The sequence below is a fragment of the Lactuca serriola genome, chromosome 7 (assembly GCF_051521515.1).
Source record: "Lactuca serriola cultivar US96UC23 chromosome 7, Lser_US96UC23_V15, whole genome shotgun sequence".
NCBI lineage: Eukaryota > Viridiplantae > Streptophyta > Magnoliopsida > Asterales > Asteraceae > Lactuca > Lactuca serriola.
In genome coordinates, this window is record NC_136414.1 from 171,806,061 (window position 1) to 171,950,239 (window position 144,179).

Consider the following 144,179-nt stretch of genomic DNA (forward strand, 5'->3'; position numbering starts at 1 on the left):
AAGGTCAGCGTGGGTAGGACCGGAAGGTTTACCCAGCAGGGACGGAAGTCCCCTGAGACACATGGACCGGAAGGTCAGGGCCTGGAAAGGCGTATACGTGGTTGGTATTCTGGGGGTATCTCACTAAGCTTTCGGGCTTACAGTTGTGGTTTTATGTTTCAGGTTCTCAAGAGTCTGCGGCAAGGCAAAGGCGTGATCGTACCGTTCCTCGCGTTGGTGTTTTATGAATTGAACCTGGGAAATTACTCTGTTTAATAATGTATTGAAAACCTGTTTGCAACGATGTTAATAAAATGGGTGATTTTGAAAAGTCTTATTTGTTTTGAAATTTTGGATGTTACAAGTTGGTATCAGAGCCTTGGTTTGAGTGAATTGGGGAAACATTCGTGTGACTCCAGTCTCAAATCGAGGAGGATTTTAAAATGAGAAATTAAAATGGTTTTCAAATTTGGTAAAAGGAGGACGCGGAGGTACGATCAGCCGGAGCCAGTAAGTAACCCCAAGATACCATACATGATATTTGTTTATTTGAGCTTGACAGAACAGCATGCTAGAGTTAGGCTAGGGATCTTCAGGAATTCATGATAATGTTGCCTGTAGCCTAGGGTCCCTTATGGGATGTTCTCAGTGTTCCTCTAGTGGTGAGGGTTGATAGTTGTTATGCATGTTTCCTAGGGTATTGTGGTAGTACTTCATACAAATATGGGTAGGTGTGGAAGGTAGTATGGGCCCGTACTACTGAAAGCACAGGACCCATACGCGTATCAGGGAAACCATGGTCTCTAGGGTAGGGTTGCGAGAGTTGGATCCCAGGATTTTGGGAAGTGTCTGAGATTGGCAGGGTGCCTTCATTATGGAGATCTCGAGGCATGATGATAGTGGATCCAGATCAGGATCGGGAGCTGGAGAGCGAGTTCCGGGTGGATCAGTGCCGTCGAAGGTGATCGACCGGACGAGCACGAGCGAGTGGGATGCGAGGATTCGCGAGATCCTGCGTGATGAGGTTGCTGCATTGTTGCGGGCTGAGTAGCCAGAATTGTTTGGGTCGATCAGGACCGCCATGATTGAGTAGTTTGATGAGCGATATGCGGCTCACGCAGAGACGGCTGCCGCAGCAGTTACAGCGGCTGTAGCAACGGCAAAGAGAGGAGCTAGTCGGGGTTTTCAGTATCGGGACTTCTATTATACGAAGCCTCCCACATTCGATAGGGTTCAGGACCCGATTGTTGCTATGAGATGGTTATCAGACGTGGAGGGGTATTTCTCCACGAGTTTATGCCCTGCTGATCAGAGGGTGAGGTGTGCTCTGAACCTGTTGAGACTAGGAGCGAAGGATTGATGGAGATTGACTACGAGATCATTTTCCGATGCGCAGAGGGCTGCGGTTTTATGGGATCAATTCAGAGAGATGTTCAGTACTCGCTATGTTCCGCGGGATGAAAAGGAGAGATTGGCTCGGAAGTTCCTTGAGCTGAAGCAGGATTTGGAGTCGGTGACTGAGATCACCAGGATGTTTATTGAGAGGGCGATGTTTTGCCCTGAAGTTCGCTTCGGAGCAGGCTTAGATGTCCTGATATCTGAGTATGCTCAAGAGGGATATCAGACAGTTCGTGTCTGCGCGGAGGTGTGAGACCTTGTTGGAGTTGCAGGAGGCCGCTATGTGGCGTGAGTTAGAGGTTGAGTTACAGTTGCGTGAGCTGAGGCAGGTCCCGATGCAGTCGCAGTCGGCGCCGAAGCGGTCCAGGACCGTAGATGTTAGAATGGGGGGGATCGGAGCGGCCACACTTGTGGGAAGTGTGGGAGGGATGGCACCGGAGCTTGTTGGTCCGGTGGTGCATGCTGCAAGTGCGGAAAGGAGGGGCACGGTGCACGGGATTGCCAGCAGTCAGTGCCAATTCGGGATTTGAGGATTGTTATCAGTGTCGGCAGATTGGACATTTGAGGGTCAACTGTCCACAGCTTTCTGCAGGACCGGTGCAGGCTCTAGCACCGGCCACCTCGAGGAGTTCAGGAGGAGGACAGGAAGGAGTGGAGCCCCAAGGGCTCAGGGTCGTGCTTATCGGCTTGCGGCAGAGGGAGACGGTGCAGTGCCGGAGGCAGCTGCGGGTATGAGGCTTTCTTGATGTCTTGATTGCCTTGCGTTGATTGTGGCGTATTGTTCGTGCTGGTATCTTGTGTGGATTTCGATGCGGTATTCGTTGTTTCGCGGGTTGGGCATGGTTACGGATTGGTGCTTCAGGTTTTCGCTTTGGCATTCGTTGTTCCTTGATGGGTTGGTATGGTTATAGTTTGGTGTTTTGGTGCCGGTAGCCTTGTGTGGTTTTCGATGTGGTATTCATCCTTTGGCAGGTGGTGGGTTTGGTTACGGGTTATTGTTGGGAACTCCGTTGGTTATCGTTTGTGAGGGTTGTTAGTGGAGATGCGGCACTGGGTTGAATGTCGGATAGCATCTGCAGTCGTAGAGTGGATAATTGAAAGACCGGATTCTTTTGAGTGGATTGATCAGGGAGGAGATGTGTTTTGCTGAGGGTTGCTTATGCTTGTGGGAAGCAGTCAGTGGCTAAATGTTCTCTTGTGCAGGATTGTTCTGAAAGGTCGCTAATGATGATCGGTGGCAGTTAGTCAGTGCTTTAGTGGGGTAGAATTGGAGAATTCTCCGGGAGATCGATGAGTATGGGAGGGTGCCTAGCTGTTGGGATTCAGCGGTGTTTGACAGCTCAGAGTATAGGCTGACAAGAGCGATTGTCGAGTGCGGGGCGGGATACAGACCTAGGGCATTTGATTGTGGAGGCCTGAGGGAAGGCCGGGATCAAACTTGAGTAAGTCACCGGGGTTATGCGATCAGAGTATTTGTATTCTTGTTGTACGTGATGGGTTGTACTGCATTAATCCCACGAGATTTATGTTGTGCATGTTTCTAGAGTTGGAACCGGAAGGTTCCCAGAGTTAGAACCTGAGGGTTCGCAGAGTTTGGGTATACGGACCCACAGAGATATAGCCTCGAGTGGCTAGTATGTGTTATGAGAGTCGGTCCAGTCATGCTGGAGACTCTGTTGGTATTGCTGGATCCGTCTGAGATTGCGGATTGTGTATGTTGCAGTGTGATTGCATTGGAAGGTCTGGCCCCGGGTTAGTGATCTTGTTTAGCCGAGGCAGTGATTTTGATGAGTGGAGAGAGTGCATGGGATTGAGAGCCCCTGCAATGAGAACCAGAGTATGTGAATAGCGGTTACGCAAAAAGGGTGGTGTCGCTTGGGGCAAGCACCGTGGCACCGGTTGGAGTGGCATTATGGCCAAGAGGGTCCCTTGGAAGGAAAAGGGAAAGGTGTGTAACTCCGAAGGGGAGTGCAAGTTCACGAGAATGAAAGCTGCAGAGCAGAGTTATGATTAGAGTATTTCGAGTATGGCTTCGAGAATCGTGTTCGCGGCAGCGAAGTAGGAACCCATCTGGGTTGGAGATGTCTGTTGAGGCTCAGAAGGGATGCAGGGGGAGAGAGAATCTTAAATTCTCAAGTGTGATTCTGATCAGAGTGTAGGGTGGATGTAGTGGTTCATCTTGGGAGATGTTCGAGGATATCATCAGTGTATCGGGTCTTCCAACCTGCGGGTGTTGGGGCTAGTTCAGCATGTGTATGTGATGGCAAGAGGAGAACTTGTGAGAGTTACTCTGAGAGTGAGAATGGATCTCTCAGTCGGTCCGGAATGGACAAAGTGGGCTTTGGATCGGGGATCTGGTGGTTCATGGTTTCCTAACCCTTATGGGTCGAGTGATCGTTGAGATTTAGAGCAGAGTTGCATCTTGGGTAATTCTCGGTTACAGAGAGCGATGGACAGTACAGAGATCGGGCTTTAGTCGACAGAGCAGATTCAGCAGATGAGACAGAGGTTATTGACCGCCCAGAGCCGACAGGAAAAGTTATGCAGACAGCCGCCGATCCGAGCTTGAGTTTCAGGTCGGCGACTTCGTACTCCCGAAGGCCTCTCTTTGGAGAGGAGTGATTCGATTCAAGAAGAAGGGCAAGTTGGGCCCCCGGTACATTGGGCAATTTCGGGTGATTGCAAGGATAGGCCGGGTAGCCTATCGATTGGAGTTGCCAGCGGAGTGGGGACAGATCCACGACACCTTCCATGTGTCGCAATTGAGGAAGTGCTTAGCTGATGAGTCGGCAGTGGTCCCATTAGAAGATATTCAGGTGGATGCGGGCCTGAATTATGCTGAGAGACCAGTGGTCATCAGAAATCGGAAGATCGAGACTATGAGGTATAAGGAGATACCTCTAGTATTAGTTCGGTGGCAGCACCGAATGGGCCGGAAATGACCGGTGAGCTGGAACGTGAGATGCGGGAGCAGCATCCGGAGCTATTTTCAGAGTGAGACTTCGAGGGCGAAGTCTAGTTCTAGTGGGGGAGAGTTGTAACAGCCCGGAATTCCAAATATTGATATAATTATGATTTTGGGGGTGTTTTATGAGGGGACTCGGCGAGTTGGAGCCTAGACTCGCCGAGTAGGATCGCAGACCGGGTCGCGGGTTCGCGACTGGACTCGACGAGTCCAGATAGGGACTCGGCGAGTCTGCGCTGTTTGGCGAAAACCCTAACCGTTCAGGTTTGGGACGTATAAGAGGCACTTATTGGCCGTCATTGTTCATTTTGGCCTTCTGAGAAGAACCCTAAATCGATTGGGTGCATCTGGAGCAAAGTTTAAGGGCCATTGTTGATATTGGAAGGGTTGTGGTGCAAGGAAGAGAAGGGCTTGGCTAAAGGAACAGCAAGGGAGTCACGTTCTGAGGATTTGGGGACACAGAGGGCACATTATTCAGGTAAGAATTCGAGTTATGCTCTGCTATATTGATGTGTTTATGGAATTAGGGTTTGTGGAACCCTTTTGTGATTAGATTGAATGCTACCCTAGTCCCCCAAACGATTGTAACCCTGTATTAGGACCTTAGAGGTCCAGAAGGTCCCATGCTTGTGTATTTCGGGACAATACTTATCTCAGGAAGCAGTTTGATCGACTGCATGGCATGGACTCGACGAGTCTGATGAACAGACTCGGCGAGTAGCTTGAAGAATAACTGGGACTCGTCGAGTTGTTCTTCAGACTCGGCGAGTTGAGTCGGGGTGGCCCCGCGATTCTTCCAGGAGGAACTCGTCGAGTAAAAAGGGGATACTCGACGTGTAGAAAGGGAATCTTAAGGAATCGGTGAGTCAAGGGCGAGTGGACTCAGAGTCGTTGAACTCAGCGAGTCTTGGGGTGACTCGGCGAGTTAGGTCGCGGGTTAAGTGAAGTTCTGAGTATGGGGACTCGGCGAGTCATAGGGTTGACTCGGCGAGTAGGGTCAGTCAGGGGTTGACTTTGACCTTGTCTTTGACCAAGGATTGACCAGTGGTTTCAGGGGTATTTTGGTAATTGTTGTTATTGTTTGAGTTCAGTGCATTGGTGACTGTCCAGAGGTGGAGATCGTATCAGTGATCGGAGCAGCTTGAGCTATCTGTTCAGTCGGCAGTTTCGAGGTGAGTTATCCTCACTATATCGCTAGGGTTTATGGCACCAAGGCGAACCCTTTTATCGGATGGAAATCCGGGTAGTTGTCAGTTGTTATATGTTATGGGCCGGAAGGCATTACTATGTGGACCAGAAGGTCATGGCCTGGAAAGGCGTATGTATGCATTTAGTATGTTGATCACCAAGGTCCGAAATCCTTTTATGTCACCATCGACCGATGACATGGTTCGACATATAAAGCCATCATGGCTAATCACCACGATTTTGCATAGTGAGTCACCATCATCTCAGTGTCATGGTTCAACATAATAAAGCCACCACGGTTCATCACCAAGGTCAGACATTATTTAGTGTCACCATCGGCCGATGCCATGATTCGACCTATAAAGCCACCATGGCTAATCACCATGGTGTAGCATGGCTAGTCACCGTCGGCTCAGTGCCATGGTTCGAGATAACAAAGCCACCATGGTTCATCCCCATGGTACGACATTATTTAGTGTCACCATCAACCAATGCCATGGTTTGACCTATAAATTCCCCATCGTTCGTACACCATGTTATTGCATAACGAGTTACCATCGGCTCCGCGCCATGGTTCGACATAATACAACCCACCATGGTTTTCACACCATTGTTAAGCTAAATATAGGCCAATTTTCTTTATACACCATTTTTGCGATAATTTGGCATATTATAATTCTGAAGTAGGACCAGATGTCGACTTGTTCCTTCCGACTTAGGGGACTTAATGGGAAGTTATCCTTCTCGAGGATATATGACAAACGACTAGTTTTTCGACACAACTGGTTATATTTGATACCTTTGATTTATCTGAACTTTATGAATCACATAAAGTCATGAACGGAGTATATCATAACTCTAATCATGGTCACATGTGCATGAAGACATTTGGTTACATACAAGACAAGTATAAGTCCAAAGCAGGATCGAATCCCTCCTACTTCCAATGTGGGGGACTTGATGACATATATACCTGATCAAAACTTTTTCTAGATACGGGTGAAGATGGTTCAGCCAACCAGGTTCATCCTCAAAACAAATGGTTCGGCCTCAGCCAACCAAGTTTGGCCTTGGGCAACCAGGTTTGGCCTCAGCCAACCAAGTTCTTCCTCAATAGATGTGGTTTGGACTCAGCTAAGTGGTTCAACCTCGGCCAATCATGTTCATCCTCAACATAAGTGGTTCAGTCTTGACCAACCAGGTACATACTTAGCATAAGTGGTTTGGCCTCGACCAATCAAGATGCTCCATCCCAAGACAAAAGGTACAAATTTCTGCTCCTTCCACTCCATCCCAAGACCAGTAGACCAGAACATCCACCTTCTTCCCGAAGTTATGGATATTTTCGACTATATATACACCACATAAACATAACCCTCGAGGTTAGATGGAATCTCTTTCTCTCTCTCTCTCTCTCTCTCTCTCTCTCCCACTCATATGACTCAAAATAGAGTTACAAACATTGACTCATTTAACCATCAGAGGGTTGTCCCGAGACCCGATCCCGAAGAACTTCTGACTGGTTGTATTTTATTTCAAGTACGAACCATCATATCTCACTTGCATTTTCATTTTCAAGACCTTCATCGAGATTCGAAAAATCTAAGATTAAATTGTACTCATGTGAGCACATTCATACATATGGTTAGAGCATTTAGTTTTATTTCGCGACTTGGAAACTTCAAGACAATTCTTGGGACACGTACGAATAGGCGTATAAGGTAGTATGGGCTCGTACTACCAAAAGCATAGGATCCGTACGGGGATCATGAAGAGTCAAAAGGTTACTAAGGAGTTGGTAGATGGTAGATAGTGTGGTATGAAACTATGGTTCGTTTCCATCATGTTCTGTCTCCATCATTCTTTTTTATGGCCAGGAAAGGTGAGTATGATTCACGCTAAGGTTAGGACCTGACTAGCCATGATGACTGAGTCTGATTGGTGTTGACCTGCGAGTTAGATGGTTCTAGGTTCTCGTCGCCCTTGTTCGAGGCAGCACTGGTGCGAGTCATACGACTCAAGAAGGAAGCGATTGTGATAATCTATAAGAGGATTACAACCTTTGTTAAGATGATCAACCGATGGTTTGTGTTGTCGTTTGTTACAACATGGTTATAAAAGATATATATATATATATATATATATGTGTTCTTTAAAGCTTATATAACCATATAGGAGAAGGTGTGTATACAACAAGCTAATACAAGAAGGTTTCTAAAGTAAAATTATAAATAAAGTACAATATGCGTATTATCTGGAAATGATCTAAGTAGATTTATGGTTATGCGATGTAGGTGTTTAGAGAGGGAGTTCATCTAATCCACTCTAGTAGTTTGATTATGTGTTTGCTACTTCATGTGATTTCTCATGAACTTTCTTATTATGTGGAGTATATGATTATGTTATGTACAACCACAAATAACCTATCAGAGGGAATTTCTCACACCTCCTGCTGCTAGAAAAAAATGTCGAAGTGCATGACGTAAATTAGTGATCACAGTTATTGAACTTACATTGAAAAGTAAAAAAAAATAATCTTCTATTATAACTGAAATAGAAATTACATTGACAATGGCTATTTCTAAGTCACAAGCACACTTAACAATTTGGCGTCTAGAAAGGTATGCTACAATAACAGAAAGTATTCTATGCAAACTTTTTTGACATGCTAATAAACCTGAGAATACATGAATTAAGATACGAATACATGAATTAAGATACGTGAACAAAGATTGTTTCTGAGTTCTATAGGTTTTGACACAAAATACTTTTATCACAAAAAGAGTTTTACAAAATTTAGCTAGTTGACCAGCTTTTATAAATTCGTACTTTTCTATCAGAAGTATAAAAAAATACTTGAGTACTAAAAGAGTATTTGACTAATTTAGAAATATCATTTGTTCAAATCCAAAAGTACAAAATTTGACAAATAAATAAGTAAATCAAACTTGTATGAAAATTTACCGTTCTCATGGCCAAAATGTTTTTTATATATCGATTTTCAATACAAAGTTATATATAAATTAGGCGTCTCACCCTCTGTGAAAACATAAAACAACTACCTTTACTCTTGAAATTTCGTACAAGTAATTTTATAGTTTATATGTAAAACTCATAGATCTTGAATTTAAAAAACTTATAAGGTAATGTCGTGGTAGTTATTATGTGTTATCTTACTTAATTCAGAACCGACACAAAACAGTAGGGCAAACCCCTCCTACATAAATGTTGTGTTTTCGTGAAAAAATGTAGGGTTTATATAAATAAATCATTAAATGTAAGTAAATAAACCTTGACCAATTGTTTCGTGATGTTAATTAAGTGTTATATATCTTAATTTCAGGTAATGAAACTTATCATTTTGAGTCACACACTATCCCACTACATACACTCTCTTTCAACTAGTATAAGTGAAAAAACCATATATAAATCATTTTTCAAGTTAATGCTATAACTAAACAAATCTGGGATCTATAATGAGCTCATAACCAAACTGCAACATGAGACCTCTGCACCATTACTAAAAAAAGGTATGCTAAAAGTCCATATCAAACGCTTTATAAACGTAGTGGATTACCTAGTGTAGAATCGTGAATGCCAAACTCGACTCATCAGATGATGGTTGTAGCTAACAACATGTGGGCGGGATGTCTACCCATATTGATCAGTGTCGTTGATCTATACCTGATGTTTCGCGTTCTGTATAGAGTAAAGTTTATAATGAGGACGATATTAACTAAGACATACAGTCTTAGTGTAGTTATAAACACATCCCGAATAGCTTAGGAAATGATCCTAGATCCTAGGGCTTTTAGAAACGAACATAACTCATATAGAATGTCTTGTGGGTGTTGAATCCTAACAATGTGTCTAGGCATCCTAACCCTATACTTTCCATTATTAGATTTTTGGAATACTTATAATTTGGTTGTTTAGGGATACTATTTGATTGAAAGTATTTTAGTATTTGATATTCCTAAGACTGAATGGATTTCTAAATTTCTATTATCTGATATGACGAATATGACGAAATTTGGGCAACTTAACGACTGCTTTTCTAATAATTTCTAGGTTTTAATCAACGTTAAACTAATAATTTCCAAAATTAATAAGTTGCATAATTGATACGTCACGTGATTTCTAAGAATATGATTCTTAAAATCCGGAAATCAATTAGGATATCATATATGACAACTTCACATTTTAGTAAAAAAGATTTATATTTCTATTATAATTATAAAAATATATTAAAATTGTTTTTAAGCTCATTCTTACAATATGTCAAAAAGTATAATAATAATAATAGTAGATTTTTGGTATTTTCAATTAATCATTTTATATTGTCTTAAACTTTGTTTTTCTACCGTTTAATGTATTGTACATTCTTTTTATACCTAAATATGTTGAATAACATTCTTGATTATATATAATATCTTTTTATATATTTTTAATCGTGTTCAAACTTATATGTGATGCTTACTATAATCTTAATAAATCATCAAATATATTTGTATTATTATAGCAACCTACATAATACATATAAGATATATTAGTGATTTATATCATTTTAGGTTGCTACTTCACAATCTTTTAAACATTAACAAAGTATGATGCATTTTGTGTATAAATACTTGTAAATCATCAAAACTTTGATCAACACACATTTATTCTCCTCCAAATATGAAAACCGTAAAAGAGGGGCCATAGAAAGTCACATTCAATGAGTGATCTCGATCTAGGTTCTTTTTTGTAAACATTACGTGAGAAACTGCCAAAACAACAATTCTTCAATTCTTAAAACATTTTTGAATCTATTTTGTAACAAATTAAGCTTAGACGGATTATTTTTAGTAATGATTTAAATCAAAAGGACTGATTTTAAATCTTGTAAAATATATGTAGGGCTGAATTGGTTAAATAGCTCAAACAAGGGGTTGTTTTGATTAAAGTATATAAATAGAGGGCTGTTTGGTCACATTAACACAAAAGAGTGGCTGATTTGAACAACAACTACAAATAGAGGGTTAATTTTGGTCAAACAATAAAAATAGTGTATGAGGGGGGGGGGGGGGGCGGGGGGTATCTGTCTTCATTTGATCAAGAAAGGGAAACACAATCGAAGCAACAACAGGGGCAGTCCGATGGTGGTTTAGAAAATCACGAGGTGGGGAGGGGAAGCCACCAATTTCCAACAAGCCCTCCTTGACTTTCTTGACGTAATCGCCGAAAAAAATCACACAAGAAAGTGGAGAAAAATAATACAATAGTAGGTGAGGGTGTTCTTAGGGGTGACAATTGATGACACGACAAGACAAAAATACACGACACGAAACAAAATTGGGAAGAAACTGAAATTTGAATTTGTGTTCGTATCGTGTTCGTGTCAAGTATAAAAAACACGACGTCGTATCGTCTCGTGTTCGTGTTAAAAATTCGACACGAAATTGAAACGATTTAGCATTTGTCAGTCGTGTTTTCATGTTTGTCGTGTTATGTATGATTAAGTATTAATTAAATAAATTAATTGTTATATTATGTCATCTTTGTCGTGTCGTGTCGTGTTTGTTTTTTTTAATCGGTTTGTTTTCGTGTTTGTTGAAAAAAACACGACATCGTGTCGTGTCGTGTTCATGTTACAAAAAACCTTTTCGTGTCGTGTCGTGTCAGACAAAAGCATGACACGAAGGCCCAATTTGCCACCCCTAGGTGTTCTAGTTGTTGTGATCGACGAATGGAAGGCATAACAAGAAGGAGAGGAGGCAATTGGTGGTTGTCGGCGCCGACGTCGGTGGTGAGAGGTACTGCTCCGACAGCTCCTCGTTGCTTTTTTTTCTGATCCAAAAAAAGTGAAGGAAATGGGGAAGCAGGGAGCGGGGATTTTCTGGGGTTTTTTTATATGTGGTGATCGATAGTAGAAAAGAGAAGAAGAGGAGGAGTGCTGCCTCCTCTTGGCCAGAAAATCAATCTCCGATGGAGATCGCTCCCATCGATAATAGAGCAAGAGTGAAGAAAGGTTAGAGAGAGGGAGAGAAAAAATGTGTACTCCTCTTAGCTTTCATTTGAAGCAATTGCTGCATTTTGTAAAACTCTACATGACTTTTAGGAGATATTTTGGGCAATAGTCAAATGAAATGCACATCTTGTGATGTAAATCCTATTTCTTGATTCTTGTGCCATCATACATTTTCATATTTTTTTCCAATAGTGTTTGCTTACTTTTCCAGTTGTGGTAGTTCTAAAAATGTAGACAAAATTTAATTATAATATACAGAATTTAAGCAATAGTACTACAACTGTGCCAAACTTGTAGAATTAACGTGGGTTCGTCTAAGAATGACTTTACTAGGAGCATTATGTGTAGTAAATTTTTCAGTATTACCAAGGGTGGAATTTACATGAAAAACAAGTGAATGAAAACTATCAAGTATTGGAACAAAAGAAACAAATTCATGAAGAGAATGTTGTAGAAAAAATTGACCACTACTTGATGTTTTGCCCATATCTCGAGTTCTGGAGTTCTCATTTATTTGAATCGAGATGTTTTAGAAATTAGACAGGATTTTTAACAACGTTCATGTTTCATGCATTTATTGAGTCTACTATTTTCTCCTTCAAAAGGGTAACAAAAATACGAAGTGTAAGTGTAAGTGTCTTTTTTTTAGCTTGGATGGGTCAAACATAATCCAAATAGATTACCACAAAAAGAAATAGACTGATGGAAGGCCTAAGCCAAATTCTTAATGATTCACAAATGCACGTATTTTGCAAGGTATTCATAAGATGACCAGCATTAGCATTCGTAGAATATTATAGGTGAGTAATTAGAATTCAAGACAAACTTCAAACATGATTTATGTTTATGATAGTTAGAGTTTCCTAAAGATTTGAAGTAGATATTTACAAACTATTCGTAAAGTGTTTACTAAAATTTTCGAGAGTTCTTAAGTGTTTCGAACTATGCTCTTCCTTAAATATTTAAGAATCCAAGAATTTTAGTATATCAACTGCCGAATCCAAGGTCACTTGTGCATCGGTCTATGCATAACTAAACATAGGTGATCAATCTATGTTTAGTTGTGGTTCGCCCATGTACAACGAACTTAGCTAAGATGTTTGACCTAAAACCTTGCATTGTATTAGTGTCTTAGGGTTCGATTTTATATATATGTATAACTTTATATTAGTAGGTTAACAAATATATCTAACCTAAGAGACTAAGCCCTTAGGCTATATTCATGCTTTCCTAAGAAAGTACTAGTTCGCTATAGCCAATAGCTCAAATACCAATCTGTCACACCCTAGTCGCATGGGGAAATACTGAGGTGGGTGACATAAATCACTGTTCATAGTTATTGAACATACATTGTACAGTACAAAAATAATCCTCTATTATAACCAAAATAGAAATTACATTGACAGTGGCTATTACTAAGTCATGACACATGCTTAACAATTTGGCATCTACAAAGGTATGCTACAATAACGGAAAGTCTTTTATGCAAACTCTTCTAACCTGCTAATAAACCTGAGAATACATTCATTAAGATATGTCAACAAAGATTTTTGGAGAGGTCTATAGGTATTAACACAAAGTGATTTTATAATCAAATTTGTTTTATAAATTTTTTTTGGTTGACTAGCTTTTATTAATTTGTACTTCTCTATCAAAAGTTGAAAAATAGTTGAGTATTAAAAGTATATTTGAACTCATTTAGAAATATTTTTTATTCAAATCCAAAAGTATAAAATTTTAAAAATATATAAACAAATCAAACTTATATCAAATATTAAGGTTCCCATGATCAAAATACTTTTTATATAAGGATTTTGAACACAAATTTGTATAAAAATAAGGCGTGTCACCCTATGTGAAAACAAAAAAAACAACTAGCTTTACTCTTGAAATTATGTACAAGTAATTTTATAGTTTATATGTACAACTCATAGATCTTGAGTTTATAAAACTGATAAGGCCATGTCGTGGTAATTATTAAGTGTTAGCTTACTTAATTTGGGAGTCGACACCAAAACAATAGAGAAAACCCCTCCCACATAAACATTGTAATTTTTAGTCATCAACTATGACACTACATACATTCTTCGTGAACTAGTATAAGTGAACCAACACACCAATACATCCTATTTCCATGGTAACAAAACAAATTCAGGATCTATAATTAGCTCATAACTGAACTATGACACATGACCTCTACACCATCACTAAAATGGGGAGAGGGTGCTAAAAGTCTACATCAGACACTTTATCAACGTCGTGAAGTAAGTAATGTAGAAACATCAAAGCCAAACTCGACTTTTGAGACGATGATTGTAACTAAAAAATATAGGCAGGATATTTACCCATATAGATTAGTGTCGTTGATCTATACCTAACGTTTCACATACCATACGACTTAACGGTTAAAATGCAGAGGATATTGACTAAGATATAAAATCTTGAGTATGATGACTTCAATTTCACTTTTGAGTATAATAACTTCAATTGCACTAAAAACATGGAATACTACACAATATGTCCTTTTACAGAGGTGTTCGCGGTGGTTTGATCACCGAACTTTGACCTATTTATACCGATTGTTACATAATAATGGCCGAGATGATCGGTGTGAATAGAGAATAGCCTATTAAGCGAGGGAAATTATAGTTGTGTCGTGGTATTATGTATGATCACGAATACCCTCTCGGAGGGAAGTGTGATCGGATGATCTATGTTTCTAGAGAAGTTCCTCTCGGTTGAAAGTTCTTGACACAATGGTTAGAAATATGCTAGCACACATATGTGTTAAATTATATATGTTAGAATGTAAGTAGTATGTGATTTATTACTTGATGCCATGAGCTATTATGTGTATCACATATGATCTTTATAATGGGTGAGTTTTGTGATTACTCACTAAACTCTAGGCTTACAATTCTATTTTATGTTTTTAGTTGTAGGTCATTCATGTACAAAGGGAAAGCAGATTGTTTGATTGGGAGAACTTGACATTCTCAAGGACATGACATCTTTTTATGTTTATCTTATGTGTTCAATTTTAAAACAAAAACGCTGCTTCTTCATTTGACGATGTTTTTGTAATACTATGTTTTATATTGTTATGGATGGAACCTCTGAATCTGGAAAATATCATACTGTGATTTTGAAAAATTTTAAGGTAAATTTTAGGGATGTTACAAGTTGGTATCAGGGAAAATGTTTGAGAGAATTAAACATACGCATTGTGTGTGTAGATTCAAACTACAACTCGTTTAACTTAAAAAATAAATCTATAAAAATTTAATTGAATTTAATTATATTTGGACAAGTTTTGAAAACAAAAGGTTTGAAAGAAATTCAAAATGCTTTGAAGAAGAGAATGTAGATTGTCCAGTCATCCGGGATCCACGGTTAGTGAGTTATGATTATGTAAAGAATATAATGACTCATGTGATGAAAGTGATTTACGTGTTTTATGTTATGATTATATGAAATCTATATGTACTTATATGACATCATCTAATTAGTTCCACTTATGCAACTTATGGTTTGCCAACATGATTATGCATGTTAGTGGATAAACTAAGGATATTTTCAGGGATTGTATTTGTAATTGGCTATTATATTAACTGCTTGATTGTTGATTGTTGTATGCTACTTGGAACCTATATTGATATTAACTAATTTTTAAGTGAATGTGTTACGAGTGCATTCCCCCATAATTAAATAATATCAGATTGCTTGGTTTAGCCCTATTGCGCAACTCTTGCATGAGTCTAACCGTTGTAGTGCGAGATCTCTCAGACAAAAAAGTGTTTAATAGTAGTTGCATGTAGTTAGTAATCATAAAATAGTTAGTTGGCACTAATAAAAGTTTCTTTCTCTTGGCGGGATAAAAAAATTAAGTGGGATTCCTAGTGATCTAGGAAAAGTATTGGAATATGCTTGTGTAGGCATACACGTGGAAAAATTCTTGAAGGCGAGTCTAAGAAGATTAGTGGTGTGTGCTCATATGAGCACATGCATACATATGGTTAATTATAACGTTTGGTAGTATGTATCAACTTAGAAACTTCAAGACAATCATTGGGAAGAGTAAGGATAGGTGTGGAAAGTAGTGTGGTCCCATACTACCAAAGCATAATATCCGTATGGGAATCAAGAAGAGTCAAAATGTTAATAAGGAGTTTGTAGATGGTAGGTAGTATGGTATGACACCATGGTCAATTTGCATCATGTTCGTTGTCTATAGCTCTTGTGTTTATGTCTAAGAAGGATGAGTAAGATTCTTGTTTAGGTTAGGATCTGAGTGGCCATGATGATTGAATCTGATTGGTGTGGACCTGCGCGAGTTGGATGGTTCTAGGGCCTAGAGGTAGTACCAGTTCGAGTCTTATGACTTAAGAAGGAAGCGCCTGTGATGATTGATAAGCGGATGAAAACCTTTGTCAAGACTGTTAGCCGATGGTTCATGTTGTCGTTTTTTACAACAGGGTTACAAAATATGTATAAAGTGCGTGGTTTGATACTTATATAATTATATAAGAGAAAGTGCGTGTATAACCTGATGATATAAGAATGTTAATAAATAAAAGTATAAATAAATTCTAATATGCATATTATTTTGAAGTGATCTAAGTAGAGTAATTGATATATATGGTGTAGGTGTACAGAGAAGGAGTTCATCTTCATGTGAGTTCTCACGAACGTTCTTATTATATGGACTATATGATTATGTTTTGGATGACCATGATTAGCCTCTCGGAGTGAAGTATGGTCGGGTAATCGGGTTGATGATAGGTATGACTAGAGAATAGCCTCTTAAGTGAGGGAAGTTCTAGTTACGTCGTGATATTATGTATGATCATGAAAAACCTCTCGGAGGGAAGTGTGATCGGATGATATGTGTTTCTAGAGAATAGCCTCTCGGTGGGAAGTTCTAGACACAATTGTTAAGAGTATGCAAGCATACATATGTGTTTAGTTATATATGATAAATGTAAGTAATATATGACTTATTACCTGATATCATGAGCTATTATGTGTATTATATATGATCTCTATAATGGATGAGTGCTGTGATTACTCACTAAGCACAACTTACAGTTGCTATTTTATGTTTTTAGTTGTAGGTTCTGTAGGTACGAAGGGCACGAAGCTAGTATGATTAGGACATTAGGATATTTTCGAAGGCATGGAAATTTTTTATGTTTATCTTATTTGTTCGATATGAAAACAAGAACTTAGCTTCTGCATTTGACGACGTTTTTGTAATACTATGTCTTATATCGCTATGGATGGAACCCCATAATTTGGAAATATCATACTCTAATTTTGAAAACTTTTAAAGTAAATTTTTGGGATGTTACACAATATATTCTTTTTGGTAAAAAAAAATTATCCAACAAAAATGTCATAATAAACCATGACAATTAAAAATATGATTTTTGGTAAAAAAATAAAATAAAATAAAATAGTAATGGCATCAAAGAGAAGCTAAAAGCATTTGTTTTAGACTACGACGATTAGTCTTACTTAGTCACAAAACCTCCAAATACGTAATGCAATCATGCTGGAAGTCACATAACTTCTACATATTAATACTCTCACGATGTCCACAAAATCAACATTGTGCGCCTCCTTGCTCTTTTACCTACATCATTCATCAAAAATTTCACCTAAAAACAGTTTAATTGCACATCAACAAACAACTTAATGAATATTCTGCATTTCTATCGAATTGGTGTTTTTGACAAAACTAAAATTCCAAAATCACAGATAGAGGCTATGTGTTATAATCTCTATTAGTATAGTAGGGGTTATGTGTTATAACCGTACTAGTATAGTAGAGTTTATAACACATAACCTTTATTACATTAGTAGGGGTTATAACACAGAACGTGTTACACAAATATGGGTTATAACACAAAACTTCAACTAGAATAGTAGGGGGTTATAACACATAACCTTTACTATACTAGTAGGGTTATAACACATACATCCAATGAGAATAGTAGGGGTTATAACATGAGGTTATGTGTTATTACCCTTACAAGTGTAGTAAGGGTGATGTGTTATAATCCTTACTAGTGTAGTAGCGGTTATAACACAATCCCATATTACACACGAATATGAGTTATAATAAAGAACCCCTACAAGAGTAGTAAAAACAGTAAAGATTATAATTTAAAATACACTAGTATATTAGCAGGGGTTCTATTAGTATAATATGGGTTATATGTTATAACCCATATTACATTAATATGAGTTATAATAACACATAACCCCTATTAGTGTAACAGAGGGTTATATTCATTGGAATTTTTCAAAACCATCAATTCAGTAGCTATTTTACATTTTCATTGGAATACCAGTTTAGTCAAAACAATTAATTAAGTAGCTACAATTTTGTAGGGATATTCAATTTTTTTTTTTATTTAAGTTGTTTTTCTACCGATTTTAAGACTATCAATTTCATTTATTTGACCTAGAAAAGTGTTTATGATATAATTGTTGGATACAGTCTAAAATAGACACTTCTCCCTTTTTATGATATATATATATATATATATATATATATATATATATATATATATATATATATATATATATATATATATATATATATATATATATATATATATATATATATATATATATATACTCGGTCCAGCCGAATATAATTATTTGAATTTACATGAAGGTATCGGTTGACTGCGATTTGTACTTTGCGTTAGAACATCCATACTAACTCTTTGCTCTTGTGAAGAACCAAGCAAATAACCAACCTAAAATTGATACAAGTGTATAGTAGTCGCCAATTTGGTCAAGTTAGATAACGTTATAGTACTATCATCATTTTCTTTTTCATATAATTATATTTTGGATAAAACTTCCTGCATTAACAATTTATCAAAACGATTGATAAATGATAAAATAATCGGAACAATCCATGTCCGAAATATACATGGGCCAAAAAAATTATTTCTGACTAGATGTATAAGTACTTAGATTTACCATTTATGTAAAATATAATCAAGAGTCCCTTTTGACATTCTCTTGAAATTAGTTTCAACAAATAATTCCATCGCACCAATAAAATGAAATAACCAAAAGTGAAACTAGTGAAGGGTTCACTAATCACATGTTTACGGTTATCAAATACATGAAATCAATGTTTGTTTGTTCTCATGGAATTGTCAAGCTTGTAGCGGTGGAGCAAGAACCAAATGTCATGTGTAGCAAACGTAAATTTTCAGGGTAACAGTCAGGGGCGAATGCAGAATTTCATAGTAGGAGTGATACGGGAAATTTAAGTACTGACACGATAGTAGAAAAAAATTCTAAATTTTTTGCAAAGCATATGAAAATATATGGCGTTACCACTACCAACACCATAACAAAACCGCCCATGGGTATCACACCGAAAAAAATGCAATAAACCAGAAAAATTCTCAAAATATTTCCACTTTAAAATTTAAGAGATATCACCAGCTACTCGGACACCTACATAGATGTGCCCCTTCAACCTTGTCTTTGCGGTTGGAATCGGACACCTACATAGATGTGCCCCTTCAACCTTGTCTTTGCGGTTGGAATCTAGCTTGATTTCGAAAAAAACAAAACATATATGTAAGATTAAATATTGTATGCATAAGCAAAATATATGGCAATATAGTCAAGTAAACTGCACTATATATTAAAAGGAAAGTCAAACGTGACCAAACCCTAATCTATGTCCGTATTGATATTTGGATTTCTATCTCCTAGAGGAGCTAATGTGCATAGAGATACAATAAGAGACAACTACATGAATTTATCACCCAAATTACCACCCTTTATTCTCTTCTTTGGCGCAACAAAGAAAAGCGATGATCGGTACTACTACTTACAGCTGTTTATTAATTACATCAAAATAGCATAGCGCATGCTGTCGTTGACTATAAGATGATTAACGTCAGAAATCCGTCGAAGTTCTCCAGAAACCCAGACTCCATCGGCAGCACCACTTATATGGGAGTGACATGATATGCAGGAAACAAGTGAGAGAGGAGCTCTTACGATGCTATATATAAGTGAAAGACCATTAGGAACACCTTGCCTTGTATGTCTACCTAGATTTGGAAACTCAGCTCCATTTCCTTCCCCAAACATGCTTTCATCGGCTACTTTAGGACTCTTCCTCTTGTTTTGGATGTTTTGCCTTATCGCCACCAATATACGCCTCATTGGACAAAGGACTAGTGGGTTTCTCGAAAACAAAGGTAAGTATACACCAATGATTTTAAGTTGTTTTCGAATGAAGGGTTGAAAAATCGCATATAAAGAAAGACCTTTGTATATAGCCTAGCTAGGAATAGGATAGTGGCATGTCATGATGGCCTTCTTAGTGCTTGTAATTGTCACATAAATGTTTATGGAAGTGATCCTTGGAGACTCTCACTTCAACCTTTTTCAACTTTATTTCTATTTTTATTTAATTTAGTGTTGGGGGAGGGGGTGGTGGTCTTTTTTAAAAGCTAAACCTGACGCCTATAAGCGTGTTTAATCACATATTTCATTTTCACAACACACAATTAGTTCATGAAAACACGATATTTTCCATTAAATAATACTATAATCAATTAAATGTGATACTTTCTATTAAATAATACAATTTGTTAAATAATACTATAGGATTATATGTTCTGGTCTTGCTTTTTCTAATTTAATAATTGTATTTGATTTAGTGACCAATAATTATGATAGAGAATCAGTTCTTATCATCACATGCGTTGCTGCACTTTCTCCGCCATCAGTTGATTCCTGCTTGCATTAATACAGTTTTGCACTTCATGAAGAATAGAATTATTCTCAACCTTTTTGTACCTTTGTTTGCACATATATGTCCCTTTATCCTGCCGTTGATACTGTCTCACGAAAGTGAACCAGTAGATTTTATCACATAGCATATATGAAAACATAGTATATATACATATTAGTTTCTTTAACTTTTTGTAAATGAAACGATACCCACTTAATTAAACTAGATGGATATCAATGTTTTAAAGAGGAAGCATCATGATCAGAAATTGTAGGAAATACAATAACATAACCATCTTCAACTTCATTCTTTCTTTTGGGTAAGTATGGGTCGATATTTTCGAGTCTTAAACAGACTCACTGGTACTATAATAGAGTTTTGGTTTGTTCGAACAAGTGTAAGGCTTATTCATGACGCTTCTGGATGGCATTCATACAAGGAACATGTTCTTTACTAATTAATACAAGTGGAAAAAGAAGATCTCTCATTGCATTCACCTGGATGGCCGGTGCATGGTTATCTTATCTCTACATTAATCTACAAATCTTTAATGATGAAAGAGGGTTAACGAAAGACTAGATGGATAATATTGTCAACACATACAAAAGTCAGCAAGGGCCTGTAGAAATGGGAGCCAAACAATTGCCAACTACCATTTATAATACTATTCATGATTGTGATTGACCAATTTTGGACACACTCAGACCATATGTTTTGTTTCCGGTATGTAATTGCGTCCTCCACTAATGTTTTTAGTAGCCCCTCCAACTCCATTACTGGATACCATTATCATAACAGCCTTGTTTAAAGGTCCCTACTGCCGTTTTGTTTTTGGGCAATATAATAAGAACCAAAGTAGGTATACGGTTATAGAATTGTGAGATATGCGGATAACTTTATCAGCATTTGTTTTTTGTTGATAAAAAAGAATATATATATATATATATATATATATATATATATATATATATATATATATATATATATATATATATATATATATATATATATATATATATATATATATATATATATATATATATACCCGCGCGATGCGGCGGGCCTGATAGTTCATTTTAGCTGATGGTTTTCATACGGCGATTAGTTTTCATTTCGTGTCTTATATTTCATTTCAGTCTTTTGGTGGATTATTTTGTGCAAGATAGATTCTTTTGGAAAATAGTTTCTGAGGGGCGATTAGCTTTCTTGTGGCAGTATATTTCGAATTAAAATCAAGTGTATGTTGATTTTTGGGTTAAAAAGTACGTTTTCATCCAACAATTTGTTTGGTGTGCATGCAATCACTTTCTGTTATTTTTTTCGGAAGTTGAAAATCTCATTTTGTTTTGTTTGTTAAGATCAAGTGGATAGTAAAGATTATCTAACTGTGTATCTAAACCCTATTTTTTATGTTTGTCCTTAAAAAAATGAAAATTCTAAGAATTGGCAAAAATTCAAGTCGAAGTAATGTGATTCTGTTGATACGGTTGGAGATTAAAATCATTGACTCGAATAATCGATCGGAAAATTTGCACAAAAGCTAAAAAGAACATGCGACCATGATGTGAAATTTTCTTGTTTCACTAAGTCTATCTCAATAATTTAGCATACGACATTCCAAAATTAAACACGTACATATAAAAACTATTTAATTATCATACAATATGGTTCTTTTGTCATATTTATATTTTTAGCGTTATAGTATTAGTAAAAATAGATTATATTTGATTCTTATTCATTATCTTTATGTAACGTCAGGTTCCTGGTATGTATTTTAATAAGAATTATTCATTTTTGCATAGGGACTCGACGAGTTGGAGGCCCTAAACTCGTCTAGTAGGAATAAGATTTTTAGACGCGGGACTTGAAGTTTACTCGACGAGTCAAGAAACCTCGATTCGACGAGTAGGGCTGCCAGAGTGAAACCCTAATTTTTAGGGTTTACACCCTATTTAAAGACCTTAACACCCCCATTGTGGTCTCCTTCATCGCCTCCCATAGTCCAGCAAACCCTAATTCGTGATCTTGATCTTTGTGAGTGTGTGAAAGTGAAAAAGGAGTGATTCTTTGGTGTTTTCTTGAAGGAGTGGAAGCTAGAAATGCTTGGTTGAAGGAAGGAGTTATGGATCCATAAGAACTTTATTTCCAGTTCATTTGAGGTATAAAGTCTATACATTGTCTATTAGTTTACTAGATCTCTGCATGGGGTAGTTTAGGGCCTTTTTGGACCATCTTATGGAACCATTCATGGATGCAAACATATTTTGGGGTAATAACTTTAGATCTAGAGACCTTGAGGGACTTCATGGTATAAAGGTGCCAACTTTATGGCCATAAGAGTCACATGCATCATATGAACCACTTTTTAGGGCTTTTTGAGCTACACAGCCCATGCATGAACATAAAGTTTGTAACTTTACATGTTATATCGACCCTAGGAGGCCAGATCTATGTTTTGGATGCATTAAGCCCGACTAAGAACGACTGTATGGATTTGGACTTTGTGGGACTCGACGAGTCGTTCATATGAATCGGCGAGTTGGGTTGTGGTCCACTAACCTTTTTCTGTTACTGAGCAAACTCGTTGAGTCCAGAAGATGATTTGACGAGTTGGACATGTTTATGGAGTTGAAGATCAAAGAACTCGACGAGTTTAGAGCAAATGTCCCAACTGATATGAAGAGGAAATCAACGAGTTCAAGGATGAAATCGGCGAGTTGAGAGGAAAATGTCCCAACTAATATGAAGAACTCGACGAGTTCAAGGATGAACTCGGTGAGTTGTGAGTGAAATGCCCTGACATATATGAAGGTGAACTCATCGAGTTCATGGAAAAACTCGATGAGTAGGATCGAGACTCCAAAGTTTTATGGACCCGGGAACTCGACGAGTTGATGGATCAAAACGGCGAGTTGAGTCAACCAGAATATTGACTTGGACCCGAAGGTTGACTTTGACCAGAGTGTTGAACTTTGACTTGACCATTGACTAGAGTTCACCCTTAATTAAAGGGGTTATGAGTATGAAAGAATAATTAAAAGATGCTATGTGTAGGAGTTTGAGGAGAGTTGATCCCAGAGTCGAGGACAGTTCAGCTACTTCACAACATTGAGGTGAGTTACCTTCCAGTAAAAGTTGGTCTAAGGCACCAAGGCCGACCCACTAGTAGGTGATTATAGTTGAGATGATTGTCTTTGTAATAATTTTCTGGTATGCCACTATCTGTTATACTTTATGTGCTAGTATGCTATGTGATTATATGATAGTGGTAGATAGGGTACTAGTCCCTGGACCCAATTGAGATATACCGGCAGGGTAGGTCGGGCACCCAGATATGTCTGACAGTATGATATGCTATGTTATTATGTGGTAGTGGTAGGGGTGAAATAGTCCCCGTAGCCGGTTGAAATAAACCTGAGGGTAGGTTGGGCACCCAAATATGCATGGTAGGGTAGGTCGAGCACCCAAATATGTTTGACAAGGGGTAGGTCAGGCACCCCGGTATGCCTGAAAAGGGTAGGTTGAGCACCCAGATATGCTCAGTAGGGTAGCCCGGGCACCCAGATATGTCTGGTTGTATGTTTATTGTATGGTATGTCGTATGATGGAGGAACTTACTAGCTTTGTGCTTATAGTTTCAGTTTTTGTTTCGGGTCCTTCTTCGAAGGGAAAGGAGTCGGTACGGTAGCGATGCATCACACTCACATGATTTCCGCATATGAGATTCTTGGGATTTGTACTCTAACATTGTTACTATGTGATGACATGATTTTGAGACTTATGATCTATGGCTTTTTATGAAATGAAATCACTTGATGATGTTTTCTATAAATTGTTTTATAAATTGCTATATCAAAAATGAAATTTTTGGTCCGTATTTTTGGGGTGTTAGAAGTTGGTATCAGAGCCTTGGTTTGGGGGATTTAGACGCGCCTTCGAGGGTGTCTCGACTCAAATTGATGGTTTGAAAGACTTTTACAAGAAAATAATTTTTCTAAAAATTAAAATGTAGAGTTTTGAGAAAGAACAAGGTGTGTGATGCGTGCAATCAGCTGAGCTCAAGTATGTTTTCCCCAAGATACCCATGTTGGGTTTTGAGCATTCTAACAATCCTAAGTGTACACACAACCCTAAATACCTTGGATCTATGTTTTCTTTATTATACATGCAAATATGAATATTCCAAGGTATTACCCTAACTAGCATACAATCATAAATACTAGTATAATTAAAACTAGATATAATACATACCTTTTTGATGTAGCTTGATTCCATGGAGCTCAAGAGCCTAGTGCCCCAAGTGTGACACCTCAAATGGTTCACACAACATCAAATACACTTAGAATAACTTGAGAGAACTGAGACACTTCATGAAATCGGCTAGCCCTCACCATTCCTTCATAGTGCCTGATTTTTGGGAAGAATAAGATGCTTATATAGTATGTCATAATTAGGTTACACCATGTAAACCTTAATTGTCATGGCCTTTCATTTCCATGATCCATGGGTATAAAAACACCATGGAGCATCCATGGAGCATCTTATGGGTTTTAGCCCAACTTGATAATCCATGGAGCATTAGTCCATTATACAAGTATGGATGATTTACACAATCAAGCCATATATTTAATTAGTCTCCTTTTGATCACTTAATTAATTCCAAATTAATTATTGATAAATACTAATTAAATAATCTTATTAATATATTAGAACTTATAATATATTAATAAACCTTAAGTGTTATTTCTCTCATTTTAGTTTATCCAGATGCATGATGCCATGCAACCCAAATGGACCATGCCAATCGGGTCAATTAAATACCAAATATAGTTATGGACTTAGACACTAATCCAACAGTCTCCCACTTGGATAAGTCTAAAATTATTATTGTGTATGACTTCAAAACCCGACTAGCAATCATAGCTCTTAAAAGCAGCTGCCGTCGAACTCTGAACTAATCAATGAGGCGTCCATCAGATAAGGGATCATATATTCCTCCATTCTAGATATCATATGGACTAAGACGTGGATTATAATCATTCTCTCTGTCCATTTGTTGTTTCCCGATTTCCGATTTATGACGACTGACTAATTGAACAAATCATATTAGTCCTGGCTTGGCCAAGCACTTCAGGGTGTCATCAATAAATCATCGAGGGGCCTACATATATCACTTTTATCCTGAAGGTAAAATGAATGGATAAACTTCAACTCATATGGCTTGTTCTACTACTTGTTGAATCATACACAAAGGCACATTTTATAACATCGAGTACCAATGCGTTTTCGTGCAATCAATGTATAACCAACTCATAGTAACAACTCATATCTCTTGGTTTGAAGAATATAAGATATTATCTTCTCATGATCACTCGTGATAAAATCCATGAAGTGATTCCTATGAGCGTGGGTTGAATCCAATACTCAGAACTTATGAGTACTCATGAATGTTGTAGCACCACTTGCTATGTCCCATACCTTGGACATTTACAATCCAGCTTCATGACATTCTTGATTCATATCTACTTCCAACATATAACCGACTGCGGATGGTTTGAATAACTTAGTCATTCAGGAAGAACTACCTAGTTATTCTGGAAGTCAAAACATGCAAAGTGAAACACAAGACTAATCGAATCCAATATGGTCTCAAAACTTATGAATATAAATAAAAACCTTCTATTTATCACCATATTGATTACACATTATTCATTGCATACTATTTCAAACTATCAACTTTATACTTGAATTAAAACAATAGTTGTCCCATGCTCCAAGCATGTACACTATGTTTTCTAAACACTAGTCATGCCATACACCAAGTATGCACACTATGTTTGTCGAAACATTAGTTATGCCATACATCAAGTATGCATACTAAGTTTGTCTATGATCTTTACTTTGTGAAATAGATCGATTGAACATAATTCTAAGGATTCTCATTTCACAGTCCCAAATCCTTACCGCAAATGCAAGAATTCCAAATTCCTGTCATTTACCGAAACATTGTTAGATTTTAAACTTATATGCATTAATCCTCTTGTAATGATTATGAAAAAAGTCACAAAGACTGGTCAACAGACATTACAGAGTATTCCAATGGAGATCATTCCATGGAAACGAAGTCTCAAATTCAAAGTACATTTCTTTGAACATCATTCTTGCATTAAGTTTCCTAATCTTACACAGATTTAATGAATAACTTCCACCTTTGGGAATATTTCCATATTCACATTTTGACTATTACTTCTGACCAAGAGTTGCTTCTTTTTTTTCCAGAATATGTCAATATGGTCCTTCCAAAATTATCACTATACTTCTAACTGTCCCTAAGCAACCGGTCTTTGATAAACCGTAGATTGTCCTTGACAATTGCTTAATCAAATTAGTCATATCCAATTCTAGACCTTTTCCCTTCTTAATGCCCCAGACATTTGGAAAATTTTAGAAAGGATGAATATTATAGCACATGCAATCGATCCTATATCCGAAGCATATGGGACACGATTCATGATGTCTCACATAAAGACATGATACTAGACCAGTCCTTTTGCTACAATATTTCTATTTGCCAAGTTCTCATAATTCAGATTATGAAAAGGGATGTCGTAATCATAATCAAATTTTAGAACGCAAATAATGTTCCCATATATAGAATTTCCTTATGTTGAGCCATTCCAACACAAAGTTCACATATATCCAAATAATGGACCCATATATAGAATTTCCTTATGTTGAGCCATTCCAACACAAAATTCATATATATCATTGACTAAAGATGATTAAAACCTCAATCTAAGCTTTTATAATTGAGATGAAGTATAATTTCCTCTCCCTTAATTATAGCAAAACAACTTTTTCAACCCCTGCAACTTCACGAATTGAAACTTTTGTTTTCTATAGTTAACATTGCTATCTTGCAATACTAATAATAATTATAATGCTCCCACTAACATGATGATTATTAGCATAACACTTATGCTCCCACTAGCTTTGACATGTACTCAGAAATCAGCTGGACTTCTAGAAATCAATACTTTATTAACCTTCTTACCAAAGTTCATATTTATGATATGAGATGCTTTGAGAAAACTTTATCAAAATCATACACCTTTCCTTAGATAGCACACATGTGTGTCTAAACAATTTCAGAACTATGAAAAGGGATTCCGTAATCATAGTCTCAATTTTTTAGACCTTTTGCCATTCCTCACAAGTCCTTGTTAGTGTGTTGGTTAACCACACACGGTCCACTAACGACTTTGAGAATGAAAATATAACAATTTCTATCTACTTAAAATCTAATTAGTGAAAGCCTCTCCTCACCATCATTTTCATGAATCGGAGAGAAACATTATGACACTTAGATTTTCTGGTGTATGTGTTCCTATTCATGTGAATTTTTCAAAACCATAATCGCAAGGCAAGGTTAGTGACAAATCCAAACTCATATGTACTGAACTTAATCTTAATTTCTTGCCACCTGGCAACACAAGGTCCTGCCATTGCTTCCAAGTTGTTATGAAACCAATTGAGAACTCTCAGAACTCATATGCAAAGGCAACTTTAACTGGAATGGGCATAGAAATAGGAATATGTCAACACGATAGGTTATAAACCTCAAGTCGTGTGCTAGTGATAAACTATAGGTTTTTCTTCTTGATTAGATTTGGAAGTTTTTCGAAGATCTTTGAGACTCCCACTGTCCTCTTGACATATAAGAATCACTTGCCAAATGTTCATGCGATAGTGCGGATTCTTTATCAAGACAAACACTTCACACATTTGGCCTTAGTTGGTCTTTGTTTTATCCAAAAGATCACAACTTACCAATTTCAAATGTACAAGAGTACAAAACATTTTACTCTTACATTTGACAAGTGTTATAAACCTTCTTTAAGATGTGTCACTCAAGTTACAATCTTGGAGTATGACTCTAAGAATTGATTTGGGACAAAGTATGACTCATCTTCTTGATTTAACCATTTCAACAATTCGTGACTCCTCTTCTTAGCAATAAGAATGCACTAAGATGTCCTTAGAACACCAATTGTGATATGGTTTCATAATCATTAAGATGATCATAAAACATGATACTAAAGTACTCTCCCATCTTTTCAGATTTGAGAAACTTTTATCGTTTTACCTATTTTGATTCCTCATTCGTTCTACCATAAACTGATACTTTTCCAATGTTTCAGAATTACACTTAAACTTGTAAGTGTAACCATATTTACTAAGCTTTAGTCAATCATGAAGAATAGTCTTATCGATCTTTTGTGGTGGACTTGATCAGTGCACAAGAATGTGTACTCGATCTATTAGTCCTTCACTTGACTCACATATACATGTGAACAAGGAATTAGTCTTAATTTTCCAAAGATGAAAATTCTCATTCATCATACTATACAACTTGCATGATTCCAAGTTTTTATCCACCTGAAAACTTGGGTAATGAGAATCTTTCCTTATTTGGTAAATTTAGACACTACCACAAATGAGAGAATCAAATTTATATTTCCATTATTGCTAGAAATATACAAACATTAATTTTCCATAAGTGCCATTGCAAGGAATTATAAAATAAAAAAAAAATTTATTTATTTATCTAATGCGGAAAGACTTTCCTTAAAATGGCACTTTAAATGGAGACTATGCAATTACATATTTCCTAGCAATCTATCATAACTCCTAAGCAACAGCTCAAAATTCTGATCACCGGACCATGCGATCGAAATCCATCTTCGCGATCAGAATCAACATATACTTCCTTTAAGTTCCTTCACTTTTCTTTGATTCTTAAAACATCAACATGTGACCCAGTCACATAATGTAATAAGAATCTCAGAATAGAAACTTAACAGAGTTAGATAGTGGACTTTACCTGAAGTAGAGTCAAACTTCTTGACTTGATCAACCTTATGATCTTTCAGGTAAATAGGTAGCTTTGCAATCAATGCCCCTTCCTTTGGCAAGAGAAACATATGGACTCTTTGGGAATGGTACATGGGACTATCGCAGACTTGCCTTTCTCTTTACTATTTGGTCAACCGAGCTGACTATGGTTAATCCTTTTCCTTGGGAAGAGAAGGCTTTTTTGAGATATCCAATGTTACCATTGTTAATGTCCATGTTAGTTTGGGAAGTTGATCTACTAATCAAATTTGCTTTACCAAAGCTCCAAATCATTGTTGATTCAGCAACACCAAGCAAATATATAAGATCATTAAGGGTCATCTCATAGTCTATTTCATAGTAGTCCTAGAGGTAACTCACTATGTGACTTAGAAAGTGATTGAACATCCAACTTTCCTAAGACTTTGACACCCAACTCTCCCGGCTTGTCAATATGTGACTTCATCTCCAAGATGCGATCACACATAGACCTTACTTGCCAATAGGGCTAGAGTGACCTTGAACTTGTGGGTTACGGAGAATAATTGGAGGAGGTGGAGGAAGTGAAGTTCCAAGAGATTTGGGAAGATCATAGATGTCTGAACTAGACATCTTTTGGGAGATATTCAAGATAGTTGATCTAAAGTCCTTAATATCACACCCAATATGAAATATTATGGCTAGGACCCAACACAATACTTTTATAACTCGGAAGAGGGATGTCGTAATCCAAGCTATAAAATATTTGAAGGTAGGCGAATGACGATTCACCAATTTCCACCACGAAAACGAAATAATTTAATTAGGTTTTACTTGGATTTGAAACTCTTAGATCTTTTGAGATTCATTGAACTGTTCAATGGCATGTTTCAATATCGATTGTGCCCTCTCAAATTTTGTGACTGGGATGCCGAGGATCACAAAACAAGGTGTGAATAACCATGCAAATATACTTGGTACCCTTAATAATTTACCCCTCAATCGATGTGCCGGTTAACCACACGCGCTCCACCGATACTATGATAAACATTAAGTTACCCTTTGATTACCTTGTTAAATCCGGCTAGTGTGCCAGTTAACCACACGCGCTCCACTAACCGACTTAAGCAAAGTGCAAAGTGTAATTTCATGAGTTAGCACCAAATTCACATTTTCCTAAGTAACTAAGATTGGGAATTTATAAAAGTTTAGTTAGTTAGTATTTATCATTAGTACTTTTAATGAAGGGAGAATTCTAGTCCTTGTCCTACCCGTTCGACTAACGACCCTTAACCAGTCAAGGAAGCGGTGGGTGAGAGTGGACACCCATTAAACTGCCATTTTATAGGCAGTAACCTTATAACCCCCTTATAGACCGGCTTCATGAACGAGGCGCACTAACGGTAAGACTGACTTGATCTTATACATATATATATATATATATATATATATATATATATATATATATGTATATATATATATATATATATATATATATATATATATATATATATTATTAACTTATAATACTATAAATTATAAGGGTTGAATTTTAACTTTTAAAATTCTAAGGGCTTAACTTGGAATTAAAGTATTCATAAGGGAAAACTTTACAAATTCCAAAACTTAAGGGCAAGTTTTGAAACTATTCAATTCCATAACTTATATGTTTAAAGTAGTTTTAATTCAAAAAAATCTTCAAGTTCCATAACTTGAGGACAAGTTATGAAAGACTATAAACTATTAAAAGAATATGACTTTTCTTATTCATAACCTATGGAAATATTTATAAGTTTTATGAATCTTAAATGTGACTTTTCATATAACTTGAGACAAGTTACAAAAACACATTTTAGAACCAACTCTTAGATTAATTTGGATTGAAAACAACAATTTCACATAACTTTTCTATTAATCTAAGCAACTCATAAGAACAAGATAATTCAATCAAACTTTTTCATGTAATTAGCCTAACCATTAAACTAATACAAAAAATGAATCTATTGACTATTATCTTTGAAATTGGATTAGCATGAACATTACCACATCAAAAATAGGTTTATAAGTTGAAAAACAACTTAGGGTAATGTTTCTAGTCCAATTCCAGCCAAAACGGTCGAAGATATGCTGTCTGGAGGCCCAACTCGTCGAGTGCATGAACCAACTCGACGAGTTGGATGAACTTTGCCTTGGCCTCGTCGAGTCCCTTCATGGACTCGACGAGTTTGTTGAGCAGACAGCAACAAACTTCGATTTTTCAGCCAATTTTGCAAGTATAACAAGAAAACAAGCCTAGGCTCTGATACCACTGTTGGGTTTTGAGCATTCTAACACTCCTAAGTGTACATGCAACCCTAAAATACCTTGGATCTATGTTTTCTCTATTATACATGCAAATATGAATATTCCAAGGTATTACCTAACTAGCATACAATCATAAATACTAGTATAATTAAAACTAGATAAAATACATACCTTTTCATGTAGCTTGATTCCATGGAGCTTAAGAGCCTAGCGCCCCAAGTGTGACACCTCAAATGGTTCACACAACATCAAATACACTTAGAATAACTTGAGAGAAATGAGACACTTCATGAAATCGGCTAGCCCTCACCATTCCTTCATAGTGCCTGATTTTTGGGAAGAATAAGATGCTTATATAGTATCTCACAATTAGGGTTACACCATGTAAACCCTAATTGTCATGGCCTTTCATTTTCATGATCCATGGGTACAAAAACACCATGTAGCATCCATTTAGCATCCTATGGGTTTTAACCCAACTTGATAATCCACGGAGCATTAGCCCACTATACAAGTATGGATGATTTACACAATCAACCCATATATTTAATTAGTCTCCTTTTGATCACTTAATTAATTCAAAATTAAATCCTGATCAATACTAATTAAATAATCTTATTAATATATTAGAACTTATAATATATTAATAAACCTTAAGTGTTATTTCTCTCATTTTAGTCTATCCAAATGTATGATGCCATGCAACCCAAATGGACCATGCCAATCGGGTCAAGTACATACCAAATATAGTTATGGACTTAGACACTAATCCAACAACCCCATACATGTAATATTATGATATGATATGATTATTAGAACTACATGCTAGATTAGGGCTAAGGATCTAGGAATGATGCCTTATATGCCTACTGTATGAAAACTGCATGCTAGATTAGAGCTAATGATCTAGGAAGATGCGTTATGTGCTTATTGAACTGCATGATAGTACTGACTAGTAAGTGACATGATGGACTGAATAGGGTATGCTTGGTTTTGTTACTCAATGCTCAAATGTTGCTTGCTTTGTGCTTTTTGGAGCTCTAGTTATCTTTAAATAACTAGTAAACGAATACATTAAGTCACATATTGCGAGGACTAAAAAATTTTAGAAGGTTAGGTCTAGACCTATTTTGTAGCTCTTGTTTGAGTCCAATCATTATAGGGTAGGACCTCTCATTCGAAGAATTATCTTGTCTTAGTGATATGTAATGGTATTCTCAAGCTAGTTAGGTAAAGGTAGCAGGTATTTATTATGCAGCTGATGGCAGAGAGTTACCCTAGGGTAAGCCTAGGATGAGATTAGTGTAGTGAGCAGTAGTAGTAGGAGGGACTTGGTGAAGTTAAGGCAATCCTTGAGGAAAGTATGGATATATGTGGAAGATAGTATGGGCCCGTACTACTGAAATTAGAGGATCCGTACCCGAGTCAAGGAGGGCCGAGATGGAACCAGGGAACTTGTAGAACATGTGAGACCTCTCGAGGTTATATATGACCCTGAAAATTATTTTTTTTGTTTCAGAATGGTGGTGACATGTCACGGAGCAGGAGGTTCAGGGTCTGGGTCAGGATCAAGTTCATGTTCTGGTACAGGTTCCGAGCCGGTTGATGACGGACTACGCGATTTCATCGCGTTTGAGATTACAAGAGGCATACTTGAGGTGACCACGGTGATTTTTGAGACGATCAAGGAAGGGATCATCAAGCTGATGGAGGAGCGCCACAGGGCGTTCAGGAGCAAAATGGCATCTAGCCAGTCAGGGATACGTATACTCTCCTTCAAGGATTTCAGGGGATGTGGTGCACGAGACTTCTACGGGGTGAAGGACCCTATTGTTTCAGGAGGTGGATTGCAGACATGAAGTCTGCTCAGTTCATGAGCTTCTACCCTAAGGGGTCGAAGGTCTGGTATGCTGCAGGGTGTTTGAGGGACAAAGCTAGAGATTGGTGGGAGGCGGTCAGTGATTTGTTGGGAGCCCCAACTTGATTTGTTTAGGGCTGAGTTTGCGCTGGCTGTGGAGCTTCAGCGGCTGGCCAGGGAGTTTCCAGATATAGGGCAGACGACTAATTCGGTGGCGGAGATTACCGCCATGTTCAGGGAGAGGGCCTTACTGGTTGTGACAACCCGAAATTTCCATTATGTACAAACTATATCACTTCAATAGAAGTTATAACAGTCACAGTGAATTTTCAGACTTTTCGCATAAGTTTGAGTAATTCAGGGTTTACACTTCAGGAAATATCAGGAGAGTGGGTGCACTAGGGCTTTGTGCAACACTGTTATTCCAACACTCTGTTATATTAGAGATCATTTCAGGAATAAAAATATTTTATTGCCAAAAATATCTCAGGACTATAAATAGAATTCAGAACCAAATTAATTAATTATTCACATTTCCAACTAGAGGAAAGCCATTTTCTCTCTCACGGATCTTCGGGTTTTTATCCCAAATTGTGAGTAACTCTTTCTAGTAGTGTTAGAAAGATTATTATGTGCTTATAACATGATTTAGATGGCTAAATCATTAGATCTAGGAGTTTACTCCCCAAGGTGTTCTTGGGCGGTAAACTCCCGAAACCAAGCCTAGATTGTTCCTTGTGTTATGCTACTACCCTAGACTCATTTGTATATGTTTTTTGGACAAGAAAACAATCAAGAAACACAAACACATGGGAGTTCACGGCCCAAGAGCAATCTTAGGCCGTAAACTCCATTGAAATGGACAAAAGGGTGTTTTTAAGACACCTAAAGCCCTAGACCTTTACATGAAATTGTTTCCCACTTAATTAAAGGACCAAAGCACATCAAAATCACTTATCAAAGTGAGTTTACGGCCAAGACTTTGTTCTTGGGCCGTAAACATGAAAGAATGGCACCAAAGTGTGCCTAATGTCTTCATATGCTTGGAATAAAAGGCTAGAACTTATACCACCTATGCTTGAGGCTTGAAAACAACAAGAACACCATTCCAAGGGAGTTTACGGCCGTAAAATACAAAGGAAATGGCCTTAGGGCCGTAAACTCCTAAATGGAGTGTTTCTAGACCTTAAACCCCTTTAAGAATTGAACCACCAAGTTGGAATAATTCTAGGAATCATTTGGAACTTCAAAACACACAATACACCCATGGTTGGGAGTTTACGGCCGTAAACTCAAGAGTTTACAACTGTAAACTCCATGTGTGTTAGTATATGAGGAGTAAACTCATATATGGGGTCCTTTGGAACCCTAAACACAAGTACCTTGTCCCACAATAGCTAAGATGCAATCCTTAGGGCTTAAAACACTTATATAAAGTGTTTATTATGTCTAGGATGTCTTAACATTATCAATTAGTGATTTGAGACTAATTGAGTGCATATATGTGTGATTATATGTTCATTAGGATCGTAGTGTGTGTACAAGTCCTCGCTTGACACCTAGCAATCCTATACCGTTTAGTTCATCCCAATCACCAACTACAGGTGAGTTCATACCCCTTAATCAATGTTTTAAATGATTTTAAATACTTTAATGGGGGGGGGGGGGGGAATACAAGTAGAAAACAGTATGTTATTAAATCAATCTTATGTATTTTATAACTGTGTTTTCACTCAGTAGATTTCACATATTTCAAAAGGTGTCACATCAAATGGTTTTCTATCTTAAAATACTTTGATAACAAAAGTATTAGTTTTGAAATGTTTAATGACATCAAGTCACTCTTAATTATTGTTCAAAACTCCTAGATATCTTGCAAAACCATTATTTTACCTTCTTGAATCAAACTATACTTATGCGCATATGTTCATTTATATGTTAGAGATTATAGTTTTCATCCTTCGTTCAGTTTCCCACACCCTGGTGTATCGAGGGTGCATAAATCTACATGAACAACCACTTACTTTTCAGTTAATTATCATAGGGATAGTTAGAAGAAACAAAACATTATTCCTATTACAAGGAATCACATAAGAGTCAGTTCATTCATGAGTCTATACCAGTACATTATCTGATACATGAGTACAATTACAGTTGATTACATGATACCTGAGTACGTTTACATATACTTACTTGACACATGATTACGCTTACATGAACACATTACATGAATACCATACAGGAACACTGTTACTTAGGTGCATTATCCTGTATTTACTTACCTGGATACTTGTACTTAGAACTACGAGGATGATTTATTAGTATTTACTGTGTAAATTATCTTTCCTGTCCCAGTTCAATGGGATGATTCGGCGGGACTTACCATTCCGAACCCCACTGATTAGCACCAGTGGTCGATGAATGTCTATGGATGTTTAAGGTTGTTACTTACTTAGTAGTCAGTGACGGGACTAACCATCCCTCTGTCCAACTGTTGCAACAGTGGATGAGATGTGAATCTTCGGAGGATCATTAGGTTAACGATCGATATTAGGAGATCGATGTTGGGACTAACCCTCCCTCCACCCTGCTGCCGCTACAGAGGATGAGGGGACACTCTTCGGATGTCCATAGGGTCTATCTTTCGCTTCGGCGATGTCGTGTTTGTCCTGGTAATCCGAGACAATAACACTTACATGATTATATTTTTCCTATTTACTTTATTTTGTGATACTTTCACATAAACGAGGAGTTAGGCCAAGTACTCTATGTACTAGTCAATAGAAAGGAAAAGCTATCATATTACTTACAAAACATTCGGGTCTTGGTAGAAGACTACACTTCATACTTATAGAACATTCGGGTCTTGGTAGAAGACTACATAGTCATAACAAAACATTCGGGTCTTGGTAGAAGACTACACTTCACACTTATAGAAAATAAGGGTTTTCTAGGGTTTTTCATACTTACATCAACATTTTCACTTAAAGGTTTACATGGCCTTCATGATAGATTTTCATAAGCATGACAATGACACTTAAATACTTATCAATTAACCAGATTTAAAGCTGATACTCTCTTTCAAAATAACTTGTATTCTCAGGTCAACAGTAGACAGGTACGATGGCCAGGTTTTGAGAAGACGGAGCAGACAAGACTCATCTTTTATTTTGATTGTATATTTTATGTGTCTTACTACAATGAAAGAACACACATGTATTAAAATTCTACTTGTAATGCAATGGATGATGTTGTTGCTTGTTTATTATATTACACTGTTGTGATACTGTACATGACGTCCTCCACCCCTGAACGTTTCCGCCGTTCATGGTTTTGGGGTGTGACAGATTGGTATCAGAGCATTGTTTATAGTGAATATAGTATATCAACCCATAAAAGATATACTAACTATAAATACATCGGGATTAAAACACTCTGTCTAAGAGTTATACTTTTAAATAATAAAATATATAACAAAGTATACATGCCTGCATTCATACTAAAATCAGTGTCAGAATGACAAGAACAAAAGTATTACGATTGTTGAATATCACAAGTAAGCTTGGGGATATATGGTCAGTCTTGGGAATGGCATAGCCTGATCAACTATGCTGGTCCGAGGAGTGATTAGCATATGCCCAAGAATGGTTGTGATATGGCAACAAGTCTAAAAACTTACCAACACAACCATAAAGAAATACCATATGGGTATTTGATCTTACTGTAATTATCTTAGTTAGTTCGTCTATTTTTAGCTATTTCCTTATATCCCTTTTCTCGCGTAGATTAAAATGGCTGGATTTCACCATGGCGATCCGTACTTCCCAAACCAAGGCAATGCTAGTTGGCTAAAGGCAGAACCAGAAGATGATCACCCAATCCCTTTGGATGATCACCATGCTGAGGGTTTTTCTGATAGTTTTGACTCAGAGCCTGAAGTCAAGAACCTACCCCCAGGTGCTCAAAACCCAAACCTGAACCCCCGTCCCGCATTTCAAGGACCCACACCTCTGTGGGCCACTAACTTGAATACATGGAGTCATGAACAGGGTCAGCCCATTCCCTACAATGGAGACCGAAGTTTCTACAACCTCACCGAAGGAGGTTCTGCTGATAGAGTCCTACCGATCAGGGTGCGTAGGATTTCTCGGAACACGATAATGGCTCAGGCGACTATCAATCAAGTCTTGGAAGTTGACGCCAACTCTGGTGTTAACACTGTCCACATTCGCCAACTAGAGTCTGCTCATGAAAGGACTCTGGTCCGCAATGCAAATCTGTAGAGGGAACTTGTTGAAACCCGAGATGAAGTTAGAGAACTTCGAGCTCAGCAAGCAAGGTCGGACAGGCGTATAAGGGACATTGAACGTCTACTGTCGGGATCGAGAACTCATGCTAGCAGTTCTCGTCGCCGATAGAATATCGTCAACTTATCTTTTGGATATAACCTAGTTTATGTAAAACTTTGGTCTAATTTCCTATCTGTATAAACCTTAGACCTGTTAGGTCTTGATCTAGTCTTAATTCTATCAAAAATTTCCATCTTGGTTGATGTAAGGCCTACTTCTAGGCCATTTTTCCCGAACTTGTTACATCTGTAATTCCAGTATTATTGACAGATATCTAATCTTATGGAAATTATTATCCAAATGTTATCTTCTTCAGTTAGTCATACTATTCCTTCTGTTGTTGGGCTATGGGAATTTAGTCCATGAGACACATTCATTAATCATTTATTCTTATCCATGTCGTCAACTTTTAAACGTACAGTTAAAGATGCTGCCACGCAGAAGTACAAGGCGAAACCCAAACAACGAAGCACCAATACCACCACCTCCACCACCACCTGTACCTCTTCAACCACCTAATCCTTTCGATGCCAACATGTTCCAGGCAGCTTTCACAGTAGTAGTTGCAGCCGCTGTGTCAGCAATCAACGCTCCTGCCCCTAGTGGATCAGGAACAGGTGAACCACCCTCGAACCACAACGAAAGCCATGGACACCCTCGGGAATGCACCTACAAGGACTTTACAAATGCCAAACCCTGCAGCTTCAATGGTACTGGTGGGGTTATGGTGTTAAGACAGTGGATTGAGAAGATGGAATCTGTCTTCGAGATCTGCAGATGCCAAGAATGCAACAAGGTCAAGTTCGTAGCTTGTACCTTCTCTGATAGAGCACTAGCGTGGTGGAACAGCCATGTTAACTATCTGACTTTGGTGGTGGCGTATTCCATCAGCTGGGAAAAGTTAAAGGACATGCTGATGAAAGAATACTGTCCTCGAGGCGAAGTACAAAAACTCGAACAGGAATTTTGGGGTCTACAAATGGTTGGATCCGACATCACGACCTACACAAATAGGTTATGTGATCTGGCAAACTTATGCCCCGACATGGTTGTTCTCCAGAGCAAAAAGATAGAGAGGTATTTCTGGGGACTGTCGCCCCAGATCCAGTCAAGTGTGATAGCTTCCAGGCCTATTACTTTCGATAGCGCTAAAGAGCTAGCACAATATCTCATAGACCAAAGGAAACCTCGAAACCCATCAATCCCTATACCCGTACCACAAAAGTCAAACCCCGACCACAACAGGAAGGGGTGGAATAAGAGGAAAAGAGGGGCTTCGCAAGGATCCTCCAAGAAACAACAACTTGTGGCGATCAATGCTACCACAGTTACTCCCATTGTCCCTGTGAACCTCTTACCAGCAAAAGCATATGCTGGAACTCTCCCGAAGTGCACCAAGTGCAACTTCCACCACCACGGACCTTGCAAGGAGATGCAGTGCTCTAACTGCAACAGGAAGGGACACATAGTCTGTTTCTGCAAGACTCCAACAGCTCAGGCCGCCCAGGTTCCTAACGCCGGTATGGGCCAAACTTGTTACGGTTGTGGCGCGGTGGGTCACTACAAGAGGAATTGCCCTAAAGAAGGAATGGTTGGCGGAGTAAGAAGAGTTATGGCCCTAGGCCATGAGGAAGCAGTAGCTGATCCTACGATAGTTACTGGTACGTTCCTCCTCGATAACTCATATGCTTGCATACTTTTCGATAGTGGAGCCGAGAAAAGTTTTGTAAATCACAAATTTGCACATCTGCTCAAACAAAAACCATGTGCATTAGATAATTCATTCACGGTAGAAATGGCTAACGGGAAAACAGAGAGTACAAACTGCATATACGTAGGTTGTACTTTAACTTTAGATGGCCATACTTTCAAGATAGATCTCATGCCAGTCCCAATTAAATGTTTCGACGTTATCATCGGAATGGATTAGTTGAGTCTTCTTCGTGCCGACATTATGTGCTTCGAAAAAGCAGTTCGTCTTAACCTTCCTAACAACGAAACTTTAATTATCTACGACGACAAACCTAGTACGAGCCTTCGCATCATTTCGTGCATTCAAGCCCATAAGTGCTTGCGGAAGGAGTACCATGCATTCCTCGCACACGTCGTCGATACCAGTCAAGAACTGAAAGACATCCAGAAAATCCCAGAAGTACGTGACTTTCCCGACATATTCCTAGAAGAACTTCCCGGTTTACCACCACAACGCCAAGTCGAGTTCATAATCGACTTAGTGCCAGGGGCTACCCCCGTAGCCAAATCTCCTTATCTTCTGGCACCGGCCGAAATGCAGGAACTTTCCAGTCAACTTAACGAACTTCTCAAGAAGGGATTCATTCGACCAAGCTTCTCACCATGGGGAGCACCGGTCTTGTTCGTCAAGAAGAAAGATGGATCATTTCGCATGTGCATCGACTATAGAGAACTCAACAAACTTACCATTAAAAATCGTTATCCCTTGCCCCGCATTGACGATTTATTTGATCAACTTCAAGGAGCCAACTACTTCTCGAAGATAGATCTGCGATTCGGATATCACCAACTACGAGTGTTAGAGGAGGATGTTCCCAAGACAGCCTTCCGAACTCGTTATGGGCACTACGAATTTGTAGTGATGCCGTTCGGATTAACAAACGTGCCCGCAGTATTCATGGATCTGATGAATAGGGCGTGTCGTCCTTACTTGGATCAGTTCGTCATCGTCTTCATTGATGACATACTCATCTACTCTCGAAGTAAGGAGGAACATAGCCAACATCTCCGTAAAATCTTAGAAACATTGCGATCGGAGAAGCTCTACGCGAAGTTCTCCAAGTGCGAATTTTGGATGACAATGACACTTAAATACTTATGAATTGACCAGCTTCAAAGCTGATACTCTCTTTCAAAATAACTTGTATTCTCAGGTCAACAGTAGACAGGTACGATGGCCATGTTTTGAGAAGACGGAGCAGACAAGACTCGTCTTTTATTTTGATTGTATATTTTTGGTGTCTTACTATAATGAAAGAACACACATGTATTAAAATTCTACTTGTAATGCAATGGATGATGTTGTTGCTTGTTTATTATATTATACTGTTGTGATATTGTACATGACGTCCTCCACCCCTGAACGTTTCCGCCGTTCGTGGTTTTGGGGTGTGACACTGGTGCCTCAATATGCAGGGGGACAAGGAGATGAGGAAGACTCAGTATCATGACATATTGTGGGCTGACATCCGGAAACATGTCAGCTACTCGGCATACTCGAACTTGGAGGACATGATAGCTAGGGCGAGGGAGAAGGATATTGACATTGAGCACCTCGGAAGAGGAATGCGGAGGCTGGGAGGTTATTGGGGTTTCGGGGAAGGAACCCAAGGGATCAGACTCTAGGTCGAAGGGCCAGCAGGGTCGGAGCCGCTGTGGGAAATGCGGCAGGTCATATAAGGGAGTTTGCAGAGCTGGGGGCTCGGGCTGCTACAAGTGCGGCATGACTTGGCACTTTAGGAAGGATTTTACACTCCCTAACCTACCATTCAGACGTCAGATCTGATTTTCTTTCAATGCAATCAAAGGGGCCATAAAAAGGCCAACTGCGCTCGACTGACATTAGGAGCACCAGTGACGACGCCAGCTCCAGTGACCTTACGGATCACAGATGGACGACAGGACAAGACAAAGGCTCCAGTGGTGAGGAGCCAAGCTTTCCAGCTGACCGCCGAAGAGGCGCATGCCGCACTGGATGTGGTGATGGGTATGTTTTCTTCTCCTAACTCTTATTATATGCCGTTTATGATATTTATGTGTTGTGTTTTTTGTGTTGTTTAGGATCGTTCCATATGAACGGTATCCCAATTCAGGTGTTATTCGATTCGGGGGCTACCCGATCACTTGTCTCTCTTGCACTTAGCAAGAGGGGTTTTGAGTCTTCAGGGATGTTGGGTTGTCCTCAAGAGGCCGAGATTACTGACGACCGATCTATACAAGCATTAGAGGTTTTCAGAGATTGCGTTTTGAGGCTGTATGGCGAGCGTTACATTGTGGATTTGGTTCCTATTCCATTGCATGGGAACAAGGTTATCATCGGCATGGATTGGTTGAGCCCTAATGGGGCGGTAATCAATTGTGCGCAACAGTTGGTGCATGTCAGGACCCCAAGTGGGGAAGAGCTGGTGATTCAGGGCGAGAGGCCGCAACATGGACCGGCCTTGTGTTCGGCAGCGAGGGCTAGGTGCTACCTTCACCAGGGTTGCATAGGGTATGTTGGCTACGTTATGGATACCCGGGAGGCGGGTAAGGCGATTGTGAGTGATGTGCCAGTGGTGCGAGAGGACCCGTATGTGTTTCCAGAGGAGTTGATTGGGATACCTCCGGAGAGACAGGTGGAGTTCAGGATCGACCTAGTACCTGGTGCAGCTCTGATAGCCAAGGCGTCATATCAACTGGCTCCTCTCGAGATGCAGGAGCTGTCTACACACCTGCTGGAACTGTTAGACAAGGGATTCAATCGTCCACGCAGTTCGCCTTGGGGAGCCCCAGTCCTGTTTGCGAAGAAGAAGGACGGATCGCATCAGATGTGTATAGATTACCGGGAGCTAAACAAGGTAACAGTGAAGAACCATTACGCACTCCCAAGGATTGATGATCTCTTCGACCAGCTACAGGGGGCGTCTTGATTTTCCAAAATATATTTACGTTTAGGCTACCACCAGATGAGAGTCAGAGATGAGGTGTAGAAGATTGTTTTCCGTACTCGCTATGGCCACTACGAGTTCGTGGTGATACCCTTTGGGCTCACCAATGATCCTGCCACGATCATGGATCTCATGAACCGCGTATGCAGACCGATGCTGGATAGTCTTTATAGATGCCATTTTGGCTTACTCCAAGACGCAGGAGCAGCACGATGAGCACTTGCGGGAGGTGTTGGATACCCTGAGGAGGGAGATCTTGTACGCCAAGTTCTCAAAGTGTGAGTTCTGGTTGTGCGAGGTGCAATTTCTTAGGCACTTTGTCAATTAGAATGGTATTTTGGTCTACCCAGCCAAAGTGGAGGTTGTGATGAGATAGGAGGTTCCAAATTTTGCATCTGAGATTCGGAGTTTCCTAGGGTTAGCAGGCTATTACCGGACATTCATACAAGATTTCTCCGAGATAGCGGTACCCTTGACATGGCTGACGAAGAGGGCTGTCGTATTTCGCTGCGGGCCTGAGCAGCAGGCAGCCTTCGAGACATTGAGGCAGATGTTGTGTGAGATGCCGATCTTAGCCCTAACATAGGGCGTAGAGGATTTTGTAGTGTACTATGACATGTCCATCTCGATTTTGGGCGATGTATTGATGCAGCGGGGTACGTCATCACTTACGCTTAGAGGGAGTTGAAGCCTCACGAGACGAACTACTTGACACATGATTTGGAGTTGGGGCGGTTGTTTTCGCCCTCAAGATTTGGCGGCACTACCTCTATGGGGTCCATTGTACCATTTACATGGAACACAAAAGTTTTAGGTACCTCATGGATCAGCCAAATCTAAACATGAAGCAGCATTGGTGGCTAGATGTGGTGAAGGATTACGACTGTGTGATACTCTACCACCCGGGGAACGCTAACGTTGTGGCTGATGCGCTTAGCCGCAAGGTATCCCCAATCATAGACATTTACTTGAGGCTGACAGTGGTGAATCTTTTGGAGCGGATCCAAGAGGCGTAGGTTGATGGTATGAAGGAGGAGTGCCTGAAGTGTGAGGTTATCATAGGCCAGGTGGCCTCGTTCGACTATGACAGCTGTAGGCTGCTGACCCTGCATGGGAGGGTCTAGGTTCCATACTAGGGCGGAGTGCGAGAGATTTTGATGGATGAGGTCCACAATTCCAGATTTTCCATCCATCCCGGGGAGACGAAGATGTACAAAGATCTTCACCTTGATTATTGGTGGCCCTGCATGAAGCGGGACGTAGCTTGGTACGTCAAGAGATACCTGGCCTGCAGGAAGGTCAAGGCGAAGCACTAGAGACCTCACGACAAGACGCAGTCGTTGGATATCCCTATGTGGAAGTGGGAGGACATTACTATGGATTTCATCACCAAGCTTACTAGGACCGCATGGGGAGTGAATTCGATTTGGGTAATCATGGATCAATTGACCAAGAGTGCCCATTTCATTCCTATCCAGGAGAGCATCTCGGCCGAGAAGCTGACCGACATCTACATCAGATAGGTAGTAGCTCGACATGGAGTCCCAGTTTCCGTGATTTTAGATAGAGATGTACGATTCACTTCCATATTCTGGAAGAAGTTTCACGCTGAGTTTGGTACTCGCCTGCACTTTATCACGGCTTTTCACCCGCAGATGGATGGTCAGAGTGAGTGGCACATCGAGAATATGGAGGATATGTTGTGGGCGTGTGTCTTAGACTTCGATGGTAGCTGGGATACCTACCTTCCCCTGGCAGAGTTTTTCTACAATAATAGCTACCACGTGAGTATCGACCGTCCTCCCTTTGAGATGTATTCGAGAGTAAGTGCAGAACCCCGATATGTTGGGGTGAGGTTGGACAAAGGGTCATGGGGAGTACCGAAGTGGTACTGAAGACGACGAAGAGATTACAACAGGTCAGGAGCAGGTTCCAAACTGCTCAGAATCGGCAGAAGAGCTACGCCGACATACGCTGATAGAACCTGGAGTTTCGGGTTGGGGATATGGTTCTCCTGAAGGTGTCACCTTGGAAATGTGTCATTCGGTTCAGGAAGTGGGGACGACAGCCTGAATTACATCGAGCGGGTTGTAGCCATCCTCGACAGGAAGATTAAGGATCTAAGAAACAAGAAGGTCGAGATGGCGATAGTGCAATGGCAGTACCGCAAGGGCTCATAATGGACCTGGGAGCCGGAGGACGAGATGAGGGAGCACTACCCCGAGATTTTTCCAGACGCAAAAGACTTCGAGGACGAAGTCTAAAATAATTGGGGGAGATTTGTAACGCCTGGTTCCTGATATATATATTTTAATAAGAATTATTCATTTTTGCAGAGGGACTCGACAAGTTGGAGGCCCTAAACTCGTCGAGTAGGAATGGGATTTTTGGACGCGGGACTTGAAGTCTACTCGATGAGTTGAGAAGCCTCGACTCGACGAGTAGGGCTGCCAGAGTGAAACCCTAATTTTTAGGGTTTTCACCCTATTTAAAGACCTTAACACCCCCATTGTGGCCTCCCTCATCGCCTCCCATAGTTTAGCATACCCTGATTCATGTTCTTGAGCTTTGTGAGTGTGTAACAGTGAAAGAGGAGTGATTCTTTGGTGTTTTCTTGATGGAGTGGAAACTAGAAGTGCTTGGTTGAAAGAAGGCGCTTTGGATCCAGAAGAAGAACTTGATTTCCAGTTCATTTGAGAAAGGTCTATACCTTGTCTATTGGTTTACTAGATCTCTTCATGGGGTAGTTTAAAGCCTTTTTGGAGCATTTTATGGAACTCTTCATTGATGCAAGCATGTTTTAGGGTAATAACTTCATATCTAGAGACCTTAAGGGACTACATGGCATAAAGGTGCCAAATTTACGGCCATGGGATTCCCATGCATCATATGAACCACTTTTTAGGGCTTTTTGAGCTACATAGCCCATACATGAACATAAAGTTTGTAAATTTACGTGCTATATCGACCCAAGGAGGCCAGATCTATGTTTTGGATGCATTAAGCCCGACTAAGAATGATTGTATGGATTTGGACTTTTGGGGTACTCGACGAGTCGTTCATACGACTCGGCGAGTTGGGTCGTGGTCCCCCAAACCTTTTCTGTTACTGAGCAAACTCGTTGAGTCTAGAAGATGACTTAGTGAGTTGGATGTGTTTATGGAGTTGAAGATCAAAGAACTCGACGAGTTCAAGGATGAACTCGGCGAGTTAAAAGCAAATGTCCCAAATGATATGAAGAGGAACTCGACGAGTCCAAAGATGAACTCGGCGAGTTGAGAGCAAAATGTCCCAACTAATATGAAGAAGAACTCGACGAGTTCAAGGATGAAATCGGCGAGTGAGTTGATTGTATGAAGGAGAACTAGTCGAGTTCATGGAAGAACTCGATGAGTAGGATCGAGACTCCAAAGTTTTATGGACCCAGGAACTCGGCGAGTTGAGTCAAATAGAATGTTGACTTGGACACGTAGTTTGACTTTGACCAGGGTGTTGACCATTGACCAGAGTTGCCCCTTAAAAGGATTATGAGTATGAAAGAGTAGTTGAAAGGGATGTTATGTGTAGGAGATTGAGGAGAGTTGATCCCAGAGCCGAGGACAGTTCAGCTACTTCAGGACATTGAGGTGAGTTACCTTCCAGTAGAAGTGGGTCTAAGGCACCAAGGCCGGCCCACTAGTAGGTGATTATAGTTGAGATGATTGCCTTTGTGATAATTGTCTTGTATGCCACTATTTGTTATGATTTATGTGCTAATATGCTATGTGATTTTGTGACATTGGTAGATAGGGGACTAGTCCCCGGACCCGGTTGAGATATACCGATAGGATAGGTCGGGCACCCAGATTTGTCTGACAGTATGATATGCTATGTTATGATGTGGTAGTGGCAGGGGTGAAATAGTCCTCGTAGCCGGTTGAAATAAACCGGAGGGTAGCTCGGGCACCTAGATATGCCTGGCAGGATAGGTCGAGCACCTAGATATGCTTGACAAGGGGTAGGTCGGGCACCCCGGTATGCCTGACAAGGGTAGGTTGAACACCCATATATGCTCAGCAGGGTAGGCCGGACACCCAGATATGCCTGACAGTATGTTTACTGTATGGTACGTGGTAAGATGGGGGAACTCACTAAGCTTTGTGCTTACAGTTTCAGTTTTTGTTTCAGGTCCTTCTTCGAAGGGAAAGGAGCCAGTATGGTAGCAGCGCATCACACACACACACGATTTCCGCATATGCGATGCTTGGGATTTATACTAACATTGTTACTATGTGACGACAAAATTTTAAGACTTATGATCTATGGCTTTTTATGAAATGAAATAACTTGATGATGTTTTCTATGAATTGTTTTATAAATTGCTATATGAAAAATGAAATTTTTGGTCTGTATTTTTGGGATGTTACACTTTATTTTATTTGGTAATTACTATTTTTATTTTAATCTGTCAAATGATAAAAAATATAAAATTTTGTGTAATATATGTAACTTACTTTTGTTATGAGTACTCATTATCTTCGTTTTCTATTATATATATATTTTTTAGTATAACATTTTACTTTCATTTCATTCTATTATAGCATTGTACTTTCAAGAAGACAATGTACTTCAAAGAATCTACCCAATTAGAGCATTGTACTTTGAAAGATCTACTCAACATATATTTCATTTTGTTTTTACAAAATCTAGGTTTAAGATGAAGTGTATGAGTAGAATATGAGTAAAAATGTTGGTTTTTTTTTATATATTTAAAGACTAAGGAGGTAAACTTTGATTAATGTTTTCCATTTTGATGTCTTTTTTGTTACTTCGTTCCCTCTTTTATGGTTGTGTTATATGTTGATAAAGATCAAATGAGACTCACATAACTACATAAAACATAAGGTAAGATCCAATTAGCTAGGGATGAACCTCCTTCATATTAAAGATACTAATGGAACTATTTTACACGTCTACATTATTCCATTAAGATAATCACGTATTGTTTAGTTTATTCCTATGTTTATCTTTAGCCTATTTTCTAGCTAGTTTATCTGATCCTGTTTATAAGGATCTCTTTATTGCTTGTACGTGAATGATCAATAATCAATAACTGGAATAGAATGTTTTCTTAGTTTCTTTATGGTATCAGAGACTTGATATGTTGAAGAAAACCTGGATTGGAAGCCGCCATGACAGAAGAGAAAGCCAATGATCCGGGGGCAAGCAAGAAGACTGAAGAACCCATCGATGCTAACTCCATCAATGTCAATTCCCTACACTACATTCATCCATCAGATTACCCCAAACAGATGCAGGTTAATGACGTGTTGAATGATAAAAACTTCAACGAATGGAGGCAGGAGATGATCAACTTTCTGTTTGCCAAGAATAAAAAAGGGTTTGTCGATGGGTCAATCAACAAACCAGATTCTGCATCCTCCATGCATATGGCATGGATGCGTGCAGATTCCATGGTCAAGGGCTGGCTGAGAATAGCCATGGAGAGGGACATCCGGACCAGTGTGAGGTACGCTAATACATCAGCCGAGATTTGGAAAGACTTGGAAGAGAGGTTTGAGAAGGAAGGTGCTCCACGGGTTTACGAGCTAAAACAGTCATTGAACACTACAAGGCAGGACATGACTTCGGTTTCATCCTACTACACAAAATTGAAAACCCTATGGGATGAACTGCAACTCGTTCTCCCAACACCAAGCTGTACCTGTGATGGGTGTAATTGCTCTCTAGGAAGAAGATTGAATGAAGTGAAGGAGAAAGAAAGAATTTATGAGTTTCTTATGGGGCTCGATGAGGAGTTCGCCATCATCCGAACCCAAATCCTTGCCATGAAGCCACCACCTTCCTTGGGGGCCACGTATCACCTGGTTGCTGAAGATGAACAACAACACACAATCACAGGTGGATCCTGGAAAACCAGTTAGCGAAACAACAGCCTTCCAGGTGAACATGATGAATAGGAAGGCAACACGCACTACACAAGGGGTCCAAAGCACACAGAAGGCTAACAAAGGAGCACAACGAATCATGAAACAGAGCAGCGACAAGGCAGAAAAATGCACTTTTTGTGGAAAAGAAGGACACAAAAGCGATGGGTGCTTCAAGAAGATAGGTTACCCTGATTGGTGGCCGGGAAAGAAAGACAAACCAAAGGCAAAAGCAGCTTGTGTAGAAGTTGGACCCAGCCCCATACCAGGATTAAAGAATGAACAATATCATCTTTTTGTTGCACACTTCCGAGAAGATGAGGCTAATAAAGCTAATCTGGCAGGTAGAACTAACACGTATGATGGATGGGTGGTTGACTCGGTTGCAACCGAACACATCACCCATCGAAGTGACTTTCTTGATAACAGAGTCACAAACACCAAAGAAACACCTGTTATTATCCCTAATGGCGATAAGGTGCCCGTCATGGGTGAGGGTGAACACACCCTACCAGGAGGTCTCAAAATTGATGGCGTCTTCACGTTCCTAATTTCAATTACAACTTGTTATCTATTAACAAACTTGCAAGGAACCTTAATTATGTTGTAACTTTCTTTCCTGACTTCTTTGTTGTGCAGAAATTAGTGACGAGGGACTTAATTGGTGCGGGTAAGTGCATTGGAGGATTGTATCGAATCGGGGCAATGGAGAAGAAGGCTCTCGTGACAACTTTCGAGGTTTGGCACAAAAGACTTGGTCATCCATCACCCAAGAAGATTTCGAATTTAAATTTTGTTAGAGATATTTCTAGAAATAACCAAACTAAAATGTGTGATGCTTGCTTTAAAGCTAAGCACACTAGGTTGCCATTTCCCATTAGTGAAATTAAGACTGTTTCTTTTTTCGAGCTTATACATTGTGATGTTTGGGGAAAATATAGAATCCTGTCCCAATTAAAGGCTCTCTACTTTTTAACAATAGTTGATGACTATAGTCGATCAGTGTGGACTATTATTATCAAACACAAACATGAAGTTGGTTTACATCTCATAAATTTTCATAAAATGGTCAAAACACAATTTGGGAAAGACATAAAACGGATACGATGTGACAATGGGGGAGAATATATCTCAAAAAATGTTCGACTTCTATGCCAAGAAAGGCATTGTTTTAGAAACCACTTGTCCATACACCCCACAGCAAAATGGGGTGGTAGAACGCAAACATCGACACTTGCTTGAAACAGCCCGTGCCCTTTTATTTCAAGCAAACCTGCCGAAAACCTTTTGGGGTGAGTGCATATTGACAGCCACCTATGTCATAAATCGACTCCCCTCCAAGGTACTTCATGGTCTTAATCCCTATGAGATTCTTTTCAATGAGTCACCAGATTATGATCATATGCGTGTCTTTAGATTCTTGGCATACTATCGCAACACCGACACTGGGGGAGATAAATTTGAACCACGAGGCAAACCAGGAATATTCCTTGGGTACCCTCAAGGGATAAAAGGTTATAAAATTTATGACATGGAAACCAAGAAGTTAGTGATATCAAGGGACATGAGATTCCTTGAAAACGAGTTTCCCATGAAACATATGCATGGAAACATGTAACCACTAGCCGACAGTGAAAATATTTTTCGCTTTGCTAATAAGATCATCACACCCCCTGATCAAAACTCATCACCCGAGACTGTCATGCATGACGATTTTATCGATGACAACAGCCCTACAAGTCATTTTGACCACAACCAACATACAACGAGTGTTGTAAGTGATGTCCTTGACGAAGTTGATGATAATTTTGTACCAACGAACCATCACACCGCCAGTGAAACCAGCAGCACCGATCAGCAAACCAGCAACACAGATCAGCAAAGAGAAACGAGAAACAGGTCACAACCCACCCGTTACAATGACTATGAAGTACAGCTCCCCCCTTCGATAAATCATCCGCAACCCATCATTGATCGAGTCGCCTCTACGGTACATCCTCTTACTAATTATGTCTCTTATAAAAAAGTTTCTCAATCTCACAAATCCTTTTTAGCTGCCATCGTCACCCACGATGAGCCTAAATTTTTTCATCAAGCAGTTCGAGACAAACGATAGAAAGAGGTAATACAGAAGGAAATTAAAGCCCTTAAGCAAAACAACACTTGGGAACTTACGAGTCTGCCAAAAGACGAGAGAGTTATAGACTCTAAGTGGGTGTACAAAGTGAAGTATAAGCTGAATGGAGAGGTGGAACGATACAAAGCACGCCTTGTGGCAAAAGGTTACACGCAAATGGAAGGAGTCGACTTTCATGACACGTTTGCCCCAGTTGCTAAACTCATCACAGTTCGTGTTTTGCTTACCATAGCTATCAAGCGTGACTGGGTCATATCCCAATTAGACGTCAATAATGCATTTCTGCATGGCGATCTCGATGAAGACTCTGTGGAAGATTCTGGCATGCTTAGCTGTCGGCCTAGTCGGTTTCCTATGGAACAAATTTTGAAGCTCGATAAAGGAGATGATGCTAACAAGGTAGATGCAAGCACCTATCGACGCCTAATTGGTAGGCTTCTCAATCTCCAAGCCACTAGGCCCGACATAACTTATGCAATGAACGTGCTTAGTCAGTTTGTCTCTGATCCTCGCCAAAACCATTGGGATGCAACCATGTGAGTACTTCGATATCTGAAAAACACCTTGGGGCAAGGCATACTCTTACCAAAGGAAGGAGATGTTAAGCTCACTGCCTATAGTGACTTTGACTGGTTGGGATGCCCCTTCTCACGAAGGTCACGGACAGGATATTTGTTGATCTTAGGGTGTGCTCCAATTTCTTGGAAATCCAAGAAACAATCTGTTGTTTCACGCTCCTCTACTGAAGCAGAATACCGTGCAATGGCTGTCACGATTAGTGAAATACTTTGGATTCGTTGGTTGTTGACTGATTTTAACATTGTTTTGGACAAACCCACTCCCCACTTATGTGATAATGAATTTGCTCGACACATTGCCCACAATCCTGTTTCCCACGAACGTACAAAGCACGTGAAAATGGACTGTTACTTTGTTAAGCAACGGGTTGAGTCTAAGGAGATTACACCTGTCAAAATCAAGACTCAAGACCAGTTAGTTGATTTATTGACCAAACCACTTGGATCAGATCGTCTCAACTTTCTATCGGACAAGTTGGGCATTCGTAATCTTCATGCTCCATCTTGAGGGGGAGTAATGGAACTATTTTACACGTCTAGATTATTCCATTAAGATAATAACGTATTGTTTACTTTATTCCTATGTTTATCTTTAGCCTATTTTCTAGCTAGTTTATCTGATCCTATGTATAAGGATCTCTTTATTGCTTGTATGTGAATGATCAATAATCAATAAATGGAATAGAATGTTTTCTTTGTTTCTTTAGATACAACAACAATAACATTTCTTTAAATCTTTTTCATTTTATAAACCATGCCACCTTTAAGTTGTCATCATAATTTCATAGTTAATAATTAACATTATCTATAATTTTTAGAGGTTATGGAGGGCATATATTTACTTAAGAGCATGGGAACAAAGTTGTCGATTGCAAAGAAACTTAACATTTACTTGTCTTCCTCTTATTTGTTCTTTTGTTGGCCATGAGATACAATCTTTTTATATTTTTCATGGTAAGAAGAGGTTGACTCCATCTTCTTTAAATATATTGTATAATCCTACTTTGTACAAAAGTGAAGATATGATGTTTATATCTTTTAACCATTTATGTAGTGTAAAGTTTGAGCTCATTTAAATTTGGTAATAACTCATGTTTATCATTTGATAAGATATATTTTTATAAATTGATCATAGTATATCTTACCATTGACTATGGTACATGCAAGTTATTTAAATGGGTTAAATACTAGATATATCAACTAAAATTAGTGACCACTTTTATGGTCTCTATTCGAAAAAATTAGTAAAGACTTTTTATGGCCACAAATCTGGTAAATCAGTTTTTAATGTTGACCAACGGTGACAACTTTTTATGATCACCAATTAGAGAAATAATGATGACTTTTTGTGGTTACCAAGTAGATAAAACAATGATGACTTTCATTGATTAGTGACAGCATTTATTGATGAGACGAGTCGTCAAAAATTTAATGACCAGTATAATTTAGTCACTATTTATTGAACGTTTGTAAAATTTGGTCACTAATAAGTTTTTGTGACGTACCAATAAGTGACAACCAATAGTTTGGGCACTAAATCATTTAGTGATGACTCTAAGTGTTAGTTACCATTTCGTTTTGGTACTAATTAGTTTTTTTTTAGTGATCCTCTAGTGATGTAGTTCTTGCAATTTTCAAGGAATCATATTATATGTATTCGTACTTTTTCTATTTTATTATAACAAGGGTATATATATTGATAATCAAAAAATATGTTTCACAATATTTGTAATTTTATAGATCCATTACGGTCCAATGTTACGGGTTGGTTACTTGGTTGATTTGATGCGTATCCGTATGAAGTGTCGAGAAAGTGTTTATTGGATTTAATTTGAATTTAGTATTCATATCACATTAGACCAACTTCAATGGTAAAACACTAAATTAATGAGTTTTAAACATTAAAATTGTGTAATTAATCCAACCATGCGCTAAAATAGTATATTTTAGAGGTCAAAGTTGTTCGTCTTAATATTTGGTGTTTGAATGTATCACCCACGTTAAAAAGATGTATTTTAATGGACCACTATTTTTAAAACTTACCATGAAAACATTTTACCAAACCCATTTTCAAATATCTCCATCATGTGACATACTGATTTAGCAATTAAGAAATATATTCATAAAGCATATCAATATAGTTCCAACGTATATAATTACTAATTAATGCACCCAACAATCTTTTTAGTTACCACTTCACTCCATAATAAAAGTCAACAAAACAAATATCGCGCAAGGAATTTTCAAGCACGACCCTATATCTTCAAACAAGTATATTCCTTTCCATGTAGTTCGCGAATGATTCGATCCTCTTATTTCCTATGACAATTCCACAAATACTCAAGGACAAGCCGGAGGTACGACTTGACCAACGACTTTAGGCTTGATGTTTTTACACTCAGAAGTGGCAGGTCCTCCAGGTCCTTGCAAATTGATGTCAGCAATCTCAAAAGTGTCGCATGTTCCTGGGCTGCAAACAAGCTTCACTGCTACCTTAGTTGTTGATGATCCCTTGATCCTCCTAAAGCTCACATTTGACAACTTGGTTTTTGAGGGTCCTTTCTAGTAGTCATAAAACGAAGAATATGTTCAACCCTTTGTGAATATAACTAAAGAAAGTGACTAAGTTTGTGGCAATATATGTTAGATACCTGGCATTTCCCAGAAGGACAATATTCTTGATCGACCAGTATTGGATTTCCAACTTTTTGCATGATTATATCTTCAAAATGCATGTCAGTGGCGCTACCTGGTGTGCCAGCTGGCCAGGACTTGATCCGGAGTCCATTGTCAGTGCCGGTGATAGTGCAGTTTTTGATCCAGATTCCTTGTACAGGAAGTTCGCCTGGGTATCGACCGAGGCTTCCAATACTAATGCCATGTCCTGGTCCGCATGTCACTTGGTCGATATGGACGTTCTTGCTTCCATCTCCAAACGAAATGCAATCATCACCTGTTTTTATGTTTGTGTTTGTGATGTTGAGCCCATTTAATCTCCCGATGTGAATTCCATCCGTATTGAGACTTGTTCCAGGTGCATTAATGGTAACGTGGTCAAGTTTGCTATTGTCACAACCCAATATATTCATGTGGAAGAATTTGCTATTGGTGGATGTTAAGTCTTTCACCACTGCGTTCTTGCAGTTGGTCAGTCTGATATTCTGAGAATTAAAGGAACACAGAAATGGTATATCATTATAACAAATCAATAAATTTCACGTTGTTCTCGTTTTTGCACATTTAAAAAAATAAGATGAAAATTATAAATTTTTTGTACTATGCAGAAAAACTCGGACATTTAAGTTCCATGGGTAAAATAGAAAACTTGCCATTTAAATAAGATTTAGTATTACATAAGGATTCCAATCTGGCAATTTGTTTAATATTTATAGGATAGATGTTTAATGTTTTCTCATTCAGTTTTATCTTTGAATAAAGTGAAACTTGCAGCCAAAGGAAATTTCCCAGATTTCGTTTTTTCCCGTGTTTCGTGCTTGCTTTGTGTCTTTGTGCCCTGGTTCTTTTCTGTGTTTTTCTTCACCTGTGCCTAGGAGTTCAAAGACTATTATAAAGGTTGAAACTTACATTTGGTATCAGAGAACAAGAACAGAGAAGCCGAGACCATGGAAGGACCCAAGATGCACTATCCGGTCTAGACCAGAACCAACTATGTTGCGTGGGCAATTAAGATGAAGATGTTTATGCAAACACAGGATGTTTGGGATGTGAATGAACCTAATAGAATCACCAGAACCCGATTGGTGTAAAAGGGCAGCGATTTACCAAAACATCGTTGAAGAAATCGTATTGTCGATAGCGGACAAGCAACTGGCGAAAGAAGTGTGGGAAACACCGAAGAATATATATATATATATATATATATATATATATATATATATATATATATATATATATATATATATATATATATATATTGGGTGTAGATCGAGTTCGAACAGCAAAGGTACAATCAGTAAAGGTTAAATTTGAGATTCTTAGCATGAAAGAATCTGAAATGGTTGATGATTTCTTAACAAAATCAACAACACTGTGAGCAACATCCGGGGTTATGTAAAGTTTGGAAAGGTGACAAGACTAAGTTTCAAAATCTCAATGACGCAATCCAAGGTTATGTAAAGTTTGGAGATGGTTCGAATGATAGAATTGAACGAAAAGTATCGATTTTATTCCGTTGTAAAATTGGTGAAAATCGACTACTACAGAATGTATACCATATACCAAAGTTATGTAGTAACATCATTAGCTTGGGACAAATTGCACAAAATGGTTATCGGATCGTAATGCTTGGATGAGATGTGGACAGGAAGAAAACCCAACATCGAGTATTTGAGGGTATGTGGGCGGGTCGCTCAGATGAGATCAACGAAGCAATCTGAAAAAATTTAAAGACCGGAGTGTGAAAGTGGTACATCTTAGAGCCGTAAAAGGATCAAAAGCATATAGATTATTTAATCCTAATACCGGAGCTATTCAAAACAGTAAAGATGTACAATTCGAGGAAGATAAGGAATCGGATTTCGGAAAAACATTCAAGATTCAAACCAATCCAAATGTGGCTTTCACTATAGAAGGTTACACAACACAAAAAAAATCAAGTTGATGAGGACATACTTCGACACAGCTCAAACAAACACCACCAACCCCAAATCACAAATTAGTTCTCATGGATCCATGCAATGTACCCCAACAATGTCAACAAGTGAACATGCATCTAATTCAACAAGCACCACCTCAACAGAATCATATGACTTCTTGAAGTACATTGGCTGATATATATGATGAGACTGAGAAATTATTAATCATGCATGATAGTGAAGAACCAATTATTTACTTTGTAGCAAGTAAGAGTCATGAGTGTGATAATGCGATGGAAAGTGAGTTAAGCTCAACTGAAAAAATAAAATAAAACTTGGGGTATGGTTGAGCTGCCATAAGGGGTATGTGCAAAACAAGGAAATGACTTCAATGGTGTTTTTGCACCATTTGGAAGAATGGAAACAATTCGAATACTACTTGCACTTTTAGCTAAATATGGGTGGTTGGTACATCACCTTGACATAAAGTAGGCATTCCTGTATGGAGACAGAGAAGATGAAGTTGATATTGCACAACGATAAAGGTTTGAAAATAGTAATCAACCAAAGAAGGTGTACAAGCTCATTAAGGCACTATATAGACTACGACAAGCACCTAAAGCATGAAACTCAATATTGGATAAGTATTTAAAAGTAATTGGATTCAAATGATATCCACAAGAATATGCAGTCTACATGAGAAACATGATATCCACAAGTATTTATAGTGGGAATATATGTAGATGAACTTATCATCACATGGAGTTGCAATAGTGAAATATAACACTTTAAAGAGCAGATGAATCATGAATTTGAGATGAGCGATTTTGGCAATTGTCATATTACCTAGGAATTTAAGTGATTCACTGTATTGGACGAATTTCCTTCAAACAATCCAGGTATGCGAAAGTTATTCTTGAAAAAGAAAGAATGTTGGATTTTAACTCATGTAAGTATCTAATGGAGCCTAAATTAGAATTATCCAAAGATGAACAAGGTGAATGAGTTTACCCCACTAAATATAGAAGCGTCATTAGATGTTTGAGGTACTTGACAAATACCATGCCAGATATGTCATACATCGTACAAATGATGAGTATGAAGCATCCTACTATCAAGCACATGCTGGTGGTAAAGCACAGACTAAGGTATATTAAAGGTACAAGATTATGGGTTAGTTTATATCAAAGGGTGTGAAAAAGACATCATAATTACATACATATATAGTGATCTTGCAAGAGACATGACTTATAGAAGAAGTACAACTAGAGTTGCATTCTACCTAAATAAAAACTTGGTTACTTGGGCTTCATGCGAATTGAAAAGTGTAGCTCTTTCTTCATGTGAGGCAGAGTTCATGGCTACAACAGACGCAACGTGTCAAGATATTTGTTTTTTGAATTAACATGTAAAAGGATAAGCCATGCTAATCTACATGTGGATAAATAAACTTTAGATCCGATGGAAAACCTTGTATTCTACGGAAGAATGAAGCATATTGACCCAAAGTATCCTTTCATAGGTGAATGTGTTGAACAAATGAGAAGTTTTTGTTAAGCACGTGAGAAGCAACTAGGAGTGAGCTGATATTCTGACAAAGTCAATGAGTAGAATCAAGTTTGAAGATATGAGAAAGTTGTTAGGAGTGAAAAGAATGCAGGATTATGTATTAGGGGGAATATGTTGGACTAATCCAGAAGAACTTAGACATTTAAGTTCCACGAGTATAATAGGAATTTTGCCATTCAAATAAGATTTTGTATCAAAAAAGGATACTAGTCATTTTAGTATTTATAGAGTAGATGTTTAATGTTTTCTCATTCTAGCTTTAAATAAAATGAAAGTTGCAGCCAAAGGAATTTTCTTGAAATTTCTTTTTTCCCCTATTTCGTGCTTGCTCTGTTTCATTCCACCCTATTTCTTTTGTGTTTTTCTTCACCTATAACAAGGATATTAATGACTATTATCTACGTTGTAACATAGAAAATTCTTATGAATAATTATGTCCTGATAAATTGCTATTACATTCTCACAAGTAAAAATACGAAGAAATTTATTAAACTCTGCGCGGAAAGTAAAGGAACTCCTATGTAATCATTGCTTTCGATCTCCATATTCTCATCTTTATATCTATAAGCATCCACTTCTATTTATTAGTTTTGTTGGATTAATTAAATTAGTTGTAATACGTCTATGTATATCAAAAGTGTTCGAAGGGCAGGAATATGTAATTAATTAACCAAGGTCGTATTTTCTAGGGTGGATTTTTTTTATCTAGAGAAGAAACATAAGAAAGCACAATATAAGGTAAAAGTTTCTTCAATTAATGAAAAAAGAAAGACGAATGGTTCATGAAAAACAAAAAGAAAGAAAGATATATATATATATATATATATATATATATATATATATATATATATATATATATATATATATATATATATATATATATATATATATATATATATATATATAAAAGAAAATAGTAACTTGCACCTAAAATCTAGCCTATAAACTTATAATCTTATGTATAATACTCTATTTGCCACATACAACCTAGTTAAATCTTACATTCTTACATTCCTACCTTTTAAACAGATCCAATTCGAATTTGATCACTCCAAGCTTCAAACATATTTTGTTAAAATTAACCTTTGTCAAAGCATTAGTGAGTATGTTCGTCTTTTGCTCCTTCAAGTGAACAAGTTCAACGGTGATTTTCCGTTTTCCACACATTTATTCCCGAATGAAATCGAACTTTTGATAATGTTTAAGAACTTCAAAAAAAGATAAATACTTTCACATATGCACATAGAGTAACAGCGTAAACAAAAGCAAAATAGGACCAAGTTAACCTAAATTATTCCAATGAGGTCAAACTTAAAACCTCCCACTTGGGCTCTGCTCGATCTTTTCAAAATGTCACCCCATGCTTAGTTTTCTTAGCGACTATGAAGTTAAAAGAGAAAATAAGGCTCCAAAACTCATCAACAATCTTTCAATTGGAGGCTATTTATCTAATTTAATGCCACCCAACCTTAAACTCTAAAAACCAAATTTCTTTAGGTCTATGTATTCTCTTCAAGTACCTGGAAGACCAGTTGAATTTATGCATAACTTCAAATCTCTGTCGTTATCTATGGGATTATTTGTACCAATGATCTTTTATAGATTCAATTTCCCATCACTTATTAGTGATCAGATAAAGTGACACCTCATCTGATAGAGCTTGTCATGTGGGACTGCACTCTATTAATTGTCACAAGATAATACACCATCTTTCTTCTGCATCCCGAGTTCCAACATGATGTTCTTTACCCCTATTAGCTCCTTCTTTTCTACTTTAATAGTTATCTACTATTCTTTGGTGGTTAAAAGAGCTTATTGATCCAATAGATTCCAATATTACCGCACCAAGGCTTTGTCGATCTAGTATATTTCAATTCCCCTACTTCATCGTTTAGGGTTTCTTGTCGTCGAATCGTTCGTGTAACTTCTCCCGATAGAGTTAATATTTGATCTGAAATTTTTAAAACCCGTAGTTGTGACCTTCAAGTTCATTAACCTCAACCTTCGCATCATTAGCTTCAATACAAATTAAAATGGTTTGAGTATTTCACTAAGAGATAAACAATTTCACACATAGCTTAATAATGAAAACGAGATTATATTGTTTAACATGGTTCACATGATTATTTACGTCCGAGGGTATAGAGAGAGAGAGAGAGAGAGAGAGAGAGAGTTTTTTTTTTTTTTGGAACGGCAAGCTGGCATCAAAACGAACTAGCCAGAGGCTAGAGGGTACAAAATGGAGAGAAAAGAAAATAAATGAAGAGACAAAACAAAAACATAGAAAACAGATTTTGATTACAGTTTAGAGTAGCATTCTAGAATAGGATCACAACACCATTCGACCCATTCGAGGGGTTTCCCCTTTCGCTTCCTCGCATTAATCCAGAATAGGGCCATGGATTGTACCTCGTAAGCCAGCACCGTATGCGATTTTACGCCTGAGGAGTGTGCCTTCAAATTCCGATAGTTCCAAATTACCCATAAGAACACTAACATAGCTGCCTCATTGATGTCTGACAGCCTTTGATGACCCATCAGCAGTTTCTTACAATTGAGAAGGTCTCCAATCGATTGAAAATTTGAGTCCAGCAACCGCCACCAACTAGATACCCTTTGCCATACTTCTTTGACAAAACCACATTCAACAAAAAGATGGTTCTCAGTTTCTAGGCTTTCATCACAAAACTTGCATGTGGTGGATGATGAGATGCCAAATTTTGCTAGATTAGCCAATGTTGGAAGCCTACCATGAATGATTCTCCAAGCGAGAATATTTACTTTTCCAGGGACTAACGAGTTCCACATCCATTTCCTATCAGAAAAGGGGAGGGTTGTCCTATCAATACATTTCCTCAAGGATGCTACAGAGTATACCCCTGAAGGCTCCAAATCCCAGCTCCACTTAACTGCTCCAGGAGCTTCAGCGATGTTTACTGAACGGAAATGATCTACAAATGAGACATTGTCCCTTTCAAGGACTTTGGAAATATTAGCGATCATGCCCCAACATCCACTTTTTTGCCTAGCCACTGTGGGTCTAGTAAAACCGCCATCTGTCCCGTGGAGAGACTTTATTACTTAAACAAAAATACATAAATAGTTGTTATGATTGGCATAAAATACCACACGCAAAACCATTTTGAGTAATAAATACTCAACATTGTTGTGACTGTCGTTTCAACTTTTTCTTCTTTTTTCTTGTTTTCCAATTTATAGTTATACAAGAAAGAAGATCTATGAAATTTCATTATATGAAGGGTAAATAATGAAAAAACTACAATAAAAAACCATTCGGTACCCTAACGTCTTTTACCTTGACTTCTTTTACCCTAAGAGTTTCCTATCCTTGTCATGGCTTTGGTGTGGCATGGGAGGATGGGAATTGATTTTTTTGATTCGGGTTGCATAATGTAGTCATTATTTTTATTTTGGAATGAACCGATATGTCTAGAAGTCACATATGGTGTCAGGTTTCGGATTTCGGTCTGAGTAGAGGTGGTCTTGTTGATTGATTATGGTTGGTATCACAAGGTTCACTTCTTTGTTAGGGTAAGTGATTTATTGATGATATCGTTGGGAGGCGATCGACTATATGAGATGACTTATCAGTCCTAATGAGAAGTTAGGAAGTTCGATCACGCTCTACATGTGTGGTATAGAGAGTAGTAAGGAATGATTTCAAGGACGAAATCAATTGTAAGTGAAGGAGAGTTGTAACACCCTTTTTCCATGATGGATTGATTTAGGGTATCAAGGAGTGAAAAGGTTGATTTTTGCAAAAAAAAATCCAGTGTTAGGACATGACCAGTGGGTAGTCATGACATGACAAGAGAGATGTTCAAATCGTGAGGTCGGCCCAAAGGATTGTTTGTGACTGAGTTGGCTGAGTTAGAGCGAGTCATGTTGGAATCGGGCCGAGTGAACTCTCACGACGTGACTAAGGGTTAGGTCACGATGTGAGGATCATTGGTTGGCATTATGGGTTGTTAACTTTGACTTTGACCATTGATTTTTGGCGTAGGTTGACTTTTTGGTTAAATTTCTATTTTTTAGAAGGAAGACTTAGGGTTTATTTTATGTGGATTGTAGGAGTTGTTATCTTATGTGAATATGTGGCTATCATGTATGTAATATTAGATATAGAATCATTTAAATTCACTTCATTTTGATTAAAAACCATAATTTTCTTTCACTTTTAGCTTCTTCATATTGCTTTTGAACTCATATTATTTTTTATTTTGTAATTCATGCCCAACATATAAGTATGTTAAACATATTTTTTTTTATTAGACTTCTAGTAGAAGCTTCATAACATCTTCCGTCACTTACCTTATGTATACTTGCTTTTTTTTTGATGGATTATGGAAATAGGTTTATCGGGTTTTTAATAAACAAATTTAATCTTTCACTATAGTTTTTTGTAATAAATTTCAATATAATGAACTACGTGTAGATGGAAAAATATTTTTATATATGGTTTGTGCTGCAAAATTAAACTTATAAAACTCAATAGAAAATATATATAAGAAGCCTAACATAAGCTCTAATAGAGATATTTGACTGAATTTTGTTAAAATCATATACTTTTTGATGGTTCTATATCTACTATTATACCTAATATTAGGTAGCCATATATTCCCCAAGATATATATATATATATATATATATATATATATATATATATATATATATATATAAACCAACAGTGTTTGAAAGGCTGGGTTATAAATAAACTAAACAAAGGATTTTGAGGTTGGGAATTTTGTCGGAAGAAGAAATAGAAGAGAGAGCAATTAATAGAAGGTAGAAGCTTCTTAGGTTGTGCAAAAAGGAAAGGGAAAAGAAGCTTTGCAAAAGCTAAGGCCCAAGCTCACTGGGCGATGAAAAAAAAACAAAAAAACTTAAACTGCATGAAAAGCAAAAAAAAAAAAATGAAAGCTAAATAAAAACAATTGCATTTGCATGAGCCTAAAGTTTTGGCAACTTATGTATTCGAGTGAAACTCTACTTGACATATTTAAAACCCGGTTAATTATGATATGCAAGTTTTACACGGTGAGTTTGTTATATTTTCATAAATACAACCACTAACTTCGAAGTATTTTTAATCATGCAATTCTTTTTATTACTTTTACAATGTGCACATGTTAAATATTTAACTTCTTTTTTTACAGCAAAACGTTATTAAAAGAAAGAGATAGAGATTACCTAAGAGTCTAAAACCTATAATTAACATGGAAATAATTTTAATTGTCTATTAGAATAAAACAAAATTTTAATCTTATTAATCACGCTTTTACGTTTAACCGTGGAAGGATCATAAACTAATATGTTGTAGTTTATAAGATGCTTACACCAATATTGAAAAGTTTCAAAGAAACACAACTTACAGCTGGTAATTTGCATACTCCAGTAGAGGCGCAGTTGTTACTCTTCCAAGTTGCCTGGCCTTGACCATCGTAATTACCACCAGTCATAGTCAACTTATCGACACCCTCGATCTCAATCCAACCATCCGTTTTGAACTTTGCAACCTCCGGTGGGGCTTTGATAGTTGCTCCGGTGGCCTTGATCTCAATCGGACCCTTGCATGGACCTTTCAGTTGAATAGGAGCTGCGAAATAAGTCCCTGGTGGAATTAAAACCGTTTCTGGTAATAATCCTCCACCTAATAATCCTCCACATGCTTCTTTCCAAGCGCTCATAATAGCCTAAATTAAACTCCATGACAAATATAACAGAAGAATATTGACGTCGGATTCATTTTTACTACCGTTAGTAGAAAACATTTATCAAGACAATTTATTTAACTATTACCGGGCCATCATCGGTTTTGCCATCGCCCTTGGCACCTTTAGTTTTTATGTCCACAACCGCTGCTTGATACTTTGCAATCAGTGGGATAAGAAACAAAGAAAATACTGCTCTTCCAATGGGTTTTGTTTTAACCATTTCAGTGGAAGTTCTTATATATAACTAGTTGCTTTTGTTCTTTATTATGAGGTTTCTAATGCACCAAATTAGAGTTGATAAAAGAGGCAATGCATTTATAGGATATATATATATATATATATATATATATATATATATATATATATATATATATATATATATATATATATATATATATATATATATATATATATATATATATATAGGAAATTCCTAAATAAATTAAGCAGCAAGTTTATTTAGGGAACTATTTTTTCACCATTTCACCAAACATTTGAGACAAACGTTTCAGATTCTAACATCCATGTCTAAGGTGATTTTCGAATTTCATGTGAACATATTGTATTTAGCTATTTTTTCTACTTTAAAAATTCTAATATTGGTTCTCGTTGCATCATTCCTGATTTGAGCCTTTTGATTGATCCATGTTCACATTTGAAGAAACTATTGTCCATCACCTTACTGGTTCATATATCACTACAAAAAATCACCACAATAGCGGCGACGCCTTTAGTGCCTACACCACATGTAGCACCTGGTTCCTGTTACGTACTCATTATGATTAATATTTTAATTTTATGCATTTTTGCCTTGGACTCGGCGAGTTGAAGGACCAATAAGTTAAACTGTTGAATGGGTTTGGGTTTAAACCCGAAACCGAGTTTGGAAAATTGAGAAACTCGAACCCAGTTTGGGATACCCCTCAACTTTGAACCTGGCTCCGCCACTGCGAGTAGACCCTGTTTGGACAAAAACCCTAATCCGGGCATTTGCACCCTATTTAAACGCTCTAACTTGGCCTCCTTAGTCCCTAACACTTCTAGAGAACTGTAGAAAGAAACCCTAGCCCCCACATTGTTCTTGAGAGTGATTTTGGCTTTGTGGAGAAGGTTTGGAGCTTAGAGGAAGGAAGAGGAGGGTGAAGTGTGCAAGGAGGGGAGGTAGATCCGGAATCTACACTGTGAGAAGCTTCCATTCAGGTAGAAAAGTTCTTACCTTGACCATTAGTTCATTAGATCCCCTTTGTGTCTCAAATTAGTGGTTTCAAGCCCTAAAACCTCAAATTCCATGAATTATGCTTTAAGTTCTGAAAGGACTTCAGATTGGGATCTTATGCACGTCCTAGAAGTATAAAGTCTCTGTGGTTGGAGTTATTGAGGTCCCTATTGAGTGTATGACCCCTGAAAGAGCTTAGATTTGCCTTCTTGAGCTTATAGGGCCATGCATGCCCGTAAAGTTTGCAACTTTATGAGATAAGCATGCCCTAGGAGCATAGATCTATGGGTTAGAAGCATTGCATGTCTCAGTTTTGGTATGTATGAGAAGTGGGTCGAAGGGACTCGGCGAATCCCAAAGTGGAACTCGGCGAGTTCTATGAAGATGGTCTTAGACTCGGCGAGTTGGATGAACAACTCGGCGAGTCCTATGAAGATTGCCTGGAGCTCGCCGAGTTGTTCTTCAAACTCGGCGAGTCATATGAACTTTCACTGAGTAAGAGGGGTTTAAGTGTTGAAGGTCCAACCCTTTGTATCTGCACGCGGGATTAGCAGTGTAACCTAGTCCCAAAACCCCAAATCCTCTTGCGGGATGTTCTGGTGAGGAATGGAAGCGAGTAGGAGATCTGCTCGTGGAACTCAGTGAGTTGCTCTCGGACTCAGCGTGTCGGATCATGAGTCGGTTCCATAGTCCCGAGTAGCGAGTCAAGGGTGACTCGGTGAGTGGAAAGAGGGACTTGGCGAGTAGGACCGGGTTAGTAGGAGAAGGATTTGGCGAGTCTGTGCCACAACTCGACGAGTCCAGTCAACTGGAAGTTGACTTTGACCAAGGAGTTGACCTTGGACCAGGGATGGGTCAGTCAATTGACCTAAGGGTATTTATGAGTGGCTAATCTATGTTTATGGGTTTGTAGCCGGAGGATTACCGGTGCAGCAGCCAAACGTCGAGCAGTCAGACTTTCGGTAGCTACTCTTCGAGGTGAGTTTCCTCCCAGTAGTAACGGGTCTAAGGCACCAAGGCCGGCCCGTATAGACGATGTGCTAGTGTTAGAGTGTGGGCAGAGCCCGTATCTCATGGTTAAGTTTGATGATGATATATGCCAGTATGATAGATTTGTCTATACTCGTTGTCTGTGTGATACTTGTATGTTATGGATTAGCAGCTGAGTGTGGGTGAGGCCCGTATCTCTCTGATAGTGGAGTGTGGGCGAGGCCCGTATCTCTCAGATAAGGGAGTGTGGGCGAGGCCCGTATCTCCCAGCTAGCGGAGTGTGGGCGAGACCCGTATCTTCATGAGTGTGGGTGAGGCACGTATCTCCTAGCTGTTCATTGTATGTTTGTATGGTGTGAGGTATTATGGGGGAACTCACTAAGCTTCGTGCTTACAGTTTTCAGTTTTGGTTTCAGGTACCTCTTTTTCGAAGGGGAAGGAGTTGGCGCGGTAGCGGCCCATCACACACATGCCTCGTATTCCACACTATGAGATCTTCCTGGGGATTTGTACTCTGACATTATTATGTTTATGAAAATGTTTTCCAAACACGTGAAATCTTTTATAAAATGTTATGATCGGTGAACGCTTTTATTTCTAATGCTTCACTAGGTATATGTTTTAAAAATGAATTTTTTTGGCTGGTATTTTTGGGACGTTACAAGTTGGTATCAGAGCCCTGGTTTGAGGGATTCGGACAAACCTTCGGGGGTGTCTGAACTCAAATCGAGGGATTAAAAGATTTTAAAGAAGAAAATGTTTTCTAAAAGCTAAGTAAAGTGTTTTAAGAAGGAACAAAGTGTGATGTGCGTGACCGGCCTCCTGTTATGAGGATAGAGTTGCTTGAGATTGTTTCCTTTTTGTCCGAATGTTGTTGCTTTGTGCTATGAGGGCCTTGAGTGATGGGAGTTAGCTATTAGGTGAATACGTTAAAGTCACAGGTGACCAGGGTTGAATAATCTCAGAGTGTTGGATTCGACCCTATTGCGTAGCTCTTGTTTGAGTCCTAACCCTGGTAGGAATGAGTGTAACATCCCCCTCTGGCACGTATCACAATATTATCCGCTTTGTGCCACTCGGCACGAGGACTTCCCACGGGGTCACCCATCCTGGTATTACTCTCGCCCGAGCACGCTTACGTGCAGAGTTCTTATGGGATCTGCTGCCCTCACGGCTTTAAAACGCGTTGTGATAGGGAAGGTATCCACACCCCTTATATGGAGATGTTTCGTTCTCCTTCTAAGCCGATGTGGGATCAGATCTAACCCACTTTCACCCCCCATTATAGGGTTCGACGTCCCCGTCGAACACATCGACCTGTGCCCTAGCTCTGATACCATTTGTAACATCCCCCTCTGGCACGTATCACAATATTATCCACTTTGGGCCACTCGGCACGAGGACTTCCCAGGGGGTCACCCATCCTGGTATTACTCTCGCCCGAGCACGCTTAACTGCAGAGTTCTTATGGGATCTACTGCCCTCACGGCTTTAAAACGCATTGTGATAGGGAAGGTATCCACACCCCTTATATGGAGATGTTTCGTTCTCCTTCCAAGCCGATGTGGGATCAGATCTAACCCACTTTAATTGTAACGCCTGTGTTTCTGGGCTTTCCATTTTTAGCAATGTAATAGTCTAGGTTAACCTTTGTAACCCCAATTTGAAATAATAAAAATGTATTATTTGTGAATTATGTGATTTATGTGTTTATTTTCTTAATTATTATAACTTAATGAATTAAGAATAAAATAAGTGTCAAAATTAAAGTGTGAGATAAGCCCGATATCTTTGCATAAAGTTGTAGTGGTTGAAACAAGGATTCCGGAGATATAAGGAATGCCAAAATCCGAGTTATAACGAAGAAGTTATGACCTGTCGAAGTTTCGCGACAGAACCGGCACGACGCCGAGTGACGTAAAATATGAATTTGAGATCGACCGGTTTTTAGCCGAAACAATCTAAATGAGAATCGAACATCTCGTTGTTAGTAGCGGAACGATGAAAAGTTAGGCGAGAATGGACGTCAGACGAAGAAGTTATGAATTTATAACGAAGTTTTTCTGTCCCGGCCTTCTAAAAATATATAATAAAAATAAAAGTCAAAATTAGCCGACAGAGTCTAAATGAAAGTTATAGAGTATGGTCTGACCTTCGCGTGGATATAAAGAACGTCGAAAACGGAGCTCGTATGCGAAAGTTACGCAATTTAGAAGTTCGACGAGTCAATTACGCCCCGCGTAATTTTAGTACGCCCCGCGTACTTAGGCGGATGCAAGTTGCCTGACCAATACTCGAGTGCCACAGATCGACGCATGCAGTGACGTCAAAGTACGCTCCGCATAACCGAGTACGCCCCGCGTACTGAGTACGCCCTGCGTAATTTGAGATTACGCCCCGCGTAATCCCAGACCCTCAGCCTATAAATAGAACTCGAAATCAGCCATTTTCTCTTGTTCAAACTCTTCCCTCTCTCTAAGTTTTGCCTCGATTTGCGTGCCAATCATATCCCGAAGCCCCGGTATCATTCCCGAGCCCCGAAGCAAGATCCGAAGCCCCGAGGATCCCGAAGAGCGTTATTCCCGAGCCGAAGCCCTGCCCGCGAGGAGCCGGTTTTTGTGAAGATCTTCCAGATCTACGGAGAGACGCTACTTCTATAAGTCGTAGTGTTGTCGGATCATCTTCTGATCAAGTGAGTGTGTAGTTATTTTCTTTCCAATGCAATATTATGAAGTATTTAATATAAAATACGTGCTACGTGTATATATTTTGTGGTTATATGTGTGAATGTATATTCTCTATGAAATACGTGTTATGTGTGTGCCTCATCTGTTATGTGGAATATGTATGGATTAATGCATGCTATACAGGTTTTTAAACAATGTATAAAAATGTATATTTTTATCTACTAATATGTTGGGTAGAACATGGGTAGATAATTGGTGTGAAATAAACAGATGAGAGGCCTCGGTGTTATTGGTGTTATTCTAGTCATTCAGTAGAGTATGGATGACGGCCACGGACTATTCTAGACTGTCCTGTGGAACACTAGCAGGCTCATTACCTGTAGGTGTTGTGAACGACGTGTTCACCGGTGTACTCTATCCCCCACATGGTTGCCTTTAGGACACTTATTGTTGAGGAAGCCCCTCTGCAGTAATGTCCGTCCCGATGAAAATCCTGAAATAAGTTCCTTATAATAGACGTTATTTTTAGGAACGTAAGGTGAGGATAACGGGAATGGGTAATCGGGTTTATTGTTGATTGTTGTAATTAAATATAATTATTGTGGGTTTGAAAACCCTATATGCTCACCAGGCTCCCAAGCCTGACCCACTCAGTTGATTTGTATTACAGGAAGTGGCGCAAGAGCTTAAGATGGGCGAATCATCAAGTTGTTTTTGTTTACAAGTCTGTATATGTATATATTTGTTGAATGACTTGTAATGCTATCGTTTATGATTTATGATCTGTATCGGAACATGACATCCCGACTTTTGATTATGAAATGAAATCATATTTCTTTATGAAATGTTTTGATAAATATCTATTTTATCATGTTTTGTTTTTGGGAACAAATTCCGCATCTCTTTTAAAATCAAACGGATTTACTCTGAAAATGTTTAAAAAGCATAAATGAAATCGGTCTTTTCTGGCCGAGATTTTCGGGATGTCACAATGAGTCCCTTACTTGAAGGATTATCCGAGCCTCGTTGCATGTGATTGTATTCAGGTAATGGCTAATTGGCATTACAAAGAGACCTTCACCAGCTGAGGACTAGGTTGGGTGGAGTCAGAGGTTTCCTAGGGTAGGCCTAGGATGAGTATAGCAGTGATCAGCGGTAGTGAAAGGGGCCTGGTGGAGTCAAGGCAGTCCTTGGAGAAGGTACGGATAGATGTGGAAAGTAGTATGGGCTCGTACTATTGAAAGTAAAGGATCCGTACCTGAAGTAAGGAAGGCTGAGACAAGACCAGGGAACTTGAAATAGATGTGATCCCTTAGGGGTATCAGTATCACTAATGGTTGTCTCTGTGGTGGTACTACACCAGAGGCCAGCGGGTGGCAGTTCCGGAGAGGGGTCGGGTTCAGGATCAGGTTCCGAGCCAATATATGAGAGGCTACGCTAGTTCATCGCGTCAGAGATCACCAGAGGCATCCTTGAGTCGACTCCCATCATTTTCGGGTCGATCAAGGAAGGGATAGTTGAAGCTTCAGGAGCGACATGGCATCTGGCCAAACAAGATCTCGCACACTGTCCTTTAAGGACTTCCGGGGCAGTGGTGCGCCGGATTTTCACGGGGCAAAGGACCCCATAGCTGCCAGACGATGGATTGCAGACATTGAGTCTGCACAGATGATTAGCTTCTGCCCTGAGGGGTCGAAGGTGAGGTTCGCAGTAGGGTGTTTACTAGATCGGGCTAGGGATTTGTGGGAGTCCGTGGGTGAGTCCTTGGGAGCCTCGGCTGTCGAGGCTATGACTTGGTCGGACTTCGCGACCAGGTTCAGGGCAGAGTTCGCGCCGGCTGTCGAGCTTCAGCAGCTGGCCAGGGAGTTCTTGGATATGAGACAGACGACGGAGACTATGGCGGAGATCACCGCCAAGTTCCGGGAGAGGGCATTGCTGGTGCCCCAGTATGCGGAAGATGAGGATATGAGGAGGACCCGCTATCATGACATGCTACGGGCTGACATCCGAGAGCATGTTAGCTTTTCAGCTTGCCCTACCCTGGAGTCCATGATTTCCAGGGCGAGGGAAAGGGAGATTGATTTGGAGCACATTCGAAAGAGAAAGGCAGAGACGAGGTAGGTGGTTGGGGCTTCGGGCAAGAATCCCAAGGGATCAGATGGTAGGCCGAAAGGTCAAGGAGGGCCGGGCCGCTGCGGAAAATGCGGCAGGTCGCATGAGGGAGCATGTAGATTGGGATCATCAGGCTACTACAAGTGCGGCAAGGCGGGGCACTTTAGCAGGGATTGTACTGCCCTTGTCTCGGTTGTTCAGACATCTGAGTTGCTGTGTTTCCACTGCAACCAGAGGGGCCACAATAGGGCCAATTGCCCCTAGTTAACAGCATCGGCGCCGGTTGAGGCGCCGGCTCCAGCTACCCAGCGGATTACAGATGGCCGGCAGGGCAAGGCAGAGACTCCAGTGGTGAGGAGTCGGGCATTTCAGCTAACGACAGAGGAGGCACGCGCCGCACCCGATGTGGTGACGGGTATAATTCTTTCTCTCTATCTTATTTTTATGATGTTATGATATTGATATGTGCTTTATATTTATGCATTAGGATCGTTCCATGTGAACGGTATTCCTGTTCAGGTGTTGTTTGACTCGGGTCCGACCCGGTCATTTGTTTCCCTTGCGCTTAGCATGAGGTTTACTGAGTCTTCGGGCATGTTAGATTGCCCTTTAGAGGTGGAAATTGCCGATGATCGATCAGTGCGAGCATCAACAGTGTTCAGGGATTGTGTTCTAAGGTTATTTGAGGAGCGTTACTTGGTGGATTTGGTTCTCATTCCGTTGCGTGGGAACAAGGTGATTATAGGCATGGATTGGTTGAGCCCTAATGGGGCGGTGATAGATTGCGTACAGCAGCTGGTGCGGATCAGGACCCTTAGTGGGGGAGAGTTGGTGATCCACGGCGAGAGGCCACAGCGTGGACCCACAGTATGTTCAGCTGCAAGGGCTAGGCGCTACCTTCAGTAGGGTTGCGCGGGATATGTCACGTACGTCATGGATACCCGGGAGGCGGGTAAGGCGACGGTGAACGAGGTTCCAGTGGTGTGAGACTACGCTGATGTGTTCCCGGAGGAGCATCCTGGAATACCTCCAGAGCGTCAAGTAGAGTTCATGATTGACCTAGTTCCTGGTGTGGCTCCGATAGCCAAGGCACCCTATCGGTTGGCTCCTCCCGAGATGCAGGAGTTGTCTACGCAGTTGCAGGAGTTGCTAGACAAGGGATTTGTTTGACCGAGCAGTTCACCCTGGGGAGCCCCGATCCTGTTTGTAAAGAAGAAGCACGGGTCGCATTGGATGTGTATTGATTACCGGGAGCTGAATAAGGTAACAGTGAAGAACCGTTACCCACTCCCGAGGATTGATGACCTCTTTGATCAGTTGCAGGGAGCATCTTGGTTCTCCAAGATCGATTTGCGTCCGGGGTATCATCAGATGAGGGTCCGAGAGGAGGATGTACAGAAGACCGCGTTTCGGACGCGTTACGGCCATTATGAGTTCGTGGTGATGCCGTTTGGGCTCACCAATGCTCCTGCCGTGTTCATGGACCTCATGAACCACGTATGTAGACCGTTGCTAGATCGGTCTGTGATAGTTTTCATTGATGACATCTTGGTTTATTCCAAGACGCAGGAGGAGCACGAGGAGCATCTGAGAGAGGTTTTAGAGACCTTGAGGAGGGAGAGCTTGTACGCCAAGTTCTCCAAATGTGAGTTTTGGTTGCGTGAGGTGCAGTTTCTTGGGCACCTCGTCAACCAGAACGGGATTTCAGTAGACCCGGTCAAGGTGGAGGACGTGATGAGATGGGAGGTTCCGAAGTCTCCATCTGAGATTCGGAGTTTCCTGGGATTAGCGGGCTACTATCAGAGATTCATTCAGGACTTCTCAAAGATGGTCGTACCCCTGACGCGACTGACTAAGAAAGTCGTGGTCTTTCGATGGGGGCCTGAGCAGCAGGCAGCATTCGAGGTTCTGAGACAGAGATTGTGTGAGGCGCCAATCTTAGCCCTACCAGAGGGCGTAGAGGATTTTGTGGTATATTGTGATGCGTCCATTTCGGGGTTGGGCGTGGTACTGATGCAAAGAGGTCATATCATTGCCTATGCTTCGAGGCAGCTGAAGCGTCACGAGGCGAACTACCCGACGCACGATTCAGAGTTGGGGGCGGTGGTCTTCGCCCTCAAAATTTGGCGACATTACCTCTATGGGGTTCAGAGTACCATTTACACGGACCACAAGAGTTTGATGTACCTCATGGATCAGCCGAATCTGAACATGAGACAGCGTCGGTGGCTCGATGTGGTGAAGGATTATGATTGTGAGATCCTTTACCACCCGGGCAAGGCCAATGTGGTGGCCGATGTGCTAAGCCGCAAGGCGGCGCTGATCAAGGATATTTGCATGCGGATGACAATGGTGACCCCGCTTTTAGAGCGAATTCGGGAGGCCCAGCAGGAGGCCATGAAGGAGGAACATCGGAAGAGTGAGCGCATAGTGGGTCAGGTTTCCTCCTTCGACTATGATAGCAAGGGATTATTGTCATTACACCGCAGGGTGTGGGTGCCGTACCTCGGGGGCATGTGCCAGGTCTTGATGGAGGAGGTGCACAAATCTCGATTCTCCATTCATCCCGGGGCGACGAAGATGTATAGGGATCTTCATTTGGACTATTGGTGGCCCTGCATGAAGCGGGATGTGGCTTGCTACGTCGAGCAGTGCTTGACCTGCAGGAAGGTCAAGGCCGAGCATCAGAGATCGCACGGCAAGATGCAGCCGTTGGATATCCCGTTGTGGAAATTGGAAGATATTACGATGGACTTTATCACGAAGCTACCCAGGAACGCGCGGGGAGTGGATTCAATATGGGTCATCGTGGACCGGTTGACCAAGAGCACCCATTTTAACCCAATTCAGGAGAGCATCTCAGCCGAGAAGTTGGCCGACATCTATATCAGGGAGGTAGTGGCACGGCACGGGGTGCCCGTATCAGTGATTTCAGATAGAGATGTGCGAGTTACTTCCACGTTTTGGAAGAGGTTCCATGACGAGTTGGGTACTCGTCTGCATTTCAGCACCGCTTTTCACCCGCAGATGGATGGTCAGAGCGAGCGGACCATCCAAACGTTGGAGGATATGTTGCGGGCATGTGTTCTGGAATTCGGAGGTGGTTGGGATACCTACCTCCCGTTGGCGGAGTTCTCATATAATAATAGCTATCATGCGAGCATCGACTGTCCTCCCTTCGAGATGTTGTATGGAAGGAGGTGCAGGACCCCGATATGTTGGGGAGAGGTTGGCCAGAGGGTCATAAGAAGCACCAAAGTGGTGCTCCAGACGACAGAGAAGATCCAGCAGGTCCGGAGTAGGCTCCAGACTGCCCAGAGTCGGCAAAAAAGTTATGCCGACAAGCGTTGTTCAGACTTGGAATTCCAAGTCGGGGATATGGTTCTCCTGAAGGTGTCACCGTCGAAAGGCGTCATCCGATTCAGGAAGCGAGGCAAGTTGGGTCCAAGGTTCATCGGGCCATTCAGGGTTGTAGCTCGGGTGGGAAAGGTGGCGTATAGGTTGGATCTGCCAGCCGAACTCAGCCAGATCCACATCACTTTCCACGTCTCTCAATTGCGGAAGTGTTTGGTAGACGACTCGGCAGTGGTCCCTATGGAGGATATTTAGGTCGACGACAGCTTGAATTACATCGAGCGTCCTGTGGCGATCCTCGATAGGAAGTCGAAGGATCTAAGGAACAAGAGGGTGGAACTCCTGAAGGTGCAATGGCAGCACCGAAAGGGATCGGAGTGGACTTGGGAGTTGGTGGAAGAGATGATGGAGCATTACCCAGAGCTGTTTCAGGATCGAGCAGCAAACTTCGAGGACGAAGTCTGAAATAAGTGGGGGAGATTTGTAGCACCTGGTTCCTGGTACGTACTCCTTGTGATTAATATTTTAATTTTTTGCATTTTTGCCTTGCACTCGGCGAGTTGAAGGACCACCTCGCCGAGTAGGAGCGGGATAAGGCGCGGGGTTTGAACCTTGTACTCGGCGAGTAGACCCTGTTTGGACAAAAACCCTAATCCGGGCATTTGCACCCTATTTAAACGCTCAAACTTGGCCTCCTTAGTCCCTAACACTTCCAGAGAACTGTAGAAAGAAACCCTAGCTCCCATATTGTTCTTGAGAGTGATTTTGGCTTTGTGGAGAAGGTTTGGAGCTTAGAGGAAGGAAGAGGAGGTTGAAGTGTGCAAGGAGGGGAGGTAGATCCGGAATCTACACTATGAGAAGCTTCCATTCAGGTAGAAAAGTTCTTACCTTGACCATTAGTTCATTAGATCCCCTTTGTGTCCTAAATTAGTGGTTTCAAGCCCTAAAACCTCAAATTCCATGTAATTATGCTTTAAGTTCTGAAAGGACTTCAGATTGGGATCTTATGGACGTCCTAGAAGTATAAAGTCTCTATGGTTGGAGTTATTGAGGTCCCTATTGAGTGTATGACCCCTTAAAGAGCTTGGATTTGCCTTCTTGAGCTTATAGGGCCATGCATGCACGTAAAGTTTGCAACTTTACGAGATAAGCATGCACTAGGAGCATAGTCCTATGGGTTAGAAGCTTTACATGTCTCAGTTTTGGTATGTATGGGAAGTGGGTCGAAGGGACTCGGCGAGTCCCAAAGTGGAACTCGGCGAGTTCTATGAAGATGGTCTTAGACTCGGCGAGTTGGATGAACAACTCGGCGAGTCCTATGAAGATTGCATGGAGCTCGCCGAGTTGTTCTTCAAACTCGACGAGTCATATGAACTTTCACTGAGTAAGAGGGGTTTAAGTGTTGAAGGTCCAACCCTTCGTATCCGCATGCGGGATTAGCAGTGTAACGTAGTCCCAAAACCCCAAATCCTCTTGCGGGATGTTCTGGTGAGGATTGGAAGCGAGTAGGAGATCTTCTCGTGGAACTCGACGAGTTGCTCTCAGACTCGGCGAGTCGGTTCCATTGTCCCGAGTAGTGAGTCAAGGGTGACTCAATGTGTGGAAAGAGGGACTTGGTGAGTAGGACCGGGTTAGTAGGAGAAGGACTCGGCGAGTCCAGTCAACAGGAAGTTGACTTTGACGAAGGAGTTGACCTTGGACCAGGGATGAGTCAGTCAATTGACCTAAGGGTATTTATGAGTGGCTAATCTATGTTTATGGGTTTGTAGCTGGAGGATTACCGGTGCAGCAGCCAGACGTCGAGCAATCAGACTTTCGGTAGCTACTCTTCAAGGTGAGTTTCCTCCCAGTAGTAACGGGTCTAAGGCACCAAGGCCGGCCCATATAGACGATGTTCTAGTGTTGGAGTGTGGGCAGAGCCCGTATCTCATGGTTGAGTTTGATGATGATATATGCCAGTAAGATAGATTTGTCTCTACTCGTTGTCTGTGTGATACTTGTATGTTATAGATTAGCAGCTAAGTGTGGGCGAGGCCCGTATCTCTCTGATAGTGGAGTGTGGGCGAGGCCCGTATCTCTCAGATAAGGGAGTGTGGGTGAGGCCCGTATCTCCCAACTAGCGGAGTATAGGCTAGGCCCGTATCTTAATGAGTGTGGGCGAGGCCCGTATCTCCTAGCTGTTCATTGTATGTTTGTATGGTGTGAGGTATTATGGGGGAACTCACTAAGCTTCGTGCTTACAGTTTTCAGTTTTGGTTTCAGGTACCTCTTCTTCGAAGGAGAAGGAGCTGGCGCGGTAGCGGCCCATCACACACATGCCTCGTATTCCGCACTATGAGATCTGCCTGGGGATTTGTACTCTGACATTATTATGTTTATGAAAATGTTTTCCATACACGTGAAATCTTTTATAAAATGTTATGATTGGTGAACGCTTTTATTTCTAATGCTTCACTAATTATATGTTTTAAAAATGAATTTTTTTGGCTCGTATTTTTGGGACGTTACACCACATATAACAGCGACATTTAATGTACGCTTTTGATGTAGTTATTGGTGATGTCATTGCTAAAAGCGTCACCACTATTGATACTAAACAATGATCTGAGTGCTTAGTTCCAACAGAAACCTAACCGTTAATCGCATGATGGATTCAATGGTTGGCTATTTCTCTTGTCGCCGCTAATACGTTGCTCCTTTAGATCCCCTTCTCCCCCGGACGATCAATTCTCATTGAGCTATAATAAAAACTGAGAATCAAAGTCCATTGCGCCCCAGTAAGGATGACAATCACACCCAGAGCATTCCACATTACTATTGTTACTCACCACTAGAGCTTTTCTACAAAACCCAACTAGTTTACTATAAAACTTTGTCATTTCTAATGTTACCGACGACCAACCCTGACCACCATCGATTAAGACAAAGCAACACCACCTCCATCAAACGCCACCACCACCTACCATCTATGGTTTATTTTCAACCACCACTTTTGGCTACCACCTAGTACCATCACCGGCTGCAACCACCTTAAGGTTCTATTTTTCCTTAAAAGTTATCGATTTTCCTATTGATTCTTACTTTTAAGTTCTTAATCAAGAGATGCTTCAAATTTCATGTTAATATGCTTTGAAAGTTCTTAATATGTTTAGAAAAGGCTTAATGAAGAGTTGCTACTTATTTGATGTGTAATATGCTTCGAAAGTTCTAAATGGTTTCTTAAGGGCTTAATTGATACAAACTTAATTGATAACTAATTAATTTTAAGGGTTTAATTAGACAAATCTAAAAGTTATTTTTATTGTGACTTAATTATTAAGGCCTTAATGACGTTATTATTTGTTTAATGTTATTAGTTATGATGTGCATTGTGTTGACTTAATTAGATAATAACATGCTTTTTTGAAGACTTTTTCCATCAGACATTGATCTATACTTCTTTTTATGGGTGATCTAGGTGTATGTTGTGGCTTTCCTTTAGGTGTTCCACCTTAGATTTTGTGGTGGTTCAAACCAAATCTGGGGATGTGAGGATTCGGTGGTAGATTTGCTGACGTAGGGTGCTAGCGACGATTGTGGCTGATCCCATGCATATGTTAAACATGATTCTTCTGTTGATAGTTAATGGCATGGCTTGCAGTTAGAACAGCGTCCGTCATCCCAATAACATGTTGTGTTTCGTCGAGTACCGTATTACATAGAACTCGATTGCCCGTGTTACACTTTCTCTCCCATCATAGCTAACTAGTGTGAAAGGGAGGTGTATGGTACCTAGTGGATATAGGCTGTGCCTTGTGAAGCCTACCAGTGGATCCCCAGTTGGTGGTTTTAGGTCTTCTTTCATGGAGGTTGGTAATTACCTAAAGAAGTGTTCATACAAGATACCGGTGCTACTTCTATTTTCTATGTAAACGTGGTAGATATGCTTTTTTCATATGCATGTGTTGATGTGGAGTTAATCATTGGGGTCCTAGTTGTGATGATACGGGTGTGCTGACGAGAAGTTGATGTTTCAGATCGTTTGTGATAGCTCATCTACGTCATTCATTTGACGACATGCATGCTCATTGTGTGGCCTCTTGATTGTGAAGGTTTTCCGATTTTGTTGGTTTTCGTCGGTTTCACGTGCTTTCTCCATGCTAGTGTTGGATTTGGTCAATCAGTCGATCCTGCTGACTGTTATGGTTAAGGAGTTCGTTTGTAGTTGTACAACCTACTGTTAGACTGTGAGTCAACACCGCTCGTGTGCTGAGAGAAGGTTGCGCTTTTGGCATAGGCAAACCTAGTGCCATCAATGGGTGGGTTCAATTTTTTCACACTAGGTTCACCAACATTCTGATAGCCTGACACCTTTATTCGCGGTTGCCGATGTCTAGTGTCATTTTTACTGGTTGTCTAACTCTGAGTACACACCCGGATGACACTAGATGTTGTAATATGTCATCCGAGCTTAACTCTATCTCTAGGTGGGCTAAGCCTGAGAATCACTGCACAGAAGGAGAGACCATTAGACGTCATCCGGGGAAGAATTCCAGAACGAAGCTCCGATGGTCTAGTCAGTAACGAGATGAGAGAATTTGAGTTCTACTGGAAAAAGTAAAGAAAATGGCAATCCCTTCTCTTGGAGGAGAAGGGTTCTACTTATACATGTAATCTGGGGGACAAAACTCCGACAATACCTTTTTTTCTCTTTAGAGCCGACATGATATAGGGGCATCCTATTGGCGGGTTGTGATCCTCTAATGGTTATCTTCTATTGGTGCAGAGTCCCCAGAGGACCATGCCCTGAGAGTTACACCCGATGGTCTGGGAAGAGGCTAGTATTGTTTTGTCATGGAGCTAAATTTGTACCTTGTGCACCAAGGGATGAGTCTGGGGCTGAGAGGGTGAGGGTCCAACCTCGGTGTCAAATAGGTGATGGCCATTGAGCAGGTCGTCTTTAATTGTTCTGTTATATTTGGCGTATTCCTAAAGGGATATGCTAACATGTAACATCCCAAAATTTATAAGGTACAAATTTTGTTTTTGATTCAAACATAAATACCATTTATCCTTTTTTATCATTCAAAAGTATATGAAAATAAAAATAGTTATCAAAGTACAATCCCAAAATCATAAAGTGCGGAAACGTGAGTGGTTGAACTGCGATCATGTCGGACCCTGCCCTTTCGAACCGGAAGTACCTGGCACCATAAACATAAACTTTAAGCATAGAGCTTAGAGCTTAGTGAGATCCCCAAAATACAGTATGTCATACATACATCGGATCCCACCCGACATCAGACCCTACCCGTTATACGTATAAACAGATACAACACATGCAATAGTCATAAAGACAACTAACATATTATAACATAATCCAATGGGTTGGCAGTCGTGCCTTCGACCCGTAAGTACAGCGACATCTAGCATACTATAACACACTCATCAAGCCCCGCTTGGCATAGGGGCCTACACGGTATACATATAAACACATACAATACATGTAAGATTCACAAAGACAACTAGCATAGCAGATCCTACTGGGTTGACATTGTTGCCTTCGGCCCACGAGTACGGTGAAGAGACTCACCTGAATCACAAATATGATCTCAGCTAATTGCTTTCCTTCCAAAATACGGGTGCTTGACACCTCCTATCAATCCACACAAGGCAAACACTAAGTCAACTTTCTAAAAATAGAATTTTGACCAGAAGTCAAACTAAGAAAAAAGTCAATGGTCAAAGTCAAATTCAACATCCTATAATGTCAACTATCCATCCTCACATATTGACCAGCCCTTGGTCACATTGTGAGAGCTCACTCGGTCTGATTCCGATTGATCACGACTCACCATAGCCAACTCAATCAAGGAATGACACCTGAGCTGGCCTCACGACGTGGGCAAACTTTCCTTATGCGTGAGCCCCAAGAAGCTCTTCAAAAACGGGATTAAGCACTCGTCACGACATGAGACTTTTTGTGTCATGTTATGAGAACAGTCTAAGACCAAAAATCCAACTTTTACGTCCTTAATCCATTAATCCTTGAACTCTAGCTTTCCATAAGGTCTTATAACTCCTTAATACACTTGAAAGTCGATGCTTTGAAGACATATATGTCCAATACATTTCTAGATCTCATGTGGGTCAAAAGTTAAAGAAAAATACATCCAACTTTCATGCAAGGTTCCAAAACCGAACCATTCACTAGATCTAAACTCCATAACACTCTTAAGGCCATTAAAACCCATAAGGTGCCAACTTTATAGTTTGTATTCGTTAAACTTGCTTAACCAGAGAGAAAAGTGGGACAAAACTTAGATCTAGCCTTATATAACAACAAAGATGGAAACTTTAACACTTACAATGGTCCAAAAAACAATGTAAGTTGATGATGATGTTGATTCCTTGCAAGCCTCCACAAAAGATCACCCACATCTTCTTTTCTTCTTCTTCTTCCAAACCGAGAAAGGCTCCAAATGACCAAAGCTCAAGCAAAGATGAAGACTTGGGTTTTTATGGGATAAAAGAGCGTTTGGGACTGATAAGAAACCCTCAAATGAGTTTATAAGTGCTTAAATACGAAGGAACCCCTAAAAGATCATGGGCTTGGGCTGCAACAGTTCTCATGTAGCGAGAAGTATGTGTCTCATGTCGTGAGACCAGTCCCACGTAACAATTCATCTTAACCCACCTCACATCATGAGCCTCTTATGCCTCATGTCGTGAGGCACCTTTTTCTCCAAAATCCAACCTTTTGACCCCCTTGAAACCCTAATTTTATTTATCCAGGAAAATGGGTGTTACATGAGGATTACATAAAAAACAAAACTTTAGGTTTAACAAGTTAGGTACAAATAAAAAAAAGATTAACAAATCATCAAGCCATTATTAATTAAGTCTTTAACAATAAAGTACTTAAAAATGAAGTCCTTAATAATTATGACCATAAAACTGAAACCATGTTCCAATCAAATTAGCAAATCCCTAAGGCTATGACTAATTCACATACATACATACATGTTTGCATATAGACATATACATACATTCATGTTTGCATACATTATACAAACATATACATTATACATTTTTCATATATATACAATATAAACACATATACATACATTATATAAGCATGCATTCCTCATTGCATACAGATACGTATATACATAAGTAATTCCAAGTTTTCAGACATATAAATACACTTAATATACACTTAGGCCTATAAATACACAATGTATACACTTTTATATATACATTAACTGTAAATATATACCTGATACATACATAAATAAATAAAGGGATAATGTCATTATAGCCCAATGAAGTTTTGGGTTTGGTATGAATTGACCAATCATGTTATTTTTTTTTTTTTGCACAATATGCTACCTAACTTTTATTGTACATGTCAATTAAGCCATTATCGCTAGCTTTTAATCATTGCTTCGTTAACATGTTATTCTAAATTACACAAATAACTCATATGGTTTAAATTTCGTTCGTTGTTGGTCCCTTACAGGCTATGATTTAAATTATACGACCAAAACTGCCACATTTCTGAAAATGTGGGGACCAAAGTGTAACGTTTCCTAATAATTAATAATTAGCTTAATTAATATAATTTTTAAGAAACCCACAGTTCATCATCGACCTCATCACTTCGTCTCTCCAACTACAAAATCTGCTCATTCTTTCCCTCTATCGACAATGATAGTTTCTCCAGACCTGAAGGATTTTAGATCGATCATCGTAACGTTTCTACAATCTGAAATTCAAATCTATATGGAAACAAACATCTCAATGATCAGCGATTCCCTAGAATTAATCATCACAACTCCTCAATATCGTCTACGAACTGAAATTCCGACTCTAACTCTATGATGGAAACCTCCTTCTCCAAGAAAGATAGGGCTTCCTATTTTGTGATGTCTTTTATCATGAATAAAATCAAATATTAAGATCTATTTTACCGTAGAGGTCTCTCCAAAGACGACGATCAAGTTCCATGGTTTGTTAATCTTCACTAAGTCAAATTTTCTTTTGTTTATGTGTGTTCATATGATTAAAGGGAGTCGTTAGTTTGAAACGGGTGTGCAATTGGTGTTCATTCCAAGTTTTTTCTAAACTATAAGATTTTTAGATTATGTATTGTAAACTAGTGTTCCTTCTGTCAAAGTTATTACCCTAGGGATTTGATTTTGCATATTCTTTCTTCTACTGTAATAGAGATAGTCCAGTCATGCCAATTATATCACAACTCCTCAATGTGTATGGAATTGAATTCAATGAACCATTAATCGTTAATCAATTTGAAGAAAATTTGTGTTGTATGGGTTGAATTTGATAAACCCAAAATGGTAATTTCTGTCTGGTATATTTCAACCAAATTTAATGGCGAAGACAATGACAATGTTACACTTTGGTCCCCATAATTTCAGAAATGTGACAGTTTAGATTGTATAATTTAAACTATAGCTGGTAAAAGACAAACTACAAAAGAAATTTAAATCATGGGGGTTATTGTGTAATTTATAACAATTGCTTAACGGATGAATGATTAAAAACTAACGATAATGGATTAATTAACATGTATAGTAAACGTTAGATGACCTATTGCGCAAAAAATAACATAGTTGGTCAAGTCGGACTAAACCCAACACTCTATTGTGCAACAATAACATTAAATAAAGTGGAACTTGATTCCGATTCCTGGCAGCAATAAAGAAGGGTGGTTGTGTTGTGGTGGATGTACTCTAGTAGTAAAAAGAAACAGCCAACCATAATCATGAAATTTTGTAAAATTAAACTTTGTATCTTGGTAATCAAGAGAAGAAAAAGAGCATAAGAGGACAGGTAGAGAAGAACTTGTGGTGGTCGTCGGTACCATGGGGGTTGTCGATGATGGATTAATGACGTTGTCAATAGTGAATGTGGCTCCTTGTGGCAGTGGGAGGTCAAAATCAATCGAACCAAGACGAAATCTCTGAAATAAGTATGAAATCGTCGGAGAGAAGAATTGAGAGAAATGGAAGATATAGGTGAAATAATGAATGAAAGAGGGATTAATCAATGACCACTTTTAGCGATGACAGTTGGTCATTAACAGAGAACCATTGGAGGGAGCAGTTCATTTTTTTCGAGTATTAGTGGCGACATTTGTCATCGTTATTGATGTCGTCGGCATTGTTGTTGTACGACACAAGATGACAGCCTTTGGATCGATACAACATATCAAAAAATATGTTTACCTCTTGGCAATAGCATATCATTTATTTGGCAATAGTGGTGATACCATTAGCGGCGACACCAAACAAATATGTTAGCTGTTGCAGCTAATAGTTGTTATCATCGCTAATGACATCTTCACGATAATTAATTATTGTTGTAGTGACTTAACTGTGACCACATGACATCTCCATATCTTAAGAAGTCAAATTGCTCTCGTCAGATATATTTTAACGACACACCGTCACTAAATCTCCATTTATAGCAATGAAATATTTTGAGGCATCGTGTAGGTACCTTTTCTTGTAGTGACAAGTAAGAAATGTATTAAAGAAGTATATCAGAGTAGCACTACAAGAAATAAGTCCTATGCCGACGACCGCTATGCACACGACTTAAGTTGTCGGTACTGTTTCATCTATATATATATGACATTTCGTCGGTATATAGTTGACTAAATTTTTTTTACATAAGAATATATAGAGTTGATAAGTCGTCAGTATACCATAAGCAGGAAAAAAAAGTTTTACACGGTTTCCTCAAAACTTTTGCCGACAATACATTGGTATAGTTTATGCCAAATATGATTTTTATATATTTATATTCCATTTTGCAGAAAAAAGAAATGATGCCCGTTTTGTATGGGTTATAGCGACGACAAGTCGTCCCTATAGAATGATAGCGATCTGCATGATACTCCATGTCGACACAGGCGACTTGTCGTCTGTAAATATATTTCTTATTTATCTTATTTTTAATTTATGAAAAGGGTAAATGACGTCGTGGGACTTAACTCTATACTAACGACATTTCGTCGGTATAGGGTTTTAAGTGATCTGCTTCGTTCGTTCGACCCCCTTTCTTTTGCAGCGCCCCACCAAAAGCTAGTTGTCTTTTTCTCAGTCGACGATTATCCGTCTAAAGGACCTCTGGCCACTCGTCTTCACCACCGACGACGACAATGAGATTGAGAACAATGAAGATTCTCATTGAACTTTTATGTTATATTTGAACAATGTTTGTTGCAGTTTTTTTTTTTTTTTTTTTTTAACAATGTTTGTTGAAGACTTACTTTTTTTTGTTATTTTGCTATGTAGTATTTATTTATTTATTTATTGAGTTTTAATGGTTTGTTATATTATATGATTATTAAGTATTTGATACTATTCTGCATATATACTGTTTGGATTGTTGTAAAAAAAACAGGTTTGGTATATATAACAAAACCTATGAAAATATTTAAAAAATAAATAAATAATAAAAAATTATACAGATGACAAGTCGTTGGTATAGCTTTATAACTGTAATAACCGTTTTACTTTTACAGACGACATGTGTCTCTATTGTTAAAATGGAAGTTGTCTGCCACCACTTTTCCAGACAACATGTCGTCTGTATTGCTTAAACCTGTCCAAACGAAATGTCGTCGGCAAAGGTGAGCTTTATACAGACGACAGGTCATCGGAATTGGTTTATAGTAAACCTTTTCTTTTTCGTCGAAAATCGGTCTCGAAGACCCTTTGACGAGGACATGTCGTCTAAATTGGTTGCTCTGTATCGACGATATTTATCCCGACAACATTTTCCACTTTTACCGACAGGGCTATCCCGACGACTTTGTACAAACGGCAAGTTGTTGGTATAGGTATAGGCTTGTCAGACGACATGTCGTCTGGAGAGTTGTCGAAAATATCGGTAAAGGCCTCATTCCTTGTGGTGTAGGTCCAACAAATATAACAAATATCATTAAATAATCTACATATAGACTCCATAAATTTTGCTTATATGTACCATCGGTAAATAAAAGTCTCCAAAACAAATATCGTGCATCAAAATTTCAAGCACTTAATATATTTTCATATATATAAATTCCTTTCTGGGCAACTCGTGAATGATTCGATCCACTTTTTTTCTATGAAAATCCCGCAAGCACTTAAGGACAAGCCGGAGGGACAACTTGACCCACAACTTTAGGTTTGATGTTTTTACACTCAGAAGTGGCAGGTCCCCCAGGTCCTTGCAAATTGATATCAGCAACCTCAAAATTCTGGCATGTCCCTGGGCTGCAAATAAGCTTCACTGCTACCTTTGTTGTTGATGATCCCTTGATCTTCCTAAAGCTCACGTTTGACAACTTCGTCTTTGAAGGTCCTTTCTAGTGGTCATAAACAAAGACTATACTCAATCCTTTACGTGAATAGAACTAATGTAGGTGTGTGGCTATCATTATATGCACATACCTGGCATTTCCCAGAAGGGCAGTATTCTTGATCAACCAATATCGGGTTTCCCACTTTCTGCATGATGATATCTTCAAAATGCATGTCAGTGGCGCTACCTGGTGTGCCAGCTGGCCAGGATTTGATCCTGAGTCCATTGTCAGTGCCGGTGATGGTGCTGTTTTTGATCCAGATTCCTTGTACAGGTGCTTCATTTGGGTATCTACCGAGGCTTCCAATACTAATGCCATGTCCTGGTCCGCATGTCACTTTCTCGATATGGACGTTCTTGCTTCCATCTCCAAACGAAATGCAATCATCTCCTGTTTTTATGTTTGTGTTTGTGATGTTGAGCCCATTTAATCTCCCGATGTGAATTCCATCCGTATTGAGACTTGTTCCAGGTGCATTAATGGTAACGTGGTCAAGTTTGCTATTGTCACAACCCAATATATTCATGTGGAAGAATTTGCTATTGGTGGATGTTAAGTCTTTCACCACTGCATTCTTGCAGTTAGTCAATCTGATATTCTGACAATTAAAGAAGCCTCACAAACATTAATTAAGGTTGTCTAAATGGTAAAATAGAGTGTGTTTTTAGCCAACCCAACCCAATGTTATATCATTGGAACAAATGAACGGATGTCACATTAATTATAAATTCCTATTGAATTCTGAAACGTAATCATTCGCTTTTATATTTGGATTTTTTTCAAACTTCATATTATTATCTTTACATATTTATGAAGATGCAATTCTTTTTATTAGCTTTAAAATGTGGAGTTGTTATATTTACCTATAAAGCTAAAAACTTGAAATATTTTTAACGATCTTTAACAATAAAACGTGACTATTTAATATTAACCGTGGAATATTGAGAAGTTTCAAAGAAAGACAACTTACAGCTGGTAATTTGCATACTCCGGTAGAGGCGCAGTTGTTACTCTTCCAAGTTGCCTGGCCTTGACCATCGTAATTACCACCAGTCATAGTCAACTTATCGACACCCTCTATCTCGATCCAACCATCAGTTTTGAACTTTGCAACCTCCGGTGGGGCTTTGATGGTTGCTCCGGTGGCCTTGATCTCAATCGGGCCCTTGCATGGACCTTTCAGTTGAATAGGAGATGCGAAATAAGTCCCCGGTGGAATCAGAAGCGAGCTTGGTGGTGGTCCTCCGCAGGCAACTTTCCAAGCATTCATTATAGCCTAAATTAGTCTCGATCGATCACAAAAATAACCGACCAATATTAACGTCAAATCAACGTATACAATGAGTAAGAAATTTTATAAAATGAAAACATAACACGTTGTTCTCAAGCTATTTTAACAAGGAAAATGGAAGGGTGGGATTTAAGCTTTTTTTTTTTTTTTTTTTGTGTTCCCCTCCGCATCCATTTCATCCCTTTAAAAAAAAGTTAGAACAAATTTTCCTTTTAAATTACTTTTCTTGCTTTCCATTCTACTCACTAAATAAACTCGAGAACAAGATGTAAAAATAATTGATTTAGATTTTACCGGGCCATCATCGGTTTTACCATCACCCTTGGCGCCCTTTGTTTTTACATCGACGACTGCAGCATGGTTATTTTCGATCAATACCATGAGAAAAAAACAAAATACTGCTCTTGGAATGAAGTTTTCTTTAGCCATTTCTGTTGAAGTTCTTATTACGAGGTTGTGTGCTTTATTTTTTTGGGTTTTTAATTAGAGCGAATTTAGATATGGTAAGGCAGGCCATTTATAGGAGATATAGGAAATACCTAAATAGAGGTAGTAAGTTTATTTAGGGAATTATTCTTTCACATTTCACCAAATCGTTTTTGCATACAAACGTTTCTCATTGTATGTAATTTCTATCTCCAAGGTTAAAATAGATAATGCCTTGAATCCTTTGTAATTCCAAGCTACTTGCTAGCCCTTGTTTGTTTTAGGCTTTGCCGTATGGGTCGTCAGAGTAAGAGGAAGAGGCACTCTCATCTTACACGTAATCACCTTCCCAAAGCATGGTGATTATCGAGTGGTGTAGGTTGGGTTACCAGGCATTTCAAAGGAGAGAGAAATGCTAATGGTAATATGACCATTTGACAGAATAAAAAAAACTTTTATTTTTTAAAACAAATTAATTTTTACCTACAAATATATACATATTTCACCCATACTTTCACGAGAAATTAAATATCTTCCTACCTTTTATTCATACAAATCCTCCTACCCATTTAAATAATGACATGTGTTATATTACTATCATAAAATATCTTTAAATTTTCATTAATTGAATATTAAATGTTACACATGTCACCATTTAATTAGGTAGGATGATATGTAGGAACAAAAGGTTAATTTCTCTATTTTCACACTACAAATATCATATATTGTTTTTCAAAGATTATGTATATTCTACACTACCAATGATGAACAATTTGTCATCCCCATCTTTATCCGATGATACGTTTTGTGACATTTCATATTTTTCAGAACTAAATTTTTTTTACACTTTAAAAATTGTAATATTTTTGTGGAAAATTTCAGCACAATAAAATATTTTACATAAGCTATCTTGTTTTAATAAAATATCTTAACTAAAGATGTTATTTCAAAATACAAAAACCCTACACATATCATATATAATCAATACACAACATATGTTATAAAGATGTTATTTCTAGACATTTTTTTTGAAAGGACCCAGAGTATGTATGATTCCTAACAAATCCTTAGCTCTTTCACTTGAAACAGTAAAAGGAACTTTAGTCATCTTTCAACATAAATAAGACTCACATATATCAAATAAGCAAAGATTATTTTCCTTCAAAATACCACTCTTTTGAAGTTGGGATATGTGTTCTTTGTTTATATGTCCAAGACGACGATGTCATAGATAAGAGTCACTCAAATCATGTTTGATTATCTTTGTTTAGCATGGTATATAGAACTATTTTTTAATGAGCTATCTAGGTTTACTTCATATATCCCATTAAGAGGTCTAGCATTAAAATAAAATATATCACTCTTATAAGGAAAAATAAAATCGTCATTAAAATGATAAGTAAAACCAGATTGTTTCAAATGTACAACTGAAACTATATTCCTAGTAAAGCTAGGTATATAAACAACATTATTCAATGTCAAATATAAGTCACTAAGTAAAAGTAATTGATAATCTCCTAAAGTTTGAGCTTGAAGTTTTTCTCCATTTCCCACCTGGAGTATAATTTTTCCTGTCTTCAGTTGTCTACTCTTCTGAACCCATGTAACGAATTACAAATATGAGTTCCACATCTAGTATTGAATTCCTAAGTACTTGAGGAAAAATTATATAATTCTAGGGCTATCCCATAGATATCTGAAGTGCGTGCCTAAGCTTTCTTCTATTTCAACTTCGTAAGGTTTGTAGGACAATTCCATTTCTAATTTCCAATGATACCACATTCAAAGCATATGTCTTCTTTTGCTACCTTTTCCTTATTATTCTGAGGTTGTGGGGTTTGTAGGGATTGGGTTACCTTTTTGCAATTATCCTTAACAAAATTATCCTTGGAGTTCTTGGCTTTGGGTTTCTTCGTTCCTCCTTGACTAATTGAGAGAACATGAGTAGTTTTGATGGGAATGTTCTTCTTGGCAGTTTTCAACATTGCATGTAACTCTGATATAGGTTTTTTCCAACCATTCATGTTATAGTTCATGATGAATATATCATAGGATTTGGTCAATGAGTTGAGGATCAAGTCTGTAGTAAACTCATTCGAAATGAGTGAACCAAGTCTCTCTAGATGATCAATGTGATTCTTCATCTTGAGTACATGTGAGGTTACATTTTGTCCTTCTCCCATCTTACACCCATGTAACGCTCTAACAGTCTCAAAGCGTTTCATCCTTGTTTTCTAATGTAACATGTCCTTCAGTTGGTAATGATGTCATAAGTTGGGAGATGTTCCAGGTCCTTCTAGAGGTTTGGTATCATCATGAATATCATAAGGCTCACAATCTCAATTGAATAATATATATGTTTCAACTAAGAATTATAAGGAGCCGTGGGAGTAGGAGCAGGCTCATAGGGAACATAAGCATCAAGAACATACACTTTCTTTTCTAGCATGGGGAGAATTCTCAATTTAGGTGCCAATGGAGAAAATTCATATGGTTAATTTTCTCTTTCTCAAGGATTGATAGAAGGTAACTGTTGTGGTGGTTTGAAGTTTGGGCCATCCACAAAATTTAACAAAGTTAATTTAGTATTTTTGATGTTTTTAAATCATTAATAACTAATACCTTTTGTTTCCATAAAAACTAATTAGTTAAAGTCTAGGATCCAACGTTGCAAATCAAATAATTGGTTAAGTGACCTTTATCCTGTTATTTATTTCAACAAGGTAGGTAGCGATTACCAATTACATCTAAATGTAATTCCCTATTGTATGGGATCCTTAACAATCTTTTGTTAATTGGCATATTAGATTCCATCTATTCCTCATATCTCTAATGCTTAGTTAACCTTTATCACAAAAGATTTCAGATCAAGTCATCTATCTTAAAAGGCATGTATAATCGACACATAACTACTAGTTAGGTGGCCTTTATCCCACTATAAATTTCAAAACTACTTAGAACATCAAAAGATAAATCCAAGCAGTTAGGTGTCCTTTATCCTATAAGGACCATATAAGTGACGAGTGGGTGTATTTTAAGAGGACGACACGGACTGACGTTTAAAGGGATTTATATGTTTTATAATTATAGTTTTAAAAACATATTATATCATGTGTATTGCATGCATTCAATAAAACATGGTACATTTTTTTAAGAAAATCATATTTTCATTTATTGGTTCATTTTACTTCAAATTTTAATATCTTTTATTAAATTTTGGGTTTGTGTGTTTGGAACTAATCTTAGTCTTTTAATTATGGGATATCTGTAGAAAAGTCTCAAATTTTGGGAAAATTTTTAATAAAGTCATAAATATTATTTTTTGAATAAAAAATCTTGACTTAATCCTCTTTAAAATAGAAAAGCCCAAGAAACCGGCTAATTTATTCAGTTTAGCCCTTTTTGACCTGTTCAGCAGGTCATGAGACCAAATTGTTTTTCTTTCGAAAATAATGGGATTTATTTGCAGATTTCGTCAAAAATTTTATGTAATGTATAAACATATTTTTTACATATCTATATCTTTTTTTACGTATTTTTGTATTTTTTATGTTTTTATATGTATATATTTACGTATTTTTATGTATTTTAAATGTATAAACGTATATTTTTACTTATTTATATGTATTTTTTTTTAACTATTTTACATATTTTTTATGTATTTTTATTTGTTACTTTTTATGTATTATGTATTTATATGTATTTTTATATATATTTACATATTTATGTATTTTTTAAGCTTTTTATGTAGATATTTATGTATTTTAAGTGTATAAACGTATTTTTATATAGATGTTTATGTATTTTAAGTGTAAACATATATTAATGTATTTTTTCTGTTTTCTTATATAGATGTTTATGCATTTTTATGTATATTAAATGTTTAATTGTATTATATTTACGTAAAAAATATATAAACACGTAAAAATAATACAATTAAACATTTAATATACATAAAAATATATAAACATCTATATAAGAAAACTAAAAAAAATGCATTAATAAGCAAAAATACGTATAAATACATAATACATAAAAAACAAATAAAAACACACAAAAAATATATAAAATACTGAAAAAATACATGTAAATACATAAACAGGACATCTATACATTTAAGATACATAAATATACAAAACCATCTATATAAAACACTTAAAATAATACATAAATACGTAATACATAAAAAAATATGTAAAATACTTAAAAATAGATATAAATACGTAAAAAAATACGTTTATACATTTAAAATACATAAACATCTATATAAAAAGACTTTAAAAATACATAAATACATAAAAATACATAGAAATACATAATAGATAAAAAAATAACACATCAAAATACATAAAAGAATATGTAAAATGGTTAAAAATACATATAAATAAGTAAAAAAATACATTTATATATTTAACATACATAAATATATGTAAATATTTACATATAAAAACATTAAAAATACAAAAATACTTAAAAATAGATATACATATGTAAAAAATATGTTTATATATTATATAAAAATTTTGATGAAATCTGGAAAAAAGTCTCATTATTTTCGAAAAATTAACAACTGGGTCTTATGAGCTGCTGAACAGGTCAAAAAAAAGCTAAAGTAAATAAATTAGCCGGTTTCTTGGGTTTTCTATTCAAAATGTGAAAAAGTCATGACTTTTTTATTCAAAAATAAAATTTAGGACTTTATTAAAAATTTGGCCAAAATATTGTGACTTTTCTGGAGATATCCCTTTTAATTATCTTTTTATTATTTTATACTTGGAGTTTGTCATGAGTTTTAAAATCTCTCTTTTATCCCATTTTAACAATTTGAAAATCTTGAAAACTTTTAGTGTAAAACTCATTTTATTTGAAAAATCCACTTTATCATCTTACGTTTAAAATTATTTCTTTTGAAAATATGAAACTCCATGATTATATGTATTTAGTTGTTTGATTGTCTAGCATGAAAAAACCTATTTTCATCAATACAAACAAACTAACAATACATTTATATTCACACACAAACATGAGTGCTTAAACCAAGTCATAACTATGTGATATTTCATGTGAGCCATACATGAAATATCAAGTCCTTTTCCTAAAGGACAACTGGGACCAAAAACTTCAAGAGATGTAGTTGTGGAAGCTCCTACTTGTGAAAACATTCAACTACTATTAAAGGTTGCGTTTGGGGATGCTGCTTCAGCTTCATAGAATCTTATGCAACACATTCAACAACATTTTACAAAAAAAGGTTGCATTTTCCACTGCTATTAAAATTAATAAATTTCAACGCTTTTCGATCTTAAAATTGGTTCCATTTTCATTTCAAGTTACATTTTAAGGTACTTATACAAGATTATAAACTAATCAAATATTTACAACAAAAAATGAAGAAACTCTTAGGTACTATTACAAAGAATTTGAATAAATAATTAATATTACAACCATATCGAAAAGTCCAACAACAAAAAATACATTGTCCATGGCTTGTTATTCACATATAATCATAAAAAATTATCAAATAATATTTTGTTTTCCTAAGGAAACATCAATGTGATCAAATGCATGTAGTTATAAATGAAAAGTGGATAACATTTTCTCTCTTATAACTAGCTTTGGATGTTGCAAAAGAAGCCATGCTTGAATTTTTCATACAAGCATTAAAATCGTCCACGACTTTCAAAAACCAAATATTTTCATATCATCATAAAATCTATGCATGCATGTAAAGAAGACTACAATGCCAATTGATGGAAACATGGTGTTCAAGAGTCAAGTTTCAAAAAATAAAACTCTTGAGTTTGAACCAGAAGTCATTAAAATAAAACTTAAACAACATAGAATCCAACAAAGGATCATATTAAATGAACATGCAAGATTTAAATCAACCATAGAAGGGAAGAGGATAAACAACATTTGTTGTCCTTGAATCCTCACAGGAGGTTAATGGTTGATGAAGTTGGCAAGAACCCCAAATGAGAGTTCCCCTAAATATAGTCCACCAATAAGCTCCAAAACTAGATTAATCCTAGTTCAACTCTTTAAAATACAACCTCTTAAGCTTGAACAACCATGAACGAATTTTGATGTTCAAGAGAGTATGCATTCTCTTCTTTTACCAACTGATAACTCAGAGAGAGAATGGAGAGAGTTTGTGAGAGTTAATTTTTTACATGCCATGAGCTAGATTAAAATGAAAGCCTTTCACTACTTTTAATCATCCCACTCATGCAAAACTCAATTATGATTTATTCAAAACCCTCTTCATGCATTGGACCACCCATAAAGATGGTCTTGAAAGATTATATACAAAATTAGGAGAGAGAAAAGGATGAGTTAGTCAAACACTCATTCTTTTTCCTCTTTAATACTCCAAGTCTTCTATTTTATAAAACTAGCTTTTATATTTTATAAAGACTTTCAAATATATATATATATTTGTAAGGTCTATTTATTTAATCTAACTCTTTAAATTAAATAAATAAATTTCACAAAAACTAAATCATTTAATGATTAAACGATACAAGTACCAAACTTATAATAATTCGTACACTTATGATCATGTTTTTATTATTATGATTAATATCAAATAATAATTTCAAGAGTTCTAATATTTTAATATGAATCAAACTCATATACTAATATATTAATTCTAGTGTCTACTTTTTATTGGTGTGACCCTACAGATCATATGTTATTAGCAGTATGAAGGTTTGTATTGATCAGATACACTCAAGTATGAATAGTGAAGAAAAAGAAAAAAGTAAACAAGAACAAAAAAAGAAGGATGATCACAAAGATGTTTTCACAATGAAAAGGTTATCACAAAGAGAACAGTTGCTCAAAGCGAGGCACAAAACTTTTTTAGGTTTTTAACCTAATAGTATTCCCACCTACTCTAATGCAAAATTCATTGAAAAATCCTCCAACAAAATAGGAGAATCTGCTTACAACTCACAGAGCAACTGTCGAGATGCTTACCTCCTTTAATGCAAAATCATTGAAGAATCCTCCAAAGTCATTCGCGATTTTGAACAGAGGATGTCCGATACGACCAAAAAAGTAAAAAAAATTACACCAAGAAGTACAATCATTCATGAATGATTTCTGAACCTCTTCGGACAATAACATAGCTGACATGAACAAGGTGATTGAATAGTTTCGGTCATTGTTGAAAGCCGAGAAAGAAGCTCTATAAAAGATACATGCAGGCATCAAGGTAGACAATGTCGAATTGCACACAACCCTCTCCACCTTGATTGAAAAATTACAAGAGGACTTAGCCATTAAAAATAAGATAATGGATGAACTAGCTGAGAAAACTTATAAAACCAAAGTTCTGTCTGTGAAGTTGAAGAATGCTACCCAGACCATTGCCCAACTTGAAGATGAGAGAGCTTTAGTTAAAGGGTGAATTTTGGAAATTAACCAATACCTAATGCGAATCGTTGAGACTCGCAATTCCTCCTTCATCGTCTCTGCTCGACAGGATCTCTCTGAAAATATTCAACCTGTCTTCACCATGCTAAATCAAATACAAGGTGTTTCGGGAAGCAGGGATTCTACGAAACAAGGGGGAGACGAGGACGAAAAGATAAAGGTTGTGACTGATCAGAAGGATAATGAAGCTTCCGGATCAGGAAAAAGACAAAGTCAAAGGAAAAGGGATTGCTGAAGAGGACAACGATGAAAATCCGAAAATGACTGAGTTGGAAGGATCGCTATGGAAAAAAGTGACAATGAGCTTGACGAGCTCAATGCTCTTCGGAGGAAGTTTGAGGTAGAAGAAGCGGAGTCTAAGAGTACAAAACTTGTTCCTGAAACTCAAAAATCTTTATTTCCAACATGGTTTTTTGAGCGCATTCAGAAAGAAGCTATAGAGGATCTGAATCTCTTCTAGTTGGATCCCACTACCTCTTTTGATTTGACAAATGATGTGGAATGTCAATTTGATTTTCCCATCACTCCGAGGGCATTTCTCTTTCGATGTTTCGAATTGATTAAGAAATCCATGATCTATGACAGTGCAGTAAATTGAAAGCTCTTTTCGTTTTACTTGAAGCATGCGAAACCACAGTATGAGACTTGGAGAATGAAGAGAATCATAGCGTTGAAGGTTAGGTTGCCGATTCAGACTAAATACTTCTTGAATATCCAGTTTAAAGGATTTCGAGGTGCCAATCACAAGCTTCATTATTTCACATCAGCTGGCTTGCCATTTATGAACCCCTACGATTGGTTATCTCTATTCCACATTGTAAAAAAGGATGTTCAGAAGTATGAGCCTATTGTTGAACACTTGAAGAGGATGATAAATTGTTATATTCTTGAAATTGCAAAAATAGATGTTGAGATCGCATCTGTTTTAAAGAAGAGGCCGATATTGAAGCTCGAAGAACAACCAAAAGACATCCAGCACTTGAAGAAAAGAATTATTCGGGAAGAGCATTGGAGTATTGTTTACAAGAGAAAAGAAGGTGAAGTGGTTCAGAACTACATGTTCTTTTTAAGGGACAAAAACTATACTCATCTTCATCTCTTAAAACTATCTTATCCTCTGCTGAAGCTCCCAAAGAAAACTCTTTCGCTGACATCAAATGTGTTGGGAATATGATACGTTAGTATATGTCAGTTCGGGGCTCTCTTCTGAAGATAATGTCGAAGATCTTTGTTGCGCAAAGACAACCATGAAGACCTCCTGCCAATTTGACATAAACGGGGAGATTGTTAAAGCTTTGTTTGCTGTGTCAATTGGTTGTATTTGGAATTTTTAAATGGGCTTGTCCATCTTTGGAATCTTAGCTCAGTAGGTCTATAAATAGCGCATTGTTACCGTTATTTTTTATCGATTTTTTGTAACCATCTAGCACTCACATAATAGTTCCGAATTGCAAACTGTTGTTTGTGCTTTATTATTGGAGATTCCGCTAATTTCATTCCATATCATTTGTGTTACCTGTTTCATTTTAGTATTTTGTATTGAATATAAAATCAATTGGTCTTATCACAAGTTCAGTCAATGTCATCAAACAATCAGTCCATGCTAAAAGATTTAATATATTGACACAAGTTTACAGTCATTTTATCCATGATCAGTGCCTAACAAAAAACTGTTAATAACAAATAACAAAATACATACAAATATTGTAACGTCCCAAAATTCGTACCAAAAATTTTCTTTAAATCATTATCAAAACCATGTTCATAAAAACATATCATAAGTCATAACATGAATTCAAAGTATCATTTCCAAAACATATTTTCATTATCAAAGTAAAACATCCCAGGCTGTCTAAACTATGGTGTGTGTCATGCGATCACCCCGAGCTCTTCCCTCCGCCACCGGAAATACCTGAAACCAAAACCGAAATCGTAAGCACGAAGCTTAGTGAGTTCCCCAACCTACCACATACCCTGCATAAACACGTACAGCATATACTGGGCCACGCCCGCTACTTTGGGCCTCGCCCGCTACAACGGCCCCGCCGCTCCAGGCCCTGTCTGGCTTTGAGTCCCGCTCGGATACATATCTGTTTCACTTAGGCCTCGCCTGTCACTGGGCCTCGCCCGCTAACATATACTAACACATACGCATATCACAACACATAAGCTAACATATACTAATAAATCCTGTCCTGAGGCCTCCCCTATCTTGGGCCTTGTCCTTGTCCTGCTACTGATGAGTCATGGAACCCCATCCATGCTCCTACTGATAATGAGATACGGGCCTAGCCCACACTCGCTCTTTCCCTAACTTGGGCCTCGCCCCTGTTCTGCTGCTAATGAGATGTGGAACACCGTCCACACTCTGCTATTGATGAGATACGGGACCTCGCCCACACTCACCTCCCTACCAGGCACATACATGTATCACACATACAATAAGTATAAACTATAATATAAACCATTACTTGGGCACCCGCCCGCTATCATTGGACCTTGGTCCTGAATATCATTCTAGCATACTGCGCCTAGGGCTAACCCCCAGGTCTTCCTACTCATAACTACATGGGTCGGAATTGTGGCCGTAGACCCATTCACACAAAGGGAAACTTACCTCGTACTGCTGAACTTGTTGGTAACCCCTCTGGATGCTGACCAACAATTCCCTGAACCACTGCTCCACTAGCTCTCCGAGCTACCAATATCAATACAACACTTAGCCTAACTGCCCTCCAAAAGTCAGCTAAGTCAACCCTGGTCAAAGTTAACCTTCCGGGTCAACCCTACTCCCCGAGTCTGCTTACTGACTCGCCGAGTTCCCAGGCTCAGAATCCTTTCATTCGCGACTCGACTCGCCGAGTCAGCCCCTGACTCGCCGAGTCTACTAATTTCCGAGTTCTGACCTGACCAACTCACTGAGTCCTCACTCAACACACTGATCTGAGTCTTAACTCGAGGGGTTTGGGGTTTCGCGACATGACTCGCTGAGTCCAAGGCAATCTTCAACAGACTCGTCGAGTTGTTCTTCGAACTCACCGAGTTCCTGCCGAACTTCATCCAACTCGCCGAGTCAACCCATGTGACTCACCGAGTCGCTCTAGTTCTTAATCCATACAGTGGCTTTTCGAGCCATGCTGGGGCTCCAAATTGTAGATCCACTCTTCCCAAGTCTATTCCTCACGTAAAGTTGCAAACTTTACGTGAAACCAAGGAGATATGAGCTTAAAACACTTTAGGGCTAGGGCTTGGGGAAAAGATGCTTTACCCACACACCACAAACTGATACTTTATGGGTCTCTAGGCCAAAACACACCTAGGGCTGAAGGGATCCATCTTGAGGACGTCCAAATCCTGAAATGCATCATGCTTGGTCCAAAATCTCATAAAGAGGGACATGATGAGATCTAACAAATAACAAGACAAAGAAGGAACTTGGTTACCAAAAATGAGCAGCAAAAGAGATGAATCTTCTGGACCCACAACCTTCCTCTTGAACCCTCAACTCCTTCTTCTCCTTCTAGGCTTTAAGAACACTTAAATCCTTCAATATTGGCTCACACACTCAAAGAGAGCACTAGGGTTTTGTGGGATAACTTCTGGACAATGGGGGCTACAAATGAGGCTGATAGAAGGAGAATGAGATGTTTAAATAGTGCACAAAGTCCCAAATTTAGGGTTTCCCAATTCAGACCAGACTCGCCGAGTCCTCTTTTCCGACTCGCCGAGTCGGTTGCTTAATCAATCCCCCGGATCCCACTCCGACTCGCCGAGTTCCTCCCTGGACTCGACGAGTCGACCCTTTAACTTAGGATTTTCCGTTCCTTTCTTGGTCTTTCTGATTATGGGTGCTACATACATAGTTTAGCATACACACAATACAATACAATCACATACATTTAAATAGATCTTGCAGACACACAACTTAAAATAAAGCATATGCCAGCAAATCAAATCCATATGTTCCAAAACCACATCCAGAAAATCAACAAAAGCACATAATTTTTAAATTCTCTATTCTATATTATATTCAAGGTTTGCTTCTTTTTCTCATGATTCATCTCCTTTAGACCATTTTCTTCTATACATGCAAATCAAGAAAAAATGTCGAATAACATCAAAGAAGAGGATAACGATTTTAAAGATTACTTAAGATATAATTCTAATTTTCTATGCTACAAAACATATCAAATTTAAAACATACCTGAAAGCAAATACAAACCACCAAGAAGCGCATACAAATGGATAAAAATAAAGAAATTGGCTTAAATTGAACATCTCAAATTGGCATCAAACTGTCATCCAAAGTATATTACTTGTTTAGAACTTCTTAGACATTGACACCAGCAAAGTATATAAAATTAAAAAGTGAACCTAAAATAAAATGTGATGGGATCCACATTATCATTGGTTACTTAGAAAACATAAATTTGGTTGCTAAAAGTTGGACCTATTGTAGACATACGGGCCCTTTGGCATTTGCTGGCCATATGAAGTCACTCAGCCCATACATGTTCCGAGGCGAGCCTGACATATTAGATGAAAATTCATAGGTTCGAGTGCCCTAAAAACACAATTTTACAGTCAAAACTGCAACATAAAAAATATTATTATGGCATGTGGTAAAAAAATTAAAATAGTTACATATTAACAAAATCGCATGTCATATGTCCTAACTATTTGGGAGAAAGGCAAAAAGAAAATATACAAACTAGCCGTCACATGTTTGGTTGTTTCAGTTTTTAATGCCTTCCAACGAAGATAAGACGTTTTCCCTGAAATACATAATTTATTCTTGTTACTATTAAAAAGAGCCAGAATAAAACAGGATGCAAATAGAATCAAAACTTCAAAAAATTAGAGTTACCAGAGATAATTCTAGTATTTTGTCCTATGTAGATTGGGTCTTGACAATGCTATATTTTCCAACACCTTCGATCTGATTTTCCTTTTCTAAACTTTCATTGTAGGCACAAGGTTCACCATCCCCACCATTTCGCTTTTTGTATATCCTGTTGTCCACATAAACACCATTTAATCATAAAAACAATATGTCTATAAAGTTCAAGTATATTATTGCTCAATAATAAGACATAATATGTTACCGGATAACATTTCAGTTTTTGGAAGATAATATCATAACATCTCTATAAGAACACCATTCATCAAAAACTTAAACCATAACAGCTTGTAACTATGAGTAAAAATGAGTTGAAGAAAGAAAAGGTCAACTTACTTGAGGCTACAAGCAGGAAACTTTCATCAAGCTCGTTCAAGAAGATTTTTCTATATGACTCTTCCACCAAATCCTATAAACCCAAATAAATTTCTTCAGACATACCTAAAACCAAAAAGTGAAAAAAAAAACAATTTAGTAGAAAGGTATATTATTAGAAAAAAATACATAAACGGTAGAAAATATTAGGTCTTCTTCATCTACTGGTGTCCTCACTTCTAACAAATCTGATTCTTTCTTGTTTTTCATCAGTCTGAAACAGAATAAAGATATTTAAATTCCAAAATAAAAAAATCTTTAAAAAGGTTTTGGATTTGAATCTCTATGACAAAGATTGAACCTGAAATCTAGAAATGTGGAAGAGATTGTGGACTTGAATCAAGGTGAAATTGGTGAAAATATCTAAAACATTTAGTTGTTCACCGTCAATTCAGAAGTAGGTTTCGAATTTTGGGTTTCACTCAAAATCATGTTGATAACAATTTTAAGATCATGAACACAGATGTTGTGTAACCATAAACCACAATGATAATATATGAGAGTCTCAAGGGTTACGTTTATGAATACTAAATTGATGGAGAAATTGTATAGATTGGTTCCGAAGAAGATATTGTATTCCTGCTGTAAATGAATGACCAAGCAAGAAACTCTTTACTCAATGTGAGAAGAGTAAGGTAGCTCAATGACTTATGTGATTTGATAGCGTGATTGGGAAGAAGTGATTGGAATGAAAGTTACATTAAGGCGTCAAACATAGAGTCTAAGAGGTTTGGGACAACATGCAGCAACATGCTTCTAGGGACGCTTAGCTAGTACATAGTTTCGGAATCATACCTGCCCCATCATTCTGAATTAGGGTAATGGAGAAAATCTACCTGAGAAAAGAACGACAATAACATGTTTTTGGTGTTTTTGATTTTTTAAAAGAAAATACAAAAACGAATAAAGTATTTTTGAATTTTTTTTAAAAGAAATAAAATAGAAATAAAAGAAAAATACTTTTGATAAATTTTGATGTTCTGAAAAAGATAAACAGAAATTAAAAAAATATATATTTTTGTGATTTTTGATTTTTCAGAAAAAAAATGAAAAATAGAAATGAAGAGAAATAACTAAGACAAAAGAATTCAGAAACTAAAATGAACAATAACTTCAAAGCCATTCTGAAGCTTGGAATCAATCGGAAGAGACTTAATTTACAAAGGATATGCATCGTTCTGAAATGAAGAACGGTAGCATCCAATGCATTCTGAAGCTCAAAACCAATCGAAATGTGAATAGTAATTCCGAAACATTCCGAAGCTCGGAATCGTTCGAAATGTGAAAAGTAAAATCTGAGACATTCCGAAGCTCGGAACCATTCGGAATATGATCAGTTACTTTAACAGTTATGAAGTTGGTTTCGGAACTAAGTCTTGTTTAATCATATTCCTAACGCTTGTTAAATTTGATTGAATAGGAAGGACCTTTGTGAAGAAATTAATTAACTGGACTGAGGATCTAACAAAATGAACTTCGACGTTTCCATTCTCGACATGATCCTTTATGAAGTGATATGTTTGTGCAATATGGTTTGTATTGGAGTGTTGCACTGGATTCTGAAAAATTCTTATAGCACTTTTGGAATCACAATAGAGAGGAATTCTTTTCATATTAATTACATAGTCTCTAAGTGGGTTCTGAATCCACACTACTTGGGACGTATAAAATCTTGTTGCAATGTATTCAGCTTCAGCTGTTGATAAGGACACACATGTCTGCTTCTTAGATTACCAACTAACAAGCTTGTTATCTAGAAACCGCCATCCCCCATAAGTGCTTTTACGATCAAGGCCACATCCTCCGAGATTAGCATCAGAATAAGCTTGCACAAAGAATATCGAATTGGATGGATACCAAATTCCAAGAGGTATCAGAATATGTTCTTTATAGCTACCATATGTGGTTCACGGGGATTCGCCTGAAACCTAGCATAATAACATACATTAAACATAATATCAAGACGACTTGATGTTAGATACCTTAGAGATCTGATCATCTGGCGACGTAATCTATCCTAATAAATATAGATATTTTTGCCAAATGGTACATTCTCCTTAATCATGACACATGTAATTTTCTCATAATTTTTTGTTTTCACATGTCATTTTCTTATTTTTTTCCATTTTTATTTTATTGCCACATCATTAAAATAATTAAAGCTATATTATTATAGCAATTAATTCCAATTGATTATAACCGATTGTTTACTATTATTTATTTAAATGTGTTATTAATGTAATTTTGTTAATAAATAAATATGTTTTTGAATAATATAAAAATTAATTTCAGTTAATTGTATTCGAATATTTAATTAGTTATAATTGTTTAATGATATAATTTATAAAAAGATTGATAGTATACGACAGTGATTCAGCTTTGACTTGTAATTTATATATATATATATATATATATATATATATATATATATATATATATATATATATATATATATATATATAATTTATTCATTTTGATTATATATATAACTAGATTTTGTTCGAATCAATATAAATTAAAATTTTATATAATGATAGTTGTTTTACTTTAAAAAATAAATAATATCTATTATAAAAGTGTGGAAATAAAATCTTTTAAAGTGCAATGTATTTATGGAGCCTTCCCTCAATATTCAAGTTGTTGAAATTATTGAAAAATCTTGGTATATATGTTGATCTTTGAAGGCTTTTACCTATGTTTATGGTTTTTGGATGAGTGTTGGTAAATTCAAAAAATACCACGGGTCTTGGTGGTTGTTTTGTTGTTAGACTTATTAATGTTTAACTATTTTCTTGGGGCTAGGTTGTTGTACTTTTAGACGTTAGCATGGTGGCTTGAATTCATCATAAGTTTCTTCAACAGGTGGTGAGAGCTCCATGACTTTAACCTGAACAAATTGTGTCCTATTTTGCTGCATTGTATTGAAAGGTATAAAGGTCATTATGATCAAGTAATGACTTTTGAATGTAAATTATTCCGTCAACCGTATAGATTGAACTACTTACTTATTCATCATATTGTTCGTATATATTTCAAATTTTTACTTTACAAAATGTTTATTGTTACATATTGATATTTAAATTTTTTAATCAACTCGTGTAGTACACGGGTCTCACACCTAATGTAATAGCAGTTGCTGGTTTGTCCAATGATAGAGCAAGTTTCATTTAGAATACCATTGGAACCTTTACCCTTGAGTCACCCACCATTCCGAATTTAGCAAGCAAGGTCTTTGTGTAGGTTTCTTGGTTGATGAATATTCCCTCTGAACTTTGTCTAATGTTTAAAACAAGGAAAAAGTTAATTAGACCCATTGAACTCATTTAAAATTTAGTTTCCATTAGTTTTTAGAATTCAGTTGTTAATTTAGGATCAGTGGATCCGAAAATAATGTCATTAATGTAAATTTGAACGATCCTTATATGGTCACCATCTTTCTTACGAAAGAAGTTTGGGTCAACCGAACCTTGTTTGAATTTAGACTGCTTAAGGAAACGAGTCAGAGTTTCATACCATGCACGAGGGGCTTGTTTCAGACCATACACCGCCTTATCCAGAACATATCAATGATTCGGATATTTTTCATCTATGAAACCTGGTGTTTGTTCCATATAGACTGTCTCCTCGAGTTCGCCATTCAGAAACGCGCACTTTATATCCATCTGATAGACTTCAAAAATTTTGTGGGCGACATAGGAAAGAAAAATCTGAACGGATTCCAATATAGCGACTGGTGCGAATGTCTCATCGTAGTTTATTCCTTCCTCTTGGCAATAGCCTTTAACCACCAAATGTGCCTTGTTGCGAATTACGTTTCCGTCTTTATCCATCTTATTCCGGAACACCCATCTCATTACAACAACCGATGCATCCTTTGGAGTGAGGACCAATTTCCATACTTTATTTCACTCAAATTCATTGAGTTCTTGTTGCATTATTAACCCAATCTGCAAGATCAAGTGCAATTTGACATTTTAGGCTTTATTTTAGATATAAAAGAAATAAACAAGCAAAATTCCAATTTAGAAAATAATGCATTTTCTTTCGATTTTTGTTGAACCCGAGTAAGAACTCCTAAAGATGAGTCTCCGATCACTTGAGATATTTGATGATCTTTGGTCCATTTAGACATTGGAGGATAGTTTTGATCATAGGAAGGATCTTTTCAGCATAAACTTCTTCAAACTCCGATTGTACATCCGAGTCATTATTTTCATTCTCCCCCTGGAAGTTTGCATGTGACCCGTTGTTCGGATTTGAATTCTCCCCTGGAGTGGATCATCGGAATTGAAGATTTGAGTGGAACTCTTCCCCTGGCATGGAGAAGCAGAAGATTTTGGTTGAGGTTCATTCGGAATTGGTTGCTTAGGAGGAATCTCTGCATTTTTGGCAGCTTCGTCGACAATCTTGATCAATTCAACATCTTGATTGTCTTTTGCGTTCGATTTCAAGGAAATAGCTTTGTCAGGTTCATCAAAAAATTTAGAAATTCCTCATATAAATTCACAAAAAGAATAGTCTTTGAACTTGTTGATGGAAAAATGTCCTCCGATTGACAATCTTCTTTTTGATATTTCTTCATATAATTTTCATCATCCGTGACGTAGTCACTCTCCTCAATCATCTTTGATTTCTTGTTCAGAACCTTATAGGCCTTTGACGTCAAGGAATACCCTAGAAATTTTTTTTCATCAGCTTTCACTTCGAATTTGTTTTAATGTTCTTTGGAATTTAATATAAAGCTCCAGGAATCAAACACATGAAAGAATTTAACGTTATGTTTCCGATTGTTAAGAATTTCGTAAGGAGTAATCAGAAATATTTTTGTTGATGTAGGAACGACTCTGAGTAAAACAAGCAGTGGCAGTGGCATCAATCAAGAAGTACAAGGGAAGATTCACAAATGATACCATTATCCTTATGGCTTCACAACGAGCTCAATTTCGTCTTTCAACTACATTGTTCTGCTGTGGAGTGTAAGGCGAAGAGAAGTTGTGAGAAATCCCTTTTCTAGTTAAGAATTCTTCAAATGCATGATTTTTGAATTCCGAACCGTTGTCACTACGAATTTTCTGAACATGCTTTTGTAATTTAAGCTCAACCTGCTTGATGAAATCTATAAGATTCTAAGTGGCTTTGGATTTCTGTCTAAGAAAGAATACCCGGGTAAATCTAGAAAAATCTTCAACAAGAACCAAAATATATTTGTTACCACCAATACATTCGATGGTTGATGGACCACAACGAGCAATGTGTAATAATTCTAGTGGCTCGGTGATTTTGGTATTTATGATTGTCGAGTGACTATTCCTGCTTTGTTTCCTGAGGTCAAATGCAGCACATAAATGTTCTTTTTCGAATTTCAGAAGAGGTAGACCATGAAAAAGATCACCAATGACGAGCTTGTTAATATCCTTGAAATTCATATGTGAAAGCCTTCTATGACATAGCCAATCATCCGATGATGCTTTCGTAAGCAAGAAAATAGATGGTTTCCCTTTGATTGGATTTAGATTCAGATGATACATCTCTCCTTTCCTTTTTGACTTCATAAGCACTGCTTTAGATTTCTTTTCGATTATTTCTGAACCTTCTTCATCAAACGACACCTTCAGACCAGTACCTACAACCAATTGTGAAACACTTATCAAATTGTGTTGCAAGCCTTCTACCTATGCTACCTTCCGAATAGAGAATTCTCCATTCGTTATCATTTTGTAGCCTTTTATCTCTCCAGTGGCGTTGTTTCCAAACGTCACTCTTCCACCATCTTTCAAACACCGAAACTCTCTTAGTTCTTCTTTCTTCCTAGTCATGTGACGAGAACAACTGCTATCGATGTACCATTCAGAATCATGCTGTTCGTCATGCATAACCTACACAGTTTAGATAGTTTTAGGAACCCAAACCTTCTTGGGTCCTTGTGAGAATTTCTTTTGAATAGGAAAGATTTTTTTTTTATCCACCCAAAAGGATTTTCTTTTCAAAGTAAGATTAATCCCCTTTACCATTTTGAAAACTTCAACCTTTTTGTCATAGAGATAAATTTCAAAAAAATTTTCTTTTCGTTGAATGTTTTCTTTGAATTTCAGAGCCATTCTTTTTGAAAATGCTTTTTCCTTCTTTTTCAATTTTGCTTCGTACTTTTTGAGAGTAATTTCTGGTTTCGAAGCAATTTTGCCTTTACCCTTAAAATCTTGGGATTTGACAATTGGTTTTGAAAACTGTGGTTTTCAAGACTGTGGTTTTGAAGAAGACTTTGATTTTGTTTTCGAAATTGAAGATGAATTCGTATTTTGATTAGAACTTTTTTATGTGTTAATAGAATTATGATTGGAATTCATTTTCTTCTAAAAACGCTTTCTTTCTTTTAAATTCTTCCTATATCTAGCATTCATTTGCCTTTTCTTTGCAATCATTTCTTCGGCAGATTTGTGAATGTTAGATTTAGGTTTATCCTTTTTGACTAGCTTTTCATTTTCTTCTGAAGTGGTTTCACTTGAAATATTGTTTCTGCCACTTGGTCTTGCCTTATTGTAACGAAGGTTCGTATGATTCAACGGTTCTGAAACATATTTCCCTTTTGTTTTCCAAGAGGTCATTTCTGAAAGACCTTTTGATTCATCTGCATTGTCTATTGGCTTGGACCAGAAGAATTCATCACATCCGTTCGCATTATCATTATTAACCAGGGACGTTAATTCAGACTTGTCATTTTTGTTCAATCATGTTATTACAAAAACTTGATTCATCACTATTTGAGCTTTCGGAAAAACTATTTCTTTTTCTTTTAAAGCATTTGAACCTTTATTTTCTACAATTCAAACAAATTCGATTGACTTTTATGAAATCAATTTTTTCTTTAGTTCATCACAATTTTGTACAAAAGTAGAACAATCAATTTCGTCCTTTACAGAAATTTCACTCATCTCGCTTTCATCGAATTCAGAAATATTCTCAGGATCAAGAGTATTTTCCGAATTCAACTTCTTGCATAATAAGTCATACTTCTACATAGAAGTTAATTTTGTTGGGTTTTAGGCACTATAACACTCCCATGGTGCACATGCAAACCTACATGCTTTGGATCTATGTTTTCTCTAATTATACATGCATTTTCAATTTTCCAAAGCATACATCCTGACTAGCATACAATAGAGGATATACAATATAAACCCATAGTTTGATGAATACCTCTTCTGTAGTTTGAAGTTCTTGGCCTTTGAAAACTTTAGCACCTTAAGTTTGATGCCTCTAATGTGTCACAAACACCAAATGCAAGAGGAGGCTTTAGAGAATAGGCTAGTTAGAACAAAATTATCACTCTCTTAGAATGAATGGGTAACCGATTTTGGCTCTAGGGGTGTGATTTTATAGTGTTACAAAGGCTAAGGTTTCAGCCATGAAAAGCCTAATGTACCATGACCCTTCATATTACTTATACTACATGGGTTAAACCTCCATGGACTATCATATTGGTTTAGCCCATCCTAATTAACCATCAATCATTGGCCCACACTATAAGAATCATTGATTCACTTAATCAGTCGCCGTATATTTAATCAGTTTGTTTTGATCACTAAATTAATTTCAAATTAATTCTTGATCAATACTAATTAAATAATATGATTTCTCAAATAATATATTTCTACTTATAATATATTAATAAGTCACAAATAACCTTATTCTCAAAAGTCCATCCTATCAAATTGCACTGGTGAAGGCAACCTAAAAGGACCATGCTACTATCGAGTCAATTACATCCTAGTTATAGTTATGGGCTTAGACAACTAATCCAACAGTCTCCCACTTGGATAAGTCTAAGAACTATGGCTGCTAATGCAACTTCAAGATTTGATTATCAATCGTAGCTTTCAAAAGTCGTTGTCGAACTCTAAGCTAGTCAGTGACACGTCCTTTAGATAAGGGATCATATATTACTCTGTTCTCCAGGGTATCGTGCGAACAAATACATGGAACATATTCATACTTATTTTCCTACAGTTTGTTTCCTGATTTCCGATTTGTCTGACATAGAACATAACTGAACACATCAATTTAGTTCTGACTGGGCCCATCACATAAGTAAAAAAAAAATCATCGAGGGGCCCAAGATATCGCTTTTAATCCTCTTAAGGTAAAAGAAACAGATAAACTTCGACATTATATGCTTGTACTAATTACTCATTAAATCATGCACAATGATACGTTATAACATCAAGTTACTGATGCGTTTTCATATCATCAATGGACAACCAATTTTTAGTCAACAACTCATATGTCTTAGTTTGAAGACTATATGATATTATCGTCACACAATCACTCGTGATAAATTCCATGAAGTGATTCAGGTGAGTGTGGGTTTAATCCAATACTCAAATCTTATTTTAGGAGTACTCATGAACGTTGTAGCATACTTTTGCTATGTCTAACAGCTTAGACAATCTACAAGCCAAGTTCTTGACAGTCTAACCTCATAACCTACTTCCAAAGTATGATCAACTATGGATAGTTTGAATAATCTTATTAGAAGGAATTCAAAACATGCAAAAGTCAAACAATAGTAAATAATTGACACAAGAGAGTAATTTTACTTATAAATTATACTCCTTTTATACAATCATCAAATGTCAATTACAATTTAGCTATTACAAGTTTCTAAATATTTATCTAATCACTAAAACTAATATCGTCAGTTAGCCCGATGCCCCTTGCATGCTGCAAGTGCCAAACACTACTCAGTCCCATCGTAAGTGGATCTGCAGGGTTGTCCTCTGACGATATCCTCTTCACCACGAGGTGTCCTTTTTCTACTTGATGTCTTATGATGTGGAAGTTTGACTAAGGCCTATTAGTCTTTTACTCCTATTTCTCAATATCCTTATCCCTAGGATGTAAGCAGCTTCTATGAGGTCCTTCATAGCGAAACACCTCCCAAGCCAGGACTTAATTTCCTGAAACGTTAGGATGTCGGTTTCTATTAACAATATGTCATCTACATACAACACCAGAAAACTAACTATACTACCACTGGCTTTGACATATACACAGGACACGTCCTCGCTTCTCGAAAATCAAACTCTTTGACTTTCTCATCAAAACAAAGATTCCATTTGCGAGATGCTTGTTTAAATCCATATATGGATTTCTCAAGCTTACACACTCTTTTAGGGTACTTTGCATTGACAAAACCCTCTGGCTGACTCATGTAAACATCTTCAACCCACTTTCCATTAAGGAACGCGGTTTTGACATCCATTTGCGATATTTCATAGTTATGAAATGCAGCTATGGCTAGCATAACCCTTATATATTTAATCTTTGCTACTGGTGAGAAGGTCAGTCCTTCGCAACTGTCACACCCCAAAACCAGACGGCGGAAACGTCTGGGGGCTTGTGTCACTAACAATTGAATAATCATCACAATGAATACACATGAAACATAACACATTCATCACCAACATTTCATATTACAACCAACATTTTTCACATCAAGTACATTGTTATAAATACATAAGTTCAAATTATTAAAATTACGATAAGTGATGTTACATAAAACAAAACCATACAACTTGCAAATTTTCCAGCTTAACGATTACCTGAGAATACAAGTTATTTTGAAAATGGTCAACATATATAATGTTGGTGAGTTCATAAATAAGTTTGAGTAAAAGTCTTTGTATCTTTTATAAAAACCCAGAAAATCCGATATTTTCTATAAAAATGTCTGAAAATGATGTTAAATAAGATATTTTGTATTGACACAATCGAAGGGTTAATCTCCGAAATGTTAAATTTGGTATTGAATCTCTATATGATCCATTATAATCATACATGATAATGACTAGGTTGCTTATCTTAACGTTTTTCCAAATGTCGGTATTTGCTCAAGATTTTGTCGTCCTAGACTGGCCTAGTCTAGCTGTAGTGAACATCTAAGGCGTGTGGGGTCACCTCGTATGGATCTATACACAAACTCTCGCTCTCCCTCCAGGAGACTCTGATTATAACTATAAGCTACGACTATACACTCAAGGTGCCAATCGACACGTCTCACTAGATTCTCAACCTTTCGAACAATGCTTAACATTTACGTGTATGTTATGCGTTATCCAAACCAAAGGTACATTTATAAGTATACAAAGTTCACTAGTTATGAGAAGGTATAGATATGATTTACTAGCATATGATTCTCAGTCCAAGCCCAATTAGCATGTAAATGGGTCATAAAGGCCTAAAAACATGTAAGTGGGTAATGTGGGCCCAATAGGCATGTAAACGGACCACAAAGGCCCAATAACATGTGACCCGTAAATCAAGCCCAAATTAATATGTAAATCGGTCGCAAGGCCCAATAAACATGTCATGGAAGATATTGGGCTCAATATACACTTGAATGGGCCCTTAAGGCCCATTGGCCACATAAGATGAATATTAGACCCAATAAAAATTGTTAACAGTGTATTCCGTCCATTCGTACTGTTTCGTTGTTTATTTTAGCTCGTGATCTACCAAATTTATTGTAAAAAGTCACCTTTTTCGTAAGACAACATGTTTGGTTAAGTCTCAAATTTTCATTTAAGGCCAAAGTTTTGTAAAAATGACACTTTAGTCCATAATTTGTAAAAATTTGCAATTTTGTCCCAAATGTCTAGAAATTCATGGTTTTAGTCAAAAAATATACATTTTGACATTTAAGTCCTAGTTTTACATAAAATTGAATTTTTAGCCCTTTGTTTGTAAAATCTTACACTTTCAGCCCAATTTTGGTAAAAGTTACATTTTTAGTCCAAATTAGAAATAAATGTTATTTTCACTCCTAAATTTGGTTTATTTACATTTATGACTCAAATTTTGCTTAAATAACATTTTTTAATCCCAAAAACTTCATTTTTTCGCAAATTTTGGTCCAAAACCATGAGGCCCAAAAGTTTGGCCCATTAAGCTCAAATTTGTATTTTTTTGCCCTTTTTAAAGTATGTTTAACATAAAAATCCCTTTTTATACTTGTAGGACCTGTTTGGTCCCCATAAAAACATAAATGTCACTTTTTGCCCTTATCTTTTGTTTTCATGAAAATTTTGACCCTTAACAAAGTTTTTGCCTTAAACTTTTGTATCTTAAACATCTAACACTTTTAACTTGATAGTTTGATGTCTCATTCCATGGATCTTAACTCAATGTTTCTTAAGAAGTTGTGATTTGCCAAGATCTAGCATATTTTTACAACATAAACTAATAAATCACACAAGACATGCATATAACACATAGATCTACACATTTTACTTGTATTATCCCCCAAAAATCATGTAAAAATCAAAAACAAGGGGGTATGAACTCACATTTGCTTGATGTTTCGGTTTTTGAAGAAAGAATGGAAAGAGATGAAGTGATTTTCGGCCCTAGCAAACTCCCTTGAGTGGATCTTGAACTTAAGAAGATCTCTAGGAGTATGAGCACCAAAAACTTGCTTAAAGGAGTGATCTAACATGAGAATGGAGTAATATAACTTGGATGTGTAAATACTTACCAAGAAATGATGATTATCTTGGGAAACCCCTCTTGAAACACAAGCAAATTTCGAGATTCTTGATGGAAAGAGGAGAATGATTCTTGAGAGTGTTTGAGAGAATTTGATGTAGTGTGTGTATATGTGTGTGGATTGTTGGGTCATTTTGAAAAGAAAGTTATAAACCAAGGGGGAGATTGTTGGGTCAAAAATATGACTTATACTTTACTTTTCTATGAAAATGTATTTTTGTGTCTTGGACCGTAAACACCTTGGTGTTTACGGTCGTATACGTGTTTACGATTGTGTTTACGGCCGTAAACCCATTCATGGCCCATGTTCACCAAGCCCATATTCCCCAACTATATATAAGTGTTAGGTGGTTGAGGAGGGAGTGATGAACAGAAGAGAATAGAGGAGCTTAAGTGTGTGCATTTGAAGGTGTTCTAGAGAGAAAAGAGAGTGTGTGTTAGTGTGTGTGAATCTTGTATCCGGATCTTCATTCATATCAAGACATACAATATTCATCATCTTCTTCTTCTCCTTCTCTTCTATTTGATCTGACATCATCCGTTTGATTGGGATTCCGCACCATCAAACGGATTTGATTGCTACACAAGTAGATTTGGGGACTTACAGTTATCTTCGGTCGTGAGTAGAAGAAGTGAGGGGAGAGAAGGATGAGGTGACTTTCATGGAAATATGAGATATCTTGCCTTTTTATATGGTGAGTAATATGGAGGTGGCACCTCCAAAGTCAACTCCCCCCCCCCCCCTTCTATTTCATTTTTCATTTTTTTAATGGTGTTGGGCCGAGGGTTTTTGGGCTAGGAGAAAGGGTGGAGTAGTTTGGGCCTTGACTTACCTTTACTCAAAATCATGAGGCCTAATGATTACTTTTCGGCCCAATAGGCTCATTAGATAGCTCACGACCCATTTTGAAGGAAAAAAGAAAAAAGGAGTTTACGGCCCATTAGGGCAAATTAATTCGTTAATGGCCCAATAAGGCCCATTAGGGTAAACTAATCTATTTTGGACCCAAAATGGCCCAAAATCTGAGTTTTATGAAAGTGGGTCCAATTAGAATCCAAATAGGATTCCCAAACCCAAAATAGTTGAATTGAATGCTTATTGGTCCATTAGGCCCAATAAGGAAATCCTAGTCCAATATGGACTTAACCCGGGATTCTTAGAGTTTTCAGACTCTTTGTTGAACATGAAAGATGAAACTGAATGAACATTGAGTGAGATTTACTTAGAGTATATGCTTAACAATAGTTGAATGGTTACAGAGGAATAGAATTTCCTAGCTAAAATGCTAGTTGTGACAACAACCATTCGTGCCTTATATGTGTGTACTTTCTTATCCATGTCGGTCTTCTTCTTGAAGATCCATTTGCACCCGATTGTCTTTCCACCCGGTACATTGTCAACCAAGTTCCATACTTGATTGTCATACATGGACTGAATCTCGTTGTCCATGGCCTCTTTCCATTTCGTAGATTCGGGGCCTACCATGGCTTCCTTGTAGTTGTTACGTTCATCCAGATTTATCAATGTACTATCACTGATAAATGTCTCATCCTCAGATGTTATATGAAAACAATATAACACAGGTGGAACACTAACTCTACTAGAACGTCTCAGAGGTACGGATTGGTCAATCGGTTCAACAGGAGTTTCATCCTCGGGTTGATCGCTAGTGTTTGAGGTTCCTTCATCACTTAGCTCTTGAAGCTCTTCAAGCTCAATTTGCCTCCCACTGTCCTCTTGGCATATGAGTTCTCTCTCTAGAAAGAACCCTTTCCTCGCAATGAAGACAACATTGTCACTCGGTCTATAGAAGAGCTATCAAAAGGATTTATGTGGGTAGCCGATGAAAATACATCGCTCACTATGAGGTTCGAGCTTGTTGTGAGTCTCACGTCTCATGAAAGCCTCGCAACCCCAAACCTTGATGTGATCCAACGAGGGAACCTTCCCTATCAACATCTCGTGAGGTGTTTTAGCAACCTTCTTAGTAGGTACTAGATTAAGGATATGGTGGGCAGTCCTTATGGCATACCCCCAGAATGAGATAAGTAACAAAGCTCGACTCATCATGGAATGAATCATGTCCATCAAGGTTCGATTGTGCCTCTCAGCCACACCATTCAAATGAGGTGTGCTAGGCGGCGTCAACTGTGAAACAATTCCACATTCCTTAAGATATTCTAGGAACTCGATACTAAGATACTCTCCTCTTCGATCGGATCGCAATATCTTTATCTTCCTGCCCAATTGATTCTCCACTTCTTGCTTAAACTCTTCGAACTTTTCAAAGGTTTCTGACTTATGCTTGATTAAGTAGATATAGCTATATCTGCTGTAATCATCAGTAAAAGTCACATAGAAGTGGTTAGCATCCCTTGTGGCGGTTCTGAAGGGTCCACACACATCAGTGTGTATGAGATCCAACAAACCCTCACCCCTAGCATAAGTACCAGTGAAGGGTGACTTGTTCATCTTTCCAAGCAAACAAGATTTGCAAGTGTCATCCGACTTCAAGTCGAATGACTCCAAAACTCAAGCCTTTTGGAGTTGTGTGACAACCCGATATTTCGAGACAATATGATGGATCACAAGTCAAATTTAGGTCAAAATTTAACTTTTCTAAAATCTTATTTAGGTTAAATAAAGTAGTAGGAATCATATCAAGGTTTTCGTACAAATAAAGAACCCTAGAATCTGAGTTATAACGAAGAAGTTATGACCAACTGAAGATTCCCGGCAAAACCAGCAACACTGATAGTCGTAAAACGCGAAGTTTCAATACAATAATTTTTAGCTTTAGGTATCTAAATGAAAGTTTTAGATATCATTAAACTGTAAACATACATGAAAAGAATGCCCAAATCTGACCTCATATAAGGAAGTTATGATTTTTCGAAGTTTCAGACATAGTAGTAGACAACTAAAAACTCGAAATCCAGATTCGAACGGCTTTTTGCCAACATAACCTAAATGAGAATCGAAGATCTCATCAATGGTATTACAACGGTAAAAAGTCTGGCGAAACCAGACTTCGGATGAAGGAGTTATGGAATTTTAGCGGACTTTTCCTGCCCCGGCCTATTAAAAATATAACATTAAAAATAAATTCAAAATCAGCTGACGGAGTCTAAACGGAAGTTATAGATCGTAGTCTCACCTACGCGTGGATATAAAGAACGTCGAAAACGGAGTTCGTATGAGGAAGATATTACTTTTTGAAGTTTACTAAATAATTAAAATATAAATTTAATTCAAAATCCGGTATTATCCGAAGGAGGAGTCATCGGACCAAACCAAGTTACGCCCAGCGTACTCGGATGCTAGGCTACGGCTCGTCCACGTCGCTCCTATGCATCGACCGAGGATGCGGCCATGCATGATGCATGAGTACGCCCAGCCCCTATAAAAGGGATGCGAGGGTTCCGGGGAAAATGCTCATTTCCTCTCATCTTTCTTGCGTTTTGCCTCGTTTTCCGTGCAAGTGATATCTCGATGTCCCAGTTTTCATATCCAAGTTGGGAAGGAAGTTTTACGCTCCCGAGATTCCCGAGAATCCCGAGAAATCCGCTTGCTTGAGTAGAAGTTCTGCTCGGTTTTCGTCTCGCTTTCTTCAATCTATCAAGTGAGTTCATACCCCTATAATCCACACTTTTAAATGTTTTATAAATGCTTTTATATGCTTTTAAAAGGGGGGGGGGGATATAAGTAAAACACACGATTATTATCGTGTGTTATATAAATTTTCATTATACACTTTTTATCAATGGAATCATATGTGATTTATAACTATTATAGGGAAACTTTCGTATGGAAAATATATCACGATAACATCATATCTTTTGAAATGAAAAATATTGTTATATATGTATAAATCAAACACTCTGCTTATATTGTATGTATATGTGTCCATCTTAGGCACTACAAAAATTATACTTTTCATAACAAGTGAGCATTTCACTAGGGATTACTATACAAACGAGACACACTTTTAGAAAACTATAATAGGTATAGTTTTACGAGAACATCACGAACTTTTACATACTAGAAATACTATTTCAAGGAGATACATTCATATAAAAGAAAAAACGAACATTTTCATATGTACTTCAAATAGTTTTCACATGTTAAAACACTTTTAGAAACTGTCTTACAAACTGTAGGTTTCCTTTTTGAATCTGTTATAGTTGTGCTTCAAACAAAGGTTTTCTCACACTTAAACTGTCTTGTCAAACGGTTTTCGAATCGATTTATAAACTGACATCAAGTCATAAATTCTTATTTATTAAACTTTTCAAAGGTTTTACAAAACTCCTTTTATACTTTTATATTGTTAAATGCTTGCCTATATTTGTATAGTTAAATAAGAAAGGTTTAAAAGACTTAGAACAGTTAGCTCGCCTTATTTCTTTTTCTGTTCTCATTGGGATGTGGCCTTAGGGTATCAGTTATTCGTCCGAATGTCGTCTAAATATTAGTTATATATATCATGTATACCTATATAGACATAAATGTTCCATCAGTTAATTCAGTTCCGACGGTCTTGGGTAGCAAGGGTGTATAAACCTACTTGGACACTCATCAATTAAATTCTAATAAACTATTATAGGAATAGTTTAGGGGATACAAAACATTATCCCTATTACAAGAAATTACACCAGAGTCAGTTCATTCATGAGTCTAAACTACATGCTATATGAAGGGATACTCTTACAGAGATTCCTCTTATGTGGATACACTTATATGGATACTCTTACAGAGATTCCTCTTACATGGATACACTTATAGGGATACTTTTACATAGATACTATATGATAAGATACTATAAGGACTAACCATTCCTACACCCGGCTGTTAGCAACAGAGGTAAATGCACATCTACGGATGTCTGCGGTTGATACCATTACAGGTATACTTACGGGACTAACTATTCCTACACCCGGCTGTTAGCAACAGAGGTAAATGCACATCTACGGATGTCTACGGTTGATCCATTTACGGTGAGTTTCCACGCCGTGTGTATCTTAGTACCAAAGGATACAACATAAGTTATTATATTATTACTTTTATAGTTTTATAATAATAGTTAAACAGGGAAAAACCGTCACATTTTCAAGTGATGCATACTTTCAAAACAGTCAGGTCTTGGTTAAAGACTACTTTCAAAACATTCGGGTCTTGGTAGAAGCCTACTTTTTATACTAGTAGGAAATATGGGACTTTCTAGGGTTTTCATACTTATACTAAATGTTTCAGAAAACATTCACCAGTCTTTCATAACAACTTTTCAAAGCAATAACATCAAAATACTTATGAATTCACCAGCTTTATTGCTGATACTTGCTTTCAAAATAGCTTGTATTCTTAGGTTACAAATAGACAAGTACCGATGCAAGGTTTAGAGAAGACGGAGCAGTCAAGACTTGTCTTTTAATTTGGGTATTCATTATGTTGTTTTATACTATGAAAGAACACACTTGTAAGCATAATTATTCTATTAATGAAATGGATGATGTTGTTGCTTGTTTACTACTTTACATTGTTGTGATACATACATGACGTCCTCCACCCAAGAACGTTTCCACCATTCTCGGTTTTGGGGTGTGACAAGTTGGCATATGCGCTTCTTCTTGACATGTCCGAGGCAACAATGCCACAAGCATGCCTTGTCCAAAACATTGGACGAATCAATATTCAACACATTATTTCCTAGATTATCTACAACCATCACAGTTTCATATATACCATTACAAGGCAATGCTTCAAAATAAAAGGTACCATTATAATAAGTATTAATACTACCAACTTCATTATTAAACAAAAAGGTAAAACCTTGTTTATAGAAACTATGAAAGGAAATAATATTTCTTGCCATTTCTGATGAGTAACAACATTTATTCAATTCTAAATTTAACCCACTACTAAGCAATAATGAATAAACTCCAATCTTGGTGAAATGTGACATTTTCTTATTTCCCATGATTAAGTTTATCTTCCCGTGCTCCACATCCCTACTTCTTTTTAGTCCCTGCACATCAGAACAAATCTGAAATCCACAACATGTATCAAGGACCCAAGAATTAGCATGTGATGAGTTATTAGAAAGAATAGTGTAAATACCTGCAAAGGAGAGCTTCATCTTCCCATCCTTAATATCCTGTAAGTATTTGGGGAAACTTCTTTTCCAGTGCCCTTTTTCATGACAATAGAAGCACTTTGCATCCTTTGGATTGGTAAAGGCATTAGCAGAACCATCTTTGGTCCCACTGGAAGAGGATCTATCAAGAGACTTTCCCTTGCGGCTCTTAGAAGGAGCTTTCATCTTCTTCCCATTCCCACGTCCAATTTCCAGAATAGGGGCAGGAGTAGTAGTAGGAGTAGGTACAACCGACTTACCATTCAAGTTGCTTTCTGCAGTTCTTAGAAGGCCTTGAAGCTTGCTAATTGTGACCTCCTCGTTTTTCATATGATAGGTCATATGGAACTGATCATAACAAGAAGGTAATGAATGTACGATGATGTCAATGGCCAACTCTTCATCGAAGTTCACATTTAACCTCAGCAAGCGGTCCACATATCTCTACATCTTTTGCAAGTGGGCGGTGATGGACTCTATATCCTTCATTTTGGTTGTGATCATGGAGGCAATGATCTCATACCTCTCCTACCGAGCACTTTGATGGTAGCTTTCCATCAAATATTGGTGTATTTCGAAGGGCCAGAAGTCCTCATAGGACTTTTGAAGCTCATCAGTCGTGGTAGCAATCATAATACACAACACCTTTGTTGCGTCCCTCTCACGAACCCTATATTCCTCGATTTGTTCGGGAGTAGCAGTTTGTTCATCAATCTCCTTCAGCTCTTTATCCATGACATATTATCTGTCCTCGTAGCGAAGGGCTATACAAATGTTTCTTATCCAATTGTTAAAGTTTGACCCATAGAAGATAGTTTTCCGAACCAAATTCATGAGGGAGAATGAGCTAGAAAGGTTGGAGCCTGAAGCATTATTTGGGATAAACATCTAAAAATAAAGAAGAACAAAGTTTAGATTAGATGAGAATCCTTAATATAACACCCAGATGAAATATTAAGGCTAGGACCCAACACAATATTTTACAATTTGGAAGAGGGATTCCGTATTCCAATTGCAAAATATTTGAAGGTAGGTAAATGACGATTTATCAATTTCCACCATGAAAAATGAAATTAATTATTAAGTTTTAATTGGATTGAAATTCCTATATTCTTTGAGATTCATTGAACTTTCAATGGCATGTTTAAATCTCGATTGTGCCCTTCAAGTTTGTGACTAGGATGTCGAGGATCACAAACAAGATGTGAATAACCATACAAATTAATGTGCTTAGTACTCTTAATGTTACAAATCACCTAACCAATGTGTCGGTTAACCACACACGCTCTATTGACCTTTGACTAACATCAAGCTACCCTTTTCCACCCTTGTTAGTCCCAGATTAGTGAGACTTTACAAATTCCAAAACATGAGGGAAAGTTTTGTAACTTTCAAAACATTTGGTTTCCATAACGTATGAAAACTTATGAGTTTTTAATGTTCATGAATGAGACTCTTCATATAACTTGAGGACACATTACAAAACTCACTTCAAAAACAACTTAGATCAATTTTGACTAACAACATTATCTTATAATTTCACGATTGATCTAATCTAACTCATAGCAAGGCAATTCATATCAAATAATACAAATAATACCTTATTATCTTAAAATTTGACAATTGTCCTTTAATTGGATGAGGATCATCATTACCAAATCAGAAAATACATTTTTAGTGATGCAAACATTTTGTGGCAATGATCCTAAACCAATTCTGGCCAAAAACTCGAAATTTTGCAACCAGAAGCATCTACTCAACAAGCTCATGAACTGGACTCGTCGAGTTTCCCTTTTACTAAGTGGACTCGTCGATTCTGGCATTGGACTCGTCGAGTTCATCAGTCAGAGGCCAAAAGATTGATTTTTTCAGCTTTGAAAATTAACAAGCATCAAATATAACAGAAAACAAACCTAGGCTCTAATACCACTGTTGGGTTTTAAGCACTATAACATTCCTTTGGTGCACATGCAACCCTAGATGATTTGGATCTATGTTTTCTCAAATTATACATGCATTAGCATACATCGTAACTAGCATACAATAGAGGATATACAATACAAAACTCATAGTTTGATGAATACCTCTTATGTAGTTTGAAGTTCTTAGCCTTTGAAAACATTAGCACCTCAAGTGTGATGCCTCTAATGTGTCAGAAACACCAAATGCAAGAGGAGACTTAAGAGAATAGGCTAGTTAGCACAAAATCGATTATCACTCTCTTAGAATGAATGGGCAACAAATTTTGGCTCTAAGGGTGTGCTTTTGTAGTGTTACAAAGTCGATGGTTTAATCCATGCAGACCCTAATGCACCATGACCCTTCATATTACTTAGGCTCCATGGGTTAAACCTCCATGGACTATCCATGGACTATTATATTGGTTTAGCCCATCCTAATTAACCATGGATTATTGGCCCACACTATAAGAATCATTTATGTACTTAATTAGTCCCCATATATTTAATCAGTCTCCTTTGATCACTAAATTAATTCCAAATTAATTCTTGATCAATACTAATTAAATAATATGATTTCTCAATTAATATATTATGCTTATAATTATTAATAAATCATAAATAACCTTATTCTCAAAAATCCATCCTATCAAATTGCACTGGTGAAGGTAACCCAAAAGGACCATGCTACTATCGGGTCAAATACATCCCAGTTATAGTTATGGGGTTAGACACCTAATCAAACAAATTTGATTTCTTCTTTATCCTTATCATTTAACATTTCTTTCAGCATATTTTTTTTGTTCTTTGGACTGAATGTATTCCTCAATTTTCTCAAGTTCAATCCTGTATGAATTAGAAACTTCTTCTGAGGAAACAATCGATTTGCATTTATAGCAATCCGTATCGATTTCATCCTACTTCAAGTCAAGGAAGGGCAAAATCATTTTATGCAAACCTTTCCCTATTTCACAATCCAAATGCAACTAAGTAATATTGAAATATAAGCGTTTAACAATCAAACAAAAAATATTCCTCTATTTTAAAAGTGCAATACTATCTCTTCTAAGATAAATAATGTCATCTCGTGATCTAGCGATCCCTACTTCCAATGCCTCTATTTTTAATCTTCTCTCTTCACTTTTAAATGTTACTTTGTTGATTTGATCATTCATATTAGAATTACTAAGGCGAGTCATTTTTAAACTATGATTAAAATTAGAACTAGTATATCTTATATCGTCTAATTCAGAATCATAATGGGTAATTGGAATGTTTAGAGATTTTAGAATAGAATGTACCTTATCACACTCTTTCACATGCTCTGAGACTGTCTTCGTAGCAAAGCATCTCTCCGAAGCCTTTCCACCATCAACTGTGTACCCAATCACTTGCCTTCATATCTTTGTTTCTCTGAATTCACCACAAAGCACCCGCCCTGGGTGGGTTTCCTAACTTCGTCATCCTCTGAGTCTGTAGACCACAACTCAACTCACCCATCATCACTTTCTTCCTGCACAATCAATGCTAGTTTCGCATTTGATATGTTCTTCTTTCTGACTTCCTCTATCTTCTGAACATAATATGCTTCGTCTTTTTCTTTTTCTTTCTTCACATTCTACCTCCTCAACAAGCATTCCTTCGCAAAGTGATTCTTGCCATGACAATAATTACAGTCATAACCCGAATCACCTAGTAGCTTCTTTTCCTTTTTCTCTTCGTCATTCATAGTGTTCTTGAAACTTTCCTCTTTTCATTTTTCCGAACTAGAATTACCTTAACTGTATTTGTTCTTCAATCGAGTGAAATTCTTCTTAAAAATCTTCTTAGGATTAGATACCATAAGAGCCTTGTGTTCTTTTGAAAGTTCATTATCTGAAAAATCAGATTCAGAATCACTTTCTAGTGACTTCTTTCCCTTCGTAACCAATGCTAAGGATCACATACTGGAAACAAGTTTCACTTCCTTTGTAACTTCCTCTTTGTGAGATCTCAGAATGCCCACAAGTTTGGCCAACGTATAGCTTTTGAATTGTTCATGTGCCTTCACAGTGGACACAATAGCCTTCCATTCGGATCTGAGTCCATTCATGAACGTGAATTTTTGTTTAATTACGCATTGCTTAAGATTATATTTGAGCATTCTGCTTAACATGTGGTTGAAGCGATTGAACATCTGATCTAACATCTCATCAGGTTTTTATACAAAAGAACCAAACTCAGATAAGAGAGTCGTTCACAAATAGTGTTCTAGATCAGCATCTCCTGATTACATCTCCTTCAACCTATCCCAAATACGTTTTGCAGTATCACATGCACTAACAAGACGAAAAGTGTTTGGAAGAAGAGAAAACCGTATAATTCTCATTTCTTTTATACTGCTCATAAGCTTATTCTTCTTATCCTATGGGATGTCGGTATGTTCAACAATAAGTGCATTGTAATCCACCTGCGTCTTGATCTCTTTTTTGGTAGTCGTATGCATGTACATATCTTGCATCATTGCATGCCATATCGTGGAACCATGTTCTTCAATACCAAGAACATAATCTTCAAAGTGCAGTGCCCATACTTCATAATCTTCTGGAAAGAGGATTGGAATCCTTGTTGTGGATCCGATACTGCTTGAGAGATTAAATGAAAGAGAGTGAGGATCTTCATTCTGCATATTATCAAGAATTCACTAAAACAAATATAGAACCAAATGTGTAAAACGTGAATTGAGTCCAAGAGAAAAACTAGAGATCTAGAGATTTCCGCAGAAGATTAACAACATTCTACGCGATCTTACTGGTGGGTAATGCGCCAAACAAGTATTAACCTGTAATACTATAACTTATTAATCTCCATAAGTTTCTGGTAATGAAAGTTAGATCTTTCACTAAACCTAATGGATACCGAGAGTTTTATCAAATAAGGATCAGCTAGGCCGAACAGTTGGGAGGAAGAACAATTCCAATGTTAGCCTTTCTAAAATCCAACAACCAAGACAACATGACCATTCTAGACACTTCTCCCATAGTAGATCAATCGGTATCATAACATGGAATTACTAATGAATCTAGCATTTATAGGTTCCTAATAATGATTATATTAGTGAAAAACAAGTTATCCTAAAAGTTTAGTAAGCGTAGCTACACCTACAAAGGCTTCTTTCGAACACCTAAAATTTTGCAAGCAGGACTTCGACCTGAGAGCTTCTATTTCCCGATCCCTCTAGTGCTATAAAGGTTTAATAGAGTAAAAACCTCCAAAACTCATGAAAAGTACCCAAAAGTTAGAGTAGAGAGAGAGGGAGAGGGGGAGAGAGAGAGAGAGAGAGAGAGAGAGAGAGAGAGAAGTTGTGCAGACAAATGAAAGGTAGAGCATCTATTTATAGTAGCCAGGAACATCACACCTTGCCTACCTACCAGTCCTCCGTGGGTTGGAAGGACCATGGTCTGCCAAGTGTTCCCTCTTAGATGGTGATGTATCACTCCTTACCTGGTAAAATCGCAGATCTTGGAAAAATCGTATCTCCCTCATAAGAGATCCGTTTTCGACATTCTTTATATCCACGTATATCTATTGAGGATTACAACTTTAATTTAGACTTCAACGACTCATTCTAAGCCAATCTTCAATTTAACAATCTATGAAGATTATACTCTTAACAACCGAGTAAAATTCGTAACTACTTCATACGTACTCCGTTCTCAATTGTCTTTTTATCAACGGATTCCTATAAATGAGATGTTCAATTCTCTCTTAGAATGTTTCTAATAATGAAATGATTTGAATATCGATTTTCGTGCCCGCATTGTTGTGCTAAAACATTGAAAAATCATAGGTTCCTCATATGAAGTCAGATTTGGAGGTTCTCTATATGTACACTCTCGACTTTTTTATTACTTCAACTTTGTTTAGATCATAAAGCCTAATAAGTAATCTATCTCTTATTCGTATTTTACTACGCGTATAGTTGTGTCGGTTAAATTGTGAAACTTGGAAGAAGCATAACTTATTCATACGAAGTCGGATTTAAGGGTTCTATATATCTATAGAAATTGTATTGATGTTTCCTATACAATTATGAGGGTTACTTTGTCTAAGAAGTAATATATCTTTACTATGAATTTTATAAATGATGGTTTATATTGAATTCTATTGGAATGCAAAAAATTGGGTGTTACAATATTTATTATACCTTATAAAGTATATTTGGTCAAATGTTGAATTTTAAGTCGTACAAATCTTATTGCGATATGTACAATGAATTTATGCATTAGAATCTTATTTGATAAAATCAAAAAGTAAAAACTTTTCTGATGCATGTTTTTCACCAAGCTTCTTAAATATCTTATATTAAGTTGTAGAATTATGATCTGTAAATTGAATTGGCCAACCAGGTATTCCCGATTCCATATGTCGTCTAGCAACCTCCTACTATATCGTCGTTTCTTCCATCTTATAATGCTATACCTATGTTAATATTTTTTCCATTCTTATAACCCATCACATCAGATGTCACACCCCCTTTGACAGCCACAAAAAAACCATGAAAATTCATCATACACCTTTCCTTATCGGCCAACTCCTTTGCTCTGCTATTCCAGCCGCCGATCACTTCCCACCTGCCCGGCACCTCTATCGCCACCTTCCACCGAACGCTTCCTATTTTATGATTATGTTCTTCCTATGATAAAATATGTCCTCGTTAGGTTTGTTTAAATGAAAATGGCGTAAAGCAAAATACACTCGGTAATGGTTGAAGCCTCACCCCAACACACTCTATATCTCTCATTGGATTATGAGTCGAATATCTTCTTTGCATGTTTCTAGGATTCTAACAAAAGACTTCAGGATATAACTTTTCATCCTTAAAGATAATATTTTGAAAGACCCATGTTTGATCCTGGCAAATTGGCGGTGATAACTACTTTCTTTTCATCTTTATTATTTTTATTTGTTTTATGGTGATCATACATGTAACTATCAATCTGTCTTCCACTTTGAATATTGATACCCTTATGTAATTGTGCCAATATGGAAACCGAATATAATGTTTTTGTGAAAACGCTTGAGAGATAAAAAAAACAAGAAATGAGTATGAACACTTTTTTACCGACCATCGAACATCGTTTTATTCTTGCAGGTTTGTGAAAAAATATAAGAAAGGGCTATCTACATATAAATATATTTCAGATTTGCAAGTGTATATGTTTTGGTCTTATTTTTTGTTTTTTATACTCTTTAAACAATTTAGACTGATACTGCTTTTTTTCCAAGTTGAGTGGTTTAAGAGTAGTTTGCAGGAAATGTGATCTATGAAATCCCAAGTTATGGCAATGTGTTTTCCGTAGTTTATTCTCGATTTTTCCTTTTTATTGCTTCAATTTAGTGTTTCTTTCCCTTGATTTATCATCATTTTCCTCCCCTTTTGATGATTCTACTTTTCTATTATACATTTGTAGTTTTCTATTTGGGAATCAGTCTATTTAGATTATCAACAATCAATCCATATGAAGAAGGTAAGCGTACATTCTAATTTATTTATTTTTATCTAAGGTTTTTATTTATTCTTGTGTTTTTAAGATTCCAACTTGAGGAAATGTTGAGTGAATCTCTATTTGGATTTTTGTAGTCTCTAAACAAGCTCAAGGGTCACAACATGCATGTATGAGCTCCTAAACAAACTATTTTCAAAAGTTTTTTTTCCTTCCTTTGCATTATAGAGTCCATGAATTTTAATTTAATGTGCTTTTTAGTATAACATACTCTTACAACAATTAACCACCTGATGAAAGACTATTTGATATAAATTTAGCATATTCAAGCAGTAAATTTGATGGATTGAGTGAGTGACTTGACAAGTTGTGTGCCCGACTCATCGAATAGGGTTGGTTTGGTCGCGTGGGTTTAATGACCAACTCAACGAGTCAAAGAGCCGACTTGCCAAGTTGGCGTTGTGTGAGGAAACCCTAAATTCGCAGGTTTGTGTCCAATTTAAAGGGCCTTAAGCCCTCATTTCCACCTCACCAACCACCCTACACCCTTGAGAGAAACCCTAATTGTCCACTTGAGCTAGAGAGTGAGAGAGAAGCTAATCTTGTGATTATTAGTGCACTTTTGAAGGAGATGTGGAGAGCATCAATGCTTGGATCAAGAGGAGGCTTTGGATCTTGAGGTTCATCAGGGTTTTGCTTTAGTTGGAGGTAAAAAGATGCTAAATTGATCATTTCCTTATGAGATCTTGGTTAAGGGAGTTTCTAGGGTTTTCTCCTATCCTTTTTGTATCATTGAGTCCCTTGAGCATGATTTGAGGTTGAAACCTCATATCAGGATTGTAGGAGGTCTTATGAGTCCAAAGACCCAAACTTTATTGAGCTAGAGACAAGATCTTGTGCATTTAACCCGTGTTGGAGCTTGTATTGGCACTATGGAGCAATTATGCCATGCATGGACGTAAAGATTGAAGCTTTACGTGGAATTCGAGCCTTAGGAGACTAGATCTAGAGTTTAGAGTGGTGGATCGACCTTAAAACGTCTGAATGAGAATACAGACTGAATGGAATCGTCGAGTCAATGAGTGGACTCGACGAGTCCGCTAGGGTTTCCTCCGATGAGTCTAGACAAGGGTTACTCGGCGAGTTGATGCGACAACTTGAAGAGTTAAGTTGGGTTTTCACGGTGTTCTGAGGAACAATTGGGACTCGGCGAGTCACATAGGTGCACTCAGCGAGTCAGGTCAACATGAACAGTTGACTCGAGTGCTGACTTTTGTTGACTTTAGGGTTTGGTCAAGGCAGGGATTATGAGGACCATGAAGGGGTAAAATGGTGTTTTACCCATCATAGGAGTTAAATACGTACTATCATGAGTTTATTTAAAGTTGTGATCTTTAAGTGTTAATTATAGATGTCATTACATGTAGGCGGGGGTTAGATTGTTCGAGGAGTATTTAGTTTCCTCGCTTGCTTACAAGGTGAGTCTTCTCACTATACTTACCTAGAGTGGTAACCTTTGTGCGACCGAAGGTTCTTATGTTCTTACTTGAGTAGTTTGTTATCTTGCATTATATCTTTGTGATTTATGTTGAGTATTATTTTGAGCTTATTGAGTTAGGACCGGAGGGTCCACCCAAGTTGTGGGACTAGAGGGTCTCCACTGAGACACATTGACCAGAGGGTCTTATTGAGTTATAGCCTCAGGTGGATATTGTGATATGTGTGGTATTTTGGGCAACTCACTAAGCTTTGTGCTTACCATGTTATGTGTTATGTGTTTCAGGTACTTCTCAGGATCACTGGAAGGCGCCAGCTTGATTATACACATCGATTCGAGACTATGTGGATGATTATGGGATAGTGGTATTTTATGTGGATTGTGTTGATACTTGAGACAATTGTGTTTTTGAGAAAGATACTATGTGTTTTAAAAATGAAAATTTGGTTTGAAAATTTATGTGGTTACAACTAACTGGTTCGAAACATGTAAATCATTTAAAAGATCATGATGTGTGATTGACATTTCATAAGAAATCATTGATACAATGTTAATCAATAGGATTCATGTTTATTTTTCATCATTTGTTGAGCTGCAACAAATGGTAGTGATAAGGTGGTGAGCTGTAACCAAAGGTAGTGAGAAAAGGCATTCCTCTAAGCAAGCACCTACAAAAGCCATTAGATGCTCATGGCCTTGAGTCCGCCTCATGTGCCACCTCGACAACTTTGTAGATAACATGCATAAACTTTGAGTGACATTAATTTGAAATCTCATCAGATTGAAATGAAGAATTTTTAAGTTCCTTTAATTATCTTAAAATTTGTAAATGAAAGTAAAACAAGGATTTAATGATTTTTTTAAGCTTGCAACTGACAAGGAGTTTCATTCATCACCACTGTTTGCTCCAATCGTGGTCTTACAATCTATGCTCATATTAAAAAGTGGCATCCATAACACTTTCTTCTCACTTCTATCCTCACTCTCTGCCTCTCACTACGACAAACCGTATATGCGACCCACCACATCTCTTATCACCAACGCCACCTTCTATTTTAATCTAATAAGCCTTTACTTAAGCTTTTTGTCACCTTATTCTCTCATATATATATATATATATATATATATATATATATATATATATATTGAAAGTTCAACTTTTATTTTTTTGTTAAATCTCCTGTTTGCTTCCAGTTATAGGTTAAAAGAAAAAACAATCACTTAATCTATTTTTTTTACCCTTGTAGACCAAAGGCATGCTAAAATCTTAACTAGGAAAACCAAAATAAACTCATTTTATGCCAGTTAATACCATTGACTTCACATTATTAAAGTGTTCAAAAGATATCAAATTGGTGTAGTTTCTTTCCTTTCATTTGATCTTGCAGAATTCTTAATTATCATGATCATAAGCAGTTACATGAAATATTTCTTTAGTAGCTGAAAAAGTAGCCAACAAGCCTAGACATAATTTAAGTATATCTTCTCTGTATTGTTTATTTTTTCCCTACTTTTGCATCTATTCCAATCTAATGATTTAGTTTTGGTAATCAAATAATTTTCCCCAATATTGTTCATGTGTTTTTTACATGATATAATAGTCGCTAATTTTATGTTCAACTTGATTTTCCAATGGTGTGGATTGAATAGAAAATTAATTCATTTTCAAGTCATGAATATCTTTGTGGTCAACCAATGAAACATATGTAGATTGCTTAGTTTTCTTGAAGTTGGCTATCTTACTGGTGTTTTTTGATCAATAGATGAAAATTTTATCTTGAGTTGTCTTTTCATACTCTATCATAACGAGTTAGTAAAGTGCACTAATTTGTGATAACATTGCCATATGATTATGATAGACATAAATTACAAGGTTCTCAATAAAAAACATAAAGGCTACAAAGAATAAAGCGGAGAATAAATATTAGCTAGACAAAACCCTATTGGGCTAAAGAATAAAGGGCCCATAAGCATGTGGGCTAATAATACATTGGCTAACATCCCCCCTCAAACTCACAATACCACAGTAATAAGCATTGAGAGTTTGTCACACAAGAACCGAAATTTAGAAGTCGATAAAGCCTTAGTAAAAATATCCGCAAGCTGCAAGGTTGATGAAACGAAGCGAAGCGATATGGTATCGAGCTGTAAGTGATGACGAGTAAAGTGACAATCAATCTCAATATGCTTCGTCCACTCATGGAAAACATAATTCTTCACAATTTGTATCACACTTCATTTATCAAAATGCAGATGGTAGCATGTTTCCAACAGATTCTGTGTCAACTAGTGGTGTAGCAGCAACAATAAACTGTGGAGGGCGAGGTGTTTATGGAGGAGTACCAGAGGAACGTGGCTGAAACTTTTGTTTACCAGACCTATTTTGTTGTCCCGACTAAGGCTGCCTAGATTTACCCTTGTTGATTAACAATGGACATTGAACTTTCCAATGATTTTTTTGTTTGTAGAATCCACACTCATCATAAGAAACCCTTGAAGTTTGTCGAGACTGATTAGAGGAAACAACAAGCACAGCAGGAGTGGAAGTAGGAATGGAGGTTTCTTTAAACCCTTTATCCACATGAGACTTGATACGAGTCTCTTCAGCAATCAACTCATGAACAACAGAATCCACTGAGGGAAGGGGGAGCGATGAGGAATCATTCCACGTAGGCCTTCAAAATCAGAATGCAAGGCGATCAAGAACTGGACCAAACATTGTTCTTCCCTCCTAGCAATGTAAGGCTCAAAATCTTTTAACTCTTTAGATTCAGTAAGAGCCAATTAATGCCACAAATCAGACATAGCAGCATAGAAATCTTGAATATTCTATTCATTTTGTTGAAGGGCACGAATATCATATTCTTACTGACACCGTTTAGCAAAGTTGGATTGAGTATACAGTCTCTCCAAGTGATCCCACAAATCAGACATAGCTGCATAGAAATCTTGAATATTCTAGTCATTTTGTTGAAGGGCACAAATATAATATTCTTACTGATACTGTTTAGCAAAATTGGATTGGGTATACAGTCTCTCCAAGTGATTCCAAACTTTCTTTATTGTGTCATATTTAGACAACTCCATACTAATAGACTGAGTGACAGAATTGTTAATCCAATTAATGAACTTGGAGTTGTCAGTCTCACAAGCATCAACCAACACATCGAAATTCTCACCTTCAGGCACTGAGGGTTTTGCTTTAGTCCTAGTGACATAGCCCCACATATTCTGCCCATGAAGGAAGTTCTTCATAACATAACTCCAATACGTATAATTTTTTCCATCTAGACGGGTGTTGATTGACTGAAGGTAATCATCCTTTCTGGTCATGTTGGAAATGAATAAATAACCACTACAATAGATAAGTAATCTGAGAATAAGAGGAGTAAGAAACCAGCAGAAGCAATCAATCGATCAACAACATAGAACAGCGGAAGAAATCAATCAAACAACAAGAGATCGATCAGCAACAACGAACTAGAAAACAACAAACGAATACCAACAAACAAATGAATATCAGCAAAGAAGAACCATCAAACAGATTGAATGAAACTTCTACAACAAGAGATCGATCCACAACACAGATGACTGTTACAAAGTCTTCTAAAAACGTATCAAACCTCTGCTCTGATTCCATGATAACATTTCCATATGATTATAATAGAGAGAAATTACAAGGTTCTCAATTAAAATCATAAAGGCTACACAAAATAAAGTGGGGAATAAATACTAGCTAGACAAAACCCTAATAGGCTAAAGACTAAAGAGCCCATAAAGATGTGGGCTAATAATATATAGGCTAACAATTTGTCCAATTGTAAGCAAAAAAATCAATGCATAGGTTTTTGATGGAATATATACACAAATGCTGAATTTTACTTTAGAAAAAACATGTAGAAATACACACTTGAGGATCCCTTATTTCGTGGATGCTTAAGATAATAAGAAAAAGTAAATAAGTACTTAATGATTGTATAATAGTATTAATCTTATATATGGTTTTGTTATTTTGCTTCTACTGATTTTCCACTAAACATTAAACAAAAGATGCAATAAATTTCGTTTAATGTTTCAATTTTACATTGTTTGCATCAGTTTTAAGTGGAAGCGTGTTGTTATAAAAAAATGAAGTATATATGAGATTAATAGAGAATGTAATTTCTAGATTTCTACTTAATCAATGTGGTTTATATCTCTTTAATGTTTAGTAGTATTTAGAATAATGATCTCAACATTTGTAGTACAATCATTTCTTACATGCAACAATTTCTTTTTTTCAACCATAGGAATTTAGTATATATCTCGAATTCAATTAATTTTATCATTAAGTCAAACCTTCCTTCATAAAAATAATACCATCATAACAAATAATATAATAAAAGTTGTTTGATTTCATTAAATCTATTTACTAACTTTTTACAATTCTTAAAATAAACGAGCTAAAGTACATTTACATTTTAAAAGCTATGATTTTTCAGGACTTTAACTGATCATAAGAAAACAAATTGGTTACATACTGTGATGAATATATATGTTCGATATGATTTAATTTTGGTTTAAAACCAACCCATATTGGTATGTGAAAGTACAATATATTGAAACGGTGAATGATATTTTTAATGTATATTTTGATTTTTTGGAATAAGAAATGTTATCCTGAAATAGAAATGATTTATTTTTTACATAATGGATCAAACATACAAAAACACATACTCAATATACACAAAAGTGACGAGATACTTGCCAATACATTGTGTCGTATTTTTAATATGACATGTTTTCTACATGTCTAAAGCAAACTAATATTTGAATTGAAACTAATCATTGTTCGCATGAAGATTATATGTTCTCATTCAAACTGAAGATAAAACAATTTCCAATTTGATATGTTCAGTGATGACAAATAAATAAACTTAGGGACAAACATTTAAAATGTATGTATATATCTTATAAAATCGGTTTTCTCGAAAGACAAGCTTTATGTGCCATTATCCAAATAGGTATCACGTGGAAATGCAAAAATATTATTAAATCCTAAAGAACAATTCAACAACAATAAAGTCTATACATCAAATATAATGTATAATGAAGTATTGTCCAATTAATAATAGACAATCAATCATATGTTTATGTATATTTGTAAAGAATCTTAACTTTTTATTTTTAGTTTTTATTGATTTCGTTTCTGTTAACGTTACTCTTATTTATAATTGTTAATATATAGTAAACTATTTGCACAAAAGAACTAAAAACATGTAAAAACTGATTTCTAAAAAACTATTCGCATTCGTCGCTTAGTGGGGGTAAACGACTAATATATATATATATATATATATATATATATATATATATATATATATATATATATATATATATATATATATATCAAGGTTGTAGAAATCGTTCGACGGTAGCTCGGCGGTGGACTGGGGTCAATGGATTAATCGGCTAGGCGGGGATTAATCGGGGGATTAATCGGGGACCATTAATTATTAAGAAAAATGTTCAAATATTAATAAATCTAACTTTAATCCAAATAATATAAGTAAATTCATAGCCACTGATGTAAATTCACAAGTGTTACAACATATCAACCAAACCCAAATTCACCTATGTCCTGTAATATCATTCACTATAGTATAAACAAGATAATTTAACAACTCTTTTATTGAAAAATTCTACAAATCATCCTATAGTGAACAGAAAGCATGTGATTTCCGATATGTATAAGCTTCTTTTGAGATCAAATCTTTTGTGAACAAAGGTGAGGTGAAGACAGAGTATGTAAAAGAGATTTGATGCAATGCACAGAACATGAAAATGGCTGAAGGTCCAAAAAAACCCCTGTTCTTAAGCCAAGAACAACATTGAAATCTTTGAGGATTTTCATCAAACAGCTTATGTGCGTCAATCTGAACTCTACTTGTCTTTGTGTTTGTGTTTTTGCTTTATCTTTCCCATCTTTACCCTTCTCCTTTCCCATTGTCTTATCATCAATGGATGTAGAAGATCGATCATCCTAAAGTCGAATAACAATTTTAGTAATAGCATAACAAAACAAAAACAATTTACATGGACAAAGACGAACCTGAATTCCATTACATCTGCCATTTAGATCCGATGTCAAAACAAATTTCCTGGAACTCAAGGCATTAAATCGACCGAAACACGGTGAATACGATGAATAATGGCTAACAAAAAGTTACGATGGGAGAAGTCGAAGACGATGGCTAACGGCGGTTGCAGGGGAGGAGTCGGAGTCGTCTTCGCTAAAGGAGTTGGCGTCGGGCAGCGTATAAATCAGATATACGCTGAAGAATAGTTGAAGTCGGAAGAAGAGTTAGAAGTAAAAACAAACCTGGATAACTCAATTAGTGTCGACAAGAGGAGCTGAAGTCGGAAGAATAGTTGATTTTGGAACCGATAAACTTCAAGAACTGCAATCTTTAAACTTCATGAGCCTAGAAACTTCGTGACGGGAGGAGATGAAGTCGTGAACTGAAGCTTGGAAGGAGACTGCACGTCGTTGCTTGAAGGAGATGACGAAACGGGGGCCAGAGCTAAAAACGGGCATGAGACTGTCGAAGGTGAATTGATGTCCCTTGTTCGTTCTCTTTTGTGGTTCAGAGAGGCAGATAGAATGCGATTTTTTTTGACTTCATCGAATGAGAAAACGGATGCAACCCTAGAAGCATTTCTTACATTTAGACAATTTTGCCCTCAAATTCTTTTTAAAATTTCGCTGACTTTCGTTGATCGATTTGGGCGCCCAAACCCGCCTAGACCCGTTTTTGACCGACTTTGACCACGTCGAATTATATAGCCCGATTAGCTATAAACGTCGACAGTCGAGGACTGCCAAGCGCCTAGGCGCCGATTAATCGGCCGCCTAGGCCGATATTTGCAACACTGATATATATATATATATATATATATATATATATATATATATATATATATATAACGAATTAAATTGTTTCCTACTTTTTATGTCTACAAATGTTCCTGTCCAATAAAATTATGATAAGTGTCACAATTCCATATTTTTTAAAATTACATATTAAGACTATATTAGAAATATATCAAATAAAATTAAATTGAATGATGAAAGGATGCCACTTGTCATAACTTTAGTAGGTAGGAATAACTGTAGGCATAAAAAGTAGGAGGTAGTTTAATATACATATATATATATATATATATATATATATATATATATATATATATGTATGTATATTAAACTACCTCCTACTTTTTATGCCTACAGTTATTCCTACCCAAGTAAATTGCTTTCTACTTTTTATGTCTACAGATGTTCTTATCCAATAAAATTATGACAAGTGTTATCATTCCATATTTTTTAAACATACTCGTTAAGGCTATATTAGAAATATCTTACATACTTATAAAGCTTGCATTTTTCCTTGATTGTCATGCATTTGAAACCATCCACATTAATTTGCAATAACCTCATGCATTTGAAACCCCCAAACATTTTCACCTTCTTAATAATTAATCACACATAATCAATGTTAATTCATATGAGATAATAATTTGCTAAAATCTCATGCATTTGTGTGGTACTAAAACATGTTTGAGTTTTTGGGTTTTAGACTTTAGTAAATGGGTAATCCGTTTGATACGTTGGATTTGAAGTTATCTTATTCGAATTACCCAAAACAAGAGATAAATTAATAATATATGCTCATGCATGTTTTGTACAAGCCCCAATCAAAATACAATATATCATGATTATACAATTAAGTGTCTTTTATTCCATTTTTGGCTTTATAACAAAAGTTTGTTTACGTGGCGAAGAAAGAAAACTTGAAGATGAATATTTAGGTTGGATGTTTATATAAGATTTGTTTTAAATATATAATTTAGATATAAATACACAAATGTGTGTCAAATACAGTCCATAACAAATTTAATGTTATAAACTACAATATAACTCAAAGTGGTTTTCCAAATATAATGTTTATACTATAATATAATATATTAGAATAATACCATATAGTAGACGAATCTCACATGTTGTGCAGAAATTTAGTTGCATAGATAATATATTATAATTATATTTCATTTAAAATATGTTAGGTTCATTTAGTTATTACATTGTTGTATTAGGCACTATAGTCTCATATATTTTGAATGACTCATACAAAAATAATGTTTGTGATTTGAATATAACGTAATATCTTATGATGTTTAATGAATGATATTATCTTCGATTGAGCACTTTTAATTGGAATCAACTTTATTATAGTTAAAAATTTTGGTTCCGTTTTTTCTTTTCATTAGTTCTAGAATATGATTTTTTATATTAACTTAAAATATGTCACTATCTTAAAATAGATCGAGAATGAGATTTTTTATATTTACTTAAAATACAACACCATTTTCTATTCAATAGTAAAACGAACAAAAGTCGTTAAATATGTATTTTTATGAGGTTCAAAATAAATAGACGACCACATATGAGAATTCATATCTAATCAATCATCAACTAATTACATTAGATACTAATGTGTACATAAAAATTACATTTAAAATTTTAAACTAATAGTAAAAAAAAATCATTATTTATTATGATAAAAAATCTGTAAATCAAAAAATATACATACTATTTAATCGCATACAAGTTTTATGTATGTCTTATTCACAATACATTAAACCATATATAACCATATTAAACTACATAATTATCCCACTGCACAACGCACGGACATTCGCCTAGTATCAAATAAAATTAAATTGAATAATAAAAGGATGCCACTTGTCATAACTTTAATGGGTAAGAATAATTATAGGCATACAAAGTAGGAGGTAGTTTAATATATATATATATATATATATATATATATATATATATATATATATATATATATATATATTTACTATCTTATAAAAGAAATCTCACTATTTCTAAAAATATATTGAATATAATAATATTATTTTTTTTAAGACGTTCAAATCATTAAGCTAATAGTACAAGTAGTCATCAATAAAATAATATTAAATTTTAACCTGTGTTTTGAATCCTTATATTTCTCAACAAATTCTATCTCCTTCCCTGAATTTCGGATAATTCAAAATTTGAAACCATCAGAAAATACATGTTGATTCAAATATCCCTCCTGCATATGGCTCTTTCTTAATAGGTTTTTACTTTAATCCTTACTTGTAATTGATTTCATCATTTTTAACTTTTTGTATTTTTATCTTATAAATATATTGGGTGAAGGCTTTATTATATCAGGTTTGTTCCTAAAAAGGTTTTTACTATGTTTCTTTAATGTGTTGGCTTTGCAGGTTCAAAGAACTCAACCAAGAGGACCAGTTAGAGCATTGTATTATCATTAGTTTGTATATTTTTGCATCTTATATTTGCAATAAAGAACGGTTAAACACAAGATTTGACATAATTAAGGTAGTTTGTATATTTTTCATCTTGTTTGGTCTAAAAATGAAACCTTTTTCATCATTGATCATTATAATATCAAGTTTAATCACATGGACTTCCTGATTACGGTGATTATTGTCCTTATTATAAGGTTCTATATAGATTTTGTTCAATATTTTAAGGTTTCGAGAACCTAAATCAATATGAATCCTTGAATTACATACCATCGCTGAAAATGTTTTAATTTGTGACCAAACTTGGTTCAAAATCACAATGAACAAGTTGACACCTGAGTATTTTGGCCTTCTCAAAGGCCTATTTATCGACTTTTGAATCACAACACCTGATATTCTAAAGGTTTATTTTTATAAACTATTATTTATATATTTTAGCATTTTACTTAGTAGGACATTAAATTAATAAAGGAATTAAGGAAAACAAAAAAAAAAGATGACGATAAACAGTACAAGTGGTTTGGGTATGTATAAATAGAAGTAATAACCATTAAGGGGGTGTTTGGCAAAAAAACTTATTGCTTATTAGTTTATTAGCTTATAAGTTAATAGGTAAGTGTAGAGTAACTTATGAAAAAATGACGTATTAGAGGTTCCCCACCTTAATAAGTTATTTTAATCCAAACACTTTTTTAACTTATAGTGATGTGGAACCTAATAAGTTGTTTTAAAAAAGCTTAGCCAAACACCCCCTTAATATGGTATGGTAATGCTCTTGAAAATAGATGTCATTTAATATTCATTTCTCAAAGCGAACGCAAAATGGTTTTAACTCTAAAAAGATCAAATTATTCGCCGTCCGCCGCTTTGCGCGGGTAGACGGCTAGTATATATATATATATATATATATATATATATATATATATATATATATAAACTAATTATGATGATTTTTTCATTAAGTTAGATTCATCCTAGGTTATAACTTGTGGGAACCACACTTACAAATATAAACCAATATAGATAGTTAAAATTATAATAATTAATTAATTAATTTTAAAATTTTATTATTTTGCAGAGTTATGTGATTTTGATGTAACTCTCAAGATTGATTAAAATTATTTTAAACATTTTTTTAAGATACATATGATACTCTTTTTTAATAATATATCATTTTTTTAATTTGTATGTAAAAGTATTTTATTGTTCTTATTAGTTATCATTTATATTCAACGCATTGGTAGTGATTTAACTTTTTTATATTTTCATTTTCATAAACTGATGAATAAATTAAAATATAAAATATATAATTATTAATGTAAAGGGGAGCAAAATATAGACTCAAGCTACAACAAGGACAATATATAAACAACCATAATGATATAAAAAAAAATTCAAAACCAACATTGTTTTATACGCCTTACTAATTTTTGCTAGTTTGATTAGCTCTCCTTTCCACCCATTAAAAAATTGGCTCTCTTATATACCATAAATAACATGTTATTAAATAAATAGGTAAAATGAGTTGCATTAGATACAAACATAAAAAGCTTTAGAAGGCACTTCAACAATTAGCTCACTTATGCACCATATTCTTGTATAAACATGGGTTTAGCATAAGCTTCAGAACTCCACTATGCGCATCATTATAATCTATTAATATGCTTGCTATTAAAAAAAATGAAATCACAAGAGAAGTAAAGTCAAGTAGATACTTGCATGAGAACAAAAGAAGAAAAGAAAAATAGAATAATTGTGGAAAGGCTAACAAAATCTAAATCAAGTATAAGAAATAAATTAACTTGAAGTTACAAAAGAATTTATATAAACACCAGTAGAAATGATAATAAGAGCAAAATGAACAATGTGTAGAATAAACAACTTACCAAATTGCTTAACCTATTATCTTTGAGAACATTTATAGGCAATAAAAAAGATGTCCAGTTATTTATTTATTTATTTATTTGTTTGTTTTTTTTGCAATAAGTCTTGAATTTCATTACCATTTATTTAAAAGCTGGATAAACTCCTCAATAACAATTCTTTAATAAAAAAATCATAATAAAATGTTGTAATTTAAAGAAATAAAAGTAGGATGATATAGAATGCAAGTAAAAGAAAGTATGTTGCTAGTTCTTACAGTTAAACCAAATATTTATAATGAATCAAACATGCAGTTTGTTTAGTTAATAATCGTAATCCTCCATTGGAAAACCAGAAACTTAATTAAGTAGAATACTTACATACCCAACCATCTGCATTTAGCTCTTGTTTCATAAAAATTGGATCTGTTCTCGTTACAAGCTATAAGAACTCATCATAATTACGTCCAAACCTACAAAACACAGTACAACTTCATAATTTATATCACTTACCTTGGAATCCACATGAGCATATAATCATTCACTGATAGCAAGTTCCATCCGTTTTCTAAAATTGAAAAAACGACTTAGTTGTTCGTTTCCATTACAATAATGCTAGATATTTCATCTTTTACATCAAGAGAAGAGAAGATTAGCAGCTTTATAGAGACTATACTATAGCTTCTACAACCATACCTAAATATTATAAAGTGTAAACTAAACATATTTTAGCCAAAGTTTCATCAAAGGGTTTTAGATCTTCCAATATAATTACCATGATAAAACATATGCTACACCTTGTATTCATTTTCAATATAAAATATAAGAACCAATATTAATTTTATATGCTATAAAAGTTGTGTTTAACCACAAAAGCAAAAAAGCATTTGTAACTTCGAAACCAAATTATATAATAGAGTTATACACCTTTGGACTTTAACTTCACTTATAAGATGCATAGAGTATGCGATTGTCAACAAAGTTAAAGAAATTTTGACAAAACCATAAATAAAATCCATTGTTGAGTGAAACATAAAACTTTCAGGCACATACATTTAGAGACAACATTATTTGTACAAACATCCTGATTTTCTCTCCAATTACTCTTATAGATGATTAAATAACTAATAGGACTAGGATGCCAAAGGGCAGGGGAATGCGCAAAGAGAAGATTCGAATGCAAAGAAAATTCAGGGAAATGGATTTAGTTATCGATGGACGACTCTTAATCTTTGTTAACATGTTCATCGGTTAATATGCATCGTTTAATCATATTAGAACATCATATAAACTATAATATTAACATTCTTAGATAAAAAAAACTGTCGGGTGTTACCTTCCCGACTTTATTATCCTTGAATCATTGTTGAGGGAATCCCAAATCTTTCAAACTTTTAAGGTATTTCCAATACACATATCGAAAATAGTATCAAAATCTTGCATTTCGTTTGCTTCTTCCTCAAAAGTCGACCAAACATATCCGCATAGGACTCTAGGTTTTCGTTTGTAAGTTCCAAAGTTTCCAGATCCGATCTTCGTTCCTCCGTTTTCAAGTCAGACGTGTCACCTTAAACGATGAGAGCGAGCGCGAGAGAGATAAATCTGGAGAAAATTGTGTGGATTCAACAGATTTGTTTGGGGATAAATACGCTTTTTTTGTTATGTTTGAATTTATGGTAGACTAAGTTCATGGTTAATTTATAGGGATTGCTGAGTCAATTTCAAATTCAAAAAGCATGCAAAGAATTATATGGAGAAGAAAAGGTATAACAAGTCTAAATGAGCGACAAGTGGCAAACATTAAATATGGAGGTGTAATATAACGGCATGTGGACAAACAAAACTATTATTATATTAGTTAGAAAGTTAGAATACATTAGAGTAGAAGTAGATTTAATTACATTGACTGTCAAGATCTATTGTTTCGTCGTAAAAGCGTAAGTTTGCGTCATTAAATTCATCATGTTACGGATGTGTGCTAATGAAATAGTTCTGTTTGATTTCGTTGTTAATATTTATTCAAATTGAAATGCAAAATCTGGTGTACATCTACCATTTCTTTGAGTTGCAAATACATATATATGGTGTGGGCTTTTGTTGATTTATCATCGATGATCAGGATTTCACTTGCGTTATCGTTTTATTTGAAATGATGATTTCTCCGATTATTTTAAATGTTGAATCATCGATCAGTGAAAAAAGTGTTTGTCTCTGCAGGAGCTTTCAAAGATGTCGTTTATCTTGCAGTTTGCAGAGAACTTAATCCTGAGGTCGATGGAGGACCCAGTAGAAAGAGATCGCAAATTTAGAGATCATATGTATGGCCTAAAGGAAAGTTGTGATAAAACAAAAAAAATGTGGAGCTATCCAATTCGGCCTTATGGATTTTGGACATTTGATCGCCACAATGCTCAGATCTTCTGGGACGCTCAGATTAGCCATGTCCGAGGTCGTAGGGATCCCTATGATGACATCCTTCAAGACTACTTCAAATAGATTGTGAGTTCCTATTTACAAGTTTACTATTAGGGATTTGTTTATCTGCCTTCATATTACATTATCTAAACAATATAAGAACATAAAGGTTGTGTTAACGAGGGGTTGTTACTTAATCCTATTACTATCCCATCTTCTTTAGTGCAACAGATCATGCTTCTCAATGAATATCATTACATAGCGTTTTGCCTTTTTCAGGTTCTGAAAACTGTTTGTGATGAAAGATGAATATGAATCACTCTCGAAACTGATTCATTACTGCTCGTTTTCATTTTACACAGGAAACACGCTTAATGTGTATGATATGTTGCTGATCTTCACAAATAAAGTCCTTATGAGATCTTCATCATAGTGTTCAATAGAAGTTTGGATTTTCGAACGCATGTGATTCCTTTTTTCCTACCATGAGTATTACATTTTGTAATAAAATTGAAAGTGATAATTTTGACCACTCTCTTATTGATTTAGATATGTTTTAGCCTTGATGTTAACCATATTATATATATATATATATATATATATATATATATATATATATATATATATATATATATATATATATATATATATATACACACATACTACCCGTTTACCCACACCAAGCGAAGGGTATTAATCGTTTTTCTAGAAATTCGTTTGTAGAGGCGATTCGACAAATAGTTTTATTTCGTGGATACTTTCTTTTTTTCAATTAATTTTCTTTCAAAAGCTTAAGATCTTTCTTTCGAAACCATATTATTATGTTGTTTGAACGGTTCGATGAACACCCCTAGTTTTGCCCCTATTGTTAATTTTTTTATTAATTTCGTTTAAGGATAACATGCTCATATTTACAAATATAACATCTTAATAGATAGATTTATCAATCGAATGACCAACCATGCATAAAAGTAAAACCACAAGCACCATCCATTTCATGATATTTAAATTTTTTGTTGAAACCATTGGGACCATTTTTGATACTTACTCATGTATTAATTATTTGAAGTTATGAACACCTTAATTACATCATATTATAATATGATTCATCATACTTAAAAGGTTAAAATTACCTCGTAAGTTTGGCCGTTTGGGAGTCGATGATCAGCCTTTTAAAAATAACTAAGAGGGTGTTTGGGAAAACTTTTTAAATGACTTTTGTCTTTTAACTTTTCTAAAAAGATATAAAGATGTTTGGATGATGCAAAAGTTCTTTTCAAAATAACTTATTGTAAAGAAGAAAATGGTGAGTTTTCAAAACTCAAGAAAGTGTGACTTTTTGTAACTTTTGGACTTTTAAAGCTAAATCACACTCAAAAGTCAAAAAAACCACCCAAACACTTTTTAAAACCCACTTTTGGCTTTTGTTTCCTCAAAAGAACTTTTATAAAAAGAACTTTTACAAAAAGATGTTTTAGGCTTAAAAAGTTTTCCTAAACACCCCCTAAGATTTACCGAGTCATTTTTTAAGTCTTGTTGGAAAAAATTGTCATTTACAAATTAACCAAGTCTCCTCGGGATTGGTCTTAATAAAAAAGAGTCAATTTAATAACTTTGACAAAATTTAACTGCAACCATCTACAAACATCCATACATACAACTCACAGTGACACACCATTTCATATACACAGACTCACTTGCACACAACAGTCAAATACAGATTCAAACACACACACACAACTATATACACAGTCACATAAACATACACAATGATACACACATCCATACACAAATAATCTAGATTGGCGGACTATTTTGTGTCAGGTGGTTTATTTCAACGGATAGTATCTATCTAGGTGTATACCCGAGCAATACGGCAGACAGATAAGTAAAAATACTTCTAAATTACAATGTTTATTCTAAAAAATAGAATTAATCAAATTTTACAAAAACATGTTATTTATTTTGTCATATATCATTCTTATACCTTGTTTAAAAAAATGTTTCCAAAAATCAAAAGCTAAATAATTTTTTTTTTCAAATATTAGATGATCACTTTGTTTTTATACCTATATCATTTTTAAAAAAATTAATGTCAATATTTCTAATTACCATCAACCAATAACAATAAATACTAAGAACAAATAGTTTAAGCACGTAAAAGATACCAATGATTTTGAGTATTTTTTTGTTTGAAAAAGAAAATATGTTATTTATCCATTTGATAGTTTTTTTTGTTATTATTTTGATTTTAGATTATATATATATATATATATATATATATATATATATTTTTTACATTTTTAAATACTTTATCTTTTGATTATCAAGAAGATCAAGAAGAAGAAAAATTAAATTCAAGGGCTGCTAGCTATCAATGAGGAAAGAATACAAGTTGGATTTATTTAAGAAAACATAGAGCCATTTTTTTTAACTGAAAGAGAAAGTACATAGACACTACAGTTAATGTAAAATACATGTGAAAATAAAGAAACTGTAAATGACAGGGTGGGAACTAACAAATGGACTTTTTAACAGCTACCAAGGGACTAATTTAAAGTTAATCTTTCCTTTTGGAGTTTGAGTATTCACGGCTAGAAGCCAACTTGACTACTTGAGTCTAAATAACAATAGATTCATGGAGATCCATATTGAGATGTCCAAACAAGGGAAGCGATGTATATTGGTATTTTGGTCAAATAGGCCCTATATGCAGCAAAATATTGATGTTATAAGTGATACCACATCATCCATTGACAAGGGTATTTTGGTCCAATTTTCCATCAACTACAAGACTCAGATTCCAAACCTCAGATTGTTTCTACTTCCAATAAGCCAACTGTGTATTTTATAAACTTGGCTAAAGATGTTAAACATGCCAAAAGTATCTGAAATATTTATTGAAATGCTTACAAGTTATTAAAGGCATTTCCCTTTTCATACATAAAGGGTCTGTTGTAAAAAAATGCCCTTGTTTAGTAAAATGCATAAATGAACTTTGTTTAAAAAATTAACTGAAATGGTCTGTGTTTAAAAAAAGGAACTCGTATAATGGCTTGTTACATAAAATAATTAAGCTTTTGAAACCATCTCTAATTTGTGAATATTTTTCTAAGAAAAAAAGGAAACTACCACAAGAGACCTAACAAGTCATTTGTCTATAAAAATAATGAAAAAAACAAAACAACACTTTTGAATCTATCTTTAATAAAAAAAAACTTTCATGTAATAGAACTGAAATATACTCCATTAGTTACCAATAACACCAGCAGATGGATTTCGTTCATCGACACTTTTTCTTCCATGTTCTTCCATTTTTCACACCAAACTGCTCATCAAGAAAAAAAGAAGCTTTGTGGTGTTAGTATATAGAAGAACATGACAACAAAACTTAAAATGAAGAGGTTATCATAGCAATCTTCATCAGATATCATCAACAACATAGTGCCCATCCAGATTGAACATTATCCATACAATGTTTTTTTAACACAGCAACACACAGTGTTTGGTGCTGTGTGGTTGTGTGTGTGTTTTCGATAACCAATTGTAAGCAATCCATGTTCATGTCACTCCTCGTTCCTGAGCATGAACCTCCTACCTTCATACCGACGGATATTAAATTTTGGCCAATAAAATGCCCCATCAACCAAAAAAATATGCCATGAGTTCGTAGTCTAATAAAAAAAAATTCAACCATAAATCAACCACATACCCTTACTAATAACACCTTGATATTCTTCCTAAAGAATAATAGTTATTAAAGATATCAACAAAAAAGGCAACATATATTCGAGTTGAAGAACCCTATACCTGAAACTGTCGAGGAAGAAAAAATTCTGAAGAAACAAATCCCTTCTCAATCCTCTGTTAAAACTCAGACAAATAATGGAAAATTTTTGTCAATGAGAAGTATAAAAGGAAGAAAATCTATAAAACTAGACCTTTACAAACAAACTCATTGCCACCTTCTGGAAACAACTTTTTGGCCAATTAAACCTTTACTCAATCAAAAAATTACCTCAGCACTCACTAACTTTAGTTCTTGGAACATAATGAAAAGCTTCACAACTCCTGGTCTTACTATCAACACTTAATTAGGAAGTATCTGTTCAAAAAGGATCTGTCAACAATTCCTGATTTCCCACATTATCTAACAATAACAACACTCCATATGTTCTGTATATTTGAAAATCATTTTAAAACCTCCAAAAAATGAAAAAAAAAAAAAAACAAAAACAAAAGCGGAAGAGAAATATATATACAGAGTGAGAAGGGGGACCAGGAAAACCGAGTTAAGAGCTCTCCTCTGATAATCTTTTTGATTCACTAGACTTGCACAGTACAATGAAAACCAAGTTCAGAGAAAATCCGGGATTTATAACCAGAATGAGAAAGAGGAATACAATAATAACAAAGAAGTTCGGTGGTGGAGACGATGGTCGCTGATGAAGTGACGATGTCTAGGGTTTTCACAAAAGATGGTTTCTTTGTTTTTCACCTGCAAGTTTTTGTATCAAACATGACAATAATAAGGGAGATTGTTATTACATGGTTAATGATCATGAAAATGGAACCTGTAGGCGTTAGAGATACACATATTTTGATGTTCATGTGAACCAAGTACCGTTTAGGATTTCTATTAGAGAGAAAGAGGGGGACTGTTGTGATGGTGTAATTGTGAGCATAGACTTTTGTAGCAGTCACTGTCGAATGGTGTTTAAGTGATGGTGCAATTCTATTTACCTGTTATCAAGGAAGATTGCAAGCAATTCAAATGAGAAGGCCAGATGAAGAGAAACGGGTCTTGAAAATGTTTGGTAGCTGCTCCTTCGCTGGAGG

General features: G+C 36.8%; 4 protein-coding genes and 3 long non-coding RNA genes across 9 annotated transcripts; 3 read left to right on the plus strand and 4 right to left on the minus strand.

The window, feature by feature from the left end:
- Window positions 1–18,856: 18,856 nt before the first annotated feature.
- LOC145064905 (uncharacterized) lies at window positions 18,857–19,993 on the minus strand. The gene is made up of 2 exons (XR_013688133.1): window positions 19,418–19,993; window positions 18,857–19,128 (listed from the first exon to the last, which is right to left on the minus strand). It is a non-coding gene; the product is annotated as an uncharacterized LOC145064905 (long non-coding RNA).
- Window positions 19,994–47,563: 27,570 nt separating this feature from the next.
- On the plus strand, window positions 47,564–48,316 carry LOC145064555 (uncharacterized). Its single transcript, XM_079011981.1, has one exon. It carries the CDS (start codon window positions 47,564–47,566, stop codon window positions 48,314–48,316), a length of 753 nt encoding a protein of 250 aa, XP_078868107.1.
- A 1,117-nt stretch (window positions 48,317–49,433) lies between these two features.
- On the plus strand, window positions 49,434–50,435 carry LOC145064556 (uncharacterized). The gene is made up of 2 exons (XM_079011982.1): window positions 49,434–49,833; window positions 49,945–50,435. The coding sequence occupies exons 1-2, from the start codon at window positions 49,434–49,436 to the stop codon at window positions 50,433–50,435; spliced, it is 891 nt and encodes a 296-aa protein (XP_078868108.1).
- A 2,718-nt stretch (window positions 50,436–53,153) lies between these two features.
- On the minus strand, window positions 53,154–63,236 carry LOC145064892 (exopolygalacturonase-like). The gene is made up of 4 exons (XM_079012255.1): window positions 63,019–63,236; window positions 62,592–62,912; window positions 53,686–54,195; window positions 53,154–53,596 (listed from the first exon to the last, which is right to left on the minus strand). The coding sequence occupies exons 1-4, from the start codon at window positions 63,151–63,153 to the stop codon at window positions 53,375–53,377; spliced, it is 1,188 nt and encodes a 395-aa protein (XP_078868381.1). The 5' UTR covers window positions 63,154–63,236; the 3' UTR covers window positions 53,154–53,374.
- Window positions 63,237–84,226: 20,990 nt separating this feature from the next.
- Window positions 84,227–86,568, minus strand: LOC145064831 (exopolygalacturonase-like). Its single transcript, XM_079012200.1, has 4 exons — window positions 86,237–86,568; window positions 85,622–85,927; window positions 84,740–85,249; window positions 84,227–84,654 (listed from the first exon to the last, which is right to left on the minus strand). The coding sequence occupies exons 1-4, from the start codon at window positions 86,369–86,371 to the stop codon at window positions 84,433–84,435; spliced, it is 1,173 nt and encodes a 390-aa protein (XP_078868326.1). The 5' UTR covers window positions 86,372–86,568; the 3' UTR covers window positions 84,227–84,432.
- Window positions 86,569–131,229: 44,661 nt separating this feature from the next.
- Window positions 131,230–132,293, minus strand: LOC145062469 (uncharacterized). Of its 2 annotated transcripts, XR_013687575.1 has the most exons (3): window positions 132,062–132,293; window positions 131,792–131,972; window positions 131,230–131,722 (listed from the first exon to the last, which is right to left on the minus strand). It is a non-coding gene; the product is annotated as an uncharacterized LOC145062469 (long non-coding RNA). The 2 variants fall into 2 exon arrangements; XR_013687574.1 differs by having other exon boundaries at window positions 131,792–132,293.
- Window positions 132,294–138,729: 6,436 nt separating this feature from the next.
- Window positions 138,730–139,864, plus strand: LOC145063183 (uncharacterized). 2 transcript variants are annotated; one of them, XR_013687867.1, is made up of 3 exons: window positions 138,730–138,862; window positions 139,143–139,424; window positions 139,620–139,864. It is a non-coding gene; the product is annotated as an uncharacterized LOC145063183 (long non-coding RNA). The 2 variants fall into 2 exon arrangements; XR_013687868.1 differs by having other exon boundaries at window positions 139,703–139,864.
- The last annotated feature ends 4,315 nt before the right edge of the window (window positions 139,865–144,179 follow it).

Excerpts from the sequence above, each read along its gene's own strand:
- LOC145064831 (XM_079012200.1), bottom strand. The coding sequence starts at position 86,371 with ATGGCTAAAGAAAACTTCATTCCAAGAGCAGTATTTTGTTTTTTTCTC. Across the intron at positions 85,928-86,236 it reads GTAAAACCGATGATGGCCCG|GCTATAATGAATGCTTGGAA; the intron begins GTAAAATCTAAA and ends AGACTAATTTAG. Across the intron at positions 84,655-84,739 it reads GCCCTTCTGGGAAATGCCAG|AAAGGACCTTCAAAGACGAA; the intron begins GTATGTGCATAT and ends TATGACCACTAG.
- LOC145064555 (XM_079011981.1), top strand. The coding sequence starts at position 47,564 with ATGACAGAAGAGAAAGCCAATGATCCGGGGGCAAGCAAGAAGACTGAA.
- LOC145064892 (XM_079012255.1), bottom strand. The coding sequence starts at position 63,153 with ATGGTTAAAACAAAACCCATTGGAAGAGCAGTATTTTCTTTGTTTCTT. Across the intron at positions 62,913-63,018 it reads GCAAAACCGATGATGGCCCG|GCTATTATGAGCGCTTGGAA; the intron begins GTAATAGTTAAA and ends AGTTTAATTTAG. Across the intron at positions 53,597-53,685 it reads GTCCTTCTGGGAAATGCCAG|AAAGGACCCTCAAAAACCAA; the intron begins GTATCTAACATA and ends TATGACTACTAG.
- LOC145064556 (XM_079011982.1), top strand. The coding sequence starts at position 49,434 with ATGGGGGAGAATATATCTCAAAAAATGTTCGACTTCTATGCCAAGAAA. Across the intron at positions 49,834-49,944 it reads GTACCCTCAAGGGATAAAAG|CCGACAGTGAAAATATTTTT; the intron begins GTTATAAAATTT and ends TGTAACCACTAG.